The following is a 135,730-nucleotide window of genomic DNA, read 5'->3' as shown; positions in this document are numbered from 1 at the left end:
CTAACTAGTTAATATTTTCCTGTTTCAACGTACCTCTATAACTAGTTTTTCTGTGGGACAAGTTGGAATGCTTGCCTCATTCAAGTAAATCTCGTAACATGTTAGTAGTGGTTGGATAATCTGCTCTCAGAGGTTTATCTTATTAAATACGGATTTTGTTCTTCTGATAACACATGAATAATTTGTACCAGAAATAGATTTGTATTTGTTTGTTTGTTGCTTTTTGAATTTCGTGCAAAGCTACATTTATCAAACTCATTACCTGAAATAGAATATACACCCCAGTGGCACAGCGGCATATCTGTAGACTCACACCACTAGAAACCTAGGCTACATTTCAATATACAATCGTGAGAACATTTTATCTGCATTATGATGAGATGAACGAAATAATTTAGTGTAAGATAGAAATTTATGTTCATATTTTTACGTAACCATGTAGGCTACTTTTCAATGTGCAACAACGAAAGCGTTTTATTTGTATTATGTTACTAAACAAAACGACTGAATGTAAAGCAAAAGATCCTGAAAAATCACATGAATTTAATTGTTTCGGAAAGTGTAATGGAGAAATTAATATATCTCAGAAAGAATATCGAATTATTTTTTTCACAGAAATAAAGTTGATATAGTTCGAGAATTTCTTTACAGTTATAATTTGGATTCCACTGTACGACAGAAGTCTTTGATAGAAAGGAAGATTTAAAACATTGGGAATATGATTTATTTTCTATTATTCTTTGCCATGAAAGTTTACTTGTTATAAATGTACTTACGTATTTCTCAAACACGCCTATAACATGACTCAAATATATAACTTTGCTCTTCCAGCCAGTTTTCATCGTTCAATAACTACAAGGAAACTGTAAATATTCAACGTATTACATGCGTTAGAGAGGTTTTTATAAATAATTTTATATTTATCAATTTCTGATTTGAATTTGTTTAATGTAAATTTTTATTTCCAAAACTGTTTTACCTTTGCTAAGACTATTCTTATGCTCAGTAAGGCCACTTCTTAAAAGAAAAAAAGGGTAAGGCGAAAAATCAATGGCCTAAAAAAATCACTCGTTGTTGACAGTTTCTATTTTTTTACTAAGTATGAATAATATCAAGTCTTGACGCAATATACTAGTAAATCTACCACTACTCATAACTTCTCTTTATAGACGATATTGATGGAGGTCGCCAACTTTTTCTTTCGAAAATAAGTTACTGCTTTTGCACAGAATCTAGTTAATCGAGATATTTACATATCTATCATACTGCAGCATTACTTCAGTCTCCTTCTTACACCTACTCTCTTTGAGCGATTTTTTTAAATTTAATGTATCATGCTTACTAATCATTCATTCACCGTGTATATGTGTGTGTGTGTGTGTGTGTGTGTGTGTTTCACCGGAAGTTAACACGTCATGCTTGTTAACTACAAAATCCTTCCTCAGATCTTTTCTCTTTGAAAACGTTTTAACCACCAAAGTTAATGAATTACTCCCCGTGACATATTTACTCCACTTCTCGGAATTACTCTTTCAACTTACAAAACACTACAAGTAACCATTCTTTAAAGTTTGGTGAAGCTCTCGATATAATCCCACTATTTACCTCTTGTACTACATGTGCTTAATACAAATAAATTAATAAAAGGAAAAAGAAACGCTTGCTTCATGAAATAAAGCTGATCCGAATTTACAATTTCTCATTAGAAGTATTGTCCCGCATGTAAGAAAAGAAATATAATACTCTTTAGAGTAGAATGTATTACGTAAGTGCCTGGATCTCAGAGCAAACATTTGGTATGGTTTATTCCGATGTATCTTAGTCTTTTATCCATCGTTTCTAGTCTAGGTAACAACCTTAAACAGAAATTATGCTGGGAAGAGTAGAACTATCTCGTTAACTATACTATGAAGAATAGCATACCCTTTCATGATAACTGCATATTGTTGCTTTGTAACTATACTCTTAAGACCGATACCGTTGAGACAAATTGCACTTTTTTAACAGAATGATGTTAAGTAGGAAACAGAATACATCGTGTCTGTAAATTATCTATTCACTCCGTGATGACGAGAAAACCCACTTGCAGAGATAAATATATATGTAAAAACGGCTAGTATAGATAGAGAAAGCACTTTGTAGAGGAGCGAACAACGTTTTGACCTTCTTCGGTGAACCTGACGATGACCGAAGAAGGTCGAAACGTTGTTCGCTCCTCTACTTAGGGTTTTCGCTACTCAATCCAGCTGTTTTTACATATATATTTATCTATCTACTCCTTATGTTCCTTCTGGCTTCTTTGTGGAAAGATACTGCATTTTATCCAGCATATGAACAAAGAAAATATTTCTATAATGTTTAAATCCATCATGATTTGAAAATGCAAAGTATAAAGCAGATGAATGACATTTACTGATACAACATAGTTAATAGCCATAAAAATACATCGAACATATATCGTCTTGCTTTTTGGTGTGTCCGAACATTTTCACATGAGAAGTATTCTGAAATTTTATGTAAGCCTAAGTAAGATATCTGTTGTTCAACCAAAAAAATATATGAATTTAATGGTCAAACTTACGCATTTTAATTAAAATCAGAACATTACCCATGCAAATAAGATTCTGGAATCTGTTGTGTTCCTGGCTTCAGAATTTCGCTACAAAGTTGATACTGTACACCTTACATATGTATAATGATAAACGTATATATTCAAGATTAATATTAAGAAAATCGTTTCAAAGTTCAACAGTAAAAGTGTTCTTTTACCATTGCCTAGCAGTAAATGTATACTACTTCGGAGTATATGTATTCAGTGATTTAAACAATCGATACTGGATGTCAGTGTTTGGATACACAGAAAGTGTTTAATTTCTCATTGTTGTTATGAGTAAAACTATTTAAATCTGTTATCATTGACAAAGATGAAGCAAAGGCTTGCTTATGGTTTTTTCTTCGATATTAAACTTTAAGCTTATATCGAATGAGTTGAAAGCCTTGTCATCTGAAAATCACTATCTGAATAGACCGAGTTTGGTAAGCAAACGAAATAGTTATTATGACAACATCCCTTTACAATGATTTGGCAAAAATGAAATATTTTAGTATACATACCTCTCCAACTAAATAGCTATTACAGTAAACATTTTTTTATTGAAAAAACAAACAAACACATAATCACGAATGACTCGAAGCCCCACATTAACAAACAAATATTAGGTTCCAATAAACCATACTTTCTAGCCTACGTTTCAGAAACTGCACTCTATGTCAGGTATTTAACACAATTCTGTCGAAGTAGACTACTGAAATAATATTATTGTTTCATATTAATCTTGAAGATGTTCTTATGATGTTTCGGCTTCCAGGAATTTCAGTGCATGGTTATATTATTTTGAGTACGAAAAGGAAGGTTACCAGATCTGCAAACAAAGAAGTTAGAAAATTAAGATTTAAAAGAGTATTTGAAAATTAATTATTCCTGTATTTTGTCTGTTGGTTTGTATAGCACATTTCTCAGGAATCACAGCACCTAATATCCAAATTAAGCTGGCTTCTTAGCCACCCTGTCATTTAAAAAGTAAAATGTTGCAAATGATATAAGACAGACTTCGAGAAAATCAAGACACACATTAGTGTGTCGTGCGGCCAAAACAACCTGCTACGGGACAAACTGTTTGTTATTAACAGGAGTGAGAGTTTAGCGATTTTCCACCTTCTGTAACTCAGACTATGATAATACTAACTAACACATATTTTCAGTGAATGTACTTTACTGGACGCAGTAAATTTATTTCACACAGCTAATTACAAGGTATTTCATTAATAAATACCTGAAATATTACACCTCCAATTTTGATTGAGTTGCATTTTTTCTTCGCATCAAAAGTACGTGGACTTTATTTGACAGAACAACATACTTAACTTTTACGAATTTCTTTTTCAAATTATTATTTTCATAAATCTCTAAAATCTACAAAATGGATTCTCATTTAATGTAAATATAAGCTACGTGTGCAAAGTTATTCAACGAAAACGGATCAAATTTGACGAAAGTTTTGCGCATGAATACGCAAAATGTCACGTGAGCTGTCGGCTTGGCATATTTACTTCAGCTTCGCTTATGAGTAAAAGCTAACAGTTTATGGCTTTTTGCAACAATTTGAGTAAAAGACAGTTGACTTTCAGCAGCAAAACTATAAGGTGATATATAAGTGTTGATTAAGCCAAGCAAACTAGATTAACAATTTTTTGTAGAAATCAAGTTTCCAAAAAAATCACACAACTGCACTGTTATTATTCACTATTCATTGCCAACTTTGCAGAATAAATTTACTAAATTTTATTAAACTATCCTAATTAAATAGTGTTTACCGTCATGTGATATTAACTTAAGGAATTAATATAAATAATGATGCTTGATATGGTTTTACCGATTGCATGGATTAACGACAAGAAACTGTTACTCTAAATTCCACGACATTACTACAAGGAAACAATTAACATTGGTTTACAGAAGATAAACAACTGCTGTATATGAGGTCTGATCAAAACGTTCCAAAACGTTATCTGTTACTAGTGCCAGTAAAGAGGCAGTGAACTTCAATGAGGGGTGTACAAAAGACAAATAGTGATCTACCCCACGAACAAACCATTTCTCCAAACTCCATACCCATGCTGCGAAAAACGTGTTCAGTGACAGACGTATCTCTTGCCCCTATCGTAATAAAAATGGATAGAAAAGAAGAGCAGCGTGTTTGCATCAGATTTTGTGTGAAAAACGGTAAAGGAGCAACAGAAATCATCGAACTGTTAAGAACTGCCTTTGGTGATGACTGCTTAAGTAAAGCTGTAAATTATCATTGGATAAAACGCTTCCAAGATGGCCGGGAATCGGTCAAAGATGGCCCACGTTCTGGGCAACCTTCGATATCGTTCACTGATGAAACTGCTGCTAAGGTGAAAGAAAATTTTTCGAAATGATCGACGATTAACTATTCACGAAATTGCTGATGAACTGGACACTTTCTTTGGATCGTGTCAGGCAATTTTAACTGAGAAAACCTGCATGCGTCAAGTGTCCGCAAAATTTGTTCCAAGGCTGTTGACCAAACGATTCACCGTCGACAAGTCTGCGATAATCTGAAAAGAAGGCTAGAAATTGATCCTAATTTCATCAGTATCATTATTATTGTAATGCGTGGGTGTACGGTTATGACCCTGAAACGAAATTTCAGTCATCCCAGTGGAAGTCTTCATCATCACAACGTCCAAAAAAGGCATGACAGTCTCGATCAAATGTGGAGACAACGTTGATCGTGTTTTTTGATGTTCGAGGTGTTGTTCATCATGAATTTGCACCTCATGGCCAGACAGTTAACCAGGCTTTTTATAAAGAGGTATTAATTCGCTTGAAGAAGAAAGTTAGAGGTAACCGCCACGAGCTGTGGGAGAATAGTCACTGGTTTCTTCATCATGGCAATGTGCCTTCACACACTGCTGTGTCTGTTCAAAAAGTTTTGGCAGAAAAAAAACATTCCTGTAATATCACACCCCAGTATTCTCCCCATCTTGATTCGTGCGACTTTTATTCTGTTTCCAAAAATCAAAATTAAGTTGAAAGAAAAGAAATTTGATGACATTCCAGCCATTTATAATAATGTGAAAGCAGAACTTAGTCGCATAACAGTTTAATACTTCCAGCATTGCTTCCGAAAATGACAAGAACGCAGGAAAAAGTGTGTGTCAGCTGAGGAATAGCATAAAATACTGATGTATGCACGTTATTCTTTGGAATAAAAGTGAAGTCTTAGAACTTTTTGATGACACCTCGTATTTCAAACATTCTGATCACTTTGGACAAAAAAACAAAAGCACCTTAGGTGTGAAACAAAAGTGCATCTAAACAAGGATACAGTGAGCTAGGCCACATATTTTGTTTTCTCATCATCATGCCACAAGTTGAACAAAAAATGGCTAACTAAGGAATGAGTGTTTGCTGTAGAACTATTATTAATGCTTGGTCGCCAATTTAGATTTTATTCCTTCAAGTCGCACGCTAAACCCATTTTTGGTCCCACTTTTTTTCTCACATTTAAGGTGTTTTTGTTCAGATTTAAAGTTACCTTAGTTTCACTCGAACAAAATTATTTTCTTTTGTGTTAAAAGTGCTTGAAAAGTCATTTTCACAAAAAAAAATGTAATATTAGGAAGGTCAAAGCACTTTAAGAGTCATTGCTCTGTTATCACCTCCGGTCATAAAAGAATGATGAGCCAATTTTTATTGTGTACAAATTGCTAACTGTAATCTTCTCTGAAAAATGATCCAGTTTTATTCTTCTTTACGCTTGAACGTCACGCAGACTTCCGCTTGAGTCATAGCATATTACAAAGTAGGGTGCACATTTTTATACAATGTGAAAGTCACGTCTTGCGTGAAGGTGACTAAGAGTGCCTATAGACCGCTTATTATGGTTAATCTTATATGTCCATTTCTTCCTTTTAATAACAGCGATGTTTTTATTAAGAGAATGTAACGTAGAACAGTTTATGGAATTATAAAATAGTTATGATGCTAGATTTCACCTGAAACTAATACACGTCTTTGGTCTGTTGTTATGACCATTCATCCAGTCCTGATCGATTTTACTAGCAAGTATGACTCAGTCTAAATAATTTTACGTAAAAATTTCTAAATAGATAGATGTTATGGTATTTTGGCCAATCAATTACTTTGATATAAGCGCAAAGCTATACAATGAGTTATCTATATTGTGTACACTACAGGGGTCAAGCCCCAGATTATAGCGTGATAAATACTGAAGGTAACCATTAAGTTATCATGGGACTAAATCAGTAAGAACCTAAGAAATCATTAAATACTTATAAATGTAGCCAAGCATTCTGAATCCTTCAAACAACTGATTCGATTTATCGATTGTATATTTTTATTGCTTGTTTTTAGCTATAATAACATTTTCAGTTGGAATAAATGATATCTATGAAACCTTACAACAGTTTTTAAAGGATCAAGCTAACAAAAACTGCAGTTTATCATTTATCTTTTTGTTCGATTTTACAGTCAAATCATCATACATAAGAAGACAAACGTTTAAGAAATCTTAATGTATCCTAACTGTAAGTTTAGTCATGTCTACATCCTTCTGCTTTTTATAACTTAGTCAGATCAAATATTTTTGCGATTTATAATAGCCTAAAATTGAATAATGGCTTGATAATTCTGCTATATATGATTTTTCTAGATCTATTAATTAATAATGTTCTGCTGGTTTATCTTACCCTTTATGATTTAGCCAGATTCACCAATAAATATCTACTGGATCTTTCTACTTTAGAAGATCTAGCCAGGTACAGTTATAACTCTATGCCGAATCATTCTGACCTGTTAAATTTAATTACATCTATCGAAAAGTATGTACTTTTCTTTTTTGCCCATGATTTATCCAAATCAATCAACCACCGCTGAATGTTTTTTTGTTTTGTTCTGTATGGTTAAAAATGAAGAGGTGTGCTTCATACATTCAGGGGCATAGCCAATACTACATTTTGTGTGTATGTGTGTATTTTTCTAAAATATTGATGGTATTCTCTTTTACACAAAGAGCAACAAAAACTCAGAAGATAGTGGACCTTTTCTACTTTTTTAAAATATTGAGGTGATCGTTCAGTTTCCTCTCCCAGCTACGCTTCTGTCATTATCTCCATTTTCTGTTTGTTCTTAACACATTACGGTTGGACTCTTTTTAATATTGCCGAATTCAATTTTATTCTTACAGAAATACTGCAGTCAAACATATGTGTAAAATAATATATTGTTTTTCCGATATTTATATATATATATACACACACACATATATATATATATATATATATATATATAATCGGAGTTATGAGATAAAACTAAATTCAACTCAACATACTTTTTCTTTTTTGAAATATACAATATTATTATTAAGTAACTAGATAGTAAGAGGTCTCGGTCAATGTTTTCCAACTACAAAGAAAAAAAAATCAAGGTAATTCATTAATACAGAAAAAGATAATGAACATGTATTTCACGTTTCCACGTTTATGAAATTCTCCCAATAATTAGAAACTCTTACTAAATTTCTTAATTTATTAAATTCTCTCTTCTCTTCCTACTCTCAATACTAACATGTATTGTTTTCGAAGTTAGCCTTAAGCAACAACAACAAAAAAAAACATATTGTGGGCTGTAGTGAAGAAAATAAAGATTGCAAGTTCATAGTTCCACCGAACTAGATCAAATACTTCAAATATAAGTCTTATTTATTTGCTAGAGTTACGAATTGGGTTTGTGTTTGTCCAAGCGTCACTTCTAGGATGTTTGTATGTCGGAAAGTTTTACCACGCAATTTCTTTCCTGAGGCAAATGTAAATCCTCGAAGATGTTTAGCTTTAATTTTTAGACGAATCAGCGAGGTGAAGGTTGGATAGTTGATTCACGACATTACTTTGAAAAAACGTATACAGCTTTTGAGTTAGATAAAACATGTGAAATATGTTTGTTCATATTAGAGTAATATTCATATTAACTTAACAAGTAAAATGTCAAGAACAATTACAAACAAATAAATTGTTACATGAAACCAAAAGCACGCTACGAATGTAATGCAAAAAAAGCAAAATAATGATTTCCAATTGCCATAATTTTTATACTTGTCTACTGTACGTAAGAATATATCGTATGCTCTTAATAATGTTAATTTCATTTCTGGTGACTGGCTTATAAATCTACCTTAGTATATAACTTGTGCTCAAGTAGTTAACATCTATTACTGCTTCATTTCAGTACATTCTACTCCATACTGATCTAACAAGTCCCTTAGGAGCCAAGAAGTGTATTTGTACTAAAATTTGTTGAACATTAAAAGAAATTTCCATTCAAACGCTCCAATCCCACCTACAGGGAGCAAATTCATTAAATATCAATAAAGGCAGATTCTTACATCATTATTTAAGTAACTGCCAACCTTTTATGCTTCTGCTATCACCTTTTTATGTTTAGCTTTCAACTGTGATACGAATATTTCACCTGCAATTCGGAAGGAAAGATCGAAACATCAGGATAGTCAGCAGTAGGATGAGCAGACAGAAACACTTTGAAGGCAACTATAGGCATAATATTGTACTTAGATTGCTGCACAGTATTTACCAATGTGTTTCTAAACAGTTCCTGAACACCTCTGCATGTCATTTGGAAACTTCTATTCTTTTTGTGCTTGGCCGTTTAGGTCGTGATGCGCTGACGGCTTTCAGTCACCTTGCCACTTTAAATCACTTTTGGTAGTTCCGGTGTTAAAGCAGTACAGGAAATGTCTTCTTTTTGCGCAGTAAAAATGTCCAAAAAATTTCAATTCAAATTAAGAAAAACCAATTCGTAGTTGTTTGTTTTCAATAAAAATGTCTCTCACCGGTTCGTGAGGAGCCTGTTAGAAAAGATATTTTTATTTTTATTAATAAACAATTATTATGGTCTTGTGTTTGTACCTTATCTAATAAAAATATAAGATTCGTAAAAGTACAGCAGGGCGCCTTGCGTATCTACGTAAGTAGACGACTCATATTGCTATATGTTACAAATAGCATTTTCTCTGTTGGTAATCGTCATGTATTTATTATTGTTTGTTTTAAAAGGGCTTTCAGCACTGAATATTTTGTTCTGTTTTTATATGACTCATTACTTTTTAATGACCCTTTAACCAAAAAAGTTGCGAACTCACAGTTATTTAATTTGATACATAAAAGAGTACTGAAAAATGTGGTCCATAAATTGTGCCTGTGACCGTGTATTAATAGTCCTAGACTTTAAACTAGAGTGCTAGTTTAATATGATAAATTTGACAACAAGATTGATACACACAATTTTCTTTTTTTAACGCAAATATATTTTAATATACAAACAACAAAGTACAATTTATAATAACAGTTATTACAAATAATATTTTATATACAACACTTTTACAAACTTACAGACAATACTGTCTTATATCAGGTCTAGAACTAAATATTTTATCAACTACCTAGGTCCACGACAAGCACATTAAGTATGAGTTCAAATTGTTGCACCTCACGCCGTTGTCTTTTACTGATGATAATATTTAACGCCCTCGTAGAAATCATGACGCCAAAAGTAATTCACTGAAGTTAAACGGTTTGTAATGTTCGAAATCTATAAATACCTGCTCAAATTATGTAGTTTTTCAATTAATAGACATAAATCACAGTTATAGCTTCCGAGGCTTATAGCGCATTGACTGTAGCTGTCCATTAATAATAATACTCTTCACCTGTCGCTCGACTCATAAACGCTTTTAAGAGACATTCTCGAAAGTTCACTTGGCAACAATACTATCAAGCACTAAGTATACTTGGTATATTGTTGATTCTTACGCTCGAGAATCTTCTACAAATTTCGAGTACAGGTGGGACATGCGCAACACACAGTTAAGATCATACGTCACATGCAAAAACGAAAAATGTACTGAAACAAGCATAGGTATTAAAATAAACGTATAACGGTAAATCCATTACAGTAGGAGAAAACTGAAATTAAAGAATCTAAAAATCTAGTGCGTACAATTAGTGCAAGAGCTTCAGTCAACTTATCCTTGCAATGATGGAAAAAAGTAATGGTCTTACCATAGAAAGACAGCAGCTATCACAATTAGATCAGTTGTAGCTTATTTATTTCCTTTTTCTGAGATTCAAAGACGACGCACACTACAAATAGATAATTAGGACAGCAGCTCAACTTTGAATACTTTATGTGTAAAAAACTGTTCAAAATACTGGGTTTGTTATTACTCTCAATAGAAACTGGTATCAGTTCTACTGACATTTATTGTTTTTATGATTGGTTTGGTTTGTTTTGAATTTTGTGCAAAGCTACTCAAGGGCTATCTGCGCTAGCCGTCCCTAAGTTAGTTGTGTAAGACTAGAGAGAAGGCAGCTAGTTAATACCACCCACCGCCAACTCTTGGGCTACTCTGTTGTTTTGTTTCATAAGCTAATATTTTACTTTATGATTACTTTTAAGAGTTAAGTTGCAAAACACGATGTGCTATATGTACTTTTTTCTTTTCATATAAGATACTATAAGTTGTGTTGGATTCGTAATTTCTTAATCAAAAAGGTACATATCGAGTATATTTATATAGGTATGTACATATAACATATATCACGCTTATAGTCTAACTCTAGCCTTATCTTAAGGCAAATAAAGAGTTCAAACTTCGATATTCTGAGTACGAGGTTGTTTGATATGAGCTCAACTGCGGACTGAAATCTTAAAACGAACGTTTTGGGTTAAAAAAGTGGCGTGAAATATGTGAAACTAAAAACAAATTAGAAAATTATAACTGAAATTATATACTGATAGTTGCAGCTAAGATCAATGCTAGTACTGAAAACTAAAAAATAAACAAGCTTATGTAGTGTTACGTTTTCTTTTTTAAAACTAAAACCAAATTAAAAATTACAACTAAAATCAAACACAGAAAATGGAATTTTGTTTGTTTGTTTTGGAAATTTCGCACAAAGCTACTCGAGGGCTATCTGTGCTAGCCGTCCCTAATTTAGCAGTGTAAGACTAGAGGGAAGGCAGCTAGTCATCACCACCCACCGCCAACTCTTGGGCTACTCTTTTACCAACGAATAGTGGGATTGACCGTCACATTATACACCCCCACGGCTGGGAGGGCGAGCATGTTTAGCGCGACGCGGGCGCGAACCCGCGAATTACGAGTCGCACGCCTTACGCGCTAGGCCATGCCGGGCCCCCAGAAAATAGAAACTAAAGCATACTGTCGTAATTAAATGTTAAATACTTGCACTTAAATTAAACCTGACTGAAAAAAACTAACATTAAACATTGAGAGTTGAAACTACTGCCAAGTACTACAAAAATACTTAAAACTCTCGTAATTCAAAATAAAGCTAAACATATTTAATTGAAACGAACGAAATACAGACTCTTGCTATGAAAACTAGAGTGAAGCACTTTTTCATGAAAGTTAAATTCAGACAATTAACTGTGTTACGTATTATAATTTATCTTGGACGAGTCTCCGATTTATTATGTTACGTACGTTAACGTATTACTGTTTCAAATAACCGGAAATTTGCATTTAAAAGTTAATTAAATGTTAATATGTATCACATTTATAGTATTTGTCAACAAAACTGATACACACAATTTTCTTTTTTTAACATATATACATTTTAATATAAAAACAAAAAACAATACAATTTAGAATAACGGTTGTTAATTGTTATTACAAATAAAGGTTTATATACAATGTTTTTACAAACTTAGAAACAATACTGAGTCTTATATACGGTCTAGATCAAATATTTTATCGATGATCCACGCTCGCGACGAGTAAATTAGTTCTTTGTTGATAGACCTGTCCACTTCTTACGAACAAGTGTATTTATTTTTATAGCTGAAAGTAATGATGCTTGCTGACAGAGCTAACTAATTTTAAAGTAATTAGATATTTCGTCAGTCTGTGAATGAAAGGCTTATATAGTGTAAATATATACTGTGTTGTTGTTGGACTTCGGGTTCATCTTTAGTAAGTGTCTATGACTTGTTGGTGATGCAAAATTAAAAAAAATCAACGAACAGCAGTTACTTTACTTTCTTTCAAAATAAGGTATATATTCGGAACTAGTTAAACATATGTCCAACAACTTCTTTACACTATAGAAATCATAGATATATCATTAAAAAACTATATAGTTCTCTTCTTTCTGTCAAACGTCCACTTAGGCCTATTCAAATGTTTTAGTATTACAGTTGACAAGAGGACCTACATTTTCGTATTTCTGTTGCACTAGTATTCTGTGAATAACACTTCTAATGTATCGCGAGTTACCTTAGTCGTATACTACTCTTCCAGTAATCGTCTTGTCCTCGTACCTTACATGTCGTCTTATTAGGTTTGTTGGTTCAGTTACTTTTTAACTCGTTTTGATGGAATGAACTATACTTGTCTCTTTTAAAATGTTAGTTTTTCTCTAACATTTTAAATGTTAGATCTATGTTAATTGTTAGGCCTATCACTTCTACAGCAGTTAATTTCACGCCGAATTTTTCCTTGACCGTGACTTTGCTCCCTTCTACTAAGTTATTATATTGTCTGCGTTTGTCTGCAGTTTTCCGCTCATGTCAAATTATTTATATGTTTATTACTATATTGTCTACTCACTGTATTCTCAACGAGTGAGTTACAATCACAACTTCTAATAATCATCTGTTTTTAACTCACTCACAATAAAAACTAAATAATAATAAAGTATTCACTGAAAAAATAAACTAACTAATATCTACACCAAATAGTATTTTATATTACGAAAAAATCGATCTATATAGCTATGAATTCAGCACATAATATTTGTAAATATGTCAAGTAATACTTAGTTATAATACTATGTGTTTATCATCACAGCTTCTACTCAAACTATTGAACTGGCAACACGAAAAGCTAAATGTAAAACATGACAGCTTCGATAGCCTATAAGGTTAGTTTTGAGTGCTATTCAAGTCAAAACAGTTATGTTTTAACAATTACGGCATAATTAATCGCTAGTATTAATACTTACCTGCTGTTAATTCTGTCCCTCTCCCAACTTAATAAGTAGATGCAACTATCAACCAACTCAAAAGCATTATTTCAAAACTCAAGTTTTAACACAATTGAAAAATTAATTTCAGTTTAAATAAATATACCTTTGGCATTTCTTTAATTATAAAACATTTGATATTGACCTTTACAAAATGATTAAATTCAGAATAGGGGTTCTATGTGTACTAAGCTTTAGTGTGCTTCACTACCTCATTTGTAAGTTGAACTCTCTTTCTCTCTGAATAATATCTTCCCAGTGAATTTTGTAATGAATACAAACGCAGCAACCTTTAGTTTTTGTAGCACAAAAATTGTAAGTAATCAAAATTAATATATTTCTCCCTGATGTCATTTAAAGCATTCTAGGTTGCTTTGATCCTGAAATAACTGTAGATATATTTGACTTACAAACAGAAAGGAGCTTAACCTATCATTCAAGAAAAATTGTGTTTCTAGCTTATGCGATGAGATTGAAATCCTGTGAGTGTAAATCCATTCCATTCAATTAATTTCTTCTTAAAATTCACAACGAACAACGTTTTATAATACACAGTTAAATTTATATTTAAACCAATCAACTGTTACAAGAGTCATTCTACATCTTTCAACGTGGTTTGACGTTATCTTCGAAGATATAAAAACAGTTTTGTGTTCTATATAAATAAAAAAGCATGGTCATGTAACAACTAGTACACTAATATCTCAATTAAATTTTAACTTTTTATTATAATCTCTTCTTTTTCGGTTAAAGTGTCAACCAGCGTAGCTTGGTGGTGAGTAGTTCGGGAGGCACTTCACAGGTGAAAATCACGTCACATCATGATACATAAAGATAGAAGTTGAGAGAGAGGGGTTAAGTACTCATACATGACGAGGTCATAGTTCCACTTTTTGCCACTATATAGCGCATTGTTATGAAACATTGCTAGGTCATCATGGCAGACGGCCATGACATTATAGTTCAACTGAGTGTCAGAGAGCGCAAACAACTTATTGAGGGCTGATATTATAATTCAGTACCATACAGGTGGTCATGACGGATGATTACATAATAGTACCACAAAATATAGAATGTGTTTTTAGTACGCCATGACAAGCGGACATGACTCATGCAATACATATCTCAACAAGAATGTAATTACTTAATTAAATCGTCATAAAATTATGCTTGACACAAATTTATATATAATTAATTCTTCCTAAAAAGGATGTCTAAATATAATTAATTAAATAGTTTATAATTAGTTAGTTAAATCGTTTATAATTAATCATCCTAAAGATTATTCTTAACACTAATTAATTAAATAATTTATAATTACTTAATTAAAACATTTATAATCAAAACGTTCTAAAATATGTTTAACTCTAATTCATTTATAACTAATTTATCATAAAAAAAGAACACTTAATATTAATTCATGAGTAAATTAAATTTCCGTTCCTAAAAGGACTATATCTTATTGAACTGCATCGCCCCCTACAATCCCGTACCCGTTTATACTCTCGTCCCTAAGATATCTGTGCGGCAACGGTCACTTGCAAACTCTTTCTTTCTTAATCAGAAGATGATCTAGGAAGGTCGAAATGTTGTTCTCTCCTTATCAATAAAAGCGTTAATACCCACACCAGTCGTTCTCAGATACATTTTTATTTTATGTGGGTTTTTCGTCATCAAGAAGGACAAAAAGACTTGATTGAAATACCAACGCACCCTTTCCAGATGAAGGCAAAGGTAATAAGTATAAAATATACAATATTGTCCACATACCGGCGAACACTGTTTTTTAAGGATTTTTGTTGTAAGTCTACAATCGACAGTTCTTCTCGATTAATTTTTTTATGTTGAAGTTATGCAAAAGCAATTTTAATGGATCAATATATTATTCTTTCTCATTTCGACCAAAGTAAATACAGTTCCAGCGGCTACCAGTTAGATGAGTTATTTTTCTGCATAGTCAGGTAACTGACCACTGGCTAAACTTCTTTTGTGCACACAAATATTGTGTGCATGTTGAGTAAGTTGCTAGTGTTCATAGCTTCTTAGATATCAGGTATGATGTTTCTGAACTGATAGATTTCTAAACTTGATTGGAATTCTGCATAGGCAAGAATATTTATAGTGTTAAGTAAGACACTACCAAAATGTATTTTAATTCGTAAATGTTCATATTTCACCTAGATAAAGTGTAAATCTCCAGCAGAAAAACTGGGTCTCAGATCAAAAGCAAAGAGTGTATGTTCTCTCTGGTATTATTCATACTTTATGTCAATTATTAGATCTAGAAACTGTTTTGATGTTCCACTATATAATAATATTCTATAGGTTCATGCAAACAGTTCAGTATCAAAGTCGAACTGTATAGGTCTAGTCCTGAGCTGTTTTCTATTCACATCAATTGCCATAAAATCGATACTGTAATGTTTGAAAATGTATGGGTTTTTCTTCCAAAATCCATCAAGTGCACTGTTATCAACACATAATATGACAAGACATGTAGGTAATTAGCCTGAAAATGCATTAATGATAGATGCCTATAGATTTTCCTGAGGAATTTAAAACGATTTCCACATTATATATTTTAAAGAATATTTATCTGTTCCTGTGTAAAGTGTCGTAGAGTGTAACAGAATGACTGATTTTGATTTTTCTGATTTAGATAGAAACGTAAAGTTTTGAATGCTTATTCAGATGTTTAACATAATACAAAATAAATCTATAATTTTTACAAGCTGGAGTTTTAAACTGACATCATTTGGCAAAAAAAAAAATTGTTCTGACAAAAAAAATGTCCAAATATAGACGGCCAATCATGTTAACTCTTCCACTACCCCATGAATCTAAGTGTCGGTGTTTGATTCTATTGTTTTCATCCTCATTAAAATCAAAATTATAAAAACTACCTCTCATGTCCTATATCTACATAAACAATGTTAAATGAATTCTCTTAGCTTCTCACATTATAACCAAATAAAGTTTATATCTAAGCTTTACATATCTAAAGGTTGCGAGACAAAGAAATGAGCTTGTCATTTAGGTGTAGATGCAACTGAGAGAATACTGAATGAAGAAACATATTCAAAGAAACAGAGCTATACTCATTCTTTTTTATGTTTGTACAACCCAATTTCACAATTCTTACCTATACATAAAGATGTGGTTGTACAGGATCTAAGTATTCACCTCCTGAACCAAACAGGCAACTCAATGGGTCTTCTGTCAAAAACTAAGATGGATTTAGTTCAATACCCTCTTTAATCGCATTGGCGTGAGAGGGAGAGAAAAATATATAAGTGGATCTCAGACTTTGTTCAGTGTCTTTTCATGCAGCAGGATGGTCATGATTACTTGTCAAAAAAGTATAGTTTTTATGTTCTCTGTCTCTTGATTTTAGCTCTTTAGAACACGAGACCTTCCTGTTTCTTCTTTTTGTATTAGGTAGAGCAATCTGTTTTACATCTTAAACCAAGTTGTGAACTCATCCTTTCATTCAGCATTAAAAAAAGATTTTCATTATATGACATATGATACTCGATTTATGGTTGAGTGAACAGTTTGTATAAATAAGGTTTATATCTTTTTTTGTCAGAAATGGTATAGCTGAATTAAGCAGTCTTCTAGTTCATGACTCTTCAGATAGAGTAATAAGGTATACAATTTTCAAATTAATAATCGTAATAGGAATCATAGATGGATGGTTTGTAATAACTATTGCCACAATGATGGAAATGAAGTGTTATGATCACTTTTCCTTGTTCAATTGAGATAAGTCAGTCTTACTAGTTTTAACGTTATTTTGTTTAAAAAAGGGTCTGTAATGAGGATTTGTAAACGTTTCAGTGATCACGCTTACATCCTGATTTTGAGCTTCAATTATTCATATCATCAACAATACTAGGTTCTACAATATCTGATTAAACATAGAGTGAATAGAATCTGCCATGTGTGTTAAAAGTGTATTAAACTATAGTGGACTCTGTTATCACACGATTAACATCAAACCAAAGTAATACTGATAGTACAGGATTAATTATTTATGTTTACACTTACATTTTGGTTGAATGAATCATAAATATATATAAATATATTCTTTGTTGAGTTTAAAAAGTGATTATTCTACTTGTTTCAAGATTCTATTTAAATCTTTAGATCCTTTGTAATGACCAGATTTAATATAATTGGCTATAGTAGAAAAGTGAGGACCAAAAAGTATGATAACCCTTTCGTACCATCAAACATGCTATGTCAGATATGTGGGTATTGTAATTCAGTCATGGCCACTTCCTACGAACTTTAAAGGTCGATATGTCTTGGAAGACGAGTGAAATAGCTTGTCAGAGTATTGCTGGAAAAATAATATATAGAACTGTTACTAGGTAACGTTACATGACAAGTAATAGAATTATGCATACTATTTTATGACAGCAGGAGTCAACTATTAAATTTACTAGGATATCCATTCAATTTTACAAATTATTCTTTGTAATTTTCTTCTGAAATGCCTGGCAATAGTCCACGTAAACAGTCAAAAGATGAGTGAATGAATAATACAGCACTACTTTATTAAAAATGAATCCATTTAGATACGGCATGTTTAGGTCTTTTAACGTGTGCATCTTGTTTCTTACACGTCTATTTGCTTATATTTACAACAGAGTATTGTCGGATATTCATAGATTGTAATACGTTTTCAAGTTCTTTTCATCCTGTGAGTTAATATTCTTTCGTTTTCATAGCACGTTGTTGATTATATTAATAGCATTACTGTCAGAGACAGAACTTCTACAAATCACTAATTCTCCCCAATCATTCCCTGTTACATTTCCACTACAATTTATAAAATTTCAGCTTATTTTCATATTTCTGAGAAGTGCTGTCGTTGATTTCCAAATTTTTATGAGTTGCGTCTTCATTTTAATCTTAACAAGTCACGTGGCCTGCAAATGAAAAGTCTGATGATTTTGTTGCAGCTGGTTTATCACCTTTGCTTTATCGGCTATGGGTAACGTATAATTTTGTATGAAATAATTTATGTTGATAAAGTGAGTGTACCAGTTTCTTATTAACAAGAATAATTTTCATATTTTTGATGGTCATAACTATAATTATATTGCCAATAATTAAAGGTTCAGGATTTGTACTTTGGCAGATAAGATAATTCAAAACAAATTGTCCGACAAAACATTTCATGTTGTGTGCTATAGCAGTGTAATTCTTATTCTGTTGAGGAAAAACGAACTTACAAAATTCGTCAGATGAATAATACCCTTTAAAATTGTTTTCTTACTGCTTAAAACATGGACTTCACAGTAATTTATATCTTGAATTTCGGTTTTCTAGTCAGTTTCAAAATAAAAAAAAAATGCATGCTTGTTACATGAATATTTAATGTCTTTATTCTGGAGAAATCATAAATGGGTATTTAAAACAAATGATTTGCAACCTATGTATCTTATTTCACCACATCGATAAATCTGATTAAGGTTTTTACTGGCAATAATAACAAGTCATTTTTTTACATTGATAAAACTCTTCACATGAAGATGCTTTTGTTTTTCATTCTTTGTTTTATGATTGCTCTAAAAGTCTGCTGATTTTCCAAACTTTTTACTACCAGCACAAACTACGCTGGCCTTTCGAACATTCGTTACTGTATCAGCCATTATAAGAACGTAAACAATGTTTATTTGAATGGTCACCTCCCTTTTCATAATCTGAACAATAATAACCTACCCCGAGGAAACCATTTATTGACGTAATAAAATCAGAAAGATTATCATGATACCACGGAAAAAATGTCTTCAGGATATGAAGGACCTTTATAAATTATGCGGTTAAAACTGTCTGAAGAAACTATATGTATTTGAATACTTAAAGAGCGTTCAAATTTTGTTATTTCTTATATTCCATAAGATCCTTATGGAACATAAGACGATAAACAAAAACAAACAAATTCGTAGTACGAATTCAGCTTAAAATTTCTTCAAACCTAAAACAGATTTGGAAGCTTGAAAGACGGCCTGGGGAAGCCAAAAACTTTTGTTTCTCCTCACGCCTTGATTAAACGATGTATACAAGTTTTTAGTTATATGCATAAGTATATTATTTTGCTGATTTCTAATGCTACTATAGTTAGGTTATTTTCTGGGGGCTGCTAATGGTATAATAATAAATAGCCTTAGCATAACAAAGGTCATCATTATCCTTTATGATGCATTTAAAAGTTGATGAACACTAATATTCGATAACTTATGTTTATCATTATCAACAGGTAATTCATTGCAGTGACTTCACTTTCAATAGATTCGTCTAATGGTATTTTCGTTTTACTCTGATTGACTTTTTCTATGTTGGTTATTATTATATCGTGTGAAAACGTTATGTAAACAAATAATTATTAGTTGATCCACATGATTAAAATAAACACAAACCCTAACTTGACCTCCGTTGTTTAAGAAATTTACAGTGTGTTCATAATGTTTATAAGTAGTTGTGCATATGAGTTAGGGTGGAATAATACATTTTATGTTGTACCAATTACATTGTACTTTTTATCTCTCTTACCCCTCCTTTTTAACAATAAAATCTCCGTTTCCTTTTTGGGGAATTTAAATAAGTAGGTGCAAAAGCAGAAAAAATTGTAAGTAGCATTTAGATAAAATAATGTACTAAACACTTGCCTGCTTAAAAGTATGTGCATATATTACTATTTGAAGGTTATGTTTAGGAGGTGAATTTTCAATGTTCTTATTGGTATATTGTTTACATAACAAAAGCAAGTTGTACCATTACACATGTGAAATATGTTTCCAAGTCTACTCTCATAAAAGACATTCTCATATATTAACCACAGTATATGAGTCTGAGATGTACTAGATAAATGTTCTTTTAAACATTATTAGTTATTAACTAACAATTCAAAATTTTTACTTAATTATGATATAAAATTTGTAACTTAGGCACCCAAAAAAGCTTTATATAAGTCTGTCTTCATAATTTTAATTTTTAATATAATGTGATTTTTGAAAGATAAACGTATAGGAAGGTATAATTTATGATGTGTACACTCTATAGCTTAAAATAGTATTGGTGCTTTATATTTATCCTTCCCCCCCCCCAGTGGGACAGCGGTAAGTCTTCGTATTTATAACGCTAAAATTAGGAGCTTGATTCTCCTCGGTTGGTAGATAGTCTGCTGTGACTTTGCTATTAGAAAACACATACACACATTTTATATTCAATATTTTAATTTTTCTGGAAATAGCATACACATGGTAAACGAAAATGTCCAAGTCAAACAAATAAAACGAAATTTAGGAAGCTTTCCATAATGGACTGCAGGAGTACTATACACCATTCCACATAGGTGTTTAGAGTTTGCTAGGTGTTAGGCACAAAGTTACACAATGGGATACCTGTTTTCCAAACAGGTTTTGTAGCGGTATAAACTGTCAGACGTACATGGAATTGTAAACAGGTTTAAAAATGAAACGTAAGTGTCAAGTTTGTACCACTAATATGTAGTTATACAATAGAGTATATATCCAAATACAGGGTTCATATCATATCACAAATATTGTGATCTTTTGTAAGTTTTAGAGTTTTCATCGTAACATGTTTGCTGTTCATCGGATGTATTTATTAAATAAGGCTATAGCTAAAAAATTAAAGTATTACATTTCAAATACTACTTTAAGCTATAGTGTGCTTGCAAGATAAAGTATACCTTCCTACACGTTTACATATGATACACCAGTAAATTTTGCATATTTATTTTGATTCTGACTTAAGACTGTGAGTCTATTATTGGTCATCTGTACATACAACCCTGGGTTAGTTGCCTCTGTAGCTGTCGCCGATCTAGACTGCCTGTAGTTTGTTATTTGTTGTTTATACTTTCATGAGCACTAAGTTGACATAGTGAGGTTGTCAACAACAGTCGTGTATAAAGTAAAATCAACATTATTTAGGTTTGTCTTTATTCTCTTTCGTTTAAGTTAGCAGATGTGATGTTACTCAACAGATTAGTCAGATCTTGTAGGATTTCAAGTTTTATCATTGTCAAGCCAGCTATCTTGGAACATTTTAATCTAGGCTTAGTTGTAAAACTTATCTTTTGCATGTTATGTCACAGATTTACCGGTGTACCTTTATTTTAGTGCGTGCGCTTCTTTCAGTGTAGTTATCTTTTTTGCCTGTGGGGCCCGGCATGGCCAAGCGTGTTAAGGCGTTCGGTTCGTAATCCGAGGGTCGCGGGTTCGAATCCCGGTCGCACCAAACATGCTCGCCTTTCAGCCGTGGGGCGTTATAATATGACGTTCAATCCCACTATTCGATGGTAAAAGAATAGCCCAAGAGTTGGCGGTGGGTGGTGATGACTAGCTGCTTTCCCTCTAGTCTTACAGTGCTAAATTAGGGACGGCTAGCGCAGATAGCCCTCGAGTAGCTTTGCGCGAAATTCAAAACAAACAAACTTTTTTGGCTGTGAAGTATATTGTTGGCTGTGTATTGCGCTAGTACCGCCTGTTTTCGAAATTTGTAGAAGGTTCTTCAGCGTAAGAATCAACAATACTTGTTTTATAAAAACGCTGGTGTTATCGATCATTGCTGAATGCTCTAGAATATTGCGTAATTGGTATATGAAAACTAAGGCGCCGAGAGACAAAAAGTATTATTATTATTGGACAGCTACATACAATAGGCCTCTGAAGTTATACTTGTGATTAACATCTATTAATCGAAAAACTGCAGAATTTGACAAGGAACGTTATAAATTTCGAACATTACAAACTATTCAATTTCAGTGAATTACTTCGGACATTATTATTTCTGTGACATTAAATATCTTCATCGGTAAAAGTCAGCTTATAAGCGGCGTTAAGCCAACCGAACCAGCTAGTTTAAGCAAGGTGTGACAGTACTACTCCAGAATTAATGTTCGTCGTGGATTTGGACCACCAATAAAAATAATAAATTCTAGACTGGATGAGTCAGTATAGTTTGAAAGTTTGCAAAACTCTCGTATAGAAACCATCATTTGTAATTGATATTAATAATAACCGTTATTTTAAACTGTATTGTTTAATGTTTGCATATTAAAATATATTTGTGTTAAAAAAAGGAAATTGTATGTTTCAATATTGTTGGCAAATACCATAAATTTGGTGCAGTTTACACAAAATTAGCTTCTAATTTCAAAATCGTATTTCCGGTTATTTGAAATATACATAATATAATAAATCTCAAACTTGTCTGAAATTAATTACAATATGTAAAATAATAAATTGAGGGCTCATGCCTAAGATATGAATCAGAGTCAAAAATCGAAATAAAGTAGAATTAAAATCATAATACGATTTATATTTATCTGTGCCAACAAGGTTTAATTATGTCTGATTATCAAGGCTTCCTTGAATCACCCTCCCTTGAACTAGAAAAATATAACAAAAGTGAATTGCTCGAAATTGCCAAAACATTAGAATTATAAGTTTAAAAATTAGTAAGAAAAAATGTGTATTGTTGAAATATTAGTCGATGATGACTTTTTGTCTCCATTAGCCAACCAAAGTTGAGTTATAAAGTTAAGTTTGGTTTGTTTTGAATTTCGCGCAAAACTACACGAGGGTTATCTGCGGTAGCTGTCCCTACTATAGCAGTGTAAGACTATAGGGCAGGCAGCTAGTCATCATCATCCAGCGTCAACTCTTGGGCTACTATTTTACCAACGAATACTGGGATTGGCCGTCACGAAAAGTCGAGCATATTTGGTACGACGGGGATTCGAACGCATGACCCTCAGATTACGAGTCGAGAGCCTTAACCACCTACCCATGCTTTGCTAGACCGGGCCCATAAAGTTAAGTTAGAAATCTAATTAAAACTCAAACAAATCGAGCTTGAACAAGCCCGCATCAAAATCAAGAAAGAAATTAAGCTGAAAGAAATGTAAATTAGATTAAACTCCAATTGAACAAGAAAAATGACAATTTTGATCTCACTCGATATATTAAAGTACCAACATTTAATGCAAATGTAGTTGATAAATATTTCCAACATTTTGAAAAAGTTGCCAAAACATTGGAATGATCCACCGAGTAATGATCATTATTATTACAAAGTATTCTAACTGGCAAAGCACAAGAAGCTTATTTCCAGTTATTTGAAATAGTAATACGTTAATATACGTAACACAGTAAATCGGAAACTCGTTCGAAATTAATAATAATACGTAACAGTTACCATCTTTCAGTCTTTCAATTTCTCGCAAGTTTCGTTATTTATTTTCGCACATTGGTTATTTATTTACTTTTTCTTTTATCTCTTTATTCTGTGGAAGGCGATTTAACTTTGTGGAATTGGATATGCATCTCATAGTTTCCCTCCATCGAAATCATTGAAGCCTCCTTTTCTGATCCTGGATGGACAATCATTACACTAGGAAGAAATGAGATACGTTACCAGCCACTGTTGACCAGCTGTGATTTGTCTGATGATTGTATGCAACTAGACACTATTTTTTAAAACATATAAACCATGAGATCAAACATCTCTCTTAGCATTGACTCTATCAGAATGGAACAACAATGCTAACCCTACTAATAACATAGAGTTGTGAGATTAAACAGATTAGTTCATTTTTCTTATAAAGCATATTAAAAAGAATTTTGACTATTCCTTGATCGGTTACTGACAATTATATCCTGATATATTTTTTACACTCAGAAACTGGTTTAGTAATAGTTGGCACTAAGTCTGGATAGTCCTATACTTAACTGTGTAGAGAATCTAAGTAAATGCCAGTTTTGTCTGCAACTGTGATACCAATATAATTGAGCTGCGGGTTTGAATTTAAAGGCTATCATATTACAGACCTATCAAGAACAATGTCTTTCAGAGGACATGTTTATGAAAAGTCACAAGAACATTTTATATTGTATGTCATGAGGGAAGTTAGTTGATCCAGACTCATTGTGTTGCAGCAAAAAACTAAATTAGAACTGCTCCTATTATTGTCTAAAAAGCAGAGAAAATGTAACCACCATGCAGATTAGTAGAAGTAAAACATTTGTTTCAAGTGTTAACTGGCGTAAGATTGTAAAATGAACTGCATATACCATAAATGTATCTTAAAGGAAACGTGGCATATCTGTTGATGAGCGTATATATCCCAAATTGATGCTACTCAAGCATCCTATGATCAAAAGTACAATGCTCTAAGTTTGCTGTGTTTATGACAATTAGAAAGCTTAGTGGTCTGTTGTTTCTACAGGTGTGGCTGCAGACTTTGCAATAATACAACGTCTAATTTGAAAAGTACATATACACATGTATGGTTAAAAAGTGGAGTTTCTAATGGATATTAGAAACTGTCAGTGTATGTGTGTAGGATTCTATTAAGTTTCATTATTTTATAGATATCACTTTAAAAAACATTGGTTTGTAATCAACTTTATTTTCAATAATGCAATTTGACTAAGAATAAGAGAAGTTGACTCTACTTCTTTATCAATGTCATTCTTATAAAAAAAGGTGTTCATCACTGATTGAAGATCAAGCAAAGGAATTCTAGGCATGTAATCACTGCAGAATTTATCTTTTAGCTGACCTTAGGAACAAACAAGTTGCAGCTCTGTGGCGAGACAACTTGATTCTGCTCAAGTATGTAGAGATTAAGTTATTTTATTTTCCATTAACCGTGTTGAAAGAAACACTATAAATGCAATAAAATCAAAAACTATTCAATGTAGTCACGGAGTCATTTGCATGAAATAAATTTCATTCTGTTCAACTTCATATTGTATAAAGTTGAACTTTTACCTGAAGCAAAAGCTATGTCAGTTTTTATGCAACTTCTAACCGTTGCCTACAAACATACCATTAAAAGATGATCAATACAAGCTGAACAGTTGAGGCCACTGGCGAATCTCCGTAAAGAACAAAATAAAATGAACTGCTAGCTTTGATGTATTCAAGTGATTAGATGAGTTGGGTGAGATTGATATTATTCTTCGTCATCAATTAAATACATTTCAAGGACATAAATAGTAAATAAATGGTTTTATTCTACAGAATAAAATGCAATCACAAATTGTTGATCATAAAGATGTAGGAATAGACACCCAGGCACCATTGTTATGCATAATTGAATGTATTTTTTTTAAATAAATTTCTATGATTCCATTGGTATAGCACACGTTATCTAGACATTCTTAAGTTTAGTTACAAATTTTAGGTTGAACAGGTTTGGTTGGTAATCCAATACTTACAGATCACAAGCTTGAAAATGCAGCTTATAAAATGTGCATTGTGTGTACATAACTTTTTGAGCATAATATAGGAATAGGTAGAATATTTTCAGAACACAGAAGTCTTGTTTGATTTTCTCATTACTTTATAACCAACTTCTCATCAATATTGGCACTGTTGTCAACATTGACTGGAGCTCACTTACATTTTTGTATGAAATGATGATTGGTTTGTTTTAGAATTTCGCGCAAAGCTACTCGAGGGCTATCTGCGTTAGCCGTCCCTAATTTAGCAGTGTAAAACTAGAGGGAAGGCAGCTAGTCATCACCACTCACCGCCATCTCTTGGGCTACTCTTTTACCAATGAATAGTGGGATTGACTGTCACATTATAACGCCCCGACGGCTGAAAGGGCGAGCATGTTTGGTGCGACCGGTATTCGAACCCACGACCCTCAGATTACGAGTCGAACGCCTTAACCCATCTGGCCATGCCGGGCCTATATAAGATGATAAATGAGAGCGAATACATTTCAGTCATACGATTGCACTGGTTTTAACATATTTTGTAACGGTCTAAAATGGATATGCCTTTATAATCAGGGCTCAGAAACAACAATAACAATTAATTCGCAATAACAACACATAGAAATAAGTTCAACACTTTGAAAAACACAGTTAATAAAAAAGTACTAGGATTTCACACCAGTATTAATAAACAACTTATCATAAAATAAAGCAAATTCAATTTTTCCAGAATGCATTTCAATAACAAAGGCAATATCGAATGACAAATAGCAGTAACTTTCTCATGACTTTAGCGCACTTAGTGAAGTTTTTGGCTGGGTAGGTCATCTTCATCTGATCATAAATTTAAATACTCTTCATTAATATGCATTAATAGTACCTGTACGTCACTACTAGGGAAACTGGTGTTAGTTACATCATATACACATATATTTACTCAAAATGCAAAAAATAATAGACAAACTGAATGATAGAAGCAAACAATAAATGAATAATAAACACTACCATAATAATAAAATTTGCTCTTTCACAGGTTATTTTGGATTCTGATGGAAATTTATAGCTGTCAGAGTATTGTTATTACATATACAAGATGGTAAAGAGCACATATTAATCAATTACGAATACTGCTCAATGCCATGCCTACGTCATAAAGGTGGAACCACTGGCAATTGTCTTTTTGCTAAACTCTACCACTATTACCTGTATGGATAGTTTTGTAAAAAAACGTTACAAGTTTCTTTGCTAACCACTCTACCAGGCTGTACAGTGAATGATAATGCCACTGAATAGTAGATTCATAGATCATTTTTTTAGTGAGAAAAATAAAAAATTTCACAAATAGAGAATAAATTCCCATAACCTCTGGCACTTTAATGACCATTGAAGGTGTAGGATAGCATGCCACGTTGTTTTAACAATAATAACTGATATGAAATTTGAGCTTTTCAAGCTAATAATTCCTAAATCTCTCAGAGGAGAAATCATCTGAACCTTGTAGAATGCAAGCATGAGATAACTTCATATGTATTATATATTTCTCTTAGCATTTGAAAATAATTCTAATGGCTATTTTCAATTCAGTATGTGAAAAGGTTGTATGGATAATACAACACAAACAAAGAGTCACAACAATACGCTATGAACTTACAACTTTATTAGATTATAATGGGTATTTTCTCTCTCCTCCCCTCAACCCACCTGAAGATCAAAGGAAATACTTATTATGAGCTAATAATTATCAATTGCATCATCTAATAGACCAAGTTATATCCATTTATCAACATAACAACCAGGACTGTGGCTGATATACTTAAAAGTGAATAACTTTCTTTAAAATATCAGAAGATACTCATACCAACAAATGAGTGAATATCAATAATTAGGTTTTGCTTAGAAAACTAAAGGCATGCATTTTGTCTTATCATTTTGTTTCTGACAATACGGCTAAATAAGCCATATGAATTGTAATGTAAATGTCTTAAAAGTGTATAAGCCCCAGATTAGACCAACTGAGAGGATCACCTCTTATACTTTATTATTGCATACATAGTGAAAGAGTAACAATCAACTGGTTGTTATTTGAACTTATTTAAGTTAATTTAGGAAACAGGAACTATTAGCTGATTATGTATGGTTAATTTATTAATATAAATATGTCATACTGTCACAACGATATTTGAAATAATTGTTACCAACCACGATCAATGTGCACAAGCGTTCATATTTGTAGCTGGTAAGTGAGGCCAACAGCAAAAATGGGATAACGGCAGGATGGCGAAAAAGTCAGTTTCTTTAATTTGGTTAGAAAATTCTTTCAAATCTTCAATTATAGTAACATAACTTACTTTTTCATGCCTTAAAATATTTCAAGGTAAATTTTCATTCAACCTGAGAGGCATTAATATTTTAACCACGTCTTTTTTTTTGTGAACATTATTATATCAAGTAATGGTATAATGTCTGAGGTACATGTTATATTATTTATTTTAATTTATTGTTTTTGCAACTTACTGCAAATTCTATAAAATAACTTGAACCTGATCGAGTAACTGCCAGTATCTCCAATGATCCAATCCTAACACAAGATATTAGATCCAACGGCCATTATAATATTTACTGAAGAATCATTGTTCTAGATGAATGCATTGTACATGAATTGTTCGAAAGAGCTCTGGTAGGCTTCACACAAAAATGCTGAAGTGGAATGTTGGTACACCTATGACAGCACAAGAGCCACAATAATTCCAAGAATCAACTATCTAAGGTGCATGTTTAACAGCAGAAATCATTAGTTGTAGTTAGTAGAAAATCATCTGTACTACAGTTCTGTAGTTCTGAACAATGGATATAGGACAAAACATTTCTTAACTCAGATAGTCGAAAATAAATAAATTAGATTTGTGCAAATGAATAATGTATTCGCTATAGGTGAATAATTAACCGACTGAGTGATTAATATTCAAATTAATAAATATGTAGCTAATTAATATACAAAATGAAAGGAATTAATAGTTATTTAACATTTCTTAATTAATGTTAATTAACATGTATGTAATATTATCCAAGGCCTTATCGTCAGTGGTTGTTTTCCAAGAAATGAGGTTTTTTCTTTGCTACTAAATATAAGCTCTGATGATTTCGCCTCGTATGTGGCTCTACCTATAGGTATCAATCGAAGATGTTATATTTTAATGTATATGTTATTTATTACGCTTTTATGTCTTGTTTGTTTTTGAATTTCGCACAAAGCTACTCGAGGGCTATCTGTGCTAGCCGTCCCTAATTTAGCAGTGTAAGACTAGAGGGAAGGCAGCTACTCATCACCACTCACCGCCAACTCTTGGGCTACTCTTTTACCAACGAATAGTGGGATTGACCGTCACATTATAACGCCCACACGGCTGAAAGGGCGAGCATGTTTGGCGCAACGGGGATGCGAACCCGCGACCCTCAGATTACGACTCGCACGCCTTAACACGCTTGGCCATGCCGGGCCGCTTTTATGTCTTAAACAATTTCAAGAATATTATTTTATAGTCCATTTAATGATGAATTTTATCACACTCTTGATTTTCTATTTTCCTTTCAATAACTAATCGTTATACATCATAGAAAGTTGTAATACTCATTTGAACGAGGCGTGTGAAGCATCATGTTTTTTAACAATTTGATGTTTTGTACTTACTTTTCTTCTGTGATCACAGTGTTGTGTCAAACATGATTTAGTTTACACTATTTGTAAGTTGTTTTTTTTTCAATTTCTTTACTGTAAATAATTTTTCAATCAGATTGTGTAACTAGGCCTATTTTCTTGACTACAATTTTTGGTAAGTAGTGAATATGAATATTTGGTATCAACGATGACTGCGCTGGCTTAGATTAACACCCAGACGTTTTTTGGCACCTGCATCGGAGTCGGAATTGTCATACGTCATACATTTTTTTGTTATTTGTGTATAATGCAAGCTAATTTTATACTAAAAGCAGATTAATGATCTCCCTCTCTCAATTGTTAATTTTTAGGTCAATTCCATAGAAAACGGGAACATACTTTATTTAATATCACAGGGATGATTTTAAGTTGTTTTTATTCCATTAATTAAATTATCCTAAAATATTTTCTGAGTTTTAGTGTAAATATATAGTATATCGCGCAATTTTTTAAAAACGTGTTTTTTTTCAAGACTTTTGCATATTTACAGTTATATTCCAAGAATTAGTATATTTACAGTACTGCGCAAAAGTGCCAGGATAAAGAAAAGAACTAGACGTCTAGATGCTTTCAAAGACCAATGGATGGTATATCACATGTGAAACATCACAATGTTATTAATATTCATACTTAGTACAACAAAAGACTTAGCGGAAGTGCTTGAGTTCAGCAAACAGTTAATATCTTCTGTGTCCACCTTTTACTTTAATAACTGTAAACAGTCTTTCAAGCATTGTTGCGATATATTTAACCAAGACATCCTTTGGTATTATATTCCAAGTGTCTCTAATACACTGCCATAAAGTTTCTTTAGAAGTAATTTTTGATTTTGATCCATCAATCTCAGATCTAATCAGTTGAATTGAGGTCAAGATCTCTGAGGACATTACATCATTTGAATGACTCCAGCGATTTCTTTTTTAGATGAGTAACCGATGTTTTGAACCAAATATTTCAAATTTGGACAACTCCTTCATTTCATTCACTAACAGTACAGTTTTGTACTGTATTTTTATCAAATATGAGTCTCTTGAGAATATTTGGAGATCTGAAGTTCTTTTAGCTGTTACACGACAAAATATTCCATTCTCGTTTAATCTTCTTAATACTGTAGGTCTGTTATTTGGTATACGGTTGTTTACCTCATACTTGAAATCAGTGGCAGTCTTCCTTATGTACTGAAGGCTGCATAAACGAAGATACTTAACATCAGTAGCATTGAGTTTAGCTGTTCTGCTTTTTTCTTTCCTATTTTCAAGTTTATCTGTCTCGGTCTCACGATCTTATGGTGTACTTGACAGCGTTTGGGGAGCATTTCAAGTCTGCAGCAATTTGCAATGAGCCCAACCAGCATCACGTAAAACTTTTATGTCAACTCTCTGCTCTACCTATAATTCTTTATCCCATTTTGGTCTGTGAAACAATAAAACTTAATATATAGTTTTAAACTTCGTTTTCATAAAGGTTTATTTGTGAAGCACTATTAACTGATTTCTTCTGATATATATTCGTATCATATACTAGCTCTCCTTTCTAGTTTTTGTCTATTTAATTAAGATTTAATTAACTGTCATGGAGTGCCATGACAGTTATTTCAGATTCTAAATTTGATCAGTATGCTTATTAAAGCAGAATCTTTATGTAAATACTGAAGAATGATAAGTATTCTCATCCCAGCTCATTAGATGGTCAACAGGGACCAGTTAAGCATTACTATAGTGTTGAAATTTACATTATGTTGTGTCATAAAAAAATAGCACCATAAATTGAAAAGAATGGCAATATTCTCTTGTCCTAACACTTTTTTACAATAGTGTAACGATAAATTTGAAACTTTTAATAACTTTAATTTCAAATGGTTTGATGATCATAACCATTACCTTTCCAATAACAATAATATCGGACTTTAACCATTGACGGATAAGATCATTTAAAACAAAATGATCATCAAATCCTTTCAAGTTATGAGTTATGGCTGTGCAATTATTATGTTCCTTGAAAGATAAAAACTAACAAAATTCATTGTAGCTTTTAAATACTGTCTCTTTATCATAAGCCTGGAATGGTCAAGTGGTTAAGGCACTCGACTCGTAATCTAAGTATCGCGGGTTCGAATCCCCGTCACACCAAACATTCTTGCCCTTTCAGCCGTGTGGTGATGTAATGTAACGGACAATCGCACTGTTCGTTGGTAAAAGAGTTGAAGGTAGGTGGTAGTGACTAGCTGTCTTCTCCCTAGTCTTAAGCTGTTGAATTAGGGACAGCTAGCACACATAGCCCTCGTGTAGCTTTGCACGAAATTCATAAACAAACAAACTCTTTATCATTAAAATCGTGGACCACAAAGGAATTCACTTCATGAGTTTCCGTTTGTTTGACACTCTCAAAGTTAAAAAAAAAAATATTTTGGAGGAATCATTAACGTATTTTTAATGGAGAACGCAAATCTGTGCAGAAAGTATGAAAAAATTACGTCCTGTGCAACGTGTTTTGCCATACCTGTTAAAATCATGAGAACTTATTTTTCCTGTTGATAACAGCCAAACACTTTTGAACTGAAAAAAAAAATGGTCACACAAAGAAACCTTCTGTTTGCCACTGGTTGGTTTGTGCCGGTTGTACCAGATTGTAGACTTAGAATATCTGTTATAATCAGGACAGATCAGGAGTTGATCGAATATGGATTAATTTCTGTAATAAATATTACAATAATTTGCAAAATGATGCTTATTTAAATTCCTACACCCCTTGTCACAAACAAAACAGTAATAGAGTATCCCAAGGTTATTGTGTAAAGAGAGGAAAATCTTTTTGGGATATGAGATACATTTGTAGATAACTCTATTGAAACTAATTGAAGAAACAACGTTGATTTGAACGTTTAGATATTATTAAAATATCACTGTTTCTTAAACTCCACACAGAAGATCTTTCAAGTATGGGGACCTGTGACCATTCATGTATATAACGTTCTTTACTGATTCCAAATATTCTTACTTCAATTATTTCTAAGGTACGCTAAGGTCATAACTATAGAATTAGCCCAACAGTGATCAAAATCATTATTTTGAATAGATATAACCGATATTTTCCAAACGATTATCACTAATATTCGTGATCTTACGCTGCCTGCTACTTACAGGCATTTCAAAGGTAATGATTTTTTTTTTTTCTGTTATCTAGACTGGAACTAACATTGCCTATAGTTCAGAAAGTAGCGTTTCTTCACCTTTCACATATACGACCATTGTTTCTGTGTGCATGTCATGTACAAAAGTAATTTTATACCACCATGGTGTATGGCTCTAGCACCTAATCACGGACACTTCATAACTAGCAAGTGTTTAGTGTTTTCTTATAGCAAAGCCACATCGAGCTATCTACTGAGCTCACCGAGGGGAATCGAACCCCCTGATTTTAGCGTTGTAAATCCGTAGACTTACCGCTGTACTAGCGGGGAGCTATAACTAGCAACTACAGTCAAGTCAGTATACAATGATTAGATTGCCTGCAACAGTCTGAATAGAATAATACTAAAAACGCCCTTAACAGTAATGAAGTGACAGTACTAAATTGTAGTGCTAATAGTTTCCTTAAGGAATCTAATAATTTGGATGAATTTTTCACGCGCTACTATCACGAGTGTGATTTATGTTACAATTTTCATACAATTATCGTTGATTTAAATAGATCCATATTGTCTGTTAGAAAGCATAAATTGGACGTATGACATAAACTCGAAGCTCTGGGAATATAAGGTCATTTCTTTCTAGGAATGTGAGTTTAAACGTATGAAATCTACTGAAAAATCTAATTAGTTTTCTAAAAGGCCACATAGTAGTATCTCGCTTAAATATACAGGCTATTTTCCATGCTGGTAGAGTCAATGCTACTAGACTTTTGTACAATGAGAGGAAAGGTAAAAAGTGAAAGCACTTTGACCTTAAGTCTCTAAATCCATGAATGAATAAGTATTGTGAGTACCCATTTGGTCATTCCATTACCATTACAACAAATGTTTGAGATGTGCATAGTTATTTCAGTCTTATAAAGTACAAAATTCCAGTACAAAGGAAACTCTATCATCTTATAGTTGAAATACTATCACACTTAACATGTTCAAGTGAAGATGTAACGAAAAATCGGTTCTGAATTGTAATGTAATGGATCTGATCAATGACGTATTACAGAAATAAAATACTTCTAGTCCTACTGGATTGAAAGACTTTGCAGAACAATTATCATATATTACCCATAAAACGTTGTTGGAAATGTAGACAGACGATCGTATACGCAACACGAAGATTGTGCTGTTAAAATAAAAGACCGAAATGTAGTATATTTAAATGGGCTTATTTTAAATAAACAAACGTTGTATTATATAATCATTTGTTTCTTGATTGTCATTATGGGCTGTTGTCAACCACAGAATACTGTTAATATTAAAAGTCGTCTGGCGTTTAACTTTGTCTGTTGTAAAGGACAGATTATAGCTACTGCTACATACAATAAACCAAATAGAAAAGTTGGTTCAAATTAATCAGGTGTGGTAAATAATATATAGAAAACTCTATAATCGATTTATTATTCATGATGTTCTAAAAACACGAAGGTTCAAGAAATCTTGATAAAAATAAAATAGAAACCCTATAACCCGAACGCTTACGAAATGTCGACCTTTCGAAAGTGCTTGGTTTATAGTGTTTCCATTTTATCGATTTATATTGGTGTACCGGTTGTTTATATAATCAGTAAAAGCATTAGTTAAATCCCTCAGTCTAAATCAGGTGAAGGACTGGTTACGACGTCAAGTTGCATATACTTTACAAAACCTATAACATATAGATTTTCGAGAAACACAATAATTGTTTCTTTTATTGATGAATAGTAACAGTTTGATTTATTAGATATATCTAATTTAAGTCACTACAGCAATCATTTGAAGTATTTTATGGCATGTATTGACGTGTTTCCTAAATGTGTATCGATTGTTACACTGAAATATAAAAAGGATTGACACTCGTAATGCATTCAAGCAAATCATAAAAATGGCCGAAAACCTTCCGTGATGACGAGAAACCCACTTGAAGCAAAAATGTATCTCGGGACAGCTGGTATGGGTATTAACACTTTTACTAAAATAAAGTAGAGAATAACGTTTCGACCCTCTTAGGTCGAAACGTTGCTTTTTGCTTTATTAGTAAAATTGTTGTTACCCATACTAGATCGAACACCTTGTAACCCTCAAAACGATGATGAAACAGAATTAACAAAATAATGTATAGTTGAATGTTTTAATTGTACTTTAAAAACTAGAATGTTGTGTTGTTTTACTCATTACGGATCATACAAATATGTTTATGTTTTTATAAATTTAGTCATTGCCTATAATAGCGCGTATCATCACGGTATTGAAATGAAACTTACAGACGATAAACACACTAATCAGACTGTGGTGTGTAAAATAATCTACAACCTGCATACAGTAGTTAAATTTTGATCCATCCATAGAGGGTAAGCAAATACGAATTAGTAAAATGAAATGTCATTTTACGAAATGGTATATGCCTGGACGAACATATGAAGTATTTACAATTCACGATAGATTGAAGAGAAAACCCCGGTGTATAAGCTGCAAGACTATCTTAGAGTAAAATTAGATGGAGCATTCAGTATATGAATCTGAATTAAAACATGTTCCCAAGTCCTCAAATAATGTCTGTACAGCGTACAAAATATTACGTGAATGGGAAAGAGGTAAAATATACAATATTTTGTCAAATAGGAAAAATATCCAGATATGTTTAACAGGTGGATCACCCAGGTTGATTTGAATCGACTGCTATCATAACACGTATATATTATTCGACATGAATCAGTTGTACATAACGTTACCCAACAATAGCTCTATAAATTATTGTGCCGACTATACTTTTATGAACTGTATCTCACATTTTCTAAGATCCATTAACTTCGAGAGCTCGTTGGAAATGGTTTTTGGCTAAACTACAGTATCTACGTTTTTGGCATAACGCACTTGACGAAACAGAATGGATCTCCCTCCTTTCTGGCTTTGAAGGTTTCAGTAAAGCTGTTTATATTAGACCAGGTCATTACAAAGAGCCTAAGGATTTAATGAGTATACTAAACCAGTTAAAAGAGCTTCATCAAGAATGTGATACAGGTCCTCTTAAGTAAGATTCATTTCATAAAAAAGAACAGGAGGTATACAAAAAAGTGCCCCTGTTGAAAATGTTGTTAATTTGTTATATCTCTCATTATCTAACACAAAATATGTAAAACTATATATTTTTAAAATGCATTCGACGAAATCCATTCAAATATGATCTTAAATCCTAATTTTAACACTGGCTATTGTAAATACATAAACTTTTCGTGATTTTTTTGTATTTTCTCATAAAAAGTATTGTTGCACTTACTGTAGTTTCTTATTTTATTCTTATTCCAATTTGCCTATAGAATGATCAAACTAGTTTTTCTTCAATAATCGAATGTAAAAATTAAATTTAAAATAACACAAACCAATTTCACAAGTTTATATTTATTTGACGTTTCCTTGGATTTCAGAACTGCTTCATATCACGTGGCATGTTTTCAATGCGCTTATGCAGAAATGTCTGAGTGATTGACTGCCATCCTTCCTTGAGTACTTCAAAAAGTTCATCTTCTGTATTTGACTTATAATCTTTTATTAATCGGTTTAACTCAGCTCATAAATTTTCGATCGGATTGATATCAGGTAATTGACCTGACCGTTCCATAACACAAATTCTGTAATTACTAATATATCTTTTAGCGACTCCACAGTTTCAGAGAATCTTGCTTAATCATTAAGTAGGCTAATTGGAATAATATCCAAGAAACAACAGGAGGTGCACAACTCTTTTTATGATAATATGTAACCAAAATCATGAAAAGTTCAGATATTTACCAAAGCCAGTGTGGGCACTTTTTGTCTACTCCCTGTACCTTCAAATCTTCCTCTCGTACTCAGATCCTGTGAGAATATTGAATAGATTTCTAATGTACTTATATCTCTTTACATAACTTATGATGTTTCTAGACTGATCGATTTTTAAAACTTACTGAAATTATATATATGCGAGAACATTTATAATGATAGGTAAAGCATTACTGAAACATATCTCATTTCGTGAATATTCTTGTTTTACTAGATTTTGGTATCTGTTCATAAAATTCAAGGAAATTTGAAATTAAAAAGTCTATAAAAGTAGACAAATAAAAAACACACATAACATTTACACTCGTCGAACTTCCTCAGATTCAGGAATTTTTTTAAATATTTTAAATTTATTGTTAATTTCTAATATAGAAATGGTTGAGAGGGTGGATATTGGGGAACACCTAGGTACAAGTAATCATTGCTGTACAAGATTTGATGTTTTGATGCATATGGAAATGAGGAATAATGGTATTTTGATTCTTAATGAAGACTTAAACAGTATTCCTCATCTTGAACAACTGATAGATAACAAAGTCGAACAAGCCAACTACATAAATTTTGAGCTTGTTTAAATAAAATTGGGAAATTTAAAGAATGATAAGGCTTCTGGGCCAGATAATATTTTAAAGGGTGCTAAAGAAATTCATGGATTGGATATGTGAGCCACTTACCACATTTGTTTTTGCAGAACATCGTCTATGGCAAATGTTTTGGAAAGTCTGATGAAAGATGTTTTGCAAAATCATTTAACAAAGTTTAGAATTTTAAGGAATAGTCAACATGAATTCACTTAGAGAGAATTTTGCCTTACAAATTTCCTGACATGCTTTGAAAATATTACTACATACATATATGAAAGTAAGGGTAGAGATTTGGTCTATCTGGATTATCAAAAAGTATTTGACAAAGAGCCACATAAAAGGGTTGTAAAGAAACTTATCTCTGTAGGTCTGGAGGATAAGTTAACTAACTGGATTGAAGAACGGCTAGACGAAAGAAAAAAGGGGGATCGTTATAAATGAAGTTCAGTCGAACTGATTAATGTTAGAAGTGTTGTAACTTAGGGTCCAGTCTGAGGACCGTAGTTCTTTTTTATTTACATTAATGACACAGATGAATTAATGGGCAATAAATTAGTTAAATTTGCTGATGATATCATGGCCTCGAGTGTTGCTGACTGTGAAGAGGATAATGCTGCTTTACAACTGAGTGAGTTGTACAAGTAAATAGCAGATGTGTTTCAATTATAATAAATGCAATGTGTTCTATATTGATTATCATAATTTGAATTGTAAGTATAATTTGGATGAGAATAATCTTGAGAGTGTCATGAAAGAAATGTGTAATGGCTGATCAGTCTCTTAAACCATCCAAGCAATGTGCAAATAGGATTTTAGGTTTTATATCCAGAAATGCTCAATACAAGTCTAAAGAGGTTATAATTTCATTGTACATGTTACTCGTTATGCAACATTTGAAATATTATATTCCGTCTTGGACTCCTTACCTTAGGAATGACATTGAGTTGTCGGAAAGCGTTCATGGAAGGGTTACTAAAATAATACCTGGGATGGAGGGGTTGTCATATGAGGAGAGGATGATATCTCTCAAATTGTTTGCTTTTGAAAAAAGAAGAGTTCGAATAGATGTGGCTGAGGCGTTTAAAATTGTAAAAGGAAGTAATAATTAACATTCTCATGCTTAACTATGAGAATAATAGAACTATGGAGTACAAATATAGATTTGGGCAAGGTTGAGCCGTCTTCAGCTAAAACAATTTTATGTTTTAAATAGGATTGCTGGCGTATGAAATAGATTGTTTTCGGACGTTGTAGAGGCAGTAACTTTGAATGAGATTAAAAGAAGTCTCCATAGATATCTGAATGACAAGGGCTGATTTTAAATTTTTAAATAGTTTTAGTTTGGCTTAGAGAATAGGACAGCCGAGATGAACTAACAGGTCCCTCGTTGTCCCCAAACATTATATTATTATACCATATTTGTCGTAATTTCTCAAGTACAGTAAATATCTATTATTATATTTATAACCTACACTAGTTAAACTTTCTCACGGACAGTAAAATTCAATCAATGTAATCTACAATTGTCGAAGCATTTTACGCACAGTAGAACTCAATCAATATAATCTACACCTATCCGACTTTCTTATCTACAGTTCCCCGACGGTACAGCGGTAAGTCTACGTATTTACAACACTAAAATCAGGGTTTGATTTCCTCGGTGGATTCAGCAGATAGCCGGATGGCGTTTGCTATAAGAAAACACACACACACACTCTTATCATCAGTAGAGATCTATCAACACAATTTTCAATAGTAAAAATTTCTCACATTCAGTAAAGCTACATCAGTATAATCTGCACCAATCGAACTTCCTCACCTAAGGTAATGTTCTGTAATTTTTCACTAATAATATCCCTGAATAATGAGAACTGATGTAACTAAAAATTGTAAAAGTTAAGTAATAATGGCTATGTTATCCAATATGAATTGAATACGATTCATATTCAAAATTCTTCAGTTTGCTTAAAGTGTATAGATTCAATAAACAACTCTATTTTCTAATTCCAAGCAATTGTGTTTTCAGTTTAGATATTTTCTTTCATATTTTCCTTCTCCGAAAAATATAACGAAACATAAGTAGATTCTATATGTTTTATTTATTACTTCACTTGAAATCCAAACCTCATTTGCCTATAAGAGAACAAATTTATACTAACAGATGTTGTTGATTAGACTAATTCATCAGGGCACAAATCGTACAAGGGTGGAAGAATAATCCACGCATCCGGAATATATCGACAAGGAACATAATTTTTCTGTATCTCAAATTTATAATTAAAGCTTAACATATTAGACCAAAACACCGTCTTAACTGTATTATTAGCACGACAAAAAGTTTAAGGAATATGATTATTATTCTTATCGTTTGATGTTAAAAGTAAGCTAGAATTTTAATAGAATGTTAATTGTAATTGACAAACCTATAGTGTGAGCTCATATAACATAGATTGCATTTCTATGTTTATAACATTATTTATGCTCACTGTCTGTAACAAGTGAAAACGAATTATCAGTGTTGTAGAGTTATACGAAAATAATGTGACTATAATTTTTATTACTTGATTTTTTTAAAAGTTGAAAACATCAGAATATCATGTTTCACTGCTTAAAAAGCCTAATTACTTGCCTAATTACATTTCTTCAAATGTTTTTTGTGGTGATGACTACACGACGAAAAGGCAGAATAGAAATACATGTGTCTAGAATAATGACAAAATGTGTTGTAAGCATAGAAGATGCTTACAACACTTTACTCTCTCTTTTTTTTGTAGTTTGATATTAAATATTCAGAATGTTTACGTATCGTTTGAAACTCAAAGACGCCAGCACTTTTACAAATTTCTAGCATCATTTATTAGTGTCTAAAATAATTACATTTCATTTAATTCTGAATGTATTGGTAGAAAAGGGGAGTTTTCTAAATCACAAGCTTTAGTTCTATTGCTACAAAGTGTTAAAACCAATGAGGAGGTCAAGGCTCAGAGTCCCCTTTATTTCTGTAATCTATCATATCTTGATGACTTTATACAAAATAACGAGTTTCCTTACCTTTTGTCTAAGCAGATAAGTTGCTGCTGGAATTGAACAAACCCACCAGGATTAATCCTCGATCTACGTTTTATTTTATTTCTACTTTGAAAGTCTTAGCTGTGTACAGATAAACCATGCACGACTTTGATTGTCCCACATACTAAATAAAACGTAACATTGTGAGGTTTGTATCTCAAACCCCCCAGTGGCACAGCAGTATACTTGCGGACTTACAACGCCAGAAATCGGGTTCCCGCACCCGTAGTAGGCAAATCACGAATATCCTATTGTGTAGCTTTGTGCTTAACTTCAAGCAAAAAAAAAAAATGTTTATAATATACCTTATTTCGTGACATTTGTTTCAGAGTTACCCACATTAAAATAATTTATTTCCTTGATTTTTTTTATTTCGAAAACGAAGTTTCTCAATCTCAATATTTATTTGTTATTGCTTTAAGTCGCTAGAGGCTCCTGAATAAATGTAGGCCTAAAAAAATCTAAAATTAAACTGGAATAATATGAAATGACGACAACGCAGAGTGCTTTTTACGTGACATTCTTACGACGGAGCATTTTGTATTGGAGACTACGTGACAAGGCTATTTTCAAGGTATACAGTCGTCAGACAGAAAATGACCGAAAGTGACTGTAATGACATGGTTTAAATATAGCATAACGAACCCTGTATGTATACCATTTTCAATCCGATCAAATACTATCAATCGAAAGTTCACTCAAAACCTTTTCAACAACGTTACTCTTAAGTGTTTCTTGGCTTTTCAAAACCGTCTTCTGTCGCGCGCTATAATAACTCCTATTGGAAATAGGAATACTTTCCATTATACTTTTAATACAGTAGCATCAGTAAGTTGGGAAGTACCTATTTTATTAGAATGGACTTAACGTGAATATATGTATAAATGCATGTAACCAAAACTCCTTCGTCATCAAGTGAATGACACCACAAACAAACATACATAAAAACATCACACTTCAAAGTTATAAAAATAACTTAGGTGTGGGCAACAACCTTTTTTTAATAATATAACAAGTTTAAATAAAACTACAGTCCTGACAACAAGAACACAACTTTCATGATGACTGTACGTGAGGGTTTGGTTATATTTTTATTGATGCAATTTTTTTAACTGTAGTATTGAGATACCGGACTTTTTAGAAACTAATTTTATTCTAAATGGTAACACTTTTAATGCATAAAAACACTACAGTGTACATCAGTAAAACTTGTGAAAGTTCTGAGGTCTGTACGATGAATCGTTTTGATGCAGTGAGTTGTATATGTTTAAAGAATCCTAACACTTTTTCACTCAACAGAAAAACGTCATTTTTTTAAAAAGTCCACTTTTTCTAAATCTTTTTCAATGAGAGCTGTAATTAATAGTTACTAATTACTAATTAGCCGTCCTTAGGAAGGCGTTTTCTGCTAGAATATAAAATATGTGGTAAAGATATACCTGTATCGGAAGAATCCTATGGTGTATTTTATTCTTTATGTAAATATTTATACATTCCTTGAAAAGGTTAGTTGTCACTTCCAATAAAGTTCCTATAATAAACTAATTTAAAGATAGAATGATACCCTCAACAAATACCTTTTATATTATAATTTACGTAATGAGCTACGCAAATTAAAATAACATAACATAGATAGAGAGGTCGATAAATTTTGGTAAGTCCCAATTTGTTGTTCATTTTGTTCTTTTTAAGTATTTAATAAAAATTAATAATTTTAATTTGATTATATAATTACTTTTATTATCAGAAAAGGAAAGTTTAAATACTGATATTTGAGAAAAAACATGGTTTAGAGAACTCTAAACGTTAAGATAGAGTTAAGGTAATTATTTTTCATTCACTTACTTTTATTTTTTTGTTTGAAGTTAAGCACAAAGCTGCACAATATGCTATCTGTGTTTTGACCGGTTTCTAATGTCGTAAGTTTGCAAACATACTGTTGTATCACTTACTTTTAACTGTAATAATAAGACAGAATGTGAGTTAATGTTGTTTTGACTTGAACTAATAAAGATGTTGTTTTAAAAATTTTATTCCTGGAAAGTTTAGGCTATAATTCACTATATCTTGTGGGTCTGTGAGGATCCAACGTATGCATCTTGTTGCAACAAAATCGCTCCTCATATTTTGGGTCCGCTATAAGAGTAGCGGTCGAATCTGATTAGAGTAACTCAAGGGTTGGTAGTTGGTGCTGTTGTCTAGTTACTAGGAATTCCATTTTACCAGTTCAATATTAGGGTCGACTCGCGCAAATAATTCTCGGGTAGCTTTGAGCGAATATCCGAAACAAAGAAATAAATATTCCTACTTCGTGTTTTACCTTCAATTCTTATCTAATTATAGACTTGAATAGAGTTTTATCAACACCTAATCATTTAAAAATAAATTTTACCACCTTTCCTAACTTTTTGGTACTCCTTTCCTTACATACCAATTTTTTATTTAAAATATTTTACATTTGTATATATATATATAAATGAGGTATATATGTTTTTCTTTGTATCCAAATGCGAAGAATATAAGTTTGTCACACAAACAAGCAAATACATTATATTGTGATATTCTAAATAGCATACATATACTCATTGCAAAACCGTGTAAAAATCAAATAAAAGAAGAATACTTATATTTTCTTAAATGAAATATAATAAGTTCTTAAATTTCATTTATTCATTAACATTGAACAACAGAACATTTCAACAGCATAGGTTCTTACTTAACTTGGTTTCTGCATGATCAGGTGGTTAGTTTCTTTTGAATTTCGCGCAAAACTACTCAAGGGCTATCTGCGCTAGCAGTCCCTAAGTTAGCAGTGTAAGACTAGAGAAAAGGCAGCTAGTCATCATAACCCACCGCCAACTCTTGGGCTACTCTTTTACCAAGGAATAGTGGGATTAACTGTCACATTATAACGCCCCCATGTTTGGTGTGACGGGTATTCGAACCCGCGACCCTCAGATTACGAGCCGAATACCTCAACTTACTAGCCATGCCAGGCCAAATGGTTAAAGTGCTTGATTCACAATCTAAGGGTCGCTGGCTTAAAAGCCCCCTCTCACCTTTCATTCGTAGGGTCTTTATAAACTGAGGGTAATTTGCACTTGGTCAAAGAGTAGCTCAAGAGTTGGCAGTGGGTGGAGATAACTAACTTACCTTACTAGTCTTTCACTGGAAATTACAGATAGCTAACCCAGATAGCCCTTGTGTAGCTTTACGCGAAATTAATAATATACCAAACTTTAGTTAAAGAAAGGAAATAAAAACCTTACAACCACGACTTCTTGAACCTACGTGTTTTTCTGACATCTTAAAACTTGACTTAAGTATACTCATTTTAAGCTTAAGCTTTCAACAAACTCATTAACCCATTTTGAAATACAGGCGAAAGGACGAGTATATTTGGTGGAAAGGTGACTCGAAAACAACAATAGAAAACTTCTAGTAATTAAATGATAGAGCATTGAAATAAGAACATTGTAAAATCAAATATGAAGAGCCTCAGTGATTGCATGATTACTAGGTTTAGATTTCAGCAGGTATATATATATATATCATTCTGTAAATGAAAACTCGTGCAAAATGTTAAGTACGTGACCATTAATGACAGTGAGAATATTTGACCTTAAAGAATATTATTATTCATTGTTAAGTTCAAAATAGTTAGACTTGAAAATTTAACTTTAGAGGCTATTGTAAAAATATCAGTATATACATGTAAAGAGAGAGAGAACAAACCATAACCAGTTCTATACTATCATATTCTTATAAACATAGGTAAAATGATAGGTTAATACGTTTTAATAAAGCTAGAAGTTTATGAGTATAATGTAATTAGCGAAACTCTTGTTTGATCCAACCTTTTCATAATTGTGCTAAAACTATATTAGTTTTTCTAGTTCATAAATCAATTAATATTGAATTTTAAATTATTTTGTCGAAAGAAGTGTTTTCCTGCTTATTTTCCCTAAGTACGCTCTGTAAAAGATCGAGAACTGGATTGGACAGTTTTTCTCCTCAAATCCCATTTGGTTCATCCTAAGAACCGCAAAGTTCCTGTGTGGCCTTATTAAGTGGGTGGTTCTTTTGAACTATTTGCCAAAATAAAGCTATAACAAAAGTTGAGGTGCGGGTAGTCAGAAAGTTGAAAGCTTTAGAGGTTGCTGCTTACCACCCACAGCGCCTTCCTCCTGTGAATTTGGATCCCCAGGCACCAAACCCCTCTATTGTTCATTACCATAATCATAGGTTAAAGTCATACATCTTCGACAACGAAGAAAGAAAAAATACTTTAAGTTATCATGTTTACTTTCGCTTCTTGAAACACATTGTTGTGACTAATGAGCGACACCTCAGTTAGCTTCAAAGATAATAATGATCATTATAACTATACTCTTAAGGGTAAAAAGAAAAAAATACACTATACTATTCATGAATAATAATATGCGGGTGCTCTCCTTTGTATGTTCGTATTGCAAAATGATTGTAACTGAAAGATGCTTCACAAATAAGATGTCTTGAACAATAAAATTATCTATATCTGCAAAAATCATTACACAAACTACTAAAAAGAGCATCACGTTGAAAACAAAATCTCGCGAACTCTGGAAAGCAACTTTCAAGAAACACATAGAAAATAATCTAATAACTATTATTGTTTTATTAATTAAAGCCTACATTTTTATTTTACTGTATCAAACATTATATTAATGCACAAGTAGGCAAACTACGGCCCGCGGCCTCATTTCATCCAGCCCGTTAACTTCATTGAATATATGACGTTGCATACAAAGATTATTAGTTTTCCTTATCTATCTTTGGGTAGCGAACAATAAAATTCAGTATCGAAAAACAGAACAAAAGTCTTATTTTTGCAGTGGCCTCACATAAATCAATGTTTTATAGCTAAATATGTTTTAACCATTCTCTGCATACTGTGTCATACATGGCACATTCCGATTTTACGTCATTAAATGCTAACTAATGTATTTTCTGTAGTAAGCTGCTTACTGGGCCACTAGTAAGACAAAAAAAAAAAGCAGCTTAGTGTCGTCAGTCGCCATGTCGGACGCGTTAACAAGTTTTCAACTCGTTCAGTGTTTGTTCCATTTTGTCCGTGTCAATGCTGCTCCGACAACCTCTGTTATATTGTCTTTTTTCGTGTGTTTGTGGACTATTTACCGGTAAGTAACAATATTATTAACTGAATAAACGTTCTGACACTGTTCATAAATTTCTTTATTTTTTTATAAAAACTATCTTATGTATTATACTATAATATTCACTCAGTCATCATATCACAACACTAAACATGTTCATGCATGTTTAGTAAATGAGTAGGTTTTTTTAAAACTGCACTAATTTTGTTGCTAGCCAGTGGACAGACTTATGGTGGCAGTTTCATCATACTTTTCATGTGTTATGGTTGCACTCGATAAAGAAAATACAGTATATTTAATTTTTTAACATCCACAACTTGTATAAAGTACTCTTCTTGTAAAATTTGGTTGGCTGCATGTATTGGTAAATTCATAATACTATCTGATTACAATTTTTTTAATGTTGTGGACAATTTCATAATTATTTCCTCTAGGAAACTTTTTTATTATTTCTGATAAGAAGCATTTTAAATCAATAGTTCTTAAAGTGGTCAGTTATTTTGTTCATAAAATGTTTTGCAAAACTGCTTTAATAATTTTTCTAATTTATACATATTTTGTGCTTGCAGTTACCCATCATTCATAATGTCACAAGAGAAAAGGTGAAATATTGACTCAAAATCTCGCGTCTTTAAAGAACGTTGAAATATTTTGTAACTGAAAAAATCCTACTATTCTGTGAGGAAAGCTATGTCATGAGAAATATTAAGCCGTGAAACAGAGTATTTTATTACAACAGTTGTTTTTCACTAGGATAAATGCTAACAATGAAGCTGCAAGTAAAGTTAGTTTGAGAGTAATTTATTTGTTAGCGACAAAAGGAAAATCATTTACTGATGGTGAATCGAATAAATCTTGTATGATAGCAACAGTTGAAGAAATATGTCTAGAAAAAATAGAGTTAATCAAAAATATTAGTCTTTCTGCAAAAACAGTAACTAGGAGAGTCAAAGACATGAGACAACATCCTGTGCCAATTAAACAATAAAGCACAAGATTTCCAGTGGTTTCTCTGGCTCTTGATGAAACAACAGATGTGTCTGACAATTCAGTGTTGCTATTGTTCATTCGCAGAATTAATGCTAACTTTGAAGTGACGGAAGAATTAGCTTCAGTAAGCAGCATGCTGGTGAAAACATTTTCAAAGAGGTGGAGAAAACATTGACTAAGTACAGTTTGGTTTGGAAACATATAAAGTGTATTACAACTGCTGGTGGAAAAAATATGTGTGGTGTAGGAAAGGGCTTTGTTGGACAAGTCTACAGAGCTTGTGACAGTGATGAAAATGCGAAAGCATTAATAATCTTTCAAAATTTATTTGACTGCATTATCGAGGAACTTCCATCAGATTTTCAACTGGAAGATATTAACCTGCAGTCAAATAACATGTTAAAAGACGAGTACAAAAGGGAAAACTAGACTGACTTTTATAAATGCCTCCCAGACGAAGGATATACTTCTTTAAAATCCTTTGCTATGGGATGGGTTTTAGAATTCATCAGTGTTAACTGATTACAGGAACCACAATTTGACAATATTTTGTCCTCAAAAAAAAGAATTTAATAGTTCTCATTGACTGATAGAACACGGAAGTTTATGTAGGTATATACTCCTATAATGAAAAACATTAAAGTAATTAAAAAACAAGCTGTTGCCATAGCCTTGTATGATCATGGTTTCGTTTTTTATTCGTCTTGGCCCGCAAGACATAAAAACATTTCTAATCTGGTCCGCCTACAAAAAAGTTTGTCGACCCCTGTATTAATGTATCGTATTCATATCTCTCAATAAATGATCTATATCTAAACAACCAAATTCTCCTTCTATCAAGACTTATCTTATAACTACTCATCATTTATTGTTATCCCTCACTACAGATTTCTAAAAGTAAAGACCCTCTCAACCTATCTTTTATACAATATGAATTTCGATTCCCCGTCTTGGACAGGGTGATAGCAGGTTGTAGCTTTTCGACAAATTAACAAGAAGAAGAACGCGTAACGCTCGCATTTTGTAACCCCTAAGCATAACATATGTATATATTTGAATGTATATACTCAAAAATCAGATTTTATACTTTCTTAAACTAAGTTTACTCCGTATTTACTCTCAACTTCGATATTTTCTGTAGTGTTTAAGGTCTAATTAATGCCCTTTCTCAACATAAGTTTTATATGTAAAGATAAGATACGTATTCTGATTCTTTGATATAGATCTTATATGTAGAATTTAAATCTTGTCCTTCCTCAATATTGATTTTATATATGTATTGGATCTTCTCTTCTGTCAACATAGATTTCAGAGACAGAGATTTAAGAGATAAATAAAATCTTACCATCCTGACAGGCTCTTTGGCTTTTTGTCAACATAAGTTTTGTCCTATATAAACATAATCTCACTATATATATATATATACATATATGGACGGACCAGATAAAGTATTTTCTGATCATAAATTAGAAGTGTAGAAATCAAATCTTCTCCTTCCTCGGTATAGTTTTACATAAATTAAAGTTTATCTTATATTATTACAGATTTGATATCTGTTTCCTCCAGAATATAATTGATATTTATAGCTCTAGTCTTGTCCTCTCTTAACATAAGGACCAAAATCGTTCTTCTTTCAGCACAAACTTTATTTGTTTAGATTGAACTTTAATCTCTTGGAAAATACTTTTATATAAAGTTTAGATCTTGTCGTTTTCCAACATAAATGGTGTAGTAGTGTTTAAAATAATCTTGAACTAAAGGTGTATGTATATATATATATACATAATATATATTGTGATCAGATTTTGTGCTGTATCAACATATATTCTTTCTGTTCGCAAGTTTAAACTGCGTATTTTGTTAACACACGTTTCGTACGTAGAAATAACACATTATTCTATCTCAATGTAAATTTATCTTCTCAACAAATATTTTATAATGATTCAACTTAATGTAACTAACTTAAACTTACCTATCTCATAAATATGAAAGAAGTGTGCTTATGTTAGGTAATATCCTGATGGATGTACCTATAAGCTATTTCGGTTCTCAGCAGCTAAATCAATGACATATAATATTATCGGAGTCTTAAATTTACAATACCTTGGAAAAGAGTTGGCGGTAATTATTTATCTTTTATCTTCTGTCCCATGAGAAAAGTTAGAAATGTATGTATGTTAATAGAATTATTTATGAATAATTATTTCTCCAAATGTTGAGTTGATCAAGCAGATGGTTAGAACAAGATCAGATACGTTCTATATATTTGGTAAAAAAAGTAAGTCTCGATTAGTTTTATGTTGTTAAATTAAACCACTTGTCGGGTCCAATTAATACATTGTATGTGTACAGACATACGATGTTGGCCTCCCTTAACAAATATATTTAGTGTTTTAAACTGGCCGCCTTAACCAACGAATTAAACGTACAGATAACATTTTATGCTTTCTAAACATATATTTTATATGTATATCAATTTAAATATTGTTTCTTTTGGCATATATTTTACATGTTGAAATATACCTCGTCTTCTCACAACGTAGTTATACTCTCAGAATAAGTTTAATATCTGGAGATAAAATACAATTTTCCTATAATTTGCATTATTGAATTATCCAAAGTCAACCTAACTTTCATACCTTCAGGCTAGTTTTTGCTCTTTATCAACAAATGTTATATATGTATAAATGAGATCTTGTACTTTCTTCACACAGGTTTTACTTGAAAAACACGAATTTTGTCCTCTCACAGTATAACTCGTTTACACCCTCAAAAATGGGTTTCATTTATAAACTTGAAATGTTTTTTCAGCAAAAATGTAAACTAAAGTCTTGCACCTACTTCAGGATGGACGTAGCTTAAACATGACAGTATAGGTTGATTGTGAAATGGCATAAACACATTATTCACTCTTATAATTCTACATACCTATTACTTATTTGTCCGGTATTTCTATTTTGACGTCTTCTACCGTTATTCCTTCATATAATTCCACATATTTATTACTTATGTGTGAATTTTTATTATTCTGACGCTTTCCAGTGTTATTCAGTCACATGATTCGATATATTTGTCGATTATGTGTCTAATATTCATTACTCTGAGCTTTCCAGTTTTATTCAGTTACTTAGTTCCACATGTCTATTACTTCCGTGTCTAGTATTCTTATTCTGAAGTTTTACAGTGCTATTAAAACATGGTATTTCTCGTTTTATTACTTATATGTCGCTAACACAATGTAACAAAATTTTTACTTTTTCTTGTTCCTGGGCAGAAAGTGTTGTTTCCCAATTGCTTATGCCTAAAGTAAATGGAAAAGACTTATTTTTCTCTTCAACCTTTGCTTTTGTGAACTGGGAACATATAACGAAAACATGATGGAAGACTATATTAGGGGGCTGATACGTGAAAGTGATTTACATTACAGTCACAAATCTGGAAAAACTACTCACTTCTAAACATTTTTGTATAACTTTAGTATAAATACATGTAAATATTGATTCATATGTTATTTTATTCAGACCTTATGTAAATGAAAATGTGCAAATTTGTCCGTTTTTACATAGAAAATAGGATAATTTCTAAATTACATTATCTAGATCACAAAAGCAAAGTTCGACGGGAATAATGGCCATTTTCTGTACTTGTACAACATAAGCAATTAAGTCATAACGCATACTATCCAAGAACAAAATTTATGGTTGTAACGTTTTGCAATATTATTCAGTCGTATAATCCCACATGTCTAGTATTTAATAATCTGAAGCTTTGTAGTGTTATTCAGTGCCATAATTCCAAACGTGTATTACTAATTTGTCTAATATTACTTATTCCGACGCTTCACGATATTATTGGATCATGTAATTCCACATATTCATTACATGCGTGCCTAGTATTTATTATTTTGATAATTTGCAGTTTTATTTATTCATATGATTCCACATGTCTCTTAGTTATTTTTCTACTATTCTTATTTTGACACTATCAAAATGACTAGTATTTGTGTGTCTGATATTGTTACTGCAATCATATGCAGTGTTATTGCATCACCACGTATCTATTACTTGTGTGTCTAACATTCTTATTCTGACGCTTTCAGTAGTACTAAATACTATTATTACAACTAAGAAATAAATTAGTGAAAATATTTGTTAGCTGTAAATATCCTGAAGGAAAAAAGTGAAACAAAGCACAAACAATAAATACCAAGCTCAATCTTAAGACTTGATTCATCTCTGCTTGATTTTGAGGAAACGGCAAACTGAAAGTATAAAAACAGCCGTATTATAATAGTAGAGTTTAGATTACATGTGTAGCAATTTAGTTGTACTTTAGTCTCTACAATGAACCCACATTTTTTTAAAGTACATTGAAGAATTATTATCATAAATACGAAAGTTTTTTTTCCGGGTTAAATTATTATTTTTGTTTAATATTATTTCGTCTTCTGTACTGAATCTTACTTTTGATGTGATTATGTGAAACTTAATTATAAGATACATAGCTTAATGCTCATACATTCGTCTAGTTCTATTGTAAAATAAAAATGTATTTGATTACCAGTACCTCAAATATAAGCTTTTAATTTGTTTTCATAATACACTTGCAAAAAATAAATTCAGTTATAAACAAAAGACAGTTTGGTGCTTGAGCTTATTAACTAAAATTCAGTCAAATTCTGAATCATAGCAAATCAGATAAAATTAAAGTAACTGTTGATCAAAAATCAATTGTTTGGTAACGGTGAAGCTATTTTTACAAAATACAATTTGGAGACAGTTTGAATGGGTAAGGAAAGAAACTTTATTACGAATGTGTAAAGTGTCGACCAGCTTAAACCTTGTACACTTGTTATTTGTATTAAAGTTTCATTTGTTATCCATTCAAGCCGTATCCAAACATTAAGTCAGTTGTTTATTTGTTTGGAATTTTCACGCAAACTTACGCAGAAGCTATCTGCGCATATATGTCCCAAATTTCAAACTGATGCTGCTAATCTGTGGACGGCTAGCGCAAGTACCTTTGCGCTAAATTCAAAACAAAAAAAAATCTTAAATTATTCTTATCTGACGAAATAGTGGGACTCGATCGCCACTATTATAACGCTAATCATTAAACTATACCTGCCACTAGATCATGAACAACATTACATAGAATATAGTACTTAGCCTGTGTGGTTATATTCCAGTGAGCAGAGATCTGTACCTGGTCTGAAAGTAGCGAAATTGGAACGTCATTTCAAGATGTCATTGAATTTTGACTTTAACCTGGGCATTTAGTTAAATGTGTTTGTGCAATCAGAAAAAATATTAGTAGTTTTGTATACCATTTCACAACTGTTGTTAATTGTGAGTTGTTTAAGGGCTAGAAGCGTTGTATTCTCCAAAATTATTTCGTGGGTTCGTTTATTTCTTTGTTTTTGAATTTCACGAGGGTTAGCTGTGCTAGCCGCCCCTAATTTAGTAGTGTAAGACCAGAGGGAAGACCACTAGTCTTCATCACCCACTACGAACTATTGGGTTACTCTGTGATGTCGAGAAAACCCACTTGTAGAGAAATATATATGTAAAAACGGCTCGTTTGGGTTGAGAAAATATTTTACACAGAAGAGCGAACAACGTTTCGACCTTCTTCGGTCATCGTCAGATTTTATTGGGTTACTCTATCACAAACGAATAATAGAATTGACTTCCAGGACGGAAAGGCTGAGTATATTTGGTGTGACGGGAATTCGAATCCGCAACGCTCAGGGGCTTCTTCAAATTGAAGGCTTGCTCTTTTGTGTAAGAATCAGGTGCACATTTTGCTTTAAGATAGAAGCTAGTTTAAACGTAATTCCAAAAGACGCTTTAATAAGTGAAATGAAATATATTATTTTAGAATGTTCTAATGAAGAGGTACAAAACATGTTAATTTCATTTTTTTGTACATTGCTCTTATATTTTACTTTCATTATACAAGCAATTTTTAAAACTAATATTCACATAACAAATGTTTACCAAGTTAATGGTTTTTCTTTTGAATTATTTCAATTATCCATATAACCTAAATTGACAATAAATAACCAAAAAGATTAAATTTGTAATAAAGTGCCCCAGTTTTGTTTGTCTCTCTTGTTAGTTAATGAATGTAGTTTTGTGTTACTACCATAACTTATTAATCAGAAGGAGAAAAATTATTTTTAAATCAATTTCTTTGTGTATTGGTCGACCGACCCGGCGTGACCAGGTAGTTAAGGCACTCGACGGACGCGGGTTCGAATCCCCGTTACATCAAACATGGTCGCCCTTTTAGCCGTGGGGGCGTTTATAATGTAACGGTCAATTCAACTAATCGTTGGTAAAAGAGTAGCCTCAGGGTTTCTCGAGCGGTTACTTTTATAGGAATCACGCGATTTTCTCGAAGTTTCAACAATATTCTAGTACGGCGTTTTCATAAACAAATATTGTTGATTTTCACTTTCAAGAATGTTCTACAAACTTGGAGAACAGTCGGGACTTGCGCAATACACAGTTAAGAATATATGTCACATGCAAAAAGAAACCATACAGAAACAAGCGTAGGCATTAAAATAAATGTACAGTGGTAAATCCGTTAAAGGAAGAGATTCGTTGGCAAAGTGTAGTCCAAGAGTTGGCTGTGGACTGTCTGCCTGCTCTCTAGTCTTTCACCCAAGGAACCAATGTGTTAATTACAAATATAGATATATATTGTTGTCGATATAAGCTTTCAGGCAATACCTTATTCAGCTATATGTAGTTATCTAACTCACTCTTATATCGTTCAAGTCGTTTCATAAACGTTTCAAATTCCCAACATTAATCCATGCGCATATCACGTGAAGACACACATCCCTCCAGCCAAAAACAACAATAACAAATAAACATCTAAATTAAGCGTGAGTTTCTGTGTGTTTTATAGCAAGACCATTCCACCGAAGAGAATCGGATCCCAGATTTTAGTGTTGTAAACCCGTAGACTTAGCACTGTCCCACCAGAGAACTCTAAATTAAGAAAACACAGCCTACAAAAATATTATTAAACAAACAAATTAATTATCCGACAATCAAACATATTAAGCTAGAAAGCACGTGTATAGGTAGATTGTTTAGTACATCTGCAGATAAACAACCTTATTTATACATAAATCAACAGTTTTTTTGTAAAGAAATATTATTATTATGTAAGTTTACATTAAAGCCTACTGTAAACACATTGTCATCAAATTTCTGTTAGCATACAGTTTGAAAAATGAAGGCTTTCTTTCAGTAAAAATTTATTATTTACATTTTGTAAAAAATGTGCTGAAAACATACCCATCATTGTTATACATATTATTATCTGATTACTGATTTTTAAGGAATGTCAGATTAAAAAGTACTTAATTTGTAATTGGGAAAATATTGTTGTAAGTGTTTCTGGTGTTTGAGATACTCTTCTGGACTATTTGACAAAAAAATAATTTTAATAACGAAATAATTAAATATATGAAGTAGACATTTATTTTAATTGTCTAGAACGTCGTATTATTACACCTGCTGTTAAAATGAGATACTTCTAGACGTAGCAAAAAATCTACAGAGGTATAACAGCCTTGTACGATAGGATAGTTGCAAACAGTTTTCATTAGCATTGTAAAATGGTTTCAAGCAGATCTTGCCATTAGTTAAGTAGTTGTTTATGAATTATGCGATAGATATGTAATGGGTATAAAACAAAGCTCTTGGCAAGTGACAACAACTTTAAACAATGCATACTTATTGATTATAAAATATTTGTGAATCACACATTAAATGTAGTATGAATTAATATCAACACCACTGTCTGTAATTACATATGTTCTGTAATTAATACCAAACTGTGTTCGTTGTCTCAGAGAGGTTGAAGGCCACGTGAGCAACGAAACTCCTCCTGATACAACGGCGCGTGCACTTGGCACACCCTTCCTGCTATCATGCACCAAAGGAACATGAGGTTTACGGGTATGAGGAACTTAACCTTCATGCATGTAGCAGCTTGTCAAATCCTCGCTAGTCAGCTGTCTAAATTAGCGTTCTGCGTCTCTTACCTCACAGCACGGCGCTGAATGACACCGCCCGGAAGCAAAACTTGTTTAGCTCACATGAGACTGCGTCCATCTGGAAAGTTTTATACCTTGAACTTCCTAAACCCTGGCTTGAGTACCCTTCCGTTACATCAAGAGATATTTTTATTATTTCCTTAACAGGCTTGTCTGTTTTGTCGTGGTATACTGATTAAGACTGTGATACAACTTATCAGGTGCTCCACCGTGGGAGCCAAATTCAAAGCGTAACTCATTCCTGCTACAAAGAAGGCGTTCCCTCACAAGAACATTTCAAACTGATTTTGGAACAATTTTCCAAAATTATCTCTTATTCATGTTTGCCTATTTAATAATAGATTGCAAAATAAATAAGAAATACTATTTAATACAAATTATGTTTAACGCAAGTATGTTTTCACTTATTTAAAATTCAGTTTTAAGACAATTTTTTCCTTAAATTTAGTCAATCAAATCAGACATTATATCTGTAATCGTGTTTTATCTAATCAATATCTCTTTTAGCTAGCTAGTTTTGTTGACCCTGACTCTCAAACTTCTAAACACTTTTCTCTACGAGCACGTTTAGATAAAGAGAAAATAAGATGAACAAGCCACCTCACATGCTCTGCAACTGAAAGTAATCACCTTTTTTAGCTTTCCTTGAGATTCTCGATGTCTCAGAGGTAAAGACTGGGATCATATAACGCTAAAAATTAGGATTTGATCTCGTCATAGAAAAATTATATTTTTAATGAAATATTAGTAAATCAGTGCTGTACAAAGGCAACACTTCTGCTGAATGTAACAAATATTTACGTTTAGGAAAGATAAAGCACGCTAGTTGTACATGACAATAAGCTGTTGATCAAGTACAACATGTAAAACCTACCTAGAAAAATCGCGTAAAAGAAAGACAAAACATGATGATTTAGAAAATATTAAAAAAATGTGTTTATGGAATACTAAATTGAATTTTAAAATGTTTCACGACGAAATTGCCAGAGAAACAAGTCTGAAACATTACGTATTAAACATAAGATCAAATGTGGCGTGTGTGTGTTTTCTTATAGCAAAGCCACATTGGACTATCTGCTGAGTCCAGTGGGGGGAAATCTAACCCAAGAGTTGGCGGTGGGAGCTGATGACTAGCTGCCTTCCCTCTAGTCTTACACTGCTAAATTAGGGACGGCTAGCGCAGATAGCCCTCGAGTAGCTTTGCGCGAAATAAAAAAAACAAAAACCATGATAACTCAAAAACTAAAACAATGGTATCAACCAATTTCCCTGAAGTGACAGAGTTTCAAACGGAGTATCCGCTTTTGTAAGTATTACTAACAATTAATAGTAGTTTTTTTAAATTAAAATTCTAGTGTTAAGAAAGTTATCATTACCTCTTGAAATTACTTTTCTTCTATAAATTTAGTATTCCTTTAAGAAGCCTAAGTGCAGGGTGAGACAGGAATTACCTGTCAGTAATAGATAACATATATTACAATTGGAACCTTATTGTATTTAGAACTTGGTTATGAACACGGCCTTTATACATTTATTAAAAACATGGAAACAAGTAAAAACAATTTTCAAAAAAGATGTAGAATGGAGATGGCTAATATAAATCCTTCAAAAACAATGCAAACATGATAGTAGGGATGACATTTGCAGTATCCCTACATAAATCACAGGTAAGAATTAACATATATAAATATCTGTATAACTATTCAATCACAGTTGAATTGAATTTATCATATTTTTGTTGGTTAACACTGAGCTACCGCGTGTGCCTCTGCTGTTTACTAATAACACATGTTTAACTGTATTATTAAGTGAGTTACATCTGCACATTTATTGCCCTTCCTTTCCTTTTTGATGTGTTGGACTTATTACGGTACTAAAAGTATGCATAAAATAACAATGAATGTACGAATCTGATACATTATTTTTTGCTTTGAAATAGAAGCCTATTAAATATTTAGGAACTATCTGAAGAAATGTGCATATTTTTATTTGCAAGTTAAAAGGAATACAATCTTTACATTGAAGAAGTATCAAGAGCTCATTTTTCACTTAAATGAGAAAAATACTTTATTAAGTATTTGACTATAGCTTCCAAATTGCCAAATATTTATGTGTAGCTATAATTATTCTATTTATTCTAAAAAGAAAAGAGTTTCAAGTTTTAAGTAGTCTCTGCAATTAAGAATGAAAGAGCACTTACTTCTTTACACTTCCCTATAGTAAAATGCATGTCACAGATCACGTTATTTTGGATGACTATTTAGTTTTTGTCTAAAATCTGGACCTTCTTTCATTTATTGCAGAGAAGTGGCGCTTGTGTTTTTGCTGGTGTGTATGATTATTAACCATTTAACTATGAAGATGCATTTAATTGTTTAGTTAAAGTATCATTAATTTCAAAAAATATTTTGCCTTAAGTTAAAGCTAAGATAAAGCCTGGTAAAATTCAATGAGATATTCACACAGATTTAAAATCTCAAGTTTACTTAATACAGAAATTTTAGCCTAAAATGAGATGATAATTTGTAAAGTTTGATACTGTGAGTTTGAAAACTTCAATAAGTGATAAAAATGAACAACAACCGAAGACATTCTTAAACAATTTTGTATTTGAAAATGTAGATCACGACTATGTTCTTCTGCAAATAATGTTATAAACAATGATTTACAATTTTTAGTGATGAACAATAAAAAAATGAAGAAACAAAAAAGGAACGTTAATAAAAATTTCTAATGTACAATATATTTTTTCGTCACCGGTTAATAACTAAAATATCACTTTACTTGTTTTTATTGCTGTTATCATAACTGGTACCTTAATATTAAATTAATCGTATAGCAATCCTTTGATAACGGTAGCGTGTTCCATTATTCACTTCCCATACCATAAACATGTCTTTAGAAAATATAAATGTATACAGTCATTTTCAACAAGCATGTGGAACTTCTTCCACTATTTAATTATGAATATAAATAACCTTATGAAAAGTTGTATAAAATGGTTGGTAATGAAAATAAGAAATGAATGAATGTAGATAAGGCTCCATATATTGAAAGGTACTTATTTCCTTACTGTCAACACCAACTGTCACTGCTAACTTTACAACAAAAAATGAGAGTAAGCATCACATTATAACGTCCTTCTCTCATCCAAGAATGAAAAGGCAAGCGTGTTCGGTGACATGTTTCGACCCTGCGACCTGTCGCCAATAAATATAAAATAAGATTTGGCTTTCAATAAAATGAAAAATGTTGATAGATTGGACTGCAATGCCGAATAAACTGGGCAGTAAGCTCATGATGATTTAAAAAAACATAAAACTTTTCAGAAATTGTTAAACAGACGGAAATTACATATATACACACACACATATATTGATAACTAAAACGCTCTTTTTATGGACTAAATTTACGGAATGAAAGAGCTAGTAGAAAATTTTAAAAAATGCAGACCTATTAATTCGTTGAATTTTTTATTTGGCCTCTATTTTTTTTTGAAATAATTTGACAAACGGATCAATTGTATTAAACATGGTTTTCAGAAAAAATAATTTTTAAATTTTTCACCAGCATCTTTTTTTTTCTTAATAAAGGTTCATTGTAGTCTTTTGTATTGGATATCTATTTTTGTTTACTTGAATTTTTGGATAATAACATATCAAACACAGCGCTAACACACAATTTAAACATATTTTTTGCAGATGAAAAGTCTAACAGTACACGGTAAGTATACTCATTGATCAACAACATGATGTAGCAATACCGATGTTAATTTTATGTATAAGAGCGACATTCTAGATCCCTTGCGGCAAGTGTAACTACTACAGTAAGCTATTTATACTGCTGTTCAACACACCAGCTTCCATTATAAAGTTTTTGCAAAGGAACGACGAAACATAATTTTAGACTACATATGTTGAAAAAATTTCCGCAGGCTGTATGTTCACGTCGAATATCAAAACCTAATTCAACCAGATCAGCTGCATAACAGTCCAATAGAACTGTATCAAAGGCTTGACATGTAAGTGTCAAATGGAATAGCTATGATTTCAGGTACTTTAGTAACCCTGCTAATAAAAAACGGCCGTTTATTTCCTCAAATCTTTGTCCGTTTTATTGTTAATGATCTCACAGTGCATACAACAGCTTTCTTTGAGGCAGGGGATTTATTTTGATAGTCATAACCTTAATCTTTTGAATGAGAGCGTTGTTATGACTTTATTTGTATTGTGGTTTCAGAGTTTGTTGTTACCCAAAACACTCTGCTGTGCGTGATTTTCCAATTTCATGAAAAATATGCAGGCCTCCTTTTTAGACATTTTGTGTTATTTACCTATATGACACGAACAGTCTTGCTGTAGGAATATTCCTTTTCAGTAAAAATTCTGGGGTATATCCGTGTATAATTGAGCTTCCATTTCAGGAATTAGCTGTGAACCTAATACATAGGCGCTAAACATTTCACATCTGACACCACGACTGGTTTCTCCCAGTATATTCTGTGTCCAGTTGACGTAGCGTGTTCTGCAATGGCTCAGTTTTTTGTTTTCATGATTAAAGAAGATCAAACAGTTTCTAGATAAACACCAATAGAAAAAGATCACCAATGATCCTACAGAAAAGACAGAGAGACTCATCAATAGAACACTGAACAAACTAAAGAAACAAGACTTAATCAACGAAAAACTAGTCAAATACTTAAGAGCCAACGAAAAATTCTCTCCTCAGTTCTACAAACTACCTAAGGTACACAAACCTAATATACCTTTAAGGCCTATAGTCAGTGCTCAAAACTCACCTTGCCAACAACTGGCTACTTATCTAGTACCTATCTTATCTCCACTACGAGGAAGCACTGAACATCATATTCAAAACTCGACTGTTTCATAGGACAACTCAGAAAGCTATACATCAAATCCCAGGATATTATGGTCAATTTTGATGTCACAGACCTATTTACCAATGTTCGAACCTCAGAAACCCTTCACATTACCAGACAACGACTGCTGAATGACAACTCTCTACCACACAGAACAGATATGAAAATAGACGCCATAATGGAACAGACTACTATTTGTCTACAATCAACCTATTTCCAATACAACAAGGGATTCTGCGAACAAACAAATGGTCCAGCCATGGGATCACCAATCTCTCCGACCTTAGCAGATATTTTCATGGAATACTTTGAAGAAAGAACCCTTTCATTCACACCTATAAAACCAAGTTTGTACAGACGTTATGTCAACGACACCTTCGTTATGTGGTCCTACAGTCATGAAAACTTGGCGGTGGATGGTGATGACTAGCTGCCTTCTCTCTAGTCTTACACTGCTAAATTAGGGACGGTTATCGCAGATAGCCCTCGTGTAGCTTTGCGCGAAATTCAAAATAAACAAACCAAATTAACTTTCGTACACCTTTCATGATTTTCTGATAGGTAATGGGCTCCACACCGGAAGCAAACAATTCAATGCTACAAACTGTAGTAGTAGTTTTAAAGTTCACACAGTTGCTAAATAAAGCTTAAAAGATATATATTTATCAGTAGCCGTGTTTATTACATTAACAGCTATAATTCATATTGAGATTTATCTTAACAAATTGAAGTAGGCAAACAAAAAACAGTACAAACACAAAGATTCTCGACACAACCGTAAACTGTGTTATAATAGGGTTACATCATAACTTTTCTTTTTGGATTACTATATTTAATTCTACAGGTTTCAGTCCTTTAGTTAATCTAGTAGATACATTTTCTGTTGGATTTGGTTATTATTTGTTATGCGAGTCCTATAAAAAACATGAACTAGATGGTATTGGCAATAATTTTAAATTACTGTTGAAAAGTTTGGCTGAAGCTGTAAGCTTAGTTTTTATAGAAGAACGGCAGCAGAACAAAATCATCATAAAACAAATGGCACAAACTAAGTTGAAACATCAGATAAACAGCAACTAGTACAAGTAAATTCCGTTAACAAAACCTTTTATTTACTGTCATATCATCGTGCTAAAAATTATATTTTATCATTATGAAACTGTTCGAAAGAATGTAATTTTTAACTAAATTGATTTTCGTTAAAAGAAAGAACCCTTTCATTCACACCTATAAAACCAAGTTTGTACAGACGTTATGTCAACGACACCTTCGTTATGTGGTCCTACAGTCATGAAAACTTGGCGGTGGATGGTGATGACTAGCTGCCTTCCCTCTAGTCTTACACTGCAAAATTAGGGACGGCTAGCACAGATAGCCCTCGATAGCTTTGTGCGAAATTCCAAAAAACAAACAAAAACAAACAGTTGGCACAGATAGCCATCAAGTAACTTTGTGCGAAATTCCAAAAAACAAAAACAAAAACAAAAAATAAACAAACAACACTAAAACAGCGGTTCGATTTTACTCAGTGGACACGGCAAATAACCAGATGTGGCTTTCCTATAAGAAAAGGTCCCTGGCACACATCACTACGTTCCTTTCTATTGTTCTCCGTCACTTGTGACTTCATTACTTGAACAGCTCTAAGACAGCACATTCTATCTTACCAGATTTGTTCACAAAATATAATACAGTAAAACCTGTCTAAGCCCGAAATATCAAAATTTTGCGGCATTATCTTAAGATTTCTCTTACAATAGGCCCTCTATATGATGGAACCTGCGTAACGCGGACCAAAAACTATATTTCACCTGCCTCATCTATCAACAAGTAGGACTAGAGCCTGAGTAAGACGGAAAAAATGTTTTTGATTAAATATTAATTTCTTATTTAATTAATAATTTCTTTACGTATTAATAGATTATTGTTTAATTAATAATTTGTCGAAATATTAATAAATTCTCGAATATTTTGTTACAGTAAGTATTGGTTAAATATATTCTGTTCTTTTTTCTGTCGTCATCATTTTTGCAGTTAAATTAGATTCATGATTTGTAGAAATATATTTGTCTTTTAGGTGCAAAATTCTACTCTTTAAATAATTCTCACAAAATAATGAATTCCTATCTTGCTTAATTTTAAAATTTAGGGAAATTTTCTAAGAGAAAAAGGTAAAAGTGAAAATCTGCGCTGCTTCAAAAATTTAAGGAAGAATCAACTTCCTGTGGACTGGAAAATGAATAATAAAACGTGGATGAAAAGTGCTATATTCGAGGAATTTATGAACAAATTAAACAAAAGAATGGAACAAGAAAATAGGAATATTCTACTTTTTCTAGATAATGCAACTTGTCACCCAAAAGTTCAACTTTCAAATGTTCGTTTAGTCTTTCTACCTTCATGTGCAAAATCAGTTCTACAGCCACTAGATAACGGAATTATACACTGTATAAAATTGAAATACAGAAAAATTGATGCTTCAGCATATTATTGTAAACATGGACGACTGTAAGAGAACATCTGAAATGACCATGAAAATTGACGTGTTAGATGCAATTGCATTTTTAAGTCATTCAATCAAATGCATAAAAGATGAATGCATAATAAAGTGCTTTTGAAACTGTGGATTTATTCTTGATAATGGCGGAGACTGTGGAGAAGTTGTTTGTTATGATGATTCTAGTGAAACCAGACTCTGATTGAGAAGATTGATGCAGATGATTCTGTGAACGCGGAAGGTTTTGTGAACGTTGACAAGAATGTTCAACAGAAACTGATGAACTTGATTTAAAATCTATAATAGAATCGTAAGATGATAACAGTGTGAGAGATTCAGAAGATGAACAAAATGGAAAAGATAGTGAGGAAATAGAAATTCCTACTTCATCACAAATGTTAAATTATATTAACGCAATCAAATTATACGCAAAAATGAAAGGGGAAAATGAACTTCATGAAAAAACCATAGAATTGGCATTCTCGTTTAACCGCATGAGAAAAGCCCATTAAAAAAACGAAACAGTTGAAATTGGGCACTTTCTTCAAATAACTTTGATTAAGACTTTGTGTACTCATGTATATTTTGAATGTCTATTTTTGTTCTTATTCTAATAAATATAGCATAAACAGTATAATAACTTTATTCACAAATGTTTTACTTCCCTTGAGTCAAGCAAGTATAACGTTTCGCTCAAAAATTACATGTAATTAAGGAAATGCATGTTCACTATGTCTAAGCCAGAATAGCTGCTTAAGCCGGAAATTTTACTCGATCCCTTACGATTCCGCCTTAGACAGGTTTTACTGTATAAAAGATAATAGAAGTCGTCATTTACATTAAATTTCTCAAATTAATATACAAACTCAATATAAATATCATAGTATCAATTTGAAAAAGTGCAACAAGTAAAACAAATTGTAAACTAAAACTCAAATTTCCATAGTGTAAACCTTACTCGAAACTGTACCAGTTAACTTTTTATAGTTTATGTGACATTTTTAATTTACCCCTAATCTCAAAGTGGGGAATGTGTGTTGGGTGTAACGGCACGCGAACCTGGACCTAAGATTTATTGTCGGTTACGATAACCAGTAGACTACACCTGGCCTCTTTTGTTGTTGGCAAACAAGGTTCTGCAGTTTAAAGATGTTAGACTTAAACTGAGATTCCATTTTATAAAACCTTTTTCCATGTAGACTAGTCTCTCTAATGACAATTATGGCTGATTCACATTAAAATTTGATCTTAAAAGTTTTACATGTAGTGTTGCTTTTAGCTTCTTCAATATTGCTGAAGATTGAATTCTAGTAACTATTCTTTCTTTATGTTTTTTTTTGCTTGATTAATTTTTATTATTAGACAGGGACATTTTATTGTTGAAAAATAAAACTATAAAACCAGTGAGATACTGACCAAAGGCAGATCATTTGTGTACCTCCTTTCCAGCTCTAATTTTACTAAAATATAAAACAATATTGACAGTACGTTAAAATGACAATTTTTCCATAATATTAGTTAATCTTTGTTTTTAGTTCTTTTCTTTTAGGAAGTTTCGAGCAGAAGTACAAAAAATATTATCTGTTCAAATCTGTCTCTAATTTTGAGCAAATAGACACGATTTGTTTGTAATTGGGCAAAAACTACACAATTGGCTCTGTGCTCTGCACACCACGAGTATTGAAACCCGGTTTCTAGCGTTGTAAGTCTGCAAATATTCTGCATGGCCAAGGGCGTTAAGGCGTGCGACTCGTAATCTGAGGGTCGCGGGTTCGCATCCGCGTCGCGCCATACATGCTCGCCTTCCCAGCCGTGGGGGCGTTATAATGTGATGGTCAATCCCACTATTAGTTGGTAAAAGAGTAGCCCAAGAGTTGGCGGTGGGTGGTGATGACTAGCTGTCTTCCCTCTAGTCTTATATGCTAAACGAGGGACGGCTAGCGCAGATAGCCCTCGTTTATCTTTGCGTAAAATTGAAAATAAACTTTAATTCTACTGTACTAAGTAAAAGTTACGTCTTTCTGACTTAAATGGTATAGTGTTTGTTTGTTTCTTGCAACCTTTTTTCTTTGTTATCCTTACGACTGGTTTGTAAACGCACCTTGTTATGGCAGTGCGTGCTTACTACTTATCAGGATATATATATGTATACACTTTTAAAAATACTCTGTTTCATTCATCAAAATAACTTAGTTTAATAATGAGTTAAAATGTGTTTTCCATTGAATTTAAGTCTGAGATGTTTGTTAAATATCTAGATTCAAAGTAATTCATTTTATTAGTAAACTTCCTAGCTCCTTCACCTAATAAAAGAAATAACGTAAACTGGATGTAAGTTTTGAATATTAAACTAAAATGTAATGTAATTGCTTGCACTTCAGTGATACAAATACTCAGTTTAATCTGTAAAAGAAATATATGGAAGCAAACTGTCTTGGTCTTTGTCTGAAGATATGATTATAAATTAAAATATTTCTCTAAATACCTCACTCAGTATATAGAATAATTCATTCGTTGCATTTAGTATGCCTGTTGTAATAGAGATAGAAACTCTGTCTTTATTTATTTGCTTGTAAGGACAACCGAACAGCAACAAATATATATAAATAATTTGCGACTATGAATCACGGAAACAGGAAGACGAAGAGAATACGGAGGTGTATATGAATTAGAGAAACAGATTCTGCATTCTTGAAAACTTCAAAAACGAATCATGACAGAGAAAGTTTTGTCACAGAGATAATATTGTTTACAGTGATTCATTAAAATCTAGAGAGATCAAACATAATGTAAACTATGCGAAACAGAAATGAACTACAAATTTCATGTGTATTTCTACATATATATATTTTGTAATCGCAAAATTGATTTAAGTTTTCAAATACAAAATGTTGTACATTTCTTGATTACCTGTACTATTATTCATGAATCTAAAAGTTTTAAAGATATTTCTGTTATTTTTCCTTCCTTTAAATTTTCTACCAGTATAAACGTTGATTTATTTTGTACTTATCCCAGTAACTTCACGTTCATATTTTTAAACCTGTAATTAAACTAGCATGTAAGCTAGAAGACTTGGACGTTAAGTGAACATTTTTTTTTTTTCTCACAAAGTCATAATTACACAATAAAAAGTCCTGAAGAAACTTCAAAACGTATGATTTACAAAAGTCATGTGTTAGACGGTAACTTGAGATTAAGAATTTCAGTTAAAATTCTCCCCACGTTCACATTTGACTAGATAACGGACGTTGTTTTTACTTTACTTTCTCATTTATCACACCCAACTATTCAAATCCAGTAACCCAGGAGACCCCTCTAGCGAATGGGCACTTCTGCAGATCTTTTGTTTAAAGTTGTCATGCTGGACGTGAGTGTATGCCACTCACAGATAAACTTTGATAAATGACAAGCATCAAATGACTCAGGTAAGATGTTAAAAATATTTTCTCGTGAAAATTTCTACGTGCAAAATATGAAGAACAACCTCTATCTCTATTACAGATCTCATAAGATCACATGATCATTGAAACAATTATTAGAGCTAAAAGAGCCTGCTTTTGAGGTTTTTCTTCACAAAAATATCACTTTTATACCTGAAACAAAATAACAGTAAATTTTAACACTCAGCAATTTTACTCTTGGACTTGGGCATAAGGTCTAAATAGAGAAAAATTCATTATTCGCATACAGTTATAAAATACTTTCTACATTGCCTCGTTAGATAGTTCTTGAATTTGGTCCTTCTCATTTAATACTTCTATGTATTAGCTTAAAACGTGTCTTAAAGTGCAAATAAAACCACTCTCTACTGAATTGCATCCTGCAATAAAATAGTTGACAACTATTATACAATTTTAGCAAGTAACAATTAGGTTGTGAAACTAAAATTTCAATTCTGAGAAAAAAAAAAAACACATAATGCGCTGTATTTTATCCTGGAAATATGCAATTGATCCATGTACTAAAATAGCTTAAGCTTTTTCATATTGTTGTGGGTGATGTTTACCCTAAGTTTAAGAATGTTTCTTGAAAAAATATGAAAAACTAGATCTTGTTAGAATTTGACCATATTTAATTTATTTACTGTTGTACTTAATGCAAAGCAACAGCGTAAGTAGAACATAAAATGACTGAGCTGGTGTGTGTATTTTTTTCTTTTAGCTATCTGCTGAGGTGAATGGAACCGCTGATTTAAGCGTTGTAAATCCGTAGACTTACCGTTGTACCAGCGAGGAGACTGAGGGGCGGTGATTACACGTTTAGAATATGCTTGTTAAATCAAACTTTTTTTTCTTTTTTTTTTTTTTACTTCACCACAATTGGTTTCTCATAGCTTCTTAACCGATTTCCTTCCTGGCCAGAATTTATTAAAATTCGATCCTCAAGAAACTTTAGACAATTTATGAATATGGCTTGTTTTGAATAAGATGGAAGTTACAATGTTTTTTTATATAAACGTGTTATGAACGGCTCTTTCAGAAGAGCGAGTACATTATTTATTAACCAATATTAGTTGCTAAGAAACTGAATTTTCATAAACTACAAGCACATTGTTGTTTTATCTTGGAACTCTCCTCTTAAAGTTTCTCAAGCGATATTAGCCGAAAGTAAAACCGTCAAAGCAACACAAAGAGCACAAGTGCCATCGCACCTTCCCCTTCTTGTCGCTACGGGTCTTTTGCCGACCCGTTCGGATTTAATGAATTAGTATAAAATGCATCACATGACCTAAAAAAATCGATCTCTATTTGGAAAGATCTTATGTAATAAAATGTTTTATGGAAAATATTGATCAATGAACGAAATGTTCTGTAACATTTATTAGGAGTAAAAACTGTTTCATGTGTAGAATTAAATACATCATAATTTTTTCATCTGCATAAGGCAACATGACTGATTGATGGAGTATCATGAGATCCTACTAGGATGGATAAAAAAGCAACAAACAAAAACAAAAGAAAGATTAAGTCGTATTGAAGCCACGAACTGACATGAATTCCCAAAATTATTTGTTACCTTAATTTTGATGCCGACCCTTCATCAGTAGGCAAAATACTTACATTGACGACAAATCTTAATAAAAGTGATTCCTGTGTTGTTTTCAGGAGTACATAAAGTTATTTATCGTTGGAAGACCTTAAATAAACAAATATAACAATATTTAGGTTAACCTAAATGGAAATAAGCCAAATGTTTTACTACTAACTAAATACCTTAACAACCAACAGTCATTCTATAAACGTTATTTTAAATTAGACAAATTAATTACTGTGTTATATTTATTTTAGTTTTGTCCCCAGAAGATAGTTTTCGCTGATCAGGAGTTATCTATAATTACCGAAAGACAATTACTGTACATACATCATCGTACCAACCTAAATTATCTTATGTTAATTCTTTGCTCGCCTTAAAATTGAACAGAATGTTTTCGGCAGATTTGAGCTAGTATTACAATGTTATTGAATTTTTTATCTATATATTGCTAGAAATACCATAGCTTTAAGATGTTGAGCCCCCTCCCAGTGGCACAGCAGTATATGTGCGGATTTAAAACACCAGAAACCGGGTTTCAATACCCGTGGTAGGCAGAGTACAGAGAGCCCTTTGTGTAGCCTTGTGCTTAACCACAAACAAGATATTGAAGAATGTGTTTATGTGTGCTTTTAATAGGAAAGTGACATCGGGCTATCTGCTGTGTACACGAAGAAGAATCGAACCCCTAATTTTAGCGTTGCAGCTCCGTAAACTTATTGCTGTCCCAGTGGAGGACAAACACTGAAGAATCTTCAATGGCTTAGCGAAAAAATTATTGGTTTGCTATATCCCAGTCTTAGGTGTATCTTCATTATAAATATAATTAACAGAAATGTGTATATATTATTTTTTAATTATTCTTAATAGCTTGGTGTGCTGAGATGTTTCATGTCAGAAAGTTTTTTGGATTTTTTACAGCATACTAGTGTTATCATTCCTGTTTTAAATTTTACTGGTTTCTTTTTAACGCCTAAAGCTGCACAGTGGGCTATCTATGCTGTGTTCATCCCACGGATTAGTAACGATTTCAACGAAGTGTCTGTGTAACTCTAGACCATGTCTTCCTCCTTTCAAGCCCTAAGAGTGTTCTTTTCCTCAGTTAACAAAATTGTTCACAGCTGTAGAAGGACACGCATGATTCCACGTTTTGCTCCCTGCGAGTTAGGAAAAAAACAAAAAAGCGTTTCTGCTTTAAAATGTAGCATAGATGAACTTACAGGTCTTTATAGCAAAGTGTTTGCTTGAGAAACTTTAAGAGGAGAGTTCCAAGATAAAACAACAATGTGCTTGTAGTTTATGAAAATTCAGTTTCTTAACAACTTATATTGGTTAATAAATAATGTACTCGCTCTTCTGAAAGAGCCGCTCATAACATGTTTATATAAAAATCATTGTAACTTCCATCTTATTCAAAACAAGCCATTTACCAAGACCTATAAAATGCAGAATCTGTAATTTCAACAGCATATTCGTAACACATTTTCCTACTGAGAAACCTCAATAAAGTAAAGAATATTTAACTACCAGCTAACCACCTTATTTATATTTTCGTAATTATTTTGACATATATTAATTTAATTAACAACGTTACGTATTAGTTTTGAAAATACGTTTTCTTATGAAAACATAAATAATGATTATTTTAAATATGAAATAACATCGGATACGCAAGAAGATAAGATTGCTTGTTCGCCAGTTTATCTGAATAATGGTAAACTGAACGCAAAGTTAAATACTAGAAAATAAATACTTAATGTTATAACAGTCACGTTTATGGTATAAATAACGCCTATACCACTACCATATCTGTTGCATTCCAGAAGGCTTAATGAGTCGAGATAATAAGCGAAACTCTTCGTCAGTATTGAATATAGCAGATGTGACAAAGTTGACATTTCTCTGTGTTCCAGTGACATGCCACCTCAACATTTCCTTACATCAAAGTGATACGCGACGTGAACATTTCACCGACTTACCGTGGCATGTCATCTAAACATTTCCTTATACTAAAATGACACGCAAAGTAATCATTCCACCGTGATACAATGACACGTGACCTGAACATTTCACTGCATTACAGTCATTTCCTCGATTTCAACTTTTCTGAACAAGTGAACAACATACTAGAAAAGATACGTGAGAAACAATGTGCAGGACTTGCTTCTCGAACCTTATCTAGCACCTTCCTCATACAGTAGTGATTTTGATTACACACGCACACAGTTTTGCGCACCTATCACTTTATACGTTATAGAAACAGATCCCCAAAGTTGCTTAAATGTTTATGTTTAAAAGCTGTTTAGTTTCAGCTTCATATACTTCATAAATTGTCTAAAGTTTCTTGAGGATCGAATTTTAATAAATTCTGGCCAGGAAGGAAATCGGTTAAGAAGCTATGAGAAACCAATTGTGGTGAAGTAAAAAAAGAAAAAAAAAAAAAAGTTTGATTTAACAAGCATATTCTAAACATGTAATCACCGCACCTCAGTCCCCTCGCTGGTGCAAAGGCAAGTCTAGGGATTTACAACGCTTAAATCAGCGGTTCCATTCACCTCAGCAGATAGCTAGATGTAGCTTTGTTAAAAGAAAAAAATACACACACCAGCTCAGTCATTTTATGTTCTACTTACGCTGTTGCTTTGCATTAAGTACAGCAGTAAATAAATTAAATATGGTCAAATTCTAACAAGATCTAGTTTTTCATATTTTTTCAAGAAACATTCTTAAACTTAGGGTAAACATCACCCACAACAATATGAAAAGGCTTAAGCTATTTTAGTACATGGATCAATTGCATATTTCCAGGATAAAACACAGCGCATTATGTGTTTTTTCCTTTTCTCAGAATTGAAATTTTAGTTTCACAACCTAATTTTTACTTGCCAAAATTGTATAATAGTTGTCAACTATTTTATTGCAGGATGCAATTCAGTAGAGAGTGGTTTTATTTGCACTTTAAGACACGTTTTAAGCTAATACATAGAAGTATTAAATGAGAAGGACCAAATTCAAGAACTATCTAACGAGGCAATATAGAAAGTATTTTATAACTGTATGCGAATAATGAATTTTTCTCTATTTAGACCTTATGCCCAAGTCCAAATGTGCAAAGGTTTCAATATGTATTGATCCCTATTCCATGAACATACGAAACAAAACTCATTGCTTAACTTAAGAATTTTTCAAACACCTAAAGTCGGTATTGTCAGAAGTCAAAATTTCTAAAACTTTAGTTTTGTTTCAAACTAGAAAAATATGTGCTATACGAAATATTACCTTTACCGCAATGTGTATAAAAACTATATATATGTGGATGCTTAAAGGAAACATACATATGGAAAGAGGGAAGTACTGACTTCCACGCGTCAATTACTTACAAGCATTCACTTTTTCTTCTTACTAAGAAAGGTCTCCTAATACATTGCTGTCGTTATACAGTTCTGAGACTGACATAACAGTTCTTGGTTGATACCCGCACTAAAGTGGAAATTATTCTTAACTACATGCATAAACGGTGTTTCATCACACATTTCCACGACTAATATACATACTCCACCAATCTTCATGTATATTAAATTGCATCTAATATACAACCGTCTGACCTCTATTTTGAAATACACAGTCGTATACACATAAACAGGCTTGTTTATAACCAAACGTTTTATGTATATTAACAATTAATAACATGAGGAAGCTGCAAAGGTGAAACGTTGGTTAATATACATATATTTCTATACGGAGTGTAAAGATAATTTTTTTCTAAACTTTTTTACCAGTCTGGATAGAAAAAAGCTTTCCATAAATTTCATAATAACCGAATAGTAATTTTGACCCAAGAAACATAAACTTCCATTGTCGTTACATCTTTTTATAACGATTGGGAACAAAATTATTGTTCCGCGAAATGTAAATATAGTTATATTGGAAAAGCAGTTAACTTTTAATCAAATTACAGCATTTTTTCCCTTTACTCCAAAATTAAAATATATAGATTATTTGATAGAACACAGAACGAGCAAATGACTTAATTTACATTCTTTAATAATTTTGGTGTATGTGTGAGTTTTTTTCTTCTTTTTAAAATTAAAATGTACAGATATACGAATACTTAATGAGGAAGAAACATCTGGACGTATTTTCTCGCGGGAAGGATTGTCCATTCGTTGTCAATATGTTAGGCTTAATATTAACTTGAGATTGAAACCAGTCGTACTTGGTTTTAATAACAACGTCATCATCAGGATTTGCGCTAACATCCCTAACACGACTTGCACACAGGCTGCACTTCCCGCCGATTCTCCCACACATTTTTGCTTCCCGCTTGTTTTTCGTCTGCTCCTCAACACCTGCGATCCAGCTGGAGTTTTTGAAAGTTCAAAGCTGAGTCAATCCGCACACAATTTATCGACAAAAAGAAAAAAGTAGGTCTGCCTTTTAAGTGTATTATATCAATCTACAAACAAAAATCGCAAGGTTTAATTTTATCCTGTTATGTATATAACGATTTTTTTTTCAAATATAGTAATATATTATACCCAAAAATAGTTCTGCATGATGTGTAAAATGAGGGAATGATCTAAAAGTAGTTTTGCGCAGAAGTAACCGCTATCGAGTAACGTCACCCACAGTCTCTTCCAAGTAGTCTAGATAGGTGGAGATAACCCATTGAGTTTAGTTGATATTTCTCTGTCGCTGGAAGAGGACGAGTAATTAATTACACATTCATCGGTAGTTCCTCTATCTGTGAGTATTGTTTTGTTGTTGCTGCTGTTTTTATTGAATTTTAACAAGAGTTGACTTCTGATTCAGCACATGAATCGTTGTTTATAAATAAGTAAAGAAATAATAGATTATTAACTCATCAAACAAGCAGGTGTTTTCAAGAAACAACAACCCGATCAGGACCACCGCATGACGAATTCAAATGTCATCCCCTAAGGAAGGAACTTTTATTACGTTAAAGTCGTTTTAATCAAGAGCAAGGTGTACGCAAGCTTTAGAGAAGAGCCGGTAAGCGTTATATGTATCAACTGTAACAATTCTTCCCTGTCACTACTATACTTATGTAGCTGTAATTTTGACTCTTTTTTTTTTATGAGTACAACCAAGTTGTAAAGACAAAAGTTCACTATAAAGTATTTATTGTTCTAATTATTATCAGACATCGTTCTAAACTTGAGGTCACTAAGCTCTGAGTTTTCTGCAAAAAAAATGTTAATCTTATCTTTCAGTCGGAGTTAATAATATATACTTTTATTGCATTTTTCGATCATATGGTCCATTGTAAAACATACAAACATGCCGTTGTTTAAACTTACACACACTTTCTGAGAAAGTCGCTTCCAATCGTATAAATAATATAATTCTCAACATACAGTAAATACATATATACATTTTTACACACGTTTATAACATTAGTATCACACTTGTACGATGTATTTACAATGCATGATTGTTTTGGGCTAAATGTTTCTTTAAAAAGTAAGCAATATTTTTCCTTCTAAATCGTTTTCCTTTTATACCAACTTTTTAACTTGTTTTATGAAATAGATTTTATGAATTCGTTATTGACTTGTTGTCTTGCATCTTGCTATAATTTAAACATAAACAACAAGCTATTATAACTTAGAAAAAATAACATTTTATGTAGCATCCTAAAGGGAAGGCAGCTAGTCATCACCACCCACCGCCAACTCTTGGGCTACTCTTTTACCAACGAATAGTGAGATTGACCGTCACATTATAACGCCCCCACGGCTGAAAAGGCGAGCATGTTTGAGGCGAGGGGGGATGCGAACCCGCGACTCTCAGATTACAAGTCGCACGCCTCAACACACCTGGCCATGCCGGGCCTAGTAAACTTGATGTAATGAATTCAGATGTAATATTATTTCGTTTCCTTTTTCTCGTAATGATTTATAAAGTACTATAACACACATTCTATCTAATTGTAATGCTTTAGCTTATCAATCATCTACAATTCTATTCATCTTTATTTAATGGATATATTCTGCGTTCACCTAGAAAAGCTTTAATATTTATACATAACATTCACAAATATATATAGATTTATGTGTGAGTGTGTGTGTGTGTGTGTATATATATATATATATCCCTTCAGAATAGCTACATTGTGAGCTTCAGGTCTTGGTTTGATTATTCAAGTTCGTACGATTTTACTATCAGAGGATAAACATTTCTTAAATGATTTTTAAAACTTATTTATAAAAATGCTGAGAGTAATCCAAGCATTTATTATTTATCCAGCTATATTTTTTCATATCTTGTTCATTCTTGATTTGGCCGGACGTAGCTTAATGGTTAGCGTCCAAAGATCCATGATTTACGTCCCAATACCGCAGAATTGCGTGCTGCACTTTGGGAACACTGACACATAATAGGACTGATGGCCCAATCCTACAGTAGCCCAAGAGTTATCGTGAGTGCGATTGACCGTTAACCTTCCCCTCTAGTCTATCATTTCGAAATTCAGGACAGTTAGCTAAAAATATCTAAAACAAACAAACACACTTGATTTTTAAAATATTTTCATATTTAAATATTTATAAGCTGAAATAGCTGTAATTCTAAAATCCTGAAACAATGTTACGTTTTTTCCTATTTTAATATATCACTGTTTTTTGTTTTGTTTTTTAATAATATGAACTTTTATGTTATCACCATTTCAACGCCACACTGTGTGACAGTGCTACTTTGGCATGATTAACATTCTTTGTAACGCAGTGATATGGCAGGAAACAAAACAAAAAGAATAGTAAGTCATTAATATTTTTAATATTACTAATTCATCATTTCACCAAATTAATCAATATGCAAAAATGATAAAATTTGGTCAAACATGGGACCTTTAACCCTATTTCACATTCTAATCATGCATTAATAAATACATTATACAAATTTCTCTTTTCACTTAATGATGAGCATATCTCTCTGAAAAACATTCTATGCAAACTCTTTTTTTTTTAGAACGTACAAACTGTTTTTCCCGTTGTGTATACTTTTAATTGTTTATTTATCAATGCCACATAAAACTTATCTACCTTTCATTTATACATTGTCCAAATCACATTTTCTCTAATTGAATTTATCAGCGTAAGATTGCGGCAGGTTCTATTAAAAATATTTTTATAACCTTGTCAATAATAACCTCAACAAAAATATTCTGACACTATAATTCTTGTTTATTTCACAGCAATAGTCAACTTGAAATGACGAGAAAGAGTATGTATCAATCAATATCAGGAAGTTTCCAGCCATGTGGCAGACTTGGACCAGCAACTCCACAGCAGATGAACAGTGGGGTTCAGACAGTGTCTCAATTGAATGTTAAAAAACCAGTAACGAATAAAGATAAAAAAATACGGACTAAAACTCTTCGTGGACATGACTACAAACGTTTAAAGTCCATGGTTCCAGCTGTTGCAGCTCAGCCGAAAGTGTCAAAGGTAAAATAAATAATGTAGAAAATGTTACCTATGTCGAACCTTTTTTTTAATTTGTGCATGTGTCATTAATGTATATCTTTCATTGCTAGATGTTTTATTGCAGGTGCTCAAAGAATAGACAGTAATATTAATGCCAAGTAATTTATTCTCACCCCTAACATGTCAAAAATAAATCAATAAAATCCAAGTTTACTTGTTGACGTTTAGATACATTAATGCAAATCATGCTTCAATCAATTTGAATCTAGACACAGATATGGGCCTTTAAACTTAATAAGCCTGCAGAAAGTTCAGTATGTTATGTTAAAACGATTTTGAATAAGCAAATTAGCAAGCCATGTGACACCTCCAATCAATATAAAATCAAGATGGAGCGAAATATATCAGAATTATATTTTGACATTGTTTGATGTTCATAAGTAGGATGATGCCACAGAAAATGAATTACGCGTGGAAAGAACATCTAACAGACTTTCAGACATAATATATTCACATACTTAGATTATAAATATATATTCAGATGATATTTAAATTTCCAAAACGAGAATATCCTTCATATCTAATGACATAGAAAGACACAGCATATAGATGAGCTCATGATACAAGACGATTCAAAAAGAGACCAGCACAAATTGTACCTTGTCCTTGATAATCAGTCTTCTAACAAGTGAGAATACATGAAAATATAGTTGTTTAGAAAAGTCGCCCACGTGCTCATGGCAATACTAGATGGATTATGGAAAGTTACCAAGAAAAAATGTGCTTTGAACATGACATGTTGCAGTTTTTCGCAAGTTATCCAAATGCACTGTTGTACGTCTTTTTTATATTACTTACTTTCTGTATAAATAGTTTATGAGACTTAAATATTTGTATATTTTTACATGAATCGTAAATAATTTCATTCAAATTGAAAACTACTAATTTATGTAAATAATTGTAGTGTATTATTTTGTTCATTGAAATTGGTTTTATAAAGCAATAACTTACTTCAAACATTTTGCCAATACAAGAACCTTTAATAATGAATTTAGAATTTTTCGTTGGCTATAACTTCCCCTTTAATGTTATTACTAGTCATTCGTTAGCCCTGCTTGTGTAGGCTTGGTTCTAATCTTCTTTGAAATGGTATTTTAAAAGTCTCTTCAAACAGCCATCAGAATTTTACTAAAATAAAATTGTTTCATTTTATAACAATATCTATGTAATGACTAGCTCATACGTTCCAACAATGTCTGTAAATATCACAGGAAAAGTTCAAATTTCTTGTTATACTTTCTGCTGCTTCTTTTTCATTACATGATAACTCAAAAACCAAAACAATGGTATCAACCAAGTTCACTGAGGTGACATAGTTTCAAACACAATATCCACTTTTATAAGTAGTATTAAAAAATTGTAGTATTTTATTTTTAAAAATTAGAATTATAGTGTAAAGGATGTTATCATTACCCTTGAAGTTACTTTTCTTACAGAAATACTGTTTTCCTTTAAAAAACTTAAGTTCAGGGTGAAACAGGAATTACCAGCCAATAATAAATAAACAATAAATGTTACAGTTGGACATCATTGTATTTAGAACTTAGTTATAGATACAACCTTCCCATATCTATTGAAACACGGTATTAAAAAAACAAGCAAACAAGTAAGGAAAAACTTTAAAAAAAAGAGGTAAATGTAGGGATGGTTAATGTCAATTCTTCAAAAACAATGCAAAAAATATGTTAGAAATAGCATTCGCATCATCCTTACATAACAACACTAATAATAATATGTTATTATGTAGGTATGATACAAATGCCATCACATGTATTTTGTTTACATCGCTTTTGAAGGATTGATATTAGCCATTCTCACATTTACCTCTTTTTTTTTTAGTTTTCTTTACTTGTTTACCAACAATTGTATCTTATACCTATTACTAATTACTGATACTGATTTTTTATCTCCCAGGTGACAGTCATTGAGGAAGCCGTTCGTTACATTGACCATCTGCATAGTGTTCTGTTGACAAGGCTAAAATCGTATGGTGCCCCACAACTTTTGGAAGGTGAATCTATAGACAATAGCTTTATATGATGTATTTGTAAGACATTGTTAGAAAAATCATTCTTTGAGCTTACATAGATAGGAACAGAACATTCAATCTCACTGCGTCTATGGCGGTTTTCCCATTTTGATTCGCACAGAAAATTAAACCAAGCCTAAAAGTTAATTTTTGCTTGTTTGACTTCTAACTTTGAAATACTTTTTATAGATAGGATAAAGGATTATCGTCCAAAACACATCGAATCATCCGTGTTTTTGTGAAATAAGGACATCCTCACTAAGCTTTACGTTTGAAATTACCTCTATAGAAATTCACATGACTACAAACTAAAAGTAAAAGGATAAGAATTTTAAGACTAGTTGTAATTAAATAGACTATAATATCAGTTATAAGAACTATATTATTGTTTGAATTTAAAATGTACAGAACATTTTATTACTACTTGTTACAGAGTTTAATAATTGGTAGAGAAGTTGATATTACAGTAAGCTCTAAGTAAAATCATAATAAAGTCGAAGAATGCCTATAAATTTTTATAACATTATGTATATTATAGACAAATCAAAGATACAGTTTATTATTATTGTTATTACCATGTTCTGAGTTCAAATTCGTGAATGTAAGCAAATACTTACAGCCTAGCGAGATTATATCACGATTATTAATTTTTTAGACTATTAGTTAGCCTACAGCATTAAAAACTAACTTCTGAGGACACAAAATTTTTTAAGCGCATGATATAAAATATTATTATCTCCTCAGGTTACTTACACATATATCAGTTTACGATTAAACGGGTTCTCAGACCTCCACAAGTCGCTGTAGTATAAACAACTACATATTTCCTATCTTCCTCCCTTATACAGTACCCTGAAAGTACAGGAAGCTATCAAAGTGAAAAATTATCGACCTATATTTCCGTTTGCTGTTCGCTAAAGTGTGACTTTTTCAGCATTAGAAAAATTTAGAAACTAGATTTCATTATAGACCCATAGATGGCGATTCTTAAATGCGTTCTAGTGATAAAATGTGATCTATTAAAATTACATAGTATATTGAGTAACAAATTAATGTATAAATGTATACATTTTTAATTATTTTTAAACTGAATATGGCATATCTAAATCTAAAAGTAATACTATCGCTTATTTAGTTTATGAAAACACGCACACATATGAATACGTGTACCGAGAAAAATATATATGCATGTGTATGTATTAGGCAGAAATATATTGTGTTGTTGTAATTACACCGTGAAACTGTTTATCATCTTATTATACGTTCAGAAACACTTAGAAAACGATACTGTCGAGTTTAACTGGAACTGAATCACTTGTGCAGGAGGAATTTGCATTTTCTCAGCTTTTGCGAATATGTGCCACACCTTCCATTCAGAATGTTTTTTTTTTATCATGCAGCTGTTGCACTTCTATTCCTCCGTTTAAAGGTCTTTATTACAATTCAAAGAAAGCGAAAAAACTAAATGACTGAATCTGAATTTGAACTAATTGTGTCAGTTTACGATATAATTATCACAGTGCCACATGGTTGATATTCCCATGGTGCTCAGAGCTAACAAAGTATGTTTCGTATAACTTGGTCATATACAGAAAATTTCTCCATCCTGTTATTTTAAGGCATAACGGGATGTTTTTGGAGACTTAAATAAACTAGAAATGTGTAGCTTTAAAAGTTTAAGGTGTTTACTAAATTATTGCGTAACTGGTTATTTTTAATTAAATTGAATACCTTTTTGTTGGCATTAGTGAAGTCTCTGCATCGATAGAATATTATAGATAGTTAAATAGCATATGAAATAGCTAATATATTTTCAATTTACGGGTAAAATTAGTGAAGACAAACATATGAAGATAGATCAGTCATACTCTAAACAAAGTGAACGTACATTTGACATATTGTCTATATCATAGAGGAGGAGGATCATAAACCAAAGGTTATCTCACTAAAATATGACTCAACCATGTCATATAGTAGGAAGATCATATGCTAAACACATATCTCATATATGTCACAAAACAGGAGTACTATGCAATAAACACACGCACACATAATTATCTCACAGAAAAGGAAGGTCAAATCTTTTAACTTTTTTTAAGTATCTCACGAAGCTAAAGTTCTAAACACTTGAAAACATGTCAACTACATCGCAAAGGAGCATCATAACTCTAAGGATATCTCAGCTATGCCATAAAGAGCAGAATCAAGCGATATTTTTACTATCTCATAAGGCACGAGTGTTATTTTCCTATTGTTCTTTCATAAGAAAACCTTCCTCATGAATAAATAGTCCAACCTAAGTAGATATTATCAACTTATTCCGTATTAAGGTGGAAAATTTTCCTGAAGCTGGGATTAATTAGCAAAACTCCAAAATCCTGAAGTTCTAATCAATTGCAAAGAGAGAAGAAAGCATGTTTTGTGATTGAGAGTTAAACAAGATGCTTTTATGTTCCAGTGCCGCTACAGTCAGTCGCTAAAACGTATAGGTGTTTCTTTGATGATTTGGACATCTTCATTTAACGCTACAGATATAACCTCACTTTTTGGTTTTGGTTTTGACGATTCCATCTACTAAATTAAATAATGTGGATTTTAAAAAAAATATTTATGGGGAACAAAGGTAAACAATATATATTCTTTATTATATTCAAAGACAGTAATATGTTAGATAAACAGCAACACGTTAGATAAAGTCAAACACCAATGTTTTACCTTTACAAAATATCCCTCTTTCCAAAAAGAAACCAAGTTTTTTACAGTGTAAATGGTTATATCTGTTTTGAAACCTTTATACTCTATAAGTTAAGGAACGCTAAAGCTATAGATAGAGAAATTGTGAAGTGTATAATAACACAGTTACACGATTCTTTATGAGAATATTTGCAATGCGATTTTGTTGTATCTATTGTTGATATGCTGAAGTTACAAAACAATATGAGCATTGATGGATTAATAAACAAAAAGTAGTAGAGAAGTGATTAATTATTAATGCAATTGAATCCTGTAGTTTTCCTGTGTTATACTTGTAATCAAATAGAGTACTTATCTATGATTATCTAAATAAAGTAAAATATGTAAACAGGAAACAAAGAGACGAAAGACAATTGCCTGTTGACGAGAGCAGGGGTAAAAGAGGAGGGTTTCGAATTCCTTGAAAGATAAGCCTCCATCAACTATTTAACTACAACTAAAATGGATCTGCTCTGCTTTACACTAAAAATTAATAGTGTTCAAACAATCGGTCGTATTGACACTGTGTTGGAGTGTTCAATAATAAACAGAAATATATGGCAATAAATCAGGAAAACTGATCCAACACTTCAAAATAAAACTCTGAGTAAAGGTAACAAGTATCTTGAAGACGGAATGACAAACTGTCAACCATTAGGACATTTTGAAACCAAACTACTAGTAACAACTAATATTCTGGATCAATATTTTATTGTCGTTAAAGATTTTGACGTATCTTGTCTTTTCGGAATAGACCATATTAAGCAAAATACAGCTACCCTAAACTTCTTCACAAATGTTCTTGAATCAAATATGCTACCTTTTAAGCATGGTTCCGAGGATGAAAAAGTATTAATCAAAGAAGTACAGTTTTGACAGTTTAAGAGTAAAGACGGCGAACAATAAAAACAACTGGTATTCCAATTGTTTGAAAGTTGTATTTGGTATTTCTGTTGTTGTTACAATTTAATTTCTTGTTTCTATTTCGTTCTAGCGTTTTGTTTTAGTCTCTCACAACCTTACAAGGGCCACTAACCAAACCATGTGACTCGTCATTTCGTTCAATAACTTTGTTGAAATTTATTTCAACGGCTTTTGTTGAAACTACTATGACCACAACCATAATATTAGAGCTGGTTAAGAGATTTATCTCTGTACCCCTTCAAGCTTCGTCAAGCGCTAATAATTTCAAAATATTTGAAAAACACGCTACCTGAATCCTGAATATATATCTGAAAGATAGCTTTGAATACAGAATGATTCATTGTTTTCGACGCACCTTCCATAAGAGATAATTTACTTGTCACAGAGTACAACCCACTTAGGTTCTTGGTCACTGGAATATAGACCTGTCACTTTTCCTTCTCGAACAGTCCCTTTTCAGTTTTTAGAAAACATATTAAGCACAATTTAACGTATCCATGTTCGTATGTGTACAAGACTTCTTGTGGACTGACTCGAGTAATTATTTGTTATTAGTAGGTGAAATGTTTCGTATAATTTATGTAAACATTGAGTACTTTATGTTAAAGTATTGTAGAAGCTTCCTGACAATGTTTCTTACCTAAAACACGTTCCCTAGATTTTTATTAAAACTTGTAAATAGTTATATAGCTATATGCACACACACACACACATATATGTTCACAGAAGAAATAGATTGATAAAAAGTTTCAAAAGTGCATGGTGTTAAAGTCGCAACATTTTAGGCAATACACTAAGTATCTGGTAGCGAACCCCTAAAGCACTTTAAATTTATTCAATCATTTTCTGTTTCTAAAGGAAGAAATAAAGTTTGCAAAGCGATTAAATTCAGTTTGTGTTTGAACTCGATAGGTAGTAAATCAAGGATAGGTGATATTGTTTTGGTGATTTTAACAATTGCAGTGATCAACATGTGTTATGAATGGCTTTGGTAAAAATATTATTTACTAATTTTATGAGGTTTTCGTTTTGTTATGAAATATACTAATTATTAGAGCACAAAGGATGTAATTTTGATGTATATGATACAATGCATTTCGTAATATGAAAACAAATATATTTTACTGTAGTCAGAATTACCTTGTTTTTTGTGTCGTTGTTCTTGTTTTTTGCTTTTTCGAGAATAGTAATGTAGTAATTATAATAGAAATTACAAGCAACTGTCAAATCGTTTTGTTTTCCACAGATGTCAAAACGTATTTAAAATATTTTGAATCTCCGAGATATCCACATAAGCTGAAAATCATGAATTCGGGCATTATCATTGTTGCTTGTCCGTTTTCTAGTTTATATCACGAAGGTATATCTTGTAACATGAAGTAACGTTTACTGGATAATATAAAAATAAAAGCAATGAAGCAACAGTGAGGACGAAGTCTTATAATCAATCTATTTGTTAAGAAGTGTTGTTTTTAAGAAGTTTAAAAGTTAATGTTAATCCGTTAAACTATGTTTGAATTTACTCAGTTTGTTTGTTTTGTTTTTTGAATTTCGCGCAAAACTACTTGAGAGATATCTGCGCTGGCTGTCCCTAGTTTAGCAGTGTAAAACTACAGGGAATACAGCTAGTCATTACCACCCACCACCAACTCTTGGGTTACTCTTTTACCAACGAATAATGGGCTTGACTGTCACATTATAATGCCCCCACGGCTGAAAGGGCGGACATGTTTGGTGCGATGGGGATTTAAACCCGCGACCCTCGGATTACGAATGGAAGGCCTTAACTCACCTGGCCATGCCGGACCATTTACTCAGTTAAAGAGGCAAACATTTTCACGAAAATTCCTAAAAAGTAAAAGCAAGATTATAAAAATTACAAACTATTATTTTTTGTTGCTGTATCACCAATGGTTTGAATGCATTCTTGTTACATAATCTATTTTCCAAGTGTCGATAGGTTGAATTGTGCTATACGAATCTCGCGTTTTCTTTTTGTACAGTGCACGTTACATTTAACTCAGGTCAAACACGACGTAGTGATGATCTTTCCCGTACTGTGCATCCGGGAACTGTAGCTTTGTGTAGGAAGTTCTCAGTTTAATTGTTTTTATTTTCGTATTTCTTATCTAATTGTGTGTATGAAGCTCTGATATTATTTATTTTGACGTGTTTATTTAGTCTGTTAAATGCTATTGAACCATAAACATCAAATTTTTTCGAACCAGTTATTATTATAAGTTTGAAAATGTGCATTATAGTTTTATATCCTTTCTGGTTCAGTAAGTTTCTAGATTTTAATATAAAATCAAATGTAAAGAGATCTTTAGAGATATGTTATCAAAACTTATAGAATGATTTAAAATTTCACCTCCACAAAATAAATTATACAAATCTAAGAAAAATTTATTTCCAATATTGCATTTATTATGAACTTCTATGTAAATATTATCACTTAACAACCACTTCTAATTATTTTGTCTTTTTGAAATAAGAATTATTATTCTGTCGAACATCAAACACATAGCAATTATTTAAATAATCATACAACAATACTTTACATTAAATAATGGTACTGCTGACCTAACTAACTTATGCAAGTACGTATAATCCTATATGATTTTCATTTTGATATAATACATATACATTTCTATCAACGTTTCTTGAATGACGATCCGCGATGCTAAGAACTCCACGTAACTAAGATGTTTTCTCTCAACCAGGTATTAATCTGGATATCAACCACATGGCTCAAACGGAAATTAGGGAATTAGTACACAATCTTGTTACAAATGCCAGCTGTGAAGGTAAACAAAATAATGTAGATCTCTCGCTGTTTGCATTATCCCACCTACCAGCTCCAACGGAGAGAACTAGAAGGATACCATCGTACTTATTACGTCACCAAAGAAGACGATCGTGAATGTGGTTAGTATTAATTTCACTTGTGCAGTTACAATTAGACAACTGAAAATTAAAACTATGTGATATTACATTTTTAATCATTGAACTAATATATTAATGTACTAAACCAATATTTTTTTGTGAAATTGCAAATACTAAGGTTTAAATCAATTTTTTCTCTAGAAATCCTTTGTGGTTAATTTTTTCGTTAATTTTGTTTTTGTCGCATTACTAAAACCTATAAGAAAACCATACTTAATAAAAATACGTATGGAAAATAATCTAATTTTTATGGGGTTATGAATGTCCTGTTTTTGGTTTCGTAAAATTTATTTCCAAAGTTGTTGCTTTTTTCTAATATTAATAGATAGCAATGAATATCTGAATTATTTTGTTTGTTTGATGTTAAGCAGAAAAACAGTTGTATGCGACATCACACTTACTGTTTAGCTACTGAGGGACTTTTCAACTCAGTTCAGAGTAATGTTAATTCAGTAATCAAATTCCAGAGGAGTCTCTGCTCACTCATTCTTATTTTTCTTTTATATATTTAAATTTGTGCATATCCAATCTACTGTGTATATAAGTGATAAAATACAGTGGCATATTACTAAATATTATTAAAATTTCTGGTAATTAATTGTTTTATTACAGTTCACTAACCCACATTAAGCACTCCCATAAAGAATTGCTCTCTTTGAATAAATGAGACATCTAGTTATTGTTCACCAATATTTATTAAATATAATGTTAGGTCATTTTTATTCCTCATCAGAGTTAAATCTCTGCATTCTTTAATTTAAATTTAGATTTTCTTATTTCTCTTCAACATTTTTTTCTCAGGTTCTTCTACACAGTTTTAAATTTAACATCCTTAACACGATGTCATGTCTTTTGTATTCATCGTCACTTATCATTCATATGTATAAAGTACGAATTATTTGACTAAATGTGAGATGTGTTGAATTATTCACAGGGGATACATCCATGCGACATTGTCTACTCAGAGAATGAACCCTTTTGGGTATAACACATCATCAACAAAACGATAATACCAGATTAACTTCATTAACATGTTATAAAAATAACTGATAACGCAAAGATAATTTCATTTAATGATTTATTTAAGAGCTTCCAGAACTAAAATTGAAACAATGATTGACCTTCATAACTTGTATAATATACGTGATATTAATTGACCTCGGTAACCTGCATGAAATATTTGATATCGCCATTAAAGGACAACTGTGGATGACCACTACAGAAGATTGACGTGAAACAGCCTCATAATAGTTCTGTAAGAGCTATCGTGAATGACTGAATGTTAGTTAGATTGAAGTTCTAATTGCATTAGCCAACAACAATTATGAATGAGCAACTGTGGACACTTTAATAGTTAGTTAGAATAAAGTTGTAACTCTACTCTACTTGGAACTGTTTTGAAGTTTAAGGTAACAGAGGGTTTCTACTCATTCATAGGCTTCTATGTATATTAAGAAATGATTTGTAATACTTCATTTTGATATGAACATGAAATTTAAGACATTACGACATCACTGCCCTCTGGTAGTAATATCAGATTTGCTGCTTTTAACCGCTATAAATCCCTTAAAATGTCGAATTTCACGTACTCGTTCTGTGTATGTATAAAATAACATTTTTTCTGTAAATTTTGTGAAAGAATAAATAACTGCATCTTCTGTGTAACGTTGAACCAAATTGTTTAGTAATCTCTTGGAGAATGAGGTTATTGTGTTCAAGATATAACTATCTTTACCGTGGAATAGGAATATTATTCAATTAACATTTCTTACCTGAAAATATGAGCTTACATAATTTTTTTTGTTTCATCAACATTATATATAATCACATTTTAAAATAACAACTAAATTTCATATTTATACAGCTTGTTTCTTAAAGCTTTATAAGGCGAATACAGTTATCCGCTCTGTCATATTTTCACTATATTAGATACTAAATTATTTGCATCAGAAAATAAAATTCATCTCACTTTATGAGTAACTCATTGGATTTTTATAATTTTTCTGTTTTTAGTAACGTATAAACACGTAAACGTACAATTTCAAAAACGCGAGGTGTTTCAAAACTTGCCATAAGTTAGTTAAAAGAAAAGAAGTTTATAAAGATTCCTAGTGTTGAGGAAACATAACCTTTTACTGAACATAATAATATCTTATTTTACTGAAGTGAACTGCATCTAACTCTAAATATTGGATGAAAAGATATAAACTGCAAGTATTAATACGGACGTCAGTGAATAATCAATATTTGTTATCATTATTCTAAGAACGTTCTGTAAAGACTGTTTTATGGTGTTTACTTATAATATAGAGTTTATAACAATAATTATATGGAACAACCTCATGAATATTTGAGGAACGTATATCTCTCTCTACGTTTATATACATATATATGTATTCTTAAAATCAATAAAACTTATGTTTACAATTTTGGATCGCTTTTTAACTCTGTTCAATCAGGTTACAAAAGTATTGTCTATCCGCCAGTTTATCTATTTATCTGTATCTTGTACAATATTATTTTTTAATTCGACATTCTTCTTTGTGAACCTGACGATGACCGAAGAAGGTCGAAACGTTGTTCGCTCCTCTACCTAGAGCTATCTTTACTCATACCAGCCGTTTTTACATATATATTTTTCTCTACAAGTGGGTTTTCTCGTCGTCACGGATTATTATTTATTAATGTTCCTAGAATACACCATTAATATCTGTTCTGCTTCAATACATGGAAGTTATAAAATCCAGTGATTTTCCTATTTAAAAAAAATGTAAAGCGGCCGATAGCAAATTGTATTTTGTTCCACGATAAACGATTTAGAACTGTTTGGGGGAAAAACGTTTTAAATAAAATTACAATTCTAAACTTCATCCTTTTAAAACACTATCTATTGCATTATTTTAATAGTATTATAGATAATTTTTGTAAAGTTATTTTTTTAACAAAATGTATAATAAATTATACAAAATCATAACAATCTTTTAATTTTAGCATACAGTGTATGATCATCGGGTGTTTGTAGCTTATTTTAAGGTTCACAGTATTAGAGGGTTTCTTGTATATTCTGATGTATGACATCTCGAATAAAGTAGCAAAAAAAATCGCAATAATTTTGGGATTTGCATTGTTACTTTCACACTATCTTTATTTCGTTCGTAAAACAAAAACAGGATTAATTATCAAAAGGTATAAAAAATCACAATAGTTAAATGTATGTGTAAAAGCTAATAAGTAACTAGTTTTCACCCCTTTAGGAAGAATAACTAAATTAAAGAAAAATATTTCCATTATAATTGATTTAATAGAACTGTTTATAAAGTATTTACGTCAATGTAGAGAGTGAGAAATAATTTATATCTTTCGAAATGAAACGACAGTCCCAACTCATGAGAACATTTACCTGCAATGTAACTCACCTCCAGAGCTAGCCCTGTTCGAAAAATACATTGGTGCACATTACGTTACTAGACATTCATTGTTCACAGTTTTTGTTTTTTTTCTGAAACAACACTGAAGCCAAATTTTCACGCTTGTACCTCAAATAATCTGTTTTCACATTCATTGTCAATTCAGTGTTACGTGACACATTTTCTAAAATAAATTAGACGTTACAATTAATGAAATTCAAAGCCTAGTTGCTATTGCTAGTGATGTTTTTTTAAGAGTTAGACAACTATCGTTCTGTCATAGATAAGCTATATTATACGTATGTTAGTAATTATGGCGATATTTCATACATTGAGTGTTGATTGGTTGTCTCGGGGGTTGGGGTCATAATGCTTCGCACCAGATACAATTACATAATAATTCCACGAAGCGGCACTAGAGGACTCTTTATGGAGTCATAGTTCCGTGACGTGGTACCAAAGAGCCTGTTGTTAGAGGAGAGTATAAGATGATGATGAGGTCAGCATCCTAGATATTTTGCGAGTAAACTGCCATAGGATGATGTACATCATCGTTTCTCAACATGTCATCAACTTTATAATAGCAATTAAACTCCTAAAGTTAATATTTTACTTTATTCGGATAACATATATTTTACTATTATAACCATTGAAGAGTTTTTATCACAATTACAGTTTCATTTTATAAGTAACTAAATCTGCTATTTTAATCATTAGTTTTGTCATTACGGTTAACTTTATAGCTTTTGCTTTCATACTGCATTGCATTATATACTTTTTAAAAAGGTGGATGGTTTTCTATAAGCAAATAGTTATTGTAATTCTGTAGGACTTTATACAGGTTTTAACTATTTTGTGTGTATAATTTTCATTTGTATACTGATTTGTATCACCCGTGTTTTACAAAGGTGGATGATGTTTCTATAGGCGACAGCGTTACTATTCTTCCGTAAGAATGTATACAGATTTCAATTTATCTTAAATTATTTAATATTTTTATATCTATGTATATATATATATATATAATTGTACTATATATATTTCTATACATGAATAGTGTTACTGACACAGTGCTGAAAAGTTTTATCATACCTAATATTCCATTTTTATAAATATTGAATAAGACAGTTACATTATTATTCTGTAGCTGAATGTGTTTTTAAATACTGATTTTGTAAATCTTTAATGCACCAATTATAGTTTCGATTCTATATTTAATTTGTATGATTTACTTTTTGAATTTTCTGAAGTTTTATATGCAAAACACTAATTGCTAATTCATTTCTATAATTAATATGTTGTATAACACATATTCATTTTGAAAAGGACGCTTATTTAAATCTCGTAATAATATACAACAATTTCATGTTTAGTTATATACGTTAATCTGTTTCAGTAAGCTTTTAAAGGACCTATGTAAATAGTTATGTTTAACCAATAATACAAAATTACAATCTTACGTTTCTGTAGATATCTTCATAAATCTTTGTCTAGAGCTTATTTTGCTAACTGAAATTTTTTCCACATAAATTAAAAGCTTGATATGTAACGTTCTTACCATTTCTTTCTGCAAAACTTTTATTTTTTTAAAAAATAACGCTTACTACAAATAGATAAACTTCCCAAACCCTTTCTTATTTAGTTGTTTGCTTCGCTGATAAAGCCTGACCTTCGTGTAAAACCAAGTGAAGTGTTTGCTTAAGGTTAAAACAAGTAATGATTTCGTTTCTGTAAAGATGACAAACAAACCAGAAATTACATTTTACATATCTTTCAAAAATTCACCTTATGAGCACCATAACATTTATACTTATTAGGTAATCAATAACAAAAATTAACACAGTTTATAAGTTCGGCAGTAAATAAATCAAATTTGCTATATACAGTTGACAATCATAATCTTGTAAAGAATCTTTAATAATAAATCAAGTAATTATCCATTCAAATTTTATAAATCCAACACATTTACTCTTTGTAAATATATTGTAAAGCATACTTTACAATAACTTATTGTATTTCACAGATAAACAAGCATCACACCTACTGAAACCTTTGTTAACAAAACTTAAAGCTAGACTAATATGCTATTCATGTAAACAGTCTGAAGTACAATAACAAGGGGATTCCAATAATCTAAAGTACTAGTTAAAGGAATAAGGAGTGAAGTTCTTCTCACATCTATAATCTATGAATATAAAGTAAATTTCGAATATTGCAGAACCTGGATAAGGGAAGAATAGGCTTGATATTTAAGAACACTAGTACCACCATTAATATGTACAAACTCATTGTTTCTCCTTTAGAAGCTGAGACACTAGTATAAATATAGTCAAGTTGACTTTGTTTCGAAAATTCAATTTCAGACATGTTGGTTTTGCAATATTCAGTGTCTAGAATGTTTTTTGTTCAAAATCAGAACTATTCAGATCGACTGAGATCTGGCTGAGACTCTTTACATAGCAAATTGATCACTACAATCCTTGTCGAGTGTGAACTGGATTAAATGAGTCAAATATAATTGTTCATAAATACTAGTTACATCACAATACATAATATTAGGGCAAGGGCTTTTTAACACTAAATTATTTGATTTTAATTTTAACATCGTTTATAATAAACGTATGAATAAACACAGTCGAAATCTTTCCTTGCATTTTAACATACTGATATTAATACATTTTACGGTCTTTTGAGCTTCTACAAACTGTATACCAATACTAATACATTAAGACATATTCATATTTAAAACTTTATCCTACTTGTATGGCGTGGCATGTCCATGTGGTTAAGGCACTCGACTCATAATCTGAAGGTCGTGGGTTCGAATCCCTGTCACACCAAACATGCTCGCCTTTTCAGCCGTGAGTGGAGGGGCTATAATGTGACGGTTAATCACCATTCGTTGGTAAAAGAGTAGCCCAAAAGTTGGCGGTAGGTAATGATGACTAGCTGCTTTCCTCTTGTCTTACACTGCTAAATGATGGACGGCTACCGCAGAAAGCCCTCGTGTAGCTTTGCGTGAAATTCAAAACAAAGCAAACCTAGTTGTACTAAAAACCCCACGCTAGTACAGTGGTCAGTCGGCGGATTTACAACGTTAAAATCAGAAGTGCGCTTCCACTTGGTGGGCTATTAAGATAACGTGATGTGGATTTGCTATACGAAAAACGCCCACATATTGTACTAAAATGATAAAAGTAAGCTCTAACCGCAAAATAAGTCTACTGGTAAAATTATAGTAAAACTATAAGTTCAGAAAGAAACTTGATTTTTTCATTTGTGAATATTGCCTTGAGGTCCGATTGTGTACTTCATTAAATAGTAAAAAATATTAAAACACTGTTTATGCATATATATATATCACAGGTGTGTGTGCATCTGACAAAATATTTTTTTCTTGATAAAACTGTGTTTTTTATAATTTTTTCTGCTCAGGTATTAGTGTTTGCCAATAAAATGTAAACGTTGAGTAGAAAATATTAAGTTTTGAAAACTATCATAAAAACAAAGATTATATAGTTATGTATGTGACAAAAACTATATTGTTATAAGTTGGAAATGAGTTATAATGAATCTCAGCTTGAGAAGTTTCTCTATAACAAGAAAAAGTAGCAAATAATTATCTATTAAGATAGTTAACAGCTGACAATAAATGCTCATAATTGAAATACACTATAAAACTCAAAATATATATCGTCACATACTAAAACAACAAACTGACGATATGATTGAAGATATATTGTATTGTCAGATAGATCTATTTTACTAATGCTTTCAAGTTATTTAATTATCTCGTTGCATTATGCTTTATAACTAAAACGTTTAACCACAACACATTTCTTGCCTAAAATATGTGTCATCACCTAAGACAATATAACTGAAGATATTTTGTTAAGAGCAGTCTTTCTAGACTGAAGGAAGATATGAATTGTCAAATGAGATTACTCGCTAAAAATATGTTATATTAGACTAACAGTACTGAAGAATCAACCTTGCAATCTGTGTGTCCAATTGAACATACATTTCTATTTGGGAAGATTAGAATACATTATTTGATTAATCGGGTACACTCGTTATTAACCACATTTTCTGCTGTAATTTTAATAATATCTTATGAGGTTCGGATACTTTGGAGATTCAGGTTAGTCCTAAACACATATATTAAGCTAAGGATAAAAAAAAAACATTTGTTCATACCATAACCCACTTTATGTTAAACAGCCATACATACTATGGTGATTACAACAACAGCCGTTGATATTGTGGCTTAGTTGTTTTGCACAACCACGTGCCTTTGCAATGGGACATTTGTTAGTCTACAGATTTATAACTCTAAAATCAAGGGTTCGATTCCCCTTGGTGAATACAACAGATAACCTTAATGTAAAAATTGTTGGCATGGTTTAAATCAGCATCTCTCAAATGAGGGGATATAAGACTATTCTAACGGGGTCGTTGTTATTTAAAGAGTAAATATAGTAATTTATTACTTTGTGTGAAGGATATGTTCGTTAATCCGAAATATTTTCAGGGGAGTAGCAAGAAAGTTTGATAATCCCTATTTTAGGTGATGATGCAAATATTCGCTAATGCAAGAACACTTTTAATGTACACATAAGTTGACATTTAAGGGCCGTTAAGGCTAGGCCCGGCATGGCAAGGTGGGTTAAGACGTTCGACCGGTAATATGAGGGGCGCTGGTTCGAATCCTCGTCGCACTAAACATGCTCCCCCTTTCAGCCTTGGAGGCGTTTTAATGTGACGGTGGGTGGTAATGACTAGCTGCCTTCCCTCTAGTCTTACACTGCAAAATTAGGAACAGCTAGCGCAGATACCCTCGTGTAGCTTTGCGCGAAATTCCATAAACAAACAAACCGTTAAGATTAACAGTCGTCGATGCCATAGTTCATTTATTACATAGTAGCTGATACTGTAAATTATTTAGTGTAAACAGTTGTTTATAACATGATTCAGTTGAAGTACATGGAAATTAATGTCACAGATCAGTTGTTGTTATATAGGAGGAAAAAGGTTATTGCTGTATAGACGAGTTGAATTAGTGTTTACTTACCTCTTTCATATACATTTGAACTACTAACTACGTGCAGTAGGGAAAGGTGAATATACAATTTCCGTAGTAGGAAACTCTCTCATTAAGTACATATAGTTATTTGTAGTGGAAAGAATAAAAAAATACTAAGTGTAGAATTTTGTTTACCAGGTGCTAAAGTACAGGATATTATTATGTGGGTTGACGGTTTAGTTGCTGGTAATAAAAAACATTGAAGGAATGATGATGTTTGAAATTATAAATCAGCAGAATTGCATAATAAGAGGTTTAGGGCTAGATATGCGTGTGTGGTTCTTTCGGAGGTGCTCTCTTGGGCTAGAAGCAGAAATGAGTTACTTCAAGGGATGAGAGGCTTAAGGGAAAGATTATTACTAATGTGCTTTAAAAAAAAGAAAAATTGATGTGGGAGACTATACGTTAGAGATTGGCTCCACTTTAGTAGCTGAAGTGGTTCATGGAAAAGCCTTAGATACGTTCGTTAAATAAAACACTATCTAACAAAATTTTTACTTTTTTTTCCTTCCTGGGTAATGAAATTTTCAAATTTACCCATTTCCCAGAACATTCCAGATAGATTCAGTGCTGAGTAGCTAAGAGAGAATTTTCTCGAACTTACAAGAATTTTCAAGAACTTTTAAGCTTTTAAAGTTCTTCTTCTATATTTATAAAATAATATATTAATAATATTTCTGATCATGATTATTGAATGTGAAATATCTGAATTGACCTGAATAATGCAAATATTTTTCCATTATTGGTAAGTAAAAGTCCTGAGAGATTATATGTATTTGAAGCACGAGGACTAGGCAAGATTTTATTTTGTTAAAGAATGTCAAAACAATTATATTAGTTTTTCTCTCTTTCATTATTACTAGGTCCATAGAGAGTAAACACGTGTCTGAATATTGGAATGTTACTTGAGTTACTCCAATTCTTAGAGAGAATGTGAAGAGCCACTCTAGAAATTATAAAGCAGTTCGTTTTACTTTTGTAGTGGAAAAGTTCTAGAGAGTTTGAGTTACGAAAGCTTTATAAAATCACTTGTGAAACATAATTTCATAAAATTAATGAAGGCCGACATGGATTTACCTAACCTTATTCTAATAATGTGATATATTGTTTTGATAACACTTTTGTTATCATGAGAAGGAAATAGTGTACCTTAAAGTATTTAGATTTTCAAAAAATATTTGATAAAATGCCTCAAAAGGGATTAGCTAAAAATCACATGAATATGGTTTGGGAAAGACTAAGTATTCGGATTGTATTGTAGATGGATGGAAGAAAGTACGAAGATGACATACTGGACACTTATTACAACAAGAGTCTGTTATGAATTATTATTTATAATAATAATGATATACACTGTTTAACCTGATAATCTTATACACAATAATAATATTTATATAGAAAGACATAATTATTAAAATATGCTGATTAAACCCTTCTTTTTTTTTAACTACCTAGAAAATTTAGACTAATTGTTAAGTTGGCAAATGACCTGTAGTAATTATATTATTTTGACCAAAATATGTACACATTTTATAGGAAATAAGATTATTGTTACAGTAGAATAAAAATACAAAAATACACTTAGCGCTGTCAAACTGAGAAATGCATGTTATATTAAACATTTGTACATGTAATTTGTATAATGAGTCAGGTTGTATGAACAGCATGAACGATTTATTACAACAGCAAATAAAGATGTGTAATTAGGCATTTCTCCTATCACAGCAAAACGTTATAAAAATGTATAATGTCAAAATATGTCGTCAAATTATTATAATATTATATTAGCGTTTGTAACCTTATATCAGTTCCTATTAAGCGCTCAGTACTAGATATAGGGTCGTAGTTATCAATATTCTGGCTCATCTGGAGATTTTACTTGCTATGGTAGTTTTGTAATGTCCTGTTGGTCCAGATTATTCTGTACAATACGTGCATTGTGGGAGTGATACTGTTATCCTGGAACACAAAGATACTGCTAAACCTTGCTCTACTAAACGGCAAAAAATTCATTTCCATGTAATGCCTTTATGGGAGGCACTGACGTTTCCTTAAGGGATATGAAGAACAGTTTTTTTCCAGCATGATGAATAGCTGTCCAAACATGTAGTGCACTACCTTAGTGTGTACCTTATAATCGTTCCTCATCTGTTGTTATCCAGTCATTTATCTGAATAAAAATGACATGTAACAAGTATCCCAACTGTAATTAGGCATGCCGTATTTTCATGCAACATGGTGAATTCTGGTTAATATTGGTTTGTAGATCGCCCTGTTTGATCAGTCTCTTATTCACTCTTCTTCTGGATATCCTGAATGAATTGTTAATGACATTCTTATCGTAAGGTGTAGAAAGATTTTTACGACTTTGATGTGTTAACCTGTGTTAACAACGGTTATCTAGGGCAGTAGTTTTTCAGCATCTACCAGTAGACGTTTCTGGAACAACCTTTGCTGCAGTCCGATCATAAATATCTGCCCAAACATGTACTGCACCACCTTCTTTACGTACACTGTGGGAAGACAGTCTTCCCTTATCTGTTATCCAGGCACTCACTGAGGGTACCCTACTGTTCTGGCAATGTCTCTTTGTTTCATGCCATTTCTGGACAATCGAACAATTTGGTGGTCTATAATTTCTGGCACGTGACAAAACATGGCATTACACCAAATATAGAGAAGCTGTCAGAACAAAGTGTTGATCTGTTTTGAAAAAAAGATTATAGTTAAAGCACATCCTTTTACACAAAACATGTATGTACGTGTGTTTTCAAAAACAAGTGCTCACAATAACTTATACAGAGCAGAATAACAATTCATACATGTTTTTTCTAATCATGCTACTATTGCTACTACTCGGGTATTTACTCCATAATCACTCCACGCAAGTAGTCAATAACATCTAAATATAACAGTAATAACACGGTTTGGCCAAGGCTGTACTAGGGTCATGTAATGTATCTAGGTTATCGTAAGTTGAATCGTATGTTTAACATCCCAGTAGCATGACGAAGGAAAATTATCTTGCCTTAGTCACTCAGGCCATCGTAACAAGTAGTAAAGCTAATATAACTTTAGAGTACATATGTAAATATATTGATTACAGTTCAAAATAGGTAATTATCTCTTTATACATCCCACTAGTTTGGGCTTGATTGGAATATTATGTACAGTTATGAGCTCCTTATTTAAGAAAGTTCAAAAGAGAGCTATAGAAATATTCAATAGATAGAAAGATTATTTTACACTGGTGGGTTGAGAAGATCTCTCACGTTATTTTGTTTTCAGAGAAGAATGGTGAGAAGCGATATTTGTTTATTAGTTATTTATGGTAATTTATTCACTACTAATAACCTAAAACACTTTAGGTTTTCGAATAACACGTAACATATCGACACAATTAAATAGCTCGTCATTCAGGTATTTGTGAATTTCTTTCTTCACCAAGACAAGAACTTCAGCGAAAAAAAAACATGAAGTGCAGACGAAATCTATCCTTTGCTTGTTTGTTTATTGTATTTTATGCAAAACTATGCAAGAGCTATCTGCATTAACCGTCCTTGACAGAGATGTGATAAACTATAGAAAAGAAAGCTAGTCAACAAAATCCACCACCAACTCTTTGGATACTCTTTATTTTCTGTATCTTTATTTCTTTAGTATGCTTAACCGCCATATTACGTATCTCTCATAATTTAAAGGGCGAGTTTAGTAAGAGTATTCAACCTACCACCCAAAGGTTGCGAATTGGGTGTCCCTTACCACCAGAGCATGACAGGCACTGATGTTTTTGATCCGTTACTTTTATTGCAACAAACTAGTTTCTTTGAATTCATAGTTCATCAGTACTGCTTATAATAGTAAAGCACATAAACAAAATAGGCGTCATATAAAAGGGGAGTGTAAGCAATTTGTTTGGTGCTTCTAGAAAACGAAATACATAGTTAACTGCAAAGGCAACAAAAATATCAAAATCAAATAATAGTTTAAACAATCGCCAAGTCATATATGTATATATACTTCAGTATAACGTATGCAGATGTCAATAATATCCTATGTTAAATATAAAGTCGTCAACAATTGTTTGTTTGTTTTTAATTTCGCGCTAAGCTACAAGAGGGCTATCTGCGCTAGCCGTCCCTAATTTAGCAGTGTAAGACTATAGGGAAGGCAGCTAGTTATCACCACCCATCGCCAACTCTTGGGCTACTCCTTTACCAACGAATAGTCGGATTGATCGTCAAATTATAACGCCCCCACGGCTGAAAGGGCGTGCATGTTTGGTGTGACGAGGATTCGAGCCCACGATCCTCAGATTACGAGTCGAACGCCTTAACCCACCTGACCATGCTGGGCCAGAGGTCGTCAGCAATACGGTACGATGAAGTAACATGTCTTTATAATAACGATAAATTTAAGTTTACAACTGTCAAAAATTCCCTTATATTTGAATCGAATATGTATATTTTTAAAGTTTTTATTAAATTTCACAAAAACTGCTCTGATGGTTTTAAAATATGGTACATAATTAAGGGAACGTAATCTTACTAGACTTCTCTAATAAGCAGAAAAATAATATAACATATCGCTAATGGTATATTTGAAATGCGTGAAAAATGCTATTTCTTTTTTCTTTGAGGGTCTAACATAACGAGTAAAGTTTTAATTAAAATGAAACAGATACGACGGAACCTGGAAATGTCTCAATTATCCAAACTTACTTCACGAAGTAAGCAACCAGGCATTTCCCAAGATCACACATGGTGTTCTGTTTCTTTGATAACTGCTATAGCAGAAGCTCGCGACCCAGATACTCCAGGAAATACGGTTTTGGCAGTGATTAATATCGTTTTCGTGCATCATTTAGACATGTATGGGTGCTCGTAGGTTGAATGCTGTCTGCTGACACTTACTGGATGATCTTTAATCACTGTACAAAATAAAAAATATTTTCTTTTTATATTGCCTGATCACTCAAGGAGAAAGTATTTTCTATTGACTCTTCTCATTTCTGACGTAGCTGCTGCATTCTAAAAATGGAATGCAGTGGATTAAGTACTCTAACACTAGGCTACAAGTATCTGTTACAGATTTTACACGATAATCATAAATTTCCAATAAAATAATAATTAGGATGATATTATAATACTAACTGAGATGATGACCTCACTATTATTCAATCATTCCGCCCCTATGCTACATTTCCTTGTTCAGTTCGTACCCTGACTTTAGCATTAAACCGGTTTGCACATATACATTGTATTGCAGTGTAATTCAATGTTCCTTAAGATCTACTTTTTTCTATCATGAGACAGGTAAAGTTGCTTAAATTTAGATACAATCTTATAAAGAACTGAAAAAATGTACCACTTTAACCCCATAATTTTGCAGTTTCTCACAAAGTCATTATAGCATTAATCGTATGCCATCTTTTAAAATTGTTGCCTAAAATAAACCTTTGGAAAGATGTGATTGAGCTTAATTCTTCAGCAGTTTCAAGTAAACATTGCCATATATTATTTTCATTTTCTCTCAGTTTCGTTTCGGGGCACCTGATGAAACTATAATTTCAACGATTTTTCTTAATAACAGTATAATATTTTCACAAATTTCTGAACATTAAGTTATCTTTCTACTACGTCAGAATTTCTAATGTCATGATCATATACCCTTCAAGTCCTCAGTTTAATATATACAAAGTACCATTATCATCCTAGTTCTATGTAGATATAGTCAAGATTTCATCAACTTTCTAGTAAATTCTTATTCCAACCTATTTGCGAAACTTACTCATCATATCTTTGTATGTCGCCAAAAGATCACCCTTGAGATGTCACCTAATATAGAAATTTATTTGTATCTCGAAGTACAGTTCTATTTACAACGTTTTACATTTTACTAATATTCCATATTTGACAAGTAACTACAGCACTATAAAATGTGTAGCGTATGTGTGATTGTTCCAGACTGAATATTTTACCTATTCTGATTTGCTGTTAACATTATATGAAATTATTTTAAATGTTTTGTTTTTTATTGTTTAAATATAACAATTTTCCTTTTGTCGAACGAACAAGCTTGTATTTTATAATAACCTAATACATTTTTAAAAGTGTACACATACGTTAATATTAACTGGTCCATCGATAAGGAATAAAATTCTTCTAAAGGACCTATTGACGACTTAATTTGTAAACTATTATAATACGCCGCTTTTGCATAAATCTAAATAAATCATACATTGAGAAACTTCATGAGAAAATTTTCCAGATAAGTAAGTTATTTTAAATAATGAATAATTCTGTCACGAGCCTTCCTATTTCAAGTCTCCATGCTATATCTTTTGTTACGCCGTGTACAGAGGATGAATAACAGTTAAAATATGTAAAGTGGTGATGTTATTTCAAGGTGATTATACCATTTCACATCGTAAGAAGCAACTATATTATCCTAATCAAAACAGTTGGCTTACTGCATGGGATCTTTACCAGCATATTTGTAGTTATAAAGTTATAGTTATAGTACTGTTCAAAAGTGTTGGGACAAGAGAATATTTTGTTATTCTTTCCATTTTATGAGACTAATCCTTCTATGCCATTAGAAAATATAAATTTCAACACTATGGTCCTTGTTGATAATCGATATGCCAGGGAATACTTATAATTCTTTAGAATTCTCATATACTTGTACTAAAGGCTTGTCATAACGGTTATGCTGAATGAACATACTGCTCTAATTTAAAGTTTAAAAAAAAAACTGTCATTGTATCTCACGTAGTGCCTTAATTATATAGATAAAAACTAGCATATGGTACTAGTATATACCGGAATAAATCAATTTAATAAATTTTGATGAAAACAGTGTTAAACACCATATATTCAGTTTTGTTATCATGCCACAGCACAAAAAATGGAGAGAACTGTCAATAGAGCAAACAGTTAAAAAAAAAACTTTACGTGATGCTGGTTGGACTCTCCAACAAATTGCTGCAGACTTGAATGGCTCCCTGAACACTGTCAAGTACAGCCTAGATCGTGAGACCGAGACAGGTAAATTGAAAATGGGAAAGGAAGAGGCAAAACACCTGAAGTCAATGATACTGATGTTAAGTATCATATTCTTTTATACAGCCTTCGGAACGAAATGAAAACTGCATGAGAAAAACGACTAAGTGACCGAAAAGTGTCCAAATGTAACAGCATCAAGAAGACTCAACGAGAATAAAATATTTAGTCGTGTAGCAATTTAAAAAACCTTTACTCCAAATATTGTGAAGAGACTAAAATGCGTTAAAACTGCGAAATCTAGACTGTTGATTGAAAAATGGTGTAATGGATGGATGAGTCTAAGTTTGAAATATTTGGTTCAAAGCGTAGGTTGTACGTCCGGTGAAAGAAAAGGTGAAAGATACTTACCTTAATGCGTAACACCTACCTTGAAGCATGGAGGAGGCAGTGTGATGGCTTGGTGGTATTTATCTGCGAGGCTACAGGATACATTTACAAAACAGGTAGAATAATTGGCCAGCACAAATACCATCAGATAATGACCCGTCATATTATACTCAGGGTTTGCGTGTTATCGGTAAAGGATTCTACTATGAAGAAGATAGTAATCAAAACACATCATCCAGCTTATACAGAAATCGCGTAGCTAAGAAAGAAGCTGCTGGAGTCATTCAAATGGTGTAATGACCCCCCACAGAGTCCCAGTCTCAACTCGTTTACGCAGCAGACTGGGATTTTATAGAACAAAATTTTGACAAATCAAAAGTTACTACAAAGGAACTTTATGGGAGCGTATAAGAGACATTTAGAACAAGGTTCCAAAAGACACTTTAACTAAATATATTGCGACAATGCCTGAAAGACTGTTTGCAGTTATTAAAATAAAGGGGCCCCCCGCTAGTACAGCGGTATGTCTCCGGATTTACAACGCTAAAATCAGGGGTTCGATTCCCTTCGGTGGGCTGAGCAGATAGCCCTTTATGGCTTTGCTATACGAAAAACACACACAGTTATTAAAATAAAGGGTAGACACACAAAATATTAACTTTATACCTAACTCAGGCACTTCCACTGAGTTTCTGTTGTAGTAAATATAAAGGTTAATAAAATGTTGCTGTTTTACCTGTGATTTAGTTTCTCTTCTTTCTTTTTTTAAGTAGTCTGTACTCTAGTTTTTGAGTTTGTCCTAATACTTTTGTACACTGCTGTCAACTACAACCTAGATCGTGAGATCGAGACAGGTAAATTGAAAATAGAAAAGGAAGAGGCAAAAGAAAAAGAACAAGAAAAACTTAAAAATACTAAAAGATGGTTTATGTGGTCCACTGTGAAAACTAATAGCTGTTGCGAAAATATCATGGAAATTGGTTGGACCTCATATTTCAAGATTAATAACTCCAACGCAAAAACGAGATACGTTTCTAACATATGAGAGAACATCTTGTAAGACCTGTGGGTGAATCAAACACAGAGCATTACCCAAGCTATATTAAATTGTTAAAAGTCAAACTACTTTTAGTACACCATAAATACATACATTAATTCTACAAATTAAAAGCGCATTTTCCCAGCATACAAGCAACTTCATTTATTTGTTAAACAAGACAATTATCGAGATTTCATTGTTAAAACTGCAAATGCTCATTAAGTTAAATAAAAACTCAAAGTTCTCTTACTAAAACAAAATATAATTATAGTTACAACGAAAGCTAACTTATATTATGTTCGAGAGAAAATGACTCAAATACATAATAGATTAAGTAACTTTTTTTCAAATTGATAAACTCAGACAGCATCTTATGGGTTACTTATTTTGAACCACTGGGTAGAAGAAAGGCAACAAGTTAACAACACCTACGCAAATAAATGATTTGTCTAGTTTCTTAAAACAAATGAGATTGATTACACGAACACAGCTGAAAGTGTAGAGCATGCCGTATTCTACGGCATTTAGGCTAAAACCGCTGATTCTTTGAAGTCACAGTCCGACACGCTAACCACTCACCAACCTCTGACTGTTTAGCAGTATTTGAGCACTAAATCTGACGATTTTTCCAATAAAATTTGTTTTGAATTTATTTTAGCAAAATAATATAAACTTATATGGAACACCCATTGAATGTCGGTAAAAGTAGGTTAATACTAAATGGGGAAATAATATCACTGCTCATCTATAGAATAGTTCTCTTCTAAATTCTCAAAACTTATATGCTTTATTTCAGTTCCTAAACTTAAAAAAGTATCTTCCGTGTTTGCACACTTTTTAGTGAGTCAGTGAAGACAATGTAAAAAATAATTGTTTATCTGAACTTAATTTTATACAATTTGAACCTTTTAGACTCATTTATTTAACTAATTTATGTTCAGTGCAGACAGTTCTAAACGCAGGGAATAAAAGTCACTATTAGCTTAATACAAATAGCGTTTCTTCATACTTCACCATTTTTAACTAAGTTAACTGATATGAATTAATGACAAAAAAATTTTGTTCATTTTGTATATAGTTTGGAAGCAGATATAGCTCGCTAAATGATAAAACTAGAAATAATATTCTTCTTCAAACAAACAGCTTCCGTGCCCGTTTATACAAATATTTTGTCCGCATTGTAGATAGCCAAATTGTCCTAACTTTTCCCACGTTTTTAATTGGATATGGGTGACTGTTGGTTTGCTGTTGATAGTTCGCTTCGCATCTGTTGCCTCGAGCCCTCAAGATTGAACGAACCATTTTAACAATTGCATTTGTAGTTAGTATTACTATTTAAGATTCTTCCTTGTTGAATTTGAGAAGCATGCCTAAGTAGACCAAAGCTTTCATTTTTAGTACTTGGTCACACACTAACCTATGTTTGCCACTCTCGACTTCTTGTCATAAATGCAACGTAATAAATTTCTTGACTGAAGCTTATGTCAAAGATAAATATAAAAAAAATGTGCCAGGTTATGAAACAGGCATTCTTAATATAGTGAGCAATAAAAGATATAAAAATGAAAATAATAAAAAATAATTTGTTAATGCAAAGTTTAAGCCATCCACATCTATTTCTGTATCCCCCAATAATTAGAACCTAAAAGTATATTTGCTACAAAATATGCAATAGGAGAACTTATTTGGTCTACATGTATCACGAGTGCTGTTATTGTAGGACCTTCCTGAACTAAACCAACACGAATATTTTTATGCAGTTACTACATGAAATACTGATTTTGCAGTGAAAATACAGATAGTGGTTACCGTACTATCAAGAAGTGAAGTTCTTATGTCAAAAGTGAAGAGTGTATTAAGGTGGAGTGGAACCAAATACTACAGCATATTATGAAAGACTGGTGTTTAGAAGAGCTCTCTTGGATTGAAAAATTAAAGCATAATACATAACTATACTCAGGAAAGACTAAAATTTAAAATTGGTTTGTGATAAAGTGAAAAGTAGCTGTGATATAAGTGGTAATAATTATTTGATTCCATTGTCAAAAATGTGTTCAGAGTATAGATAATCCAAGCCAGAAGTCACTTGTCGTGATTATCTTTGAAAGAGCATCAGTAAGAGAGTGGCTAACTGGGTAGGTACAGAAAATGATTTGTCAGTGGAACCAGAACCTGCAAAAAGTTCAAAGTTCTTCTTAAAACTACTTCCAGGGGATAATCAAGACTAGACAAACCAGTATATTTATCTAACCACTTAACTAGAGTGAACTCCCTCAGTGGTAAAAAGGGACAAAATGTAAGCTTACACATATACCATGGGCCTTGGAGAAAATAAGTCGGTCAATGGACAATGTTGTGTGATATTTTATTTTTGGTATTGAGATTGTTTAGAGACTTTCTAATCTAAGAAGGGAGCAGAATTGTAAGCTATTATTCTGATGTTGTAATATGTTAGTTAAAGGATGAGAAATGCAAAGAAAGTTCAAAGGGTGTGTTTGTTTGTTTGGTTTCTTAACTTCGCGCAAAGCTACTCGAGGGCTATCTGCGCTAGCCGTTCCTAATTTAGCAGTGTAAGACTAGAGGGAAGGCAGCTAGTCATCACCATCCACCGCCGACTCTTGAGTTACTTTTTTACCAACGAATAGTAGCATCGAAGGGTGCGAAGTCAACCTTTTTGTAGTATATTCGAACATATATTAAAAACACAACATTTTATGAAGAGTTATTATGTTAGTTAGAGAGTCTTGGACAATTTCAATATAGTGAATCAGTATATTACCTAACACGGCTACTTTGTACGAAAAAGTTGACCAGTTTTACATTGTGTAACGTCATTGTGATATAGGCCTGCAATGCTCAAGTGTTCAAATTCGTAGAAGCATTAAAAGACGAAATAGTGTAATTTAATATAGTTACATGAAGTGAATATTGCATTATTTTCACAAAATAATTATAAAGAACACGCCAGTAAAAGAACTATCTACAACAATATCTTAATGTTTCATAAATAGAATATACAATCCTCGTAAAGCGAGTTTATTAAATTTATGTCTCCTATACTAATTGATGCATTTGTTCGTCAAAGTTTATAAACAACATTTTTATTTCCAACAGAAACTGCAATACTAATGCCACCCATGCCTAACTAACAAATATAAAACTTACATACAGCATTTCTCTTTTAATCAGTCGAAATCTAAATACTTTCCTAGTTTGATAGGAATTGAAAAGAATTGGAGTCATGACCCCCAGGTTGCGAGTCTAGAGCTCTAACCACCAATAAAAGATAATGTTCTGTTACACTTTCTTTTTTCGCTATTAGCTTTATAAGGACTTCATTAGATCCTATTAAATTGTACGTACTGTGAAAAGTAATAATTGTCTCATTTCATTCATTAAGTACTTGCATCTTTAAATTCGAAGACACCTAAAGAAAATAGATATGTTCTATATTTAAGGGCATTTTTATACCCCTTTTCGTAGATATCGAAAAACAAAATAGTCTATGCACGCAATTTCCAATTATCATACCAAAAATTGTAACAATCACACCAACCAACTCTTGGGTAACGGATGCTAACACACACACAGGCACACAAGTAATGGACCAACCCTAGTAATAAAAAAGTTTGTTTTGTAATGAAAAAAAATATTATATATACTTAGAAAAAACCACGCATGTTTCGTAAAAACTTATAATAAGAGTATCTGGAGTCAGGTTTTGGTAAATCTTCAAATGTTAGGAAAATTAAGAGATTAAAAATAAATAAAGCACTAAGACTATACTACATTTTAACCATTGTTTTAAAAAGAGAGATATTAGAAATACGAGCCTTTCTCTTCCGCTTTGAAGAATTTATATACGCTTAGTAGGTACCTGAGGATTGAGAAATTTCTAATATTACTTCTATTTTTAAACAGGAATAATAAATGTTTCTTTGAAAATTATAGGGCTGTTAGTCTTATGTTTATAGCGAAAATAGTTATATGCAGTCTGATAAAAGAAGCTTTGGAAATATTGAACTAATAATATAATAATATACACTAAAGCCAACATGGATTCGTTAAAGGAAAAATTTACCTTTTTAATCTGTTAATGTTTAGTGCTTTTCTCGTTACTTGGACGATTGGAAGAGCGTGAACTTTGTGTTTTTATTTTATTTTTATAAGATTACCTGAGAAACTCATACCAGTAGAGAGAATTTATAAATGGTACTAGTTAACTGGATTGTAGGGTTGAATGAAATATAGCAAAATGCTGTTAAGGAAATCAAGTGAAACTGAACTTTTGTTGTTAATGGAGTACCCCAGGAGTCAATTCTTGGACCTTTTTTTTTACCTTGATGATACTGACAGAGCATACTGATTACAAGTGAATAAAGGTAATTAAATATTCAAATTTGAAACACGTGTACAGATTTGGTATCCTTGTATAATAATTATATTAATCTATTTTACTAATTTTGTAGGCTCTACACTAGCGAGTCTCTTCGAACTTCACTTAATACGACCAAAATTCATGGGAATTTCGTCAAGGATAATTCAACGTTATATGGGCGAATATGATTGCTCTGATTGTAGTTTCTTCAGCTATTTCTATTATGAAAAAAACAGCGGTGTGTTTAGAGTTAGGGCTACAAGTTTGTGATCCTTTTTTAACGTATAACTTATGTGTTCAGTTTCATCACAAATTAGTTTTGGGTTTGGAAGTTTCTCTTTCGTACCTATTGGCACTCTAAAACCTGTACAACATTTTCTACATCTAAAAGTCAAGTCTGAAATTTCTAAAGTTCATGTATAGCAGTCTATAATTTTGAGTTATTGACCACAAAAAAGACAGTCACTTGCTACTGTAAGGGCTTTCTCGTCTTTTAACCAAACACCTCGCAACTAAAAATATACAGTGCGTTCAGTGGCATCGCAGGACAAATCTGGAACGCTAGCTACCATACTACTTCTGGCTTTCTCGTAAAAATAGCTTGTATTTTGCGGATTAGGGATTTGCACCGGATTGGCTTGGAATCCGTAACTGCTTTAAACAGTCTTCTTAAGAAATTCTCCACTTTCCTTGAAAACATTGGATACTTCCTTCTTTTAAAAGTTGTGCCTGCCATGTTTCATTTAACGTTCTCGTTGTTTGTTTTGTTTTTGAATTTCGTGAAAAACTACACAAGGGCTATCTGCGCTAATCGCCTCTTATTTAGCAGTATAAGATTAGAGGGGAGGCAGCTGGGCATCACCACCCACCGCCAACTCTTGGGCTACTCTTTTGCCAATGAATAGTGGGATTGACCCGCACATAACAACGTCCCTACGGCTAGAAGGGCTAGCATGTTTGGTGCGACGAGGATTCGAACTCGCGACCCTCAGATTACGCGATCTCGTTGTATCAGCACCCTTACAACCGTGAATCTCTGCTAAGCAGCATGCCGCTTTGGAATTTACGTTAATTCCCGTGAAACAAACATATAAATGCCACAAATGTCACTATTGTATTAGTTGTTACAATGCATTGTCTTTTACAAAGCTATTTCTCTTAACTTTATATTTTTATATGTCAACTTGTGGCTTATACAAGGCAGCTTCTAAAGCCCAGTTTTGATGTGATGCTTGACTGGTCGGCTAGTAAATGATTGAATTTCAACTACTTGTAAAAAGTATGAAAATTGTAATGGATTAACCGTTATGCGTTTATTTTAAAACCTACGCTTGTTTCAATGTAGTTTTCTTTTTGCACTTAACGTATATTGTTGGCTATGTATTGTGCAACTCCCAAACATCAGGAACAGTTTAACTTCAATAAATTACCTCGGACATTATTATTTCTTCAAGGGCATTAAATATCGATATCGGTAAAAGTCAGCTTAAAAGCGACGTTTAGCCAACCGAACCAACTAACTTAAGCGAGGTGTGGGACAGTATCAACTCAGAATTGATTTCCTCATCGTAAACCTGAATTATCGATAAAATATTCAATTCTAGACCCAATATAAGACTCAGTATTATTTGCAGATTTGTAAAACTCTTGTATATAAGCCATTATTTCTAATAACTGTTATTATAAACTGTATTTCTCTATATTAAAATATATTTGTATTTAAAGAAAAATTGTGTGAATCAATCTTGTTGGTAAATAACATCAATTTAGCACATATTAGCATTTAATTCTAAATTCAAATTTCTGGTTATTTGAAATAGTAATACGTAACGTGCGTAACATAATAAATTGAAGACTCGTCCGAAATAAAATTATAATACGTTACATTATAAAAAAATAAACAGAATAAAACGGATTTTCTTTCTCGTTTCATCAGAAATATTTATTTAGAACGGTTCTACAAAAGCATCATACAACAGTGGCGGCGCTAAGGGGGCTTTGAGCCCCCCTCAGCCCCCAATATTGTTACCTACATATATTCATAAAATATGGAAAACACAATCGTCATTGTTGCTTAACAATTAACATCAAAGAGACATAGATCTGTAGAACTCAACCTCTTTATTAAAACGGAAGTATGTGTCATGCATCCCATAGCGACGTACTGAATGCACTGAAACTCATGCGCTGTATTGCCGCTCCCTGTGTAATGCCATTCTATCTTGAGCTTTGACGAAGATTAGACAACCACGTTGATTTCAAGTTACAACAGATCATCAGGAATTTTACTTGATAAACCAAAGGTTTCGCAGGTATTTATCTATTAATTTCATTTATCTTTTATTGAAAAGTAAAACATAGCATGCATGTATGAGTGTGTTGTGTATAGGTCAAAACTATGACGAATTTAGTCGGTGTGTCTTCTGTGAGATCATTTTGCTATGTGTATCAACCATCCAAAATTGTACTGATGATTGTGGCATACACTTAAAATTGTGACTTAGAATCCAATCACCAGAACAGGTGCATTGTTTTGAAGTAATATTGACTATAAACACAACATGATGAAAGATAGTTAGCCTGATAGTGACCTTACTTTTCCTCAGAATGTATTAACTTCACATGGGATAATTCGTTTCTGCTATGTAAACTATGTCTTTATGTTATATTTCTTTTGATTTGTAGCTTTACTCTTAATGGTATATTAAATGTTCAATCTAAGCTTATCTTAATTTTCTTTACTATTATGTATTACCTTGGGTGGAACTTAGGTGAGCTTCCTCTTTTACATATACGCATATTTTCATAAACAGATTATTTCTAATTTGTAATAATAAATTATTAATCAGAGTATGAGTTTTCAATGAAAACTACATAGAAAACGCAGTTCAAAATAGCACACCTTTCTAAAATGTACCTTTGTATTTACATTATTATAATTTACCATCTATACTTCATGTTGATGGCATTTTGGGAAGCCCCCTCCACAGCTTACCTCAGCCCCCCCCCCCAACGAAAATATCCTGGCGCCGCCACTGTCATAAGACATAAAAATCAGGAACATCGATGCTTCATCCTTCAAGCCATGTTTTTACAGAACATGCTAAGTTCTAACATAGTAAGTATACAGTATGTACATGTTTATATATGTATCTACACCGAAATTACTTCATACGAAATTTTGCACACAGCGTTCGTCGCTTCCATCATATGTGGTTTCCGTTACTCATCACAAATTTCTCCAGACTATATTTCAACAAAGAAAGATTCCTAGAGTTCAGAATGCCATAATTTATAATAATATACTATGAAAACAGTCCTCAGTTATTACAAACCACTTTTCAGACTATTCTTTGATAACCACTAGAATCTCAGGATGGTACGTTGAAATTCCCCCCACCTTATACATATATAACACTGAACTGTCTTTAGGCTTGACCTTTTGTATTGAAATTGAGAATACAGCAAATCACATAGTTTAGAGAATTGCCTGACTGACAAACATACACTTAAGGAATAATTAACAGTAAGGAACGTTTGAGGTGCCCCTATAGAAAAGTAAATTGAATACTTATAGTCGCACCTTAACTAAATTTAAAATAATAATTGTTTAAAATTAGTCTTTCAATAATTACTTTTATTCATTAGCTCATTTCTGTTCAAAAATGTTCTTATAATTTACCTTAATTAATTAATTAAGTGATGTCTTTTATAAACATAGTTTAACTGCTTAGTATCAAACCGGTATTAATGATATAGATGTTTGCTGCAATAAAAACACGTAGCTAGCACTATTTACTTGTTGAAGTATTTGCACTCGCTATTTGCATCATATTACTTCCATTTGTTCATAGTGTGAGGTTTAACACAGGTGGCTCCTGTTCAAATATGAGATATTTTAAAACTATCAAGTGAAAAACGAAGGAAGCAACAAACCTGTATCTGTTAATATCTAAACCACCTAAAAAAAAACCTAACATAAGTTATCACTGAAATAGAAGTAAAAAAGTATTAAAAGTCTTTAAAACGATTGATTGATTGATTTAGTGTTTTATGGCACAAAGCAGCGAGGCTATCTGCGCCAGACATTCGGTAAAAATGTAAAAAAAAATATAAAAATAAATAAATAAATGTAGTAATAGACATAAATGGAAATGAAGGTAAAACAAAAAAGTATAAAACCAATGTTGACACCTAGTCTACAATGTTAAGATAGAAGGCAGAGTATAAGAAGTTATAAAGTATTTATTCTAGCAAAAAGGTAATGATCATAACCCGCCAGGAAGATTAACAGGTAAGTTCAAGAACCACCGTCAATCACCTGAAGTTGGCCTTTCCAGTCCTGGTTCCGGGTTATGTGTCATAGCAGCTATTATCAAAATGTAAAAGAATAAAAGTTTTAAAAGACACTCCGCAAAATCGTAATAATGAGTAGCCAAATGTCCAGTAAAAAGATAAAATTCAAGTAAATGGAGTAAAATTTGTAAAAGTAATTGAAGATAAAAGCAAAACGGCAATTAAAACAGAAAATGGCGTAAAAACCAATGTTGACATCCAGTCAACAAAGTTGTAAAGAACTACCTGTAGCAGAATGGTAATGATCGTAACCCGCCAGGAAGACTACAGGTAAGTATAAAAACCACCGTCAGTCACCTGAAGTTGGTCTTTCCAGTCCTGGTTCCGGGTTATGAGTCAATATGGCCAGTACTAAAAAGTTAAGTAGTAAAAGTGTGAAATGATATGCAGCAAAAGTATAATAACAACTCGCCAGGATGACTAACGAGTAGTTCAAACGGATAGTTCAAACAGCAGCGTTAGTCACCTGAAGTTGGCCTTTCCAGTCCTGGTGTCGAGTTATTTAATGTTCTGGCCATTGTCCAATGTCAAATTGAAGGAGAGAGATTAAAACTGTAAAAAAGGAACCACAATTAAAAAGGTGTAATGAATAAATATGCAACACTTAAATGAGATTAAAAAGGTTAATGGCCATTAAAAAATTAAAAACATTATCAAGGTGGACAGAGTCACCATCACCAATAACTCTGTCCAATGTTACAGATTGACCCTGGGAAAAAATATGTTTAAAATATTGCCGTCGTTGAGAATTGTAACGATGGCAAGAAAGTAAAACGTGGCTGATAGTGATTTGAGTGTTACACAAACTACACATTGGTGCATCAGTTTCAGATAAAAGAAAATGATGAGTTAAAAAACTGTGACCAATGCGTAGTCTAGTGAGAACAACTTCCGAACTTTACGGAAGCTAGATGGCCAAAGTCCAATTTTGGGTTTGATTTGAAAAAGTTTGTTGTCACGTTGCTCATTCCAAGTGGACTGCCAGCTGGCACGGAGCCGAGCCTTGAAGACAACACCATAGTCCATGTACGGAATAGGCATAGGAGTGATGGAGCTAAAGCAGACATATTTAGCTGGCATGTCTGCAAGCTCGTTCCCGCGAATACCAACATGGCCTGGTATCCAGAAAAACTGTATTGAAGTAGCTACTAATGAGAAATGGGCCAGTCGGTGTCGAATATCAGCGAGAATAGGATGTGAGCTAACGTGTAGCGATTCCAAGGCAAGTATAGAACTAAGCGAATCAGTATAAATAGTGCAGTTGGAGTACTGCTCAGCTGCAATATGATCCAGGGCAAGAGATATGGCATACAGTTCAGCAGTGAACACAGAAGCTTTAGAAGGGATTCTGCGAGCAACTACTGACCCATAGCAAACCATAGCAGAGCCCACTGAATTACCTGATTTGGAACCATCTGTACAAATAAGAACTGAATGATTGTTTGAAAGATATTCATTGAATAAAAGACGGTACTTCCAATCTGGAGTATCTGCCTTTTTTAGGTGACTGAAAGAAAGGTCACATTTGGGGGCTGTAATAAGCCATGGTGGAATGGGCCGACCTGTGGAATCTGCAATGTTATCCAAGGACATACCCAATTCATCCAATTGCTCCCGGATGCGAAGGCCAAACGGAGCAATGACAGATCGTCTGTTCTGAAAAAGTACTGCCCACCGAGGAAGGAAAACACATTTCCAGGTGGGATGCTTTGGTAAGGAATGAAGTTTCGAAGTATATTGTAAAGATAGTTGCAAACGGCGAAGGTGTAGAGAAGGTTCATGAGATTCAATGTATATACTTTGAACTGGAGAGGTACGGAAAGCCCCAATGCAGAGTCGAAGTCCTTGGTGATGAACGGGGTCCAGCATCTTTAAGGCCGAGGGTCTGGCAGAGCCATAAGACCTTTGATCCATAATCGAGTTTCGATCTAATAAGAGCATGATATACCTTTAACATTGAACAGCGATCTGCCCCCCAACTGGTAGAAGAGAGAACACGGAGGATGTTCAGTGCTCTTGTGCATTTGACCCGAAGCTGCTTTAAGTGTGGTATAAAGGTCAGTTTACGATCAAAGATAAGCCCCAAGAACTTGGTCTCCGGGACCACTGGCAGCAAAACTTCACCGATATGAAGTTCAGGATCAGGGTGAATACCCCGTCGACGGCAAAAGTGCATGCATACAGTTTTGGAGAGAGAGAAATTAAAGCCGTTCGCCATAGTCCACTTCCGTACACAATTGAGGGAGGTTTGTAGTTGCCGCTCAATATATCTCATGTTTGACGACTGACATGAGATGTGAAAGTCGTCGACATACAGCCCATTCGCAACAGTGAGAGGGAGTTGTTCAGTGATGGCATTTATCTTTATACTAAAGAGTGTAACACTCAATACACAGCCTTGAGGGACTCCAAGTTCCTGTACAAAAGAATGGGAAAGTGTCGAATCCACACGAACTTGGAATCTCCTGTCCATTAAAATTTTTTTAATAAACATGGGTAGATGGCCACGTAACCCATATGTATGGAGGTCTCGCAAAACGCCATACCTCCATGTTGTGTCGTAAGCCTTCTCTATGTCAAAGAATATTGATACAAGATGTTGGCGGTTGAGAAAGGCTTCTCTGATAGATGTTTCAAGACGAATTAGGTGGTCTGTGGTGAAGTGCTGTCGACGGAACCCACACTGGGTGGACGAGAGGAGGTTGTTTGATTCAAGGAACCAAACAAGACGAGCATTAACCATCCTTTCTAATGTCTTACAGAGACAGCTCGTCAAAGCAATTGGACGGTAGTTTGAAGGAATCTTGGGATCTTTCCCTGGCTTAGAGAAAGGTAAAATAATAGCCTGGCGCCAGGCATCAAGAAAAACATTCTCCTGCCAGATCCGGTTGAAAACAATCAGAAGGACATCAAGAGAAGCAGGAGATAGATGGTGCAGCATGTCATAATGAATATCATCAGGTCCAACAGACGTACTGGCAGACCGATGAAGGGCCATTTTTAGTTCCACCAGGGTAAAGGGACAATTATAGTCAAAGAAACAGTCAGTTCGAAAGGAAAGAGGTGATCGCTCTGCCCGAGTCTTGATGGCCAGGATGGTGGAGGAACAAGCAGAAGTGCTAGATACCCGGCAAAAGCTTTCACCTAGAGTGTTAGCGATGTTCCAAACATCAGTCACCTCCTGACCATCAGAGAGTAAGATCGAGAGGGGGATAGAATTGTAGTGTCCATTAACCTTTCGAATCCTGTCCCATATGATCTTGGAACTGGTGGTAGAAGAGATACTGGTTGTGAACTTAATCCAAGATTCCTTCTGGCTGTGACGTCTTACCCACCTAGCATGTGCACGGGCCCGTTGGAAAGCAACCCGGTTTGAAAGTGTGGGATATCTACGAAAAGTATCCCAGGCCCACTTTTGAGCCTTCCGTGCTAAGTGGCAAGCAGGATTCCACCACGGACGAGGATATCGTGGAAAACGTGTCGAGGTTTTAGGAATACACTGAGCAGCTCCATGTGTAATACAGTCAGTTACCGCTGCTACACAGTCGTCTATTGATGGCTGATTTACGATGGCAGGATCAAGTTCTGCAAGAGCAGTGAAAGTGGACCAGTCTGCCTGATCCAGCTTCCACCGGGGCACGCGGGTAGGGTGGCATCGACCACGGCCAGTCTCTCTCAAAAGGATCGGAAAATGATCACTGCCTAGTGGATTACTGTCAACCCTGCATGAAAAATGGGAGAATAATGAAGGGGAGCAAACTGAGAGATCAATAGCGGTAAAGGACTGACTAGGTGCATGAAAGTAAGTGGAAGAACCAGTATTGAAAAGAGAAAGATTGTGATCAGAGAGCATCCGCTCTACAGATCGGCCCCTCCCATCAATAATAGCACTTCCCCAGAGGGGATGATGTCCATTAAAATCCCCTAGGATTAGAAATGGAGATGGCAATTGTTCAACGAGAGCATCAAGATCTGATTGATCATATGTCTTTCCAGGGGACAGGTACAGAGAACAAACAGTGATGGTATGACCCAAGGAAACACAGATGGCTACAGCCTCCAAGGGTGTGTTGAGTGACAAAGACAGGGTGGGCACGTGTTGATCAACCAACAGTGCCACCCCTCCATGTACTCGACCATCACACAACCTGTCATTTCTGTACAGAGAAAACTGCCGAATGGAGACAGTATCAGCAGTTTTGAGAAATGTTTCTTGTAAAGAAAGACAAACAGGATGGTAGGAAGCAATCAGCGTTTTGATATCATCCAGATTAGAACGTAAACCTCGACAGTTCCATTGTATCAAGGTGGCCATTTTTAAGAACGGGTAGGTGAAGTGGCTGGAGAACCCTTCGGTTTACGACCACGTCTTTTTTTCTTTACTGTCTTTAGTCGGAGGAGGTCTATCAACCTCCATGGATCCTGCTCTGGGTCGGGTGGGCAGGTTTTTGTTATTGGAAGGGGAATCCAGTGACTGAGGACGCGACCGAATAATTGTTTTGTCTCTTGTGGTGAGAGAAAAAGATGTATCAGAAGAAATGCCTGTATTTGAAACTGAAGGACGTGGATCTTGAGGTTTCTTGGAAGGTATGGGAGGAACAGAGATAGGTGTGGAAGTCGATTCATCAACCTTTTTAACCACGGAGGTCAAAAGGCTTTTCATTTGTTTGAAAACGATTCTCTTGGAGGCACAGAGAGATCTGTCTGCATGCCCACTGTAGTTGTGGAATGAAGTGCAGCAGCATATGTCCGAGATGGAGTTGTGGACAGCAATTTCCGAGCCTCAGGATAACTAATGTTATGTGTCGTTTTCAAACGCTGCACCTCTTTTTCCTCCAACCATTTTGGGCAAGAATGAAAGTAAGAGGGGTGAGAACCATTGCAGTTTACGCAATGTGGGTTCATGTCACAGTCATAGGCATCGTGGTCCTTGCCTCCACAACGAGCACATGTCAGGGAACCACGACAAGATGTCTTTGAGTGGCCGAATCTCTGACATTGGAAACATCGAAGAGGGTTTGGTATGTATGGCCGAACCCTGCAAATGAGATAACCTGCCTTGATGGTGGCAGGTGCACGTGGTGAAGTAAATGTTAAAACGAGGGTATTTGTTGGCAGTGTAATTCCATCTTTGCGAGTGGAGATGCGCCTCACTGCAGAAACTCCTTGAGTGGAGAGACCAGCAAGAATCTCTGTGTCAGGAACACTCTTCAAATCCCTTTCAACAAGAACTCCTCGTGAAGAATTCAAGGTAGCATGGGGTGTAACCTCAATAGGTATATCCCCAATTGCCTTTGAATTCAAGAGGAGTTCACTGTGTTGGGATGTGGATGTTTCAACCAATATGTCACCAGATCGAAGTTTCTTTACTGATTTTGGAGAGCCAGCAAGTCCCTCTAGTCCCTTTTGAATAAAAAAAAAGGGACATTTGCCCTAAAGGTTTTTCCGAAAGAGAATGTAATATAAGAAAATGAGGCACGTGTGTTACTGATGTTGAAGATTGCTGTTCTGAGTATTCAAGACGTGGTCGCTTACCCATTGACTGTTTCTTTTACAATTTTATTTAAATTTTTTAGAGGATCCATAGGAAAAAGGAAAAATTTCGGTACCCACTGACCCCACCCACCATGGAGCCCTACAAGGGGACGCACTACAAAGTCACGCAAGGACAATGCAGCAACGCCAGGGTTTCGTGAGCACTATACCCAAACACCAGCATCAGACACAATGTCCACAACACCCGTTGAGAACTTCCAACACTGGTACTTGGTTGACTCTAGCCCAAGTAAACCAGCCGATTGACCCAAGGGGGGCCACCCAAAGGCCGCCCGTCTACAGGAATTCGAGGCCAAAGTGATGTGTTATGGTTGGACCCCTCAACCACCAGGATCCTCTCCTCCCCTTCACGGGTCGCCACGCACGGCAAACACGTGGGTGGATGTTTAGATCCCAGAGAAGGTAACCAGATAGAACAGAACCTTCCCTGGGAGGTCCCCTCACCACGTACAGGAATCCACACCGAGGGGCTTTAAAACGTAAGAATTGATTTATTTAGAAGAGTTTAGGCATAGTCTGCTAAAGCTAGTAAACATCATGAGGCTATATTGAGTTTATGCTTGAAAACACCATTAGCAACAAGAGTAAACAACTAATAACTGGGTACACGTTCAGTAACATTGTTGTAGTACATTCAATATCCTCCTCGATGATCGAGTAAGATGTTTATGGAACAAAAGTCTTAAATAACGGCTCTAATAAATTTCATTTTTTTGCGTTACATATTTTGTATCAATGCTTGATCACCCCCCGAAAATAGTGTCTGAAGAATAAAAGTCAAAACGAAAATTTACACAGCAAATTAACTAGATAAAAACAAATGTTTATAACCTAGTGACACTATAAAACTAGTTACATTGTAAAAATAATTGTTTCTGTTTGAAGACATTTTAACTATATTTATCTACTGTTACTGTCATAAAATCAATCAGCTGATCATAGTGTGTTATACTGGTGTACACATACAATATTCAACTGTCTTTAGGCTTGATTTGAATGTGTGTTACAATTGATAGTACAGCAGAATATAGAGCTCAGAATACTTTATTACTCCCATATTTCGATAATATAATGGTCAAGTTATATTGAACTTATATTTAAATGCCGATAAAGTTAATTAATAAGTTTTCGATTTATTATATTACGTATGTTACGTATTATTATTTCAAATAATCGGAAATTTGCATTTGAATTTACAAGTTAATAAAATGTTAATATGTATCGTATCAAACTTATGTTATCTGTCAACAAAATTGATACACCCAATTTTCTTTTTTAAACATGAGTATATAGAATATGGATTTGCCGTTTGCTTCAACAACATTTCGTCCAAAAGTACTAGTTTATTTGCTCCTTTCACATCCGGTGTTTATCGCGCTTAAAGAAAAACTCATACTTAGTCCCATGTACAGAAGATGTTACAAAAACAATAAATCGACAAAAATACCCGATTCCGTTTTATGCGATAGGTATTTTTAAGTGATCATTTAGTTGCATGTACAATTCTATAGGGTTTTTGTTAATATTATTATTTTTAATAATTTGATAAGATTATATTTTTTTGTGTAGTTTTATTTTGCCCCCCAATGGCTCAGCGGTATGTCTGCGGACTTACAACGCTAAAAACCGGGTTTCGATACCATTGGTGGGCAGAGCACAGATAGCCCATTGTGCAGCTTTGTGCTTAATTCAAAACAACAAGAGTTTTGTTTTAGTATTTCATGTGGGGGATGTGTTAGTCAAGACATTTTTGTTGTTCTAATAATCAGAAAAGTAAAAAGTTTCAGGTGTATCATATCAAAGTTACTTTAATACTTTCTGCACCTTTTCACATTGAACTCAAACTACTATTCATGCATCTGTAAGAATATTTAAGCGTAACGTTTTTTTCACTATATTTACTAAAGAATATCCTAGTTACAACAGTTCTATCTTGTTAGGAGATAGAAAAGCTAAGTAAAAATAAATGTTGATGCAGTTGTTATAAGAATATGGAGACAAGTATGTTAGAGAAGAAGATTCTAATGGGCTCACAAAACACAAAATAGTATTAAATGATAATAAACCATAGAGAACCACAGAGTTGAATTGTAAAAGACATCCTTGATCAAGGTGTAACAGAAAATAGTAGTAATCCTTATGCATCACCAGTGGTACTAGTACCTAAGAAAGGTGATGGTTTGAGGTTTCTTGTGGTCTTCAAAAACTGACTTTCACTTTCTTGGTGTCAAAGACTAATATTTGTTATCCAATATCCAGAAGACATTTGATATGTTTAATAGCAGTAAGTATTTTTCATCTTTGGACTTACAAAGTGGTTATTGGTAAGTAAAAATAGAAGAAAAGGCAAAAACAGCTTTTGTAACAGTTTCAGATAAATATCAGTTCAACAGAATGCTATTTGGTTCATACAATGCTCCCTCCATATTTCAAAGATAAATGGACTTTATATTATCAGAATTGCAATATTTAGAATATTGCTATTATTTAAAAAAATTTACTGCTTTTGCACCAACACTTAAGAACCATTTAGAGGGACTGAGGTACATATTCAATGAATGCCATGTGTTTAATGTAAAGCTTAAACCAAGCAAATGCCACTGTTTAAAGAAAGAAGTAAAATACTTGGGTTATGTAGCAATCACAGGTGCAAAACATAATCCAATGAAATTGGAAATATGCAAAAATTATCAGTGCTGCTGTTATGGTCCCAGTAACATTGTTATTACAACAAGAGGAAGCAGAAGTTACCCTCTTGATATTTCATAATGGCAGAAAGACTTTTTTTTCTTAAGTGGAATTAAAAAACCAATGCTGGTTATGTGAATCATGAACATTAAACCAGGTACACTTAAAGAAAATCTAACTTCGCAAGAAAATACTGCAAATCTCAAGTAAACATTCAACAATTTCAAAACATTATTCTAAACAATGCAAAGGAAAAGGACAAAGTTAATTCAAATGTAAGTGCTTAGAGGTAGCAACTGGACAAGAAGGTTGTGTCACCCTGTTATTGGTGAAGAGCTATTGTTGTTGCATGGTTATGACACTATGCACTAGCACAATACATATTAAATGCATGTTTTCTAGAGGAGAGATACTACAAAGTTACTGATATGCATTTATCATAGCAGGTGTGGTAAGGAATCAAGCTATTCTGTGTGTGTGTCTTTCTGTCTGTTTCTCTGTTTGTGTGTGTGTGGACCCTACAAGGTAAAATAACATCTTAGACGTTAAGAGATTCTAGAACATAATCAAAGCTAAGGTTTTTACCTGGATAAAACTGAAACTAAATTAATAACATTTATAGTACCATAATTACAAACTAGGATATGCAATCATTATGTTGGCACAAATTACAAACTCCTCTGGCAATGTAAAATAAGTTTGTACTTCATGATACTCTTGCTCATTATCATTCTCTCTGTCATATCCATCTTCATCTTCTGATCCACTATCTATTTCTGGTCCAATGTAGTTCTCAAATTCATCATACAAATCAGCATCCATTTTACCCTGTTGAGTGAAAATTACATTTTGTTATGAGACGATATTAAAATTACTTATTACATATGTAATGCCAACAACTACTTTTCATTGTTTTCATTACAAATGCATGATCCATATCTTCTTGTATTAAAAATAATAATTAGACAGACACTTCTTCATATTTTACTTTTTTGCAAATATACAGAAACACATTTATTATGTACATACACAACCGATCGATCTAACCCACATAAAAGCCACATGTCACTTCATGCTTGATTTCTCAAAGTAGGAGACATAAAAACCAAAATACTTTTATCCAGGAAGAACAGTTTTATTACTGCCAACCTAGTACGATTTTAGTGACAGAATTTAGATCATTAAGAAAGGGGTGTTGTGAAATGTTGTAGGTGTATAAAGTATTGGTATAATAAGCTGAAAGACATTGCCCCCTGCTAGTACAGCAGTATGTCTTCGGATTTACAACGCTAAAATCAGGGGTTCGATTCCCCTCGGTGGGCTCAGCAGATAGCCCGATGTGGCTTTGCTATAAGAAAACACACACTGAAAGACATAGTATGGTATCACCTAGTGTAAAATTTATCACGAAAGTAAAAATATCAATTCAATTTTAAACATAATTTGTTTCTCAAGCTATTTTCTGGTACTTCATCAACATATTCAATAAAAACAAACATCTTTAATCAATGGAGACTAGTTCACAAAATCAACAAATATTATTTCCAGTTTTGTCGTCTATACATTTCATATTATACACAAAATAACAGCTATTGTTGGAATGTGGCATTATAACAAGTTACTGGCTTTTCTATACATTAGAAGTCACTAATATAACTGAATTTTACCAATAATTATGTTATGAATATGTTAAAAATTCATTTCATGAAGGATCTTAATTTCAATTGACTCGCAAAAACTTCATTAATGTTCGACTTCCTTTGACTTCACTTTTCTAACTCTTCGTTGGTTGGTCAAGCTTGACCAAAAATGTATTTATCTTAGCTATGAAACATGAGGTTAGTGTGTACTATGAGGTGGGGGTGATAGTACTTGCCCCATAACTTTTGATGGACTATACATTTGGGTGTGTGTGTATATCTACCAGTTAAAATAAAACAGCACAGTACAAAATTTCAATTGCAGAAGAAGTGTTTTTCACTGTTTCACTGCTGTGTGTTTACATCATACATCAATTTTGGTAAAAAAAAGAAAGACATGTTTCTTCTATCTCAAAACAATTTTTAAAATACAGCTACATCTAACCATATTGTTTAAGATTCACTGAAATGTGATAATGTGTTATTGATCTTAAATGATAAAGTTAAATGTAGTTGTATTAAAAAATTGTAATACTCAATTAAAAATGCTTAGTGTTTATATTCAAAATTGGTAAGGAACAATATATTGTTAAATAACACTTTCCCTAGTGATACCAATCATTCTAATGAATTAATTATAGCAGATAATCACATCTTTAACAGTCAGTGTATCTCCATTTTAACTCTACATGAATATATTTAACATCCCTTTAATCCTGATTGGAATTTAACTACTAATACATTTCATCATAATAAAAATAAAGAAATGTGTTGTAATGTCACAACAATTTTCATATTAAAAACATTAAGAAGAATGAACAGATTATTCTCAAAGAGGATTTCCGCAGTCACATCTAAAACCTAGGATACATTTTATAATCCCATGTTGTAGGTTGTAACCTAGGACCTTTTATAAAAATAAGCAGCATATTTTGTTTAATTTTAATGTCTTGTTTATGGCATAAAACTTTATGGTTATAATTATATATATATATATATATATATACACACACACACACACAAATGTAGAAAGAAAGATATCTTCATCTTTGCCCCTCCCTAAGTTTAACGATGTAGATATATCTTGTTTTCTTCTCTCCCTAGACTTTTATAAGAAAAGTTGGCCAATCAACTGTGATAAATATCTTTCTTATAAGAAGATAAGCATGTTCACAACTAAACTAATTAACTAATAACCCCAGATGTTAACAATGCTATTCTTGATTCCATTCCAGTTACAGTAACTGCTGGTAATTAACTCAAACATTCCACAAACAAATCAAAGAAAAATATAAAATCTGATGATTTTTCTAATTATTAGAGCAACTAATAATATTTAAATTTAATTACACACAACTAATCCTTAACTGTTAAACTACTTGTCAAAGAATAGATCATCTGTATGTTGAATAAGATTCTAAACCTAACATGGTAATCCTACTGCCCTTTCCATTTTATTGTAATGTTTAGCCACGATTGATAATTCTAAAAATTTACCCTTCTGCTGATTATTTTGAAAGTACATTCACTATCCTCGTAACCATCGTAACTTTCACAAAAATTTCAAAATATTTCTTACACTATTACTACTTAAGTAAGGAAGCAAATTATGCTAATATAATAATAAATTGAAAATAATTTACAAACATGTGTAATAATAATAATTTATTATGGGATAAGAGATCAACATTTATTTTTTAAAACAAGTAGTATGTTTCCAAAAAAAATAAGCATCTCCATCACACTTATATAATATTTGCCAACACTAGTACAATTCAAGAAATATTAATGCTTGAATATCATACTCCTGGTTATGGTGCATTACCACAAAGTTTTTAACAAAGTATGTCATTTTCTTCCATTATTTCACTTAAGTAACCTTATTTTTCAATCTGGTTATTTCCCATAATTATAGATAGCTGCTGATATTATGATCCAATGATGGTTTAGTTTTAACAGGTGTATAATACTTTGAAATAATTTAATTTTAACTGAAAGTCTAAAGAGTTTGTTTTTAATTATTTTTGTTTTATAACTAGCATTAAAATACAGCTTTAAAAGTGCTGTATTATATCATGACTGAGCTAATTATTTATAGAATATATTAACAATAACTTTTTATTACTTAATCAGTGATGTCGAGAAAACCCACTTGTCGAGAAATATATATGCAAAAACGGCTCCTTTGGGTTGAGAAAATATTTTACATAGAAGAGCGAACAACGTTTTTCACAAAAAACCTGAACCTGACGATGACCGAAGAAGGTCGAAACGTTGTTCGCTCTTCTATATAAAATATTTTCTCAACCCAAACGAGCCGTTTTTGCATATATATTTGCATTACTTAGGTTACTTCAGGATTATATTATTATTTTGAAGTTTCCTTTCATGTAAAAATACTTAAAACTTGGTATAAGGTTACACAATTAACATTACAAAAATCAACTTGCATCACACCATCATTATAAAAATTATAGTGTTATTGCAGAGAAGTTAAATGTTAGCTGTTAACACAAAAAACACCATTATTTGAATAGACCTTTCTGTTTAATTTGTATTCATTCCATACTGGTTTTCAAACTTTGTGAGATAACATTATAACTACACAAAATTTTATGAAACAAGACAGTATTATGTTATTCTAATTTTTATGTTCTTTAAAATTAGACTAATTGAAGAACATCAAATCATTACATGTTTACCTGGTAAATAGTATTATGATTATTAATTTTCTTTGGTTGGTAACAAAACATTTGAGTAACTGAGTTGTCATACATACAACATTTCAGGTTCTAACATTGTCATAACATAAATAATCATGAAATGTCTGAAGAAATAAGACTGGGCAAGTGTACACAGTATTGATGCAACAAGTAACTGATAAGTGAATAAACATTTTATTCTTTCTAAATGCGGTTACGCTGCATGTCTGATACGTTTTGTGTGCAAAGATCAGAAAGCAGGGGTTTCCTTTTCATAGTTTTTTGCCATTTGAAGAAAATTCTAAAACAAATTTTAAAAAATCCTAACAAATGATAATTCTAACTATATTTCAACAATTTTAACTTGAAATACCTTACAACTGACATTTTTTTCAAAATTTATTTTTAGTGTAATTCATGGAGAAAATAAAGTTCATATTTTCTTTTCTCCATAACTACAAAGTTTTGCCCGTAAATAAAACAAAATAAATCTGTACATCAATTTTTGAATTTTTCTGTTCTTTCCAAAAAGTAACTTTCCACTTCTTGAGAACATATTCTCCATTTTTAAATTCTCAAATTTTTCCCTTACTTTCTATACACACCTTCGTTGAAACTTCATGGTGCTAATTAAAGTGGTTTAATCATTTACTAATTAAACAGAGTTTTGAAAGAGGTTAAAATACATTACAAAAGTATTCATCCCTACAATGTCACATTTTGAAATACAAATGATATAAACAATGTTTTTAATAATCTTGTTTTTATTTAAAACTCTAATGATCAGACTTAATAATGTTATGTGTGAAAAAAGTTAAATATCAGTAAAACCTGCAAACTGAAACTTGCTGATTACATAAGTATTCATCCTTCCAAGTTAGTACTTTGTGAAAGCAATTTTGGCAGCAATTAGTTGTTTTTTTAAAAGTCTCTGTGACCATTGCCCAATAGGATAATGCAATATTTGCTTATGACAAAATTGTTACAATTCCGACAAGTTCATTTGGGATTGTTGATGTACTGCAATCTTGAAGTATCACCACAAATTTTCTATTGGATTCAATTCTAGCCTTTGCCTGGGCCACTGCAAGATATTCACTTTCCTCTTCTGAAACCATTTCACAATGGCTTTCACCTTGTGCTTCACATCATTGTTCTGTTGAAATGTGAATTCTTGACCCAGTTTCAAATTGTTGGCTGACTCAAGCAAGTTTTCTTGCACTTTGCACCATCCATTTTTCCCTTGATTCAGATCCTTATGAGAAGGATCCCCCTAACATAATGCTGTCCAAACCATGCTTGACAATTCAAATGTTTATTTGGTGATGTGCTGCTGTTTTGGACTTGTGCCAGATGTAAAGCTTTGAATTTTGACCAAAAAATTCAATTTTGACTGACCACAGAACCTTCTGACTTACGTGTTTCCTGTTTGGAAGAGCAGCCTGATCTGAGTAGTGACAGCACAGTATAAAGCATATTCATTTCTCAACAATGGACTTCACTATAGTGATGAGTGTCTTTGAAACTTTTTGCAACCTTCTCCCGATCTGTGTTTTTGTATTACTTCATCCCTAACTTGTTTAGAAAGTTCCTTGATCTTCAGAGTTTGTTTTTATGTGAGTTGTGGCTTGAACAGATCCACTTCTGTGAAGACAAGTTAAACCACTTTGATTACATACAGAGACCATTACACTAAGTCTGTGACCTCTCAAACTTATTTTTTGCACATGAACTGACTTACAGTTGCAGTATCAAAGGGGCTGAATTCTTACACAATTGAGAATATTCTAATTTTCTTTGAAAAACTAACTTACATATCTGCATTTTTTTTAGCTTTCTCAGTTTGGAGTAGATGGTTTAGGTTCTAAACATAAAGTCCCATTTGAAAGTTTCACGACTGAAAGCTTACAAAGAATCAAAATGAGGAAACTTTGTAGAGGGTGAATATTTTATAAGGCACTGTATAAGAGAAAGTTTAAATATGATAGAACAAGAACAAACAATCACATCAGTCAAGTTTACAAAATTCGTTTTATAGTTTCTGTACATGTTCTTTTTGTTTTGTTTTTTAATTTTAAAACATTTGTGAATTAAGTTATACCTGTTTCAAAGCTTTAAAAATTTCTGAAATGAAATGATATCAGATAACCTGAGATAAGGTGAACTTAATTTATAGAAGAAAAAGGCTGACTGGGAAACAAACTAACATGATAAGAAATGTACACATGAAAAAGATTTTGTCCTGAACAAAGCTAGTTAACTAGTGGCCATTGCTAATTGTTTAATTAATTGCATAATTTATCAATTACACATGTTTAATTGGTTAGTGCTTGTCCCCTCCAATTTCCTACCCTGTATAAGCAAAAAAAAAAAGTTGTGTTCTACTTTTATAACATTTTTTGAACCACTCCATTATTCTTTTATGGTATCACTCAATTTACCATATTTTATTTTTTTAAGTACTAATATTACACTTCGTTTCACACAGTGAAATGTCACAATTTGCAAACTTTGTAAAAATACAATTTGACTGTAAAAATATTTTGCCAAAATTTTTTTCAAAATAATCTGAATGTTTCCTAGTTGTCAAACGAATCACTAATATTAACTAAATACTACCATCAGTAGAAGTTGTCATTCTTTGTTTTTAAAACAAGCAGTAACTGTACAAACACAAGAACTGATTTTGTGTTCATCTGTAAATCAAATAAATTAAGAATTACATAATGAAAACAATAACTTCAATCAGTATTAATTATCTAGTCATTCAATTTATTTATGTATATTGCTTCTACAATACAACAAACAAAAATTATATTTAATAAAACTGTAACAATTAAATACCTTAAATCACTTGCACTTGATAATTAGAATTAGCCAACTTTAATTTTTTGTGGAATATGGAGCTTCTAAAAGATTAATCAATCAGCAATACCACTATTTTTTCAGCTCTATTCAAAAGCTGAAAGAGTCTTCATCTCTTACTTTTGTCTTAAAACTTCTTTACAATGATAGCTTGAATACCAAAACTACAAGCATCACACATTCTGTATAAATTCCAATGTTTAATAAAACAGTACTTTTACTTCCATCAAATACTACCTAGGGGAAAAAACAAATGAGCATTCAACTTTGAAACTAGGCCACAGTTTACCTAGTATGAGTCCAGTTTTACGTGTGTATGATTGAGCAATGTGATATCCTGGTGGGCTAAAACCAGTATCATTATTAGAATTTCTAAGTAGTTGACAGCATTGGTGACAAAACCAAATTTGTGGAAAGGTTGGACAAAATGTGCACTGAAGAACTGTTCAGAAAAACAAACATTTCCCTTGCAAATTATTATTTTTTTAAATACTTGAATCCTAATAAACAGCAAGCGTTACAAAAGTACTTTTATCCATTAAAATTCAAGCACATCCACAAACATTACTAAACACAATTACTTCTTCAGAGATATTTGGTTTTACCATATTATATAATTTTTTGATGAAGTTGTATTTTATATTAATAATTTTAAGTTTTTAAATGTACCAAAACTACTTTATATAAACTAAATTTATATCTGGCCTTTATGTCTTGATTGTATGGAGGAATACAGTAGACCAAATCTTTGATAATGTTCCATTTTTAAAGACTAATGGTATCAGAAATCCATATTAATGGTTGCCCTTCTGCTTTAGACAACTGAAACTGAGATTAAGGTGCATGAAAGCTAGAAGAGCTTGTAAAGCCAGAAAAGTGATCTGTAGTTCAAATGATGCGATACAGTAGATGTTTTGTTCCCATATTCTTTTGTTTTTGTAAACTTTAAAATGATTACAAGTTTAAAATTAAACAATCACATTCTTTGGTCAAACTGAAAACCTACTTAAAAATGTAAATACACAATGCTGCAATTTGGCCATCTTAATAATCCCTTACAATCCAAAAGACATTTACATATCAAAATGCGTAACAAAGTGAGTGTCAAATATATTTACAATACCGAGCTATTTAAGCTGTACACTTTTGATTAAGATGTGATCAAAACTAGCAGATTTTGCCACAATAGTGTGCAAGTACTTTAATCATTCTCAATCTAGCCAACATTGTGTAACCTTTTATTTTATTAGACTGTTTACTTCATCCAGAGCTGACTAATCAGTGGAATCTGCTACTCAATGACATTCAACTAATTTATTATTTCAGGCCACAACAAATCCAGTGCACCAGGTCCCTACAGAGACTAAAACTTACATTATGATGCCTGGTATTTATCTTCTAGCTGTGTTAGATAGAACTAAAATCTAGGATATTTAAAAAAAAACAAATTCTGAAGGGATGGGACAAGAATTATTTGTTGTGAATTGGGCAGCTGAGTTATTTGGAAACACTGATCAGATGTGAAAAGTTTTCAAATATTCAAGATACAAATATTTCTTACAGAAAGAAAAGGGTAGCTGCAGCTAAAAATCCAGGTTGGATCACAAAGAGTATAAGAGACAATATTAAAGAAAAGCATCACAAGTTTGACAAATTTAAACTGACTGGTATGACATGAGACTTGAAAGATAAAGAAATTTGGTGAAACAGGAAATTAAGACGTTAAATAGTATGTATGAGAAAAGATTGACTGAAAACATAAAAAAATAACAGTTATGATTTATTTTAATACATTAAAAGCAGATAAAATGTTAGAATGGGAGTAGGACACTTGAGAGATGGCAAATGAAGGCCAGTACCTGATGACTAAGAGATTGCTGGGTTATTAAACTGTTTTTCTTTGGTTTTTACTAATGAAAAACTGTTCAGAAAAATAAACATTTCCCTCAGAAATGAATTTTTTTTTTGTTAAATACTTGAATCCTAATAAATAATAAGCTCAAATATAGTCAGTTTTATTTATATAACAGGGTGGTTAGTTGTCCTTTAAAATGGGCTGCCTTCAGATGTTGTAGAGGCAGTTAATTTAAACAAGTTTAATTTGGAATATTGATTTTTTTTTTTTTTTTCCAGAACTAGGTTTCCATTTTTCTACTCCTTTTTTTCCTATTTCTTTCTTTAGTGAAATTAATAACAATGATGTTTATGTTGTATTGTATACTCATGTTTGTATCACGTCCTAGCCAGGCACATATTTAATAAGAGATTTTTCTATTTAAGCAATAAAACATGTAATCCAACTGCTTGAAAAGTTTTATTTTGGACTTTATGGTTGTAAAAGCTTAATAACTCTTATTTTTGTCCAATATTGGTGGTAGCAGCATTTTTTAGCCTATTATAAATATGTCTCTATCCTTATTACATATTGTTTTTGTCAATGTACAATACGAAAGCTATAGTGCAATCACAAACTGGTTGTATGCATTTATCAATAAAGTATGTATCTATAATATTATTATCTATACAAATGACATCCAGTACAATGTTAAAAATTAAAAATTTATACCCACATATTTTTGTTTTGTTACCCACAAAGAAGCTCCACAATCTGAAAATATACAGATCTATCATTTATAAACCTTAACTCTGTGATATAAGTTACCACTGTGGAGAAGTTAGAATGTACCATAATCACTCCCAACCTTATAAGAGAGAATGAAAGTGGGACAAAGCTAAAGGATTGAAAATGGTGACATGGAGAGAAGACCGTGATTGACCAAAGACTGGATATCTAGATGTAAAGGTAAGAACCCTAACTCTCTAATGATAAGTCCATGAACAGATGCAAATCTGGACAAAGTGTAGCAAGGATCACTCCCACTGCAATCTGGTCCCTGTCTGTCCACCAAGGAAAATGTCCACTAATTCACAGTGGAAGTATTCACAGAAGGGAGCACATATGAGCCTGACCCATGAGAAAGCATCCAAGGGAGCCCATATTCCCAGAGAGACAGAAAAAAAGCCCTAAATGAATGGGGCATTGAGAGGAAGGTAAGACTGGATTTTCCCACAGTCATCAAGAATGCCATGTGTAGGAGCAGAAAAGTGTAGTTTCTGGACTGTGAGTGGCAGACTGGCTTTAAAAAGTGTAAGCCAGCCTCTATGGAGAGAAGAGAGCAAAAACTCACAGAGTGAAGGTGTTAGGCAAGAATTTGTACTCTCTCCCTTAACAAAACACTGAAAGAGCCAACATTAGTCTAAACAGTTCTGCCAAGAACCAGGAAACTCAACTTAGATCAAGAAATAACTATCATTTTAACACTGATGACATCAAACACTGAATCTCCCAGTGGATAATGAGGGCAAAGCCATACAAAGAGCATATGATCCATACTTACCATGGCAATATCAACTAGGTGTGAAGAGTACATGTTGAAAAATTCATTATAGATTCTCTGGGAGAAGTGGAAGCAATAAGAAAAAGAAAAGGAGAAAAACAGTTCTCCACCAAACTGAATGACTCAACAGCAACTGGTGGAAGATGAAAACACCTTCAGTTGTGTAGTGTATGACAGACCAAAATAAGGAGGTGCCAGAAAACAAGACTACAAATCATTAATTTTTCCTTCCTCTGACACACTGTTACTTTGAAAAGAAGAAATTGCCAAACATAAGAATCTAGCTTCCTGTAAATTATGGCACACACCTTCTCTATAGAGAAAATCAAGCACAATTTATAAGGTTTTAGCAATAACTAAATCACCCCAGTCTATGTATTCATTGCAAATTCATACTTAAAACTCTTTTATAATTTAGTATCATGAAATAAATGCAAACATATTTTTTTAATTGTTGAAACAAATGAATGTAAACACAGTACAATAAAACTGTTCAAAAGAAATTTAAATGCCAAAAAAAAGCACATTCATTAATGGTAGCCACTTGTGGTAAACACATCTAAATAATGCTGTGCAAGTCGAGAAAGTGACAATTTAGCAGGGGTATTAGAGAGAACTACCTGCATCAACATAGATGGCAAAATGTTGATGGTTGTCACAAAATATGTACATGTTCAGAAATGGTATGAATTTGATGAGTTATTTAGACTAGCATGCTTATCACAAAACTGTATGATGGTATGAATTTGATGAGTTATATAAACTAGCATGCTTATCACAAAACTGTTTGATGGTATGAATTTGATGAGTTATATAAACTAGCATGCTTATCACAAAACTGTTTGATGGTATGAATTTGATGAGTTATATAGACTAGCATGCTTATCACAAAACTGTTTGATGGTATGAATTTGATGAGTTATATAGACTAGCATGCTTATCACAAAACTGATGGTATGAATTTGATGAGTTATATAGATTCGCATGCTTATCACAAAACTGTTTGATGGTATGAATTTGATGAGTTATATAGACTCGCATGCTTATCACAAAACTGTTTGATGGTATAAATTTGATGAGTTATACAGACTAGCATGCTTATCACAAAACTGTTTGATGGTATGAATTTGATGAGTTATACAGACTGGCATGCTTATCACAAAACTGTTTTTATGATGCTTAGAGGGCAGATGAAGATAGCCTTGTTTGAAAGGAGGTACAACCACATCAGAACTTATAAGCTCTACTACAACTGATAGCTCTAGAGAGTGATTTATACTTTTATAGTTTATAAATAAATAAAAGTATGGCATCTAGGCTAATTATCATACTACAAACTCTATAATTAATATTATAATGCTTATCATTTTATCTGGTAAGAATAAGAGTTACATTAAAAAAATGTTTAAATTTATTAAGACTTTCACTCACTGACTCAGTCTCAAATTAGACTAAATTATATAAATTAGTACTTAAAAGTGTGTAACTGGAAATTTGGTGTGTACATTGTAGATGTAGTACTGACATTAATAATTAAAGGTAAAGAATTTATTAGAGAATACTGATGTTAAATTTATCAAAATTTTATACTGTTTATTCAACAGTTAGGCATAATGAATGTAACACAATTTCAGCTTTATTAGTAAGTTACGAAACAGGCTACATAAACAGTATTATTAAATAACTATCAATACATATAATATTGAGACTATAGTTATTATTCTTAAAAATAACGTTAATTACTTTAATAAGATGAAGTGATAACATAGCACATTATAGTTAACTCTGATGTTACACTTAGAAATGTTATCAAAAGGCCTACTTGTATACTGTGTTAATTATTCTACTCCAAGGCAATGGCTAAGAGTAGTGCTATGGGTCATGGGTCAAAGGCCATGTCATCACATTTGTTGACTTGCATTCAAAATTTTAATGAACTACTATTTTATGAATTTATATTGATAAGTTTGGAATCAACTTATAGATTACAATTCAAACTTTAATATAATATATGAGTTAATATCTTAACTTGAAATTTAGTATTAAACAAACACATCTAAATATAGATTTTAGTGAATCACGTGGTATGTCTAATGTTTACAATTAGACGTTTGTGATATCAAAATACTACGTCTATAGTTTCGTACAAATTAGGAACTCAAATTACCAATAATGACAAGCTAGAATATAAAATAAGAATCTCCTATCTTTTAATTTTGCTGAGATATAGCATATGTACTGAGCTTATGTGCAGCAGCAACTGGGTTCAAAGGTCATAGCATGATATAATTGGTTGCTTTACTTCTTGATTTATTGTTCTATATTTTAAGAAACATAAGTTTAATAATTTACTTCTAAATGCTAATAACCTATATACATATACCTAATGTATACTTGAAATGTGACTGTATATTACAAAATACTAGTTCACTAAACAACAGCCAAGATAGGGAAGACTAAAGGTCAGTTTTATATTACTGGATATATAACATGAATTCATATGCACTGCATTCATGCAAGTTATGTAATGTTAGATAGGATTGGAAGATCAGTATAATAAAAAATAATATATACACGTGTGTGTGTGTGTAAATATATAGCATTATGAGACTTAAGCTACACACACACAGATATATGTGTGTAAATATACAGCATTACAAGACTTAAGCTACCTACACTAGACACATATTTCCATGTTATATATATTATATGTAGTCATGCTGGCATGAAAAAAGTGACTTACATTGCCGAACTTTTTATAATGGTTGTAAAGTTGGTCAAGTGTCAGACCCTACAGTTACAGTATAGAAAATAACAGTCTTACTGAAAACAAACATTTGAAATGCATTTAGAAGGTTCTAGAGATTACACAAATAATATTTGAAGTTTTTGGAATTAATAATAGTTTTTTAGTAATAACAAGAAATCACTTTGAACTTAGACTAGTAATGAAAAAGACTATTTTCACAAAGTAAAATATTTAATTAAAAACTCGAGTTTTTGTACACAAAATACTTGTAAACTTTATTAAATGTCTAACAAATTTAGTGAAACTACACATGCTCTATCAAAATTTATAGTGCAAATGTATTGACAAACTCATGAATATTATACCAAGCCTGTACTGAAAAGGTTAGGTGCTAACACTTCGTAACATGCAAATGCAAGGGGTATGTTTTACTTAGGAAATAAGGACTAACATGCACTTTAATGAAAGTTAGTTGTGCAGTCTTTTATAAAATATTTTAAAAAGAGGAGTGTACTTACTCAGGGGAGGGCATTATTTACTTCAACTTCGGGGCACCATAATTACAATATAAAAATCAGTAAATTACACTGATATCATCAGAAAAACCCATAACAATATATAAAGATTAAACAAATATGTAAACACATTTTTATCTCTATCAGGGAATCTTCTTGTCCATTTAATATGAAGAGTTCCTTCTCAACACAAATATCTGGAGCCTCTCTTATCAACTTACTATCAAAGACCTAATTCTGTCCATTTAATGTGACTGTTCTTGTGCAATTACCATCAAGTGCCCCTATCCATACTTAATATCGTAAGATATGAAGGGGTACATTACTAAAAACAAGGTATGTGCTTCATGCACCTCAATGTGGATATAGCATTGATATAATACATTTTTATGGTTATAAAGCATTTACTATTACTTTTATATTTTAATGGGTGTTTAGATTCTGTCACTCAGCCTATATGGAATCTGGTAATAATTAAATGCCCTTCCATTGATAGTCAGAGCCCACTGTGATTATATATAAAGGGATCCTTCCCTGTCTGGATATATAAGTCGATATTTCATTTATGTTCATAAATAAATGTCTCGTAAAAAAATATAGTTCGCATTAAACATAGTTAAGTTTGTTTCGTTTTGTTTCAAATGGGGAGTGTGCGATAATTATTGACCAATTAGTCTTACATCAATGATGGAAAAAGGTTTTGAAAAGATGATTTGAAAAAATCATCAAATAAGGTATAACATTTTGTTAAATGGTCAGTGTGGTTTTATTAGAGGTAAGCAGTATGTTGCTTATCTTTTGAAATTACTTGAAGAGGTTACTGCTTAAGCAGTTGGCAGTACAAGTAAGGATTTGGTGAATCTATGAATCTAGATTTTTTTGAAAATGTTAGAACTTAAAGAGAATCTGATTACATCAACACTATCAAGTTCCTTAACAGTTTTAATCCATCATAATACTAATAGTATGAATGGTAAAACTACAAGAAACAAATTTAAATTCTGACAGAGTAAGAGTTACTTTCAGCTAACACAGCTTTAGTTTTCTAACAGAATGGTTGGCCTACGGTCGTTTGGGATGAGTTGCTTGAGCCATGGTAGATGATGATTTTATTAATTTAACTTTAGCCATAGAGAAAATTAAAAGATGTTTTGAAAAGTATTTAAATGATAAGTGCTGGCTATGTTTCAATTTGATTTGATTTTTATTTATGAATGTATTATATGTACGTACAAAAACACAAATCAGAGAAAATAAGTTACGGTAATCACTTGCACAGTCCAACATTACGTAAATTTCCTTCTTGAACTGTTGAAGTTCTTAACTGACTAGGGTTTAAATTATTTCCCATGAACCTTTGAAAGTAAAATATTAGGTTGAAAAGAAGAAATATAAACTAGTATCTTAAGTCAAATGTTTATTTTAATATACTTTAAACATAACTCACCTCTGTTATACTTTGTGTATAATTATAACTTAAACCACACACCTAATCCTAAAAACTTGTAAAAGTAGATTGAACAATATAACTAAAATACAACGCCGGTACAACAACGTCCATAAGTACGGTGTATAATGTGCGGTCAATCCCACTATTCGTTGGTAAAAGAGTAACCCAAGAGTGGGTGGGTGGTGATGACTAGCTGCCTTCCCTCTAGTCTTACACTGCTAAATTAGGGACGGCTAGCACAGATAGCCCTCGAGTAGCTTTGTGCGAAATTCCCAAACAAACCAAAAAAAAAACACTGTATAATATTAACAGACACAAGTAAGTGAAAATATTTAAAAATATATAAATGAAAAACAAGGTTTATTTTCAGAATGTAACTTTTTTACCGAAATATTTCGCTAATAATGTTACATTCTGGATATATTAGTCAGATATTTTATTTACACGTTCATAAATAAATGTCTCGTAAAAAAAATAATGTTTGCGTTAAACTTATTTAAGTTTGTTTTGTTTTGAATTTTGCGCAAAGCTACCCGAGGGCTATCTGCGCTAGCCGTCCCTAATTTAGCAGTATAAGACTAGTCATCACCACCCACCACTTCGGATACTAACGAATAGTGGGACTGAGTGTAACATAATAACGTACCCACAGCTGAAAAGACGAGCATGTTTGGTGTAACGAGGAGTCGAACCCGCAACCCTCAGATTACTAGTCCAGTGCCTTAACCACCTGGCGAAATATAATAATATAATTGTCATTTTAGAGAATTAAAAAAAAAAAAAACATGAACTGATAGGTGAAAAATCCCTTAGATTAAAATGAAGTCGTTTCTTATGTGTAACTACTAAGCAGAATGAAGGTAACGAATTAAAAGCACCCATTATCTATGCTGTTACTTTTAACTGATTTGCCTGATTGAATACTATACTTAAGTCTTCCTCCCCAGTAACATAGCGGCGTATCTGTGGACTTACACCGCTAAAAACATGGTTTAGATACCCGTGGTGGGCAGAGCACAGATAGCCTTTTGTTGAGCTTTGTGCTTAATTCTGAACAAACAAACAGATACTTTACTTAAAACACTCTCAAAGTTGAAAGTGATGAGCATATTCATACTGTTTATTGCAGTACCATATTGCAGTTCGAATAATAGATCTTGAGATATGTAACTCATTGCGTTAAGTATTAGGCCAAGCCTGGATCATTTTTGAAAGCTCATCATATGTTTTATAATGAAGGAATTAAGATTCATAAAAGAAACAACTGTATCTAATTTGATATGTATGTATTTTGGCGTACAACTGTCTGTTATTGTGTTGTTATAGTTTATGTTCTTGTTTATTAGTTAAATTTAACCGTTTGTATTGTTATTTGGGTAGAAATAATTTTGATGTAGCGTGATATACGCTACTTCATTTTAATATACCATGCGTTTCCATCTTTTTATTACATTATAGTATTTACTTTTTATTATTTTTGTTCTGTATGTGTGCATGTGATTGAGAAAGTTGTTCAGATGTTCATCCTAAGAAGTACCTTTGCTCCTTTTGTAGCCTGCAAGTGTGTGTGTGTGTATATATATGATATGTAGATATACGCTTTATACAATCTCTCACTAGTATAAGAATTCTTTTAAGTTTTCGTTTGGTCAAATTTTATGCAGTTTTCTCATGAATACGTTCTCCAGAAGAATGTAGAGTGTTTTCGCACTCTAGTTTCCTATGTTTTTGTATAGATGTTGCAGCCATGATTGTGTTGTAAGAGATTGATCAGTCACCTTGTAATGTGCGTCGTTATGGGCAAATCTGATGTTTCTTGTTAGTATGGAACACTGTATTCTATTAGTTCTACTTGGCCAACAAAGTGAATTTGTTAACAGAAAGAATACTCAAAAAGCAAAAGCTGTTTTCGGAGTTACTGCATTTTAGGGGACAGCTCAATGTCCTTACAAGTATGCATATTGGATATTTCTGTTTGAACCAATAAAAATTTCATTTCAATTAATATCACTTGTCCAGTTTGTTTATTTTCTTCGCTCCAACTAATTACTTAGTTAAACGCACATATTTCACAATTTTCATGACTGATCCTAGTTTTATAAAGCAAATCTATCTAATACTCGTGTGAAAATTAGTTTCAACTGACAAACCACAAAATAGGTAGGAAGGAAAATGATTACGGTGTTACCACAGAATGTTTTGTAATTTTCTCTGTTTGCTAACAAACATATTGGACTATACTTCTTTCTAGAGTCTAAACGAGATTGAATAAATTAATTAAAAATAGCATATTTTCAAGTTAGAAATACTTTCAACCAAGTGGAAAGGTAAGTTGTTGGAGGGGAACAATTTTATGAGAGAGGTGTCTAGTCCATGGAAAGCCCTCTCCTTAACATAGCGCTTTTTCCAGTGCTGCATATGTCTGAAATAAATCTACTGCCACAGACAATATTTAGTGCACCCATAAATAATCAATTTTAGTGGAGTGGAAGTGTGGACTCCTGAGAGAGATAAAGGTATTTTTGGAATTTTGTGCAAAGCTAATCGAGAGCTATTTATATTAGTCATTTAGCAGTGATAGACTAAAGGGGAGGCAGATAGTCAATATCACCCACTGCCAGTTCTCGGGCTACTCTTTTAACAAATATTAATGGGATTAACCATCACAGATAAAAGGGCGAGCACTTTTGGTGACGGTAATTTGAACCTGCAACCAGTAAATTGTGAGTGAAGCACGCTAACCAGGAGCTACATTAAGCCAGTCAGGACAGAATGATGCCTGGAAAATCTGAAAGTATTTGGAGAAATCCCCACAGCAATACCAGTCAGTCATTTGCAAAAGTTCTGCAGGCTCAAATCTGGCTAAGACCCCTCACAGCCAGCTGAGAAGAACTGGAAATCCTACTGAGTAATACCTTCACCAATTAGAGCTATAAATACTTCCAGGTAAAGCTGTAGCACCAAGAGGTAAAGACTGTGAATAAGGAATAGGTGATTCTCCCTGAGCAATGCTGAAGATGCTGCCATATGGATGACATCCAGGATGGAAAAAGGGAAAATTCTCCTTCATTGATGGTGATGGGGCACTGTTGGATAAACTATTTCTGCTTTGCTTAACAGCAAAGATTGTAGAACGATTGATTTTAGTCAAGGGTTCATCCTGCAGTGCTCACAACAAAAAGTTGGTTTATACACAATTATATGAAAAGTTATCATGAATAACGAGTATCTCTTTTGTATTGCACTATTTACTAGCTACTCATCTGAGTGTCAAAGTCCCTGAGTACATTTATCACCCTGCATCTGTGACGTTGGTGGCATCTCAACCAAGCATTTGTAAAACTCTGCAACAAATAGGCTTAGGCCAGCACCACATTTTTTTTTTTTAGTGAAACAAACGAAAATTTTCACCTGATTTTAAAGGAGTTGTGAAAAAGTTTG

At 32.6% G+C, this 135,730-nt stretch overlaps 1 protein-coding gene and 1 long non-coding RNA gene across 4 annotated transcripts; one reads left to right on the top strand and one right to left on the bottom strand.

The window, feature by feature from the left end:
* Window positions 1-15,235: 15,235 nt before the first annotated feature.
* On the top strand, window positions 15,236-85,876 carry LOC143244678 (uncharacterized). 3 transcript variants are annotated; one of them, XM_076489775.1, is made up of 6 exons: window positions 15,236-15,405; window positions 71,806-71,942; window positions 74,146-74,398; window positions 76,352-76,448; window positions 82,847-83,051; window positions 84,004-85,876. In XM_076489775.1, the coding sequence occupies exons 3-5, from the start codon at window positions 74,162-74,164 to the stop codon at window positions 83,044-83,046; spliced, it is 534 nt and encodes a 177-aa protein (XP_076345890.1). In that variant the 5' UTR covers window positions 15,236-15,405; window positions 71,806-71,942; window positions 74,146-74,161; the 3' UTR covers window positions 83,047-83,051; window positions 84,004-85,876. The 3 variants fall into 3 exon arrangements, with proteins under 3 accessions (XP_076345890.1, XP_076345889.1, XP_076345891.1); XM_076489774.1 differs by lacking the exon at window positions 15,236-15,405 and adding an exon at window positions 71,390-71,675; XM_076489776.1 differs by lacking the exon at window positions 15,236-15,405 and adding an exon at window positions 71,390-71,675 and having other exon boundaries at window positions 71,803-71,942.
* Window positions 85,877-88,237: 2,361 nt separating this feature from the next.
* LOC143244679 (uncharacterized) lies at window positions 88,238-132,558 on the bottom strand. The gene is made up of 4 exons (XR_013025274.1): window positions 132,287-132,558; window positions 130,319-130,366; window positions 117,676-117,798; window positions 88,238-94,262 (listed from the first exon to the last, which is right to left on the bottom strand). It is a non-coding gene; the product is annotated as an uncharacterized LOC143244679 (long non-coding RNA).
* Between the last annotated feature and the right edge of the window lie 3,172 nt (window positions 132,559-135,730).

The sequence above is a fragment of the Tachypleus tridentatus genome, chromosome 2, assembly GCF_004210375.1.
Source record: "Tachypleus tridentatus isolate NWPU-2018 chromosome 2, ASM421037v1, whole genome shotgun sequence".
Taxonomy (NCBI): Eukaryota; Metazoa; Arthropoda; class Merostomata; order Xiphosura; family Limulidae; genus Tachypleus; species Tachypleus tridentatus.
This window is presented reverse-complemented; position numbering and strand designations above follow the sequence as displayed.

What these genes read in the sequence shown, in the direction of transcription:
- LOC143244678 (XM_076489775.1), top strand. Translation starts at nt 74,162, where the DNA reads ATGACGAGAAAGAGTATGTATCAATCAATATCAGGAAGTTTCCAGCCA. An exon ending in CTCAGCCGAAAGTGTCAAAG is followed by an intron (nt 74,399 to 76,351) that starts GTAAAATAAATA and finishes TTTATCTCCCAG; the next exon opens with GTGACAGTCATTGAGGAAGC. An exon ending in TGCCCCACAACTTTTGGAAG is followed by an intron (nt 76,449 to 82,846) that starts GTGAATCTATAG and finishes TCTCTCAACCAG; the next exon opens with GTATTAATCTGGATATCAAC.